This window comes from Astatotilapia calliptera, chromosome 8 (genome assembly GCF_900246225.1).
Source record: "Astatotilapia calliptera chromosome 8, fAstCal1.2, whole genome shotgun sequence".
In the NCBI taxonomy this organism is placed as follows: domain Eukaryota; kingdom Metazoa; phylum Chordata; class Actinopteri; order Cichliformes; family Cichlidae; genus Astatotilapia; species Astatotilapia calliptera.
In genome coordinates this window covers 9,563,273-9,673,984 of record NC_039309.1, presented here as the reverse complement: position 1 = coordinate 9,673,984, position 110,712 = coordinate 9,563,273, and the positions used below count along the sequence as shown (strand labels likewise).

Below are 110,712 nucleotides of genomic sequence, written 5' to 3'. Positions count from 1 at the left end.
CCAAACTGTTAATTCACGGTGTTTAATAATACCTGGACTTAGTAAAGTCTTTTAATTTCGTCCAATCTGTAAATGGTGCCACTTAAGAATGTGGACACATGCTAGACTTGGTTTTATCTTATGATCTTTAACAATGTATGTGTTAAAGATGCGTTTTTTTCCGACCATATGCCTATTTTATTTGATATTGCTTCTCTTAACGCCATTGTAAATTGGGCTGTGCCTGTTCAATATTATTGTGCCTTTCGTTCTGATACTGCCGAACAGTTTTATATTGTTTGACAATCTCATGTCATATTCTTCGGAGTTGCCTACCTCAAATGACTTACTTCCGTATTTTGATTTTGCTTGTAAATCTGCGCTGGATGTTGTTGCCCCATTGACACTAAGACAATGTAAATCCAAGACAAGGTTTTGGCTAACTGATTTCACCCGAGAAATTAGAAAACAATGTGGGAGATGTGAAAGACAGCGGAAGAAAGACAGGCTGCATTTCTGTCTGGAAACCTTAAAAAGTAGTTGGAAAAGTTATCCTAAGGCGGTTAAAGCCGATAAACTTGCCTGTCTTTCTCAACTTATTTCGGCCAACTCACACAACCCCCGTGTTTTATATAATACTAAAAATTCCTTTGATGATCATTTAAATAGGGTGGTAAACTCGTCTTTTTATCACCTCAGATGCCTATCGAAGGTCAAGCCTTTCCTTTCCAAACACAATTTGGAAACTGTTATTCATGCTTTTATCACGTCACGTTTGGACTATTGCAGTTCCCTTATAATTTGGGTTGGGTTGGGCACCCTGTCACGCTTGCAATTAGTGCAAAATGCGGCAGCACGTTTTTTAACTGGTAGAAGGAAATTTGATCGCATCACTCCGATTCTGGCTTCACTACATTGGCTTCCAATTGAATGAAGGGAGAAAGGAATCAAAGCTTTGTGCATGTGCTCCAGTGGCGCAATTGGGTAGCGCGTGGTACTTATATGGCAGTATTGGGATGAGCTATGCTGAGGTTGTGAGTTCAAACCTCACCTGGAGCAGATTCTTGAAGTCAATGTTTACCTAAAGGGGAAAGAAGTATCTCCTTAACCTGTTTTCTTTAAGAGACAACAAATGTCATGTATGCCTATTATAAAGTGAATTTGTGTACTTTCTTCAAAGAAAGTATCTTTTGTGAGCCTCACGCCGAGGACATCAATGGGCTTACTGAGTGTATCACAGACTACATAACTTTCTGCACCAACTCCGTTGTTCCAGCTCAGACTGTTCATTGTTACCCAAATAACAAGCCGTGGGTGACTAAGGACTGTGCCAGCCTCTCTCTTCACATGGCGCTGTTGCCTCCTGTGAGATTCCTGACACCCCTCCCCCACCCATCACCTTCACTCAATACCAGGTTGAGATGCAAATGAGGAGACTTCACTCAGGCAAGTCTGCTGGACCAGACGGAGTGAGTCCCCTCGTCCTCAAGGCCTGTGTCCCCCAGCTGTGTGGAGTCTTTCATAAACTGTTTATGCTGAGTTTGAGTCTGCAAAGGGTACCAGTGATGTGGAAGACATCATGCCTCATCCCTATTCCAAAGACGCCACGTCCCAGTGGCCCCCAGGATTACAGGCACTGACCTCCCACATCATGAAGACCCTGGAAAGGCTCATCCTGGACCAGCTGCGACCCATTGTCAGACCACATCTGGATCCCCTTCAATTTGCTTATCAGCTTCGTCTCGGAACAGAGGACGCCATCATCTACCTGCTCAATCGAGTCTACACCCATCTGGACCAGCACTGTGAGGGTCATGTTTTTTGACTTTTCCAGTGCTTTCAACACCATCAGGCTGACCCTCCTGGGTGATAAGTTAACAGCAATGCAGGTGGATGCTTCTCTGGTGTCCTGGATTGTTGATTACCTGACAGGAAGATCACAATATGTACGTCTCCCACAGTGTGTGTCTGACAAGGTAATCAGCAACATAGGGGCACCACAGGGGACTGTCCTTTCCCCCTTCCTCTTCACCCTCTACACCACAGACTTCAGCCACTGCACAGAGACCTGCCATCTTCAGAAGTTTTCTGATGACTCCGCGGTGGTTGGATGCGTCAGCAGGGATGATGTGACAGAGTACCGGACTGTGGTCGACTCCTTTGTTACGTGGTGTGAGCAGAATCATCTGCAGCTCAATGTGGCAAAGACCCAGGAATTGATAGTGAACTTCAGGAAGACCAGGAAACACTTGACCCCTGTTTCAATCCAGGGGGTCAGTGTTGACATTGTGGAGGACTATAAATACCTTGGAGTACACACTGACAATAAACTGGACTGGGCTACAAACACCACAGCATTTTACAGAAAGGGTCAGAGTCGTCTCTATTTTTTGAGGCGACTGAGGTCCTTCAACATCTGCCAGAAAATGCTGAGGATTTTCTATGAGTCTGTTGTGGCCAGTGCGATCCTCTATGCTGTTGCATGCTGGGGAAGCATCTTAGTTAGTGTATTGTCTGTCTTTGTTAATGTTTGTTTATAATGGAGCACTGTAACGAAAAATAATTTCCCCTAGGGATCAATAAAGTATCCTGATTCTGATTATTTTATAGAAATTTTGCCATCTATTTATTATATAAAAACTTCTTTCTTAAAACCCACCTCTTTGTTTTCAGAGATATAAAACACTGTCTGGCTTCATAAGCATTATGATGACTTAAACCACGACCACATGATGGCACTGTAGAACACCTTAAGAAATTATTGTAAACGTTCCTAATAATGATTTAAAAATAAAGCATTATTGTGTGTGTGTGTGTGTCCTCTTGTATAGTTTATATCAGTGGTTCTGAGACTGCAGGACTTGGTCAAACATCCAACATTGGTCCAAGTTGAACACCAATCATCACAGGAGATGATGGAGAAAAACTGAGGTGAATATTATTTATAAGAGAAAATTAAAAAACAGAATGAATATAATGAACTGTTATACATTTATGCTGTGTTTCAACTGGGATGAACATTCAATTTAGTCTGAGTGTTACTCCCACTAAAATATTTTCCAGTTTTAGTAATGAATAGGAAACCTGAGTGAAAATCCCAGCAGCTGGCTGACTCATGACCCTGATTGCTGATTGACAGCACCTGTGTGAAGTAGTGCTCGAAGTGTGTACAAAAGCAGCAGACTGTGTTTTGTTTCAGTATGAGTATTTTTTTTTCTCCTGTTCCTACGTCAGCTAGTCAGAAAACTCATCAGTTACAGTTGTGCACCAGTTTTGAGAATGGGTAAGAGGTTTTCTTCCTGGTAACTGCTGAAACGTGTTTGGTTTCTAATTGTGAAAGTGTTTGGTTTTTGTTTTGGCTGTTTCCTTTGGCAATTAATGTGAAATATTTGTATGTGACTGGAACTCTATCAAATCTTTATTTTTGGCTTTGCAGCCAAGAAAGTGCTGATTGTGTATGCCCATGAAAGCCCTGCCTCTTTCAATGCTGCTGCCAAAGATGCTGCTGTTGCAGCCTTGACTGCTCAAGGCTGCACTGTAGAGGTGTCTGACCTGTACGCCATGAAGTTCAAAGCTGCTGCTACTACTGAGGACATCACTGGTATACAAATATTCTGCAGGTATAGCAATCCTTTGTGCTTCAGTTGTAAATATTAGCTTTATTTGCAGGTGGAGTGAAGGATGCTGAGAACTTCTGCTACGCAAAGGAGATCAAATTGGCATCAGAGGAGGGCAGACTTGCAGAAGACATCAAAAAAGAGCAGGAGAAGCTCAAGGAGGCAGACCTTGTCATCTTTCAGGTAGTGTCTGACTGGAAATGTCTTTGTGATAGGATGAAGGGTGTCCACATCAGCAGTGAATGTACATTTCAAAACAGACCTGCACATATTTTATTCTATTAACATCAGCCACTGCACTGTGAAAGATTCTGTTCTGGTGCTACCAAAATACTGTAGTTCTGTAATTTGCATATGGATGTACGTATATCTAAATTGGATACACTATACAATGTAGAAATATCTTCACGTAGTATGGTTAAGTAAACTGCTTATTTTATTTCTTCTGTGTGTACTTTACTGCTGCAACAAAGTGAATTTCACATTCTCTTGCAATAAAGGCTCTCATCACATTAAAATGACCATTAAACCTGTGTTCCCAGTTCCCCATGTACTGGTCATCTGTTCCTGCAATCATGAAGGGGTGGATGGATCGTGTGTTGGGCTGTGCCTACGCACAGGAGAAGCGGTACAGTGAGGGGATCTTCAAGGTGAGCGCTCCACCAACATGTCTGTGTTCAGGCTGTGTCCTCTCCCTCTTTGCTCACTCCTTGCTCTCTGTACAGGACAAGAAAGCCATGCTGTCCTTCACCACTGACTGTCCTGAATCTGTGTACAGTGACACTGGCATCAATGGAGACATCAATGTCACACTGTGGCCACTGCAGGTGAGGTCTCACTATAAACGGAGCCAAGCATGAAATGATCTGTCATGTGGTAACAGCTGCTCCTCCCTGTGTGCAGAACGGGATCCTGAACTACTGTGGCTTCCAGGTTTTTGCCCCTCAGATCTTCTGGGATCCTGCTACTGGTTCTCCTGAATCTCACAGCTCCATGCTGGAGGGCTGGCGCACACGGCTGCAAAACCTCTGTGGGGAAGCCACTGTGTACTTTGCTCCCTTGGACTACTTTGACAAGGAGAAGGGTTTCCTGCTGAAGCCTGAGGTCAAAGAGAAATATGCCAGCAAAGAGTCTGGCCTCACAGTGGGGATCCACATGGGCAAGCCACTGCCAGCCAACAGCCAGACCAAGGCCGGGGTCTGATGATGGAGTGGGTCCATGTAATGTCTTGATCTTAAAATAAAGCCTGCTTTATTCAAACTTTGAGCAATGAGTTATAAATGCACCACTTGGGTTTCATACATGTTATCCCTCTAGAACATGATGTATACTACCACAATGTAATGATTGTTCTAAGTCCGTATAGGATCCAGTCAGGTATGGCTTTAAATGTGATGGGGAACTGAGTTTGGGGGGGCTGGCTATGGTTCCACATGCTAATGCAAATCCCTATTCTAATAAGAACACACAGGTGTTTGGGGGGCGGGGACCATACACCAAGGTTGAAAGCAAGCCTGACACCTGACCGCTGCTGTAGATCAGGTGACTGCAAGCCCTATTGCGCCTCACTGCCTATACTACAGGCTTTGGCTGGGTTTAGCATGAACGCAGCTTTAATTCAATTTTATTTATATAGCGCCAAATCACAAAAGTCATCTAAAGGTGCTTCATGGATCACACTTTCAGCAGTATGTGTTCCTTCTGTCCTACATGCAGTTTACACTTTACCATTGCACTCTTGCAATTTCTGTGAGGTAAAAATGTCTATTGCCACTGTGGGATCTTCCACGATTTTGCTCCTCCCACACATGAACTGAAATCAGCTGACTGTGATGCCAGTGCACAGGAAGAGTACAGCATGTTTAATATTTAAAGATTGTGTTTGTCCTTTTTCTAATATTTGTACTGGTGGCTTTTAAGCATTTCTATTCCCCTGCCACCGGTTGGTCAAGCAAATCCATCATGTGAGCGGCTATAGTTTTTTTTTGTACCAAATTCAACCAAGATTTAGCCAGTCATGTGCTCCTCCACTACCAAGAACTGTAGAAGCCAATCAGCTCTCGCTGCAGTGGAAGCACACTAACTGTACTGAAGACTAATCAACATTTATATGTAGTTCACTTAGCTGCTTTTTAAAAAGTAAGAGCCAAGGATGTCAGAATAGCTCATTTAAATGCGTGAAAGTCGATCAAATAGTACAGTTAACTGCTTCTAAAACATTACTGGGAAATAGTATAACAGAGAGCAGGGACGTGCAGAGAGGTTTAAAGGGGCGGGTGCTCAAAGTTAAAAAGGGGCACATTGAACCATGCTGAATAACAACAACACACATTCATCAAGAATCTAATATGGGAAGGGCAGGGCTGTGTTGATCTGAGACTGTAGACATTAAAAAGTCCACAGGAGAGATGGTAGCTGATTAAACAAGTTTCATGAGATAATAACAAAATGCAAAGATTGGTGACAGCGCTTGGAACCATAAGGCAACGAAAAACTGTGACATAAACTCGGCTCTGCCTGTGAATCACTCTTTGCTTCTCTTCTTCCTTCCTTCCCATCATTTCATATATCACTCTCCACTTGCTGTCTATCTGAGAACAAGGCACAACTTGCTATTGTAATAAACTATAATCTAATTATCCACACCTAACAACTCTTGCACTTAATCTATAATAAAATGATGACAGCAAAATGTTATAGCCCTGCCTTTAGTAGCCTCACACAGCTCCTACTGTTTCCTCCTCATGTCCTTACCAGCCATGTCTGCACAATGTTATATCATGAGTAATAATTTAAAATAATCCATCTAAATAAAACACACACATGCACACACAGTGACATTTTAGACCTTCTTCAGAATACTGTATATACTATGGGCATCCTTACATTATTATTTATTACTAGAGCTACAATAATAAAGCAATGAGGAGGGGGAAGTAATAAATATGAAATAATGTATTTATGATGATTCCATTTGTTTCACTATCCACTCTGTGCAGGGCAAAGCTTATTACATTTTTAAACTGTAGAGATACAATCATTTTACTGCTGTAAAATCCAACTTTTGTCTTATTTAAAATATAAATCTAATATAATCTGCTTCTTAATGTATGTTCTTTAAAATACAGCGTGTGTTTTTTAATATATTATATAATTATAATAATTATTATGTGGACATGCATATTAGATCGTTTTTTAGTGAAATATAATCCCTCCAGAAAGGCAGGAAATGCCCAGAAACTTACTTTAAAACTAAATATGTTCCCTAAAACGGTGACAGAGCTACAGACCCATGACAGCCTTACACAGGTAGCCAGCAGCTATGACCAGCACTACTTGTGCAGTTAATAAAAGGACAGGTAATGTTTGTCACGCTGTTGCACACACAGCACGCTCGTTTGTTTCAGTTCGTCAGTTGCAACAAGACAGCTTACCAACGTGTATGTAATAAGCTAATACTCCTGTGTGCTACACACTACAGTGTGCGCTGTACACCTACTTACTGGGTTTGTCGCATCAGTCTGTGTCTCTGAGTTAACTTGTGTTTCTCCTACAGCTCCGGACCGCAACAAATGCGCGTGCTCTTTGTGAGCTCGTTCCCGGCTCGTAACCAGCGCGTTCTGCCGTCGAGGGCGATCATTGGTTAAATGTGATCATGTGACTGATGCAAGCCAGATCCTTTTATTTAGCAAAACTATGATTAATAGTTAAATATTATTGTTGAGGGGCACAGACAGGACTCCGCACGCACACACACATAAAATAAATAAATAAATAAATAAAAAAAATTTAAAAGTTGCCTCAACAAAAGGGCACTTTGGGCACTCATCAGGAAAGGGGCGGGTGCTCAAGCCCCTCTAGCCCCCCCTCTGCACGTCCCTGGTCTCTATCCATCTAGTATTAAATCTTTCTGGGAAACAAGTATGTATATTATGCACACACACAAACACACATGCAGCTATTACCTATTTCTTGTTTTTATACCTAAGATGAATTATTGTTGAATGAAGACATTTTTCAAACAAATGTAAAATGTGGGCAATTGTGTTTATTGGGTAAAGGAAAAGGCAGAAGGGGGGGAAAGGATAGAAAGAATGAAAGAGAGAGATGAGAGAAAACCCCAACAATCCCCTCTGAGCAAGCAGCAGGCGACAGTGGATAGGAAAAACTCCTTTTAAAGTGAAAGACACCTAAAGGAGAAACCTATGGCAGAACCAGGCTCAGGAGGGGGCAGTCAACTGCCGGGACTGGTCGGGGGGTGAGGGTGAAAAAAGAAAAAGGAGGGAGGGGAAGGGGGGAAATGAAGATGGAATAGAGGTGGAGGAAGACGAGGTTACATCAGGTGAGAAGCAGCAGTGCCCCTCCTCCAGAACCAGTGGAAGCGTTTTTTCTTCTTTTTCAGATACTCTTCCACCAGCACTTTTTTCTCAATGATGAGGGTTTTCAGCTCATCGATTGTTTCTGCGTTTTCTTTCTCAAGTTTGTTGCATCTTTTCACCATGTCTTCTAATTGTTCTTGTTTTTCTTTAAGCTTGTCTTTCAGTTCTTTAACTGTTGCCTCCTCTATTCGCTTTGCCTTGTGCACATCTGTGTGCATGTCTTCCAGCTGCTGGTTTCTCTTCTGGATTTCTTGAAGTCTACACTGCAGGTCTTTATGTGTTTTCTGTTGTTCTTGCTTTTGCGCCTGGATTTCAGTGTTTTTGTACTTCAAGGTCTTAGAAAGTTCCTCAAGTTCGGTATTTTTTCTCAGCATCTCATTGATGCTACTCTGCATCGCTGAGCATTGTTTTTCCAGCTTTTTCTTTTCTTCTTCCAGTACAGTTGATTTGTACTTTGTTTCGTTATACAATTCTTGGAGTGCTTGATTTTTCCTTTGGAGATGAAGTTTTTCTTCTTCCTGTTGTATTTTCTGTTGGTCTTTTTCTTGAAGAAGCTCTTTATTTCCGTGCACTTTTTTATCAAGCCTGATTTGGAGCGATCTGTGTTTTTCCTCCATCTCGTCAAGCTTGGAGTCCATTTCTTTCTGTTTCATTTCCAGTTTCTTCTTGTCTTGAAGCAACTGTTGACTTTTGTGCAGAGTTTTGTCATGTTTCACCTGCAGCGCTTTGTATTTTTCCTCCATGGCTTGGAGTTTGCTCTGCAGGTCTCTCTGCTCTACGGGCTCTTGTTTCTTTTCTTGGAGGTTCTCCTTATTTCTCTCCAGAGCTTCATCAAGCATTACTCGCAAGCCTTCATTTTGTTTCTCAATGTTCCTCAGCTTGCAATCCATTTCTTCCTTTTTTATTTTCTGTTGGTCTATCTTGTGAAGAAACTCTTTATTTCTCTCCAGAGCTTCATCAAGCATCACTTGCAAGCCTTCATTCTGTTTCTTGATGTGCCTCAGCTTGCAATCCATTTCTTCCTTTTTTATTTTCTGTTGGTCTTTCTCGTGCAGAAACTCTTTATTTCTCTCCAGAGCTTCATCAAGCATCACTTGCAAGCCTTCATTTTGTTTCTCGATGTTCCTCAGCTTGCAATCCATTTCTTCCTGATGTATTTTCTGTTGGTCTTTTTCTTGAAGCAGCTCTTTATTTTTGAGCAGTGTTTCCTCAAGAGTTAGTTGCAGCATTTTCAGTTTTTCCTCCAAGACTTCAAGCTGGGAGTCTGTTTCTTTCTCCAGCATTTCTTGTTGCTCTCTCTCTTGAATGAACTCTTTATTTCTGTGCACTGTTTTCTCAAGCTTGATTTGGAGCGATCTGTGTTTTTCCTCCATCTCGTCAAGCTTGGAGTCAATTTCCTTCTGTTTCATTTCCATTTGCTTCTTGTCTTGAAGCAACTGTTGACTTTTGTGCAGAGTTTTGTCATGTTTCACCTGCAGCGCTTTGTATTTTTCCTCCATGGCTTGGAGTTTGCTCTGCAGGTCTCTCTGCTGTGTGGACTGTTGCTTCTCTTCTTGGTGGATTTCCTTCAGTTTTTCCAGAGCTTCGTCAAGCTTCTCTTGGAGCTCCTGATTCTTCTTGACCATGTTTTCCTGTTTTATGCTCTCTTTTTTCTCCTTTTGGAGCAGATCTTTATTTTTTTCCAGAGCTCCATCAAGCTTTTCTTGGAGCTCGTGATTCTTCTTGAGCATTTTATCCCCTTTAATGCTCTCTTTTTTCTCATTTTGGAGCAGATCTTTAATTTTTTCTAGAGCTTCATCAAGCTTTTCTTGGAGCTCGTGATTCTTCTTATCTTGGAGAGCCCATTGTTTCTCCTCAATAATACCTTCCCTTTCCTGAAGCTGGTAGGATAATTTTTCTAATTCAGCGCTCTTTCTCTCATTTTCTTCTGTCAGGATCTTAATCTTTTCTCTGTTCATGAGATTTTCCTTCTCCATTTCTTCCAATCGCTTTTCCTCTAATTCCACCTGTTCATCCCAAGGAAGAGAGCTGATGTAAGGGTCTAGGGACTCATACCATGGAATAGAGCTGGGGTCAGCTTCTTGTCTTTCTTGCTCTTTCTGAGACATGTTGGAGTCTGTATACCGTGAGTACGAAAAGTATCCAGATGTTTGAAAATGCTTTACTGGTGAACGTTTGAATGCTGCTAACATAAGTGCTGCAAATAACGGACTGAAAGTTGTACCTCCTCACCCCTATTTATGGATTCAGAAGCCTGTGACATCACAATTCCATAAGCCAATGAGGTTGTCACATGACATTCTAGAATGAGGTCATGTTTTTGTATGAATTTTTTAAATAACATCAACATTCCGTAAGCCAATGAGGTTCTTACATGACTTTTGAATGAGGATAATTATTTTGTGTTAATCGACATAGCCTGCTGTAGCTCAGAGCTCATGAGCTCAAACGATCCTCCAACCTCAGCCTCCCGGTAGCTTGGATTACAGGCACGTGCCACCGCACCCGGCGAGAAGCAGCTACGTTAACAGGGCTTTTAACTATGTCTGAGGTGACATCATGACACTAACCTGCTGCCCATCATTAGCAAAGTTGTAATGATGGGCAGCAAAGATGAGGAATGAATGGTGCACAATTGTTATATGCAAGTTTTTAGAAAGCTCGTGGTTAACCCAAGAGTATTTTGTCACAATATCAAGAAGAGTAAAGCTTCAATGTCAAGAATAGATAGGAATATAGGGAATTATATATTTTTATTTAAAGACAGGACTCACATGTTTTCATTTCTAGTCTTAAAGTAACGGGATTACTTTTTGGGGGAAGTAATCAGTAATTAGTTACTGATTACTTTTTTCAAGTAACTTGACCAACACTGATCATGAGTAATATTTTTTTAAATCCAGCTAAATAAAACACACACATGCACACACAGTGACATTTTAGACCTTCTTCAGAATACTGTATATACTATGGGCATCCTTACATTATTATTTATTACTAGAGCTACAATAATAAAGCAATGAGGAGGGGGAAGTAATAAATATGAAATAATGTATTTATGATGATTCCATTTGTTTCACTATCCACTCTGTGCAGGGCAAAGCTTATTACATTTTTAAACTGTAGAGATACAATCATTTTACTGCTGTAAAATCCAACTTTTGTCTTATTTAAAATATAAATCTAATATAATCTGCTTCTTAATGTATGTTCTTTAAAATACAGCGTGTGTTTTTTAATATATTATAATTATAATAATTATTATGTGGACATGCATATTAGATCGTTTTTTAGTGAAATATAATCCCTCCAGAAAGGCAGGAAATGCCCAGAAACTTACTTTAAAACTAAATATGTTCCCTAAAACGGTGACAGAGCTACAGACCCATGACAGCCTTACACAGGTAGCCAGCAGCTGTGACCAGCACTACTTGTGCAGTTAATAAAAGGACAGGTAATGTTTGTCACGCTGTTGCACACACAGCACGCTCGTTTGTTTCAGTTCGTCAGTTGCAACAAGACAGCTTACCAACGTGTATGTAATAAGCTAATACTCCTGTGTGCTACACACTACAGTGTGCGCTGTACACCTACTTACTGGGTTTGTCGCATCAGTCTGTGTCTCTGAGTTAACTTGTGTTTCTCCTACAGCTCCGGACCGCAACAAATGCGCGTGCTCTTTGTGAGCTCGTTCCCGGCTCGTAACCAGCGCGTTCTGCCGTCGAGGGCGATCATTGGTTAAATGTGATCATGTGACTGATGCAAGCCAGATCCTTTTATTTAGCAAAACTATGATTAATAGTTAAATATTATTGTTGAGGGGCACAGACAGGACTCCGCACGCACACACACATAAAATAAATAAATAAATAAATAAAAAAAATTTAAAAGTTGCCTCAACAAAAGGGCACTTTGGGCACTCATCAGGAAAGGGGCGGGTGCTCAAGCCCCTCTAGCCCCCCCCTCTGCACGTCCCTGACAGAGAGGCAAATTTTATTTGAGGCAAAGCTCATATGAAAAGTAGACACAGACTTCAACTTCCTTTCATTTAATTTAGTTTTGCTAAATGGAAGTTCATGGTATAGTGGTAGAATACAGGGATACAAAGACTTTGTTGCCACCAGAGATGGGCAGTAACGCGTTACTTGTAATACGTTACTGTAATACGTTACTGTAATCCGATTACTTGATTCAAGTAACGAGCAAAGTAAGGGATTACTATTGCAAAAATGGTAATTAGATTACTGTTACTTTCCCGTAGGAACGCTGCGTTACTAAAACCGTGATTTTCTTGCGAGAGTGTCTCATGACAGTGACGTAAGCGAGTGCAACGTTCGTGACAACAGCTGTGTGCAGATCAACAGTGCATCATATATCGAGTACGGGAGAGAGTATGAGCGAGCAGCGTTTAAAGCGTGGACGTACTGACCTTACTTTGAGTTTGATTCCATAAAAAGTGACAAAAACATTAGTGTCCATCGTGCGTGGGAAGAAAACTTCTTTTTACAGCGAAAAAAACCCCCTAAACTTCCAAGCAAGCACCGAGTGCGCTACGATGTAATGGGAAATTCATAGAGAAACTCTCGGATTCTTCCACTGACCGCTGCGGCACACCTGCACCAGGGTAAACCTCCGCCTACCCTACTCCTGCTTTACAGGTAAAAATAGAGCAAAAGGACTGCTAGTCTTTGACTTTATTTATTTTCTGCTGTGTTTTACTTGCATCTATTTGAAAGACTGAGTGTAAACACACAAAAAAATATATATTTTATGAGCTGGAATATGCAGAAAATAGGTTTAAATATTAAACAAAATTCTTCCAGTCAGAGAATGTTGCATATAATTAAAATTTTCCTTGATGCATAAAGTTAAAAGATTAAAACTAATAAAACAAGTTTTAAAAAGGGACTTTTCCATTTGATTACATTTTGTATGATGGATTATGCAGAAAAAGTAGAATTGGGCTGAAAGATCTATTTCTTTATCACCTATTCAGGTTGTAAATCGTTTTTTTAAAAAGTAACTAAGTAACTAAGTAATTAATTACTTTTGAAAATAAGTAATCAGTAAAGTAACGGGATTACTTTTTTGGGGAAGTAATCAGTAATTAGTTACTGATTACTTTTTTCAAGTAACTTGACCAACACTGGTTGCCACATGCTTGAATTCTTTATCAATTAGTTCAATATCTCTTAGTAAACTACACTAAAACCTACGAAAATTAAAGAATAAAAGTGAAATATGAAAAAAAGGGTACAGAAATGATCTGAAACAAATGTGCACAGACTGGAAAAAAAAAGCATTTGTAACATAGATGTATAGGAAAAAAAATTGATTCCCCACATATATTAATGCATGCTGTGACAACCCTTATTGTATTATAGCACCACTGGGGGGGGGGGGGGGGTGTTGCCCTACTATTATTGTAGTTGGGGGAGTCCCCTAGTGGGTGTGGGAGTATAGTGGTGGCCGTTACATGCTGATCGTGTCGCTGTTCAAAGAAACCTTACCGTTGTAACTTGGCTGGCGCCGGCGACTACCGATACCCGCACATGTATGTATGGACAGGGTAGAGCCGTGGGACCTGGCTTGTATGGTCTTATGTTGCTAACGTCAAATAAAGGTCTGTTTAACTCACTGGCTCTGAGTTATCCGGCTAACCTCCACACCACAGGTGCCTGCTGAACCTGCTAACCGCTCCTCCCTTGCCAGACTGCTGTTACAATGCATCTATCGATTAATCTTATATATAGTACATAGACTACGAGCGTGAGATTTGTGGCAATATAGTGTAGTGTAAAGCGTTTGTCCTTTGAGTGACTGACTAAGCTGCTTCTGTCCCTGTTTTTTCCAATCGACCAGTTGAATGAAGGGAGAAAGGAATAAAACCTTTAAGCATGTGCTCCAGTGGCGCAATCGGTTAGCGCGCGGTGCTTATATGACAGTATTGGGCTGAGCTATGCCGAGGTTGTGAGTTCAAGCTTCACCTGGAGCATGAACTTTAAGCTAATGCTTAGTTAATGAAAAAGATAAATGCTGAGCTCACTGAAAATGTCAACAGACTTTATAACATTGTTAAAATGAACAACATTCAAAATAAAGATTAAGAAATCCAGACTTATACCTCTCTGTGTTTGTTCTGCTATTGTTTGTTTCTGTTTACTTTAACAGCTAAAATTCAGTGGCAACTCTATGGGCTCAAATTGTGGTCATAACTATTTTGTACTTGTAAATCAGGATTTGTATGTGTAAAAAGAATTTGTGTGTGTGTGTGTGTGTGTGTAAAAAATGTTTGTGTGTGAACTTACGTGTGAAACTCTGCAAGTTACAAGTATGAATTTTGACCCTACTTTTCTTCCTTTCATCTGATTGGCCAACGTCATGTCAATCACAAATTTAACTATCCAATCAGAGAACAGATGGGTTTGGCTATTGGAGGGGTGCTTTATGGAGCTTCAGGTCCTTGAAGGGAATAAATGCCCTTTTACATGCCCTTTTTCCTTCATCACCATGAAGGAAAACAGTCTGTGGTGGTCTGAGTTTGGTGATTTTTGTGTCACAGGTTTACGTGCTTAATACAGGGACTTCCACAACCTTTTCAACAGCACTGCGGACCATGGGGGGGAATGACAGTTCTGGAAATGACAGTCTTCACTGGTGGGGATAGTTACAAAGCTTTCTTCGTTACGAATTAGCATGCATGTTTTTATTGAACATTTGAAGAGCTAGCAAAAAAAAAAATCAGAAACTCTTGCAGAGCACATAAAGTCTGAGATAGAAACGACAAGGAGCAGGTGCCTCTAGTACAGGTAGAGCTGCTGCAAAAACCCACAGAGCTCAGCAGCCAGTCCAACAAATTCTGGATCCTTGGCTTTTAGTTAGCATTAACAGCACATCCTGCGTCCGATGTGAAAGGACCTTTATGCTGAGCACTGTGACTCACAGCAATGGTCCCGGGTCAGCCCTTACTTTGTGTTAAACTAATCCTAAAGTAATAATGGTATTTCTAACCACTGATATACCACAGATTTATCCTTTCAACCACTGCTGAACGTTACGGGACCTAGCTTCTATCGGACATTTATATAGAGATCCTTCAGCTTCAAACTGTATTACCCTTTAAGGACCTGCAGTTGAAAAAAGCGCCCCTCTGACAGCCAAACCCATGTGTTCTCTGATTGGATAGTTAAATTTGTGATTGACATGACATTGACCAATCAGATGAAAGGAAGAAAAATAGGGTCAAAATTCGTACTTGTAAGTTGAAACTTGAGTGCGAGAGTTTCACAGGCATTTTTTGGCTAAGTCCAAACACAAATCTTTTTTACGCACACACAAATTCTTTTTACACATACAAATCCCAGTTTACAAATACAAAACTGATTTACAAGTACAAAATATTTATGACCACAATTTGAGCCCATACAAATCGTCCTATCTTTGTTAATCTGAGTTAGAAGCATACTTTAATAGCTAAAATTCAGTGGCGAACCATTCTACCTTTGTTAATAAGAGCTAGAAACATACTCTGACGGGTAAAATAAAGTGCCAAACCATGCTACCTTTGTGAATGTTACCTACAAGCATACTTTATCTGGTAAAATGAAGTGACAAACCATCCTGGCTTTATCAATATGAGCTAAAAGCATACTGTGATGGGCAAACATAAGTGGCAAACTGTCATACCTACTTAATTTTGTGCTGGAATTACTCTGTAACAGCAGAAATGTGCATAAACTACTTACGGTAGGATGTTTTGCCAAAGTAGGATGGTTTGTGAGAACACCGGCTAACCTCCACACCACATGCCCGCTGGACCTGCTAGCTGCTCCTTCCGCTCCAGACTGCTATTACAATGAATCTATCGATTAATCCTATATATAGTACATAGACTACAAGCGTGAGATTTGTGGCAATATAGTATAGTGTAAAGTATTCTTTCTATGAATGACTGAGCAAGTGGTTACTGTCCCCTCGTTTTTTCCATTAGACCAGTTGAATGAAGGGAGAAAGGAATAAAATCTTTATGTATGTGTTCCAGTGGCGCAATCGGTTAGCGCGCGGTACTTATATGAAAGTATTGGGCTGAGCTATGCCGAGGTTGTGAGTTCAAGCCTCTCCTGGAGCATAAACTTTGAGCTAATACTTATCTGATGAGAACAGATAAATGCTGAGCTCACTGAAAATGCCAACAGACTTCATTGCATCTTTAAAAACAAGCAACATTCAAAATAGAGATTAAGAAACTCAGAATTGTACCACTCTTTGTTTGTTCTGCTTCTTTTTTGTTGACCAATGTGAGCTATTAACCATCAAGATATAGTTTTTCCTTCAAAGTCAGATTTTTGGCTGTATGTGTGTGTGTGTGTACCTTTTTTGTCCTCAGACCGCAGGGCGTAAGGCATATCATTGGTTCGCCAAGTTGGGCACCAATCACCATGAGAAAATGTGTGTGAAACTAAGATGATTATGATTATATGAAGTATATATTCATGTTGTGTTTAAACTGGGCTGAAGGTTTAGGTTAATCTCAGAGTTACTTCCACCAGTTTCCATACAAAATGGGAAACCTGAGAGAAATTCTTCTTCTACTTCTTTATACAGTTTATTGGCAGTTGGCAAACAGCAAAATAGAGCATTACCGCCACCAACTGGTCTGAGAGAAAATGCTGCAGTACCAGCTGGCTGACTCTTGAGGTTTATTGCTGATTGACAGCACCTGTGTGAAGTAGTGCTCGAAGTGTGTATAAAAGCAGCAGGTGTATTTTGCTCCAGTATGGGCACCTTTTCTGTTGTTATACCAGTTAGACAGAAAACTCATCATTTACGGTTGTGCACCAGTTTCGAGAATGGGTAAGACTTTTTCTTCCTGGTAATTGCTGCAACTTGTTTGGTCAAAGGAGTGTAAGGTTTCTGTGCTGAATGGAGCTTTATGTTTTGTTTTGTTTTGTTTTATTCTTTGGCTTTGCAGCCAAGAAAGTGCTGATTGTGTATGCCCATGAGAGCCCTGCCTCCTTCAATGCTGCTGCCAAAGATGCTGCTGTGGCAACCTTGACTGCTCAAGGCTGCACTGTAGAGGTGTCTGACCTGTACGCCATGAAGTTCAAAGCTGCTGCTACTACTGAGGACATCACTGGTATACAAATATTCTGCAGGTATAGGAATGCTTTGATTGCTCTTCAGATGCAAACACTGGATTTTTGTCACAGGTGGAGTGAAGGATGCTGAGAACTTCTCCTACGCAAAGGAGATCAAATTGGCATCAGAGGAGGGCAGACTTGCAGATGACATCAAAAAAGAGCAGGAGAAGCTCAAGGAGGCAGACCTTGTCATCTTTCAGGTAGTGCCTGACTGGAAATGTGTATGGTCGGCTGACAGGTATCCACATCAAAATGACCATTAAACCTGTGTTCCCAGTTCCCCATGTACTGGTCATCTGTTCCTGCAATCATGAAGGGGTGGATGGATCGTGTGTTGGGCTTTACCTACGCACAGGAGAAGCGGTACAGTGAGGGGATCTTCAAGGTGAGAGCTCCACCAACATGTCTGTGTTCAGGCTGTGTCCTCTCCCTCTTTGCTCACTCCTTGCTCTCTGTACAGGACAAGAAAGCCATGCTGTCCTTCACCACTGACTGTCCTGAATCTGTGTACAGTGACACTGGCATCAATGGTGACATCAATGTCACACTGTGGCCACTGCAGGTGAGGTCTCACTATAAACGGAGCCAAGCATGACATGATCTGTCATGTGGTAACAGCTGCTCCTCCCTGTGTGCAGAACGGGATCCTGAACTACTGTGGCTTCCAGGTTTTTGCCCCTCAGATCTTCTGGGATCCTGCTACTGGTTCTCCTGAATCTCGCAGCTCCATGCTGGAGGGCTGGCGCACACGACTGCAAAACCTCTGTGGGGAAGCCAGTGTGTACTTTGCTCCCTTGGACTACTTTGACAAGGAGAAGGGTTTCCTGCTGAAGCCTGAGGTCAAAGAGAAATATGCCAGCAAAGAGTCTGGCCTCACAGTGGGGATCCACATGGGCAAGCCACTGCCAGCCAACAGTCAGACCAAGGCCGGGGTCTGACAATGGAGTGGGTCCATGTAATGTCTTAAAATGTGTGCTGCAATAAAAAAGCTGCTTTATTGGAACTTCAGTTTGAGCAATGAGTTTCAAATGCACCACTTGGGTTTCATACAGTTCAGCCATCTAGAAAATGGTACATATACATAACAGGATACACAAAGCTGTCTCTGTAGGCTTTCAAGACTGGTGTCATTATCCAACACTGACCAAATTGCTGCTTGGGGCTTTGTTGCCCGCTAGAAATGTGAGCTGGCAATGGTAACTTGGAACTGCACACAAACTGATGCAATGCATGGTGCATTTGGTTAGCTTCTCTACATTATCCTGCTGAGTAACAGCTTGATCCATCCAGCTCACTACACCATCTATAACGTGATGGTGTTCTCCGCTTAATGGTTTACTTGGGAACACTTGACTGCTGCTTTCCTGTACTGTCTCTCTATTCCAGCAGCACCACTGCTGGAATTGTGGTGGGAAATGAATTAAATCAGTATCTTTGGCTAATTCTTGGTAAATGGGTAATCATACGCTTTTCCACTACCAAGAACTACAGAAGCCAACCACCTACCAGGATTTGATCATTCATTGTTATGGCTACCAAGGTTCTGCTTGACTTGCATCAATACTGCAATTAAATCTGTCAAAGGTTAGTGTTGAAAACAAGTATTGATATGATGGTCTTTTCTTGCCGTGGTAGCGAGCTAATCAACATTTGTGTCGTTCACTTAGCTACTGTTTAAAAAGTTAGAGCCAAGGAAGTGAGAATAGCAATGACATGCGTACAGTTAGGTCCATTAGTATAGTTAATTGCTGCTAACATGTTATTAGAAAACAGTATAACAGAGAAGCACATTTCATTTACATGAAAAGAAGTACACACAGACTTCAGTTTTCTTTAATCTATTTTAGTTTTGTAAAATAAGAGTTCAGGATACAGTGGTAAAATACAGGGATACAAAGCCTTTATTGTCACATGGTTAAATTCTTTATCCATTAGTTCCATATCTATTAGGTAAAATACACTAAAAACTACAAAAATTAAAGAATAAAAGGGAAATATGAAAAAAGGAAACAGAAATGATCTGAAACAAACGTGTACAGACTGAAAAAACATTTGTAAGATGTATAGAAAAAAAGACTGATTTCCCACATATATTAATGCATGGATCTATCCATGAATCCTATATATAGTACATAGACTACAAGCGTGAGATTTGTGGCAATATAGTATAGTGTAAAGTATTCTTTCTATGAATGACTGAGTGAGTGGTTACTGTCCCCCCTTTTTTCCATTAGACCAGTTGAATAAAGGGAGAAAGGAATAAAATCGTTGTCCATGTGCTCCAGTGGCGCAATCGGTTAGCGCGCGGTACTTATATGACAGTATTGGGCTGAGCTATGCCAAGGTTGTGAGTTCAAGCCTCACCTGGAGCATCAACTTTGAGCTAATACTTATCTGATGAGAACAGATAAATGCTGAGCACACTGAAAATGCCAACGGACTTTATATCATCTTTAAAAATGAACAACATTCAAAATAAAGATTAAGAAACTCTCTGTATGTTTGTTCTGGTATTTTTGTTTCTGTTTATTTTCAATGCGAGCTATTAACCATCGAGATATAGACGTTCTTCCAAAGTTAAAGAATTTTGGCTGTGTGTGTGTGTGTGTGTGTGTGTGTGTACCTTTTATGTTCTTATATATAGTTTATACCAAAGGCTCTCAAACCGCAGGGCGTAAGGCAAATCATTGTTTTGCCAAGTTGGGCAACAATCACCATGAGAAAATGATGTGTGTGAAACTAGGATGATTATGATTATATGAAGTAAATATTCATGTTGTGTTTAAACTGGGCTGAAGGTTTAAGTTAATCTCAGAGTTACTCCCACCAGTTTCCAGACAAAATGGGAAACCTGAGAAAAAATCCAGCAGTAGCAGCTGGCTGACTCATGAGGCTGATTGCTGATTGACAGCACCTGTGTGAAGTAGTGCTCAAAGTGTGTATAAAAGCAGCAGGTGTGTGTTGCTTGAATATGAGTGGTTTTTCTGTTACTACAGCAGCTAGTCAGAAAACTCATCGCTTACGGTTGTGTGCCAGTTTTGAGAATGGGTAAGACTTGTTCTTCCTGGTAATTGCTGAAATCTGTTTGGCCAAAGCTGATAATCTTTGACAAGAAGAGTGAAAGGTTTGTGATATTACTGGAATTTTATCACAACTTAATTTTTTTTTCTTTTTTTGGGGGGTGTAGCAAAGACAGTGTTGATTGTGTATGCCCATGAAAGCCCTGCCTCTTTCAATGCTGCTGCCAAAGATGCTGCTGTGGCATCTTTGACTGCTCAAGGCTGCACTGTAGAGGTGTCTGACCTGTACGCCATGAAGTTCAAAGCTGCTGCTACTACTGAGGACATCACTGGTATACAAATATTCTGCAGGTATAGCAATGCTTTGTGCTTCAGATGTAAACATTAGCTTTATTTGCAGGTGGAGTGAAGGATGCTGAGAACTTCTGCTACGCAAAGGAGATCAAATTGGCATCAGAGGAGGGTAGACTTGCAGATGACATCAAAAAAGAGCAGGAGAAACTCAAGGAGGCAGACCTTGTCATCTTTCAGGTAGTATCTGACTGGAAGTGTCTTTGTGGTCAGCTAACGGGTGTCCACATCAAAATGACCATTAAACCTGTGTTCCCAGTTCCCCATGTACTGGTCATCTGTTCCTGCCATCATGAAGGGGTGGATGGATCGTGTGTTGGGCTTTGCCTACGCACCGGAGAAGCGGTACAGTGAGGGGATCTTCAAGGTGAGAGCTCCACCAACGTGTCTGTGTTCAGGCTGTGTCCTCTCCCTCTCTGCTCACTCCTTGCTCTCTGTACAGGACAAGAAAGCCATGCTGTCCTTCACCACTGACTGTCCTGAATCTGTGTGCAGTGACACTGGCATCAATGGAGACATCAATGTCACACTGTGGCCACTGCAGGTGAGGTCTCACTATAAACTGAGCCAAGCATGAAATGATCTGTCATGTGGTAACAGCTGCTCCTCCCTGTGTGCAGAACGGGATCCTGAACTACTGTGGCTTCCAGGTTTTTGCCCCTCAGATCTTCTGGGATCCTGCTACTGGTTCTCCTGAATCTCGCAGCTCCATGCTGGAGGGCTGGCGCACACGGCTGCAAAACCTCTGTGGGGAAGCCACTGTGTACTTTGCTCCCTTGGACTACTTTGACAAGGAGAAGGGTTTCCTGCTGAAGCCTGAGGTCAAAGAGAAATATGCCAGCAAAGAATGTGGCCTCACAGTGGGGATCCACATGGGCAAGCCACTGCCAGCCAACAGTCAGACCAAGGCTGGGGTCTGATGATGGAGTGGGTCCATGTAATGTCTTGATCTTAAAATAAAGCCTGCTTTATTCAAACTTTGAGCAATGAGTTATAAATGCACCACTTGGGTTTCATACATGTTATCCCTCTAGAACATGATGTATACTACCACAATGTAATGATTGTTCTAAGTCCGTATAGGATCCAGTCAGGTATGGCTTTAAATGTGATGGGGAACTGAGTTTGGGGGGGCTGGTTATCGTTCCACATGCTAATGAAAATCCCTGTTCTAATAGGAACACAGGTGTTTAGGGTTTTTCTTTTTTTTGGGGGGGTGACCGTACACCAAGGTTGAAAGCAAGCCTGACACCTGACCGCTGCTGTAGATCAGGTGACTGCAAGCCCTATTGCGCCTAACTGCTTATACTACAGGCTTTTGCTGGGTTTCGCATGAACGCAGCTTTAATATCCCACTTTCAGCAGTATGTGTTCTTGCTGTCCTAGATGCACTTTACACTTTACCATTGCACTCTTGACATTTTTGTGAGGTAAAAATGTCTATTGCCACTGTGGGATCTTCCACCATTTCCCTCCTCCCACACATGAACTGAAATCAGCTGACTGTGATGCCAGTGCACAGGAAGAGTAAAGCATGTTTAATATTTAAAGATTGTGTTTGTCCTTTTTCTAATATTTGTACTGAAGGCTTTTAAGCATTTCTATTCCCCTGCCACCGGTTGGTCAAGCAAATCCATCATGTGAGAGAACAGATCGGTTTGGCTATTGGAGAGGGTGCTTTATGGAGCTTCAGGTCCTTGAAGGGAATAAATGCCCTTTTACATGCCCCTTTTCCTTCATCACCACGAAGGAAAACAGTCTGTGGTGGTCTGAGTTTGGTGATTTTTGTGTCACAGGTTTACATGCTTAATACAGGGACTTCCACAACCTTTTCAACAGCGCTGCGGACCATGGGGGGGTTCTGGAAATGAGTCTTCACTGGTAGGGATAGTTACAAAGCTTTCTTCGTTATGAATTAGCATACATATTTTTATTGAACATTTGAAGAGCTAGCAAAAAAACCCCCAGAAACTCTTGTAGAGTAAAGTCAGAGATAGAAACGACAAGGAGCAGGTGCCATCGCCCACGTCCTACACACCACTCTCATCCACGTGGACAAGAAACAGGGTAACTATGTGCGAATGCTGTTTGTTGATTACAGTTCAGTGTTTAACACAATAGTGCCCTGCAGACTGTTCACAAAGCTCAGGGATCTGGGACTTAACAGCCGTCTGTGTGCATGGGTGTTGGACTTCCTCATTGGCAGAACTCAGGTGGTGAGGGTGGGTAGATGCGTCTCTAACAGCATCACCATCAACACAGGAGCACCTCAGGGATGTGTCCTCTCGCCACTGCTCTACTCCCTCTACACTTCAGACTGTGTGGCCACCCACGGCTCCAACATCATTGTGAAGTTTGCTGATGACACAGTGGTGTTGGGTGCCATCTCCAACAACGATGAGGCGGCCTACATGGATGAAGTGAAGAATCTGGCATCACGGTGCCAGGACAACCACCTCCACCTGAACATCGGCAAGACCAAGGAGCTGGTGGTGGACTTCAGAAGGGGTCAGCACAGAGACTACAAGCCCATTATCATCAATGGAGCTCCAGTGGAGAGGGTGCAGTCCTGTGGACATCTTGGTGTCCACATCTCCTCAGACCTGACATGGTCTGCCCACATTCAGGTCCAGACCAAAAAGGCTAGGTGTTAGGTTTTGTATTGTTGATTGTCATTTATGCTTAGAAATATTTACTCATATATGCTTAGAAGTATATAATCATTTGTAGATTGAAAGATTGTCTCATCCTAGGAGGTCTGTAACAACTCTGTGTAGCATGAAGAGGGGAGTGCGTTCACTCCTCTACAGAGTGTTCTGGCATAGATCACACACCTCCTAGGAGAGGTCGTATCTTCTCTTGCTGATATATGGCATAGCAAACACACGTATATATCTCTTTAAGTATAAGAGCCTTTTGTTCAGATGGACCCGCTGGACTCCTGGCACCAGCTTTGGGGAGGGTCTTCACGGGGTCACATCTTGACCTCACACACACACACACACACACACACACACACACACACACACACACAAAGGCAAGGTACTCTTTGTGTGTATGTAGACGTCATATGTTAATGAACCTATGCATATTCATGTAACCTCAATAAAAGAGCAGTGTTACGGGGGAACGGACGAGAGCAACTCGGGTCAAGCGAAGGAACGGCGTTTGTCCGGTTCTCTCCCGTGCACGAGAAACATGAAGAACTTTGCCTACTTCGTGTCTTGCTTGTAATTATAATTGAAATTATATGTAATTATATTGTCTTCAACGTTCCAGCGAATAGGTTCAAGCTACAAACCTATCATTAATTGGTCCTTCGATGCTGGAGCCCTGGAGTCGGCATTCACCGAGGGGAGAAGAGACACGCTGAAAGACTAACGTCAGCCAGGAAGTTCCTGTGGATTAACTGTCTGTCTTTTCTCCTCGATGAATGACGATCGGCGGGATTCGAGGCTGATATTACACGCTAAGCAACGCCGAGTAAGTTGAGAGAACTGAAGAAGCTTCTCGGATGAGAGGTGAAACGTCTGGAATTACTCTGTGACAGCAGAAATGTGCATAAACTACTTACGGTAGGACGTTTTGCCAAAGTAGGATGGTTTGTCAGAACACCGGCTAACCTCCACACCACATGCCCGCTGGACCTGCTAGCTGCTCCTTCCTCGCCAGACTGCTGTTACAATGAATCTATCGATTAATCCTATATATAGTACATAGACTACAAGCGTGAGATTTGTGGCAATATAGTATAGTGTAAAGTATTCTTTCTATGAATGACTGAGCGAGTGGTTACTGTCCCCTCGTTTTTCCATTAGACCAGTTGAATGAAGGGAGAAAGGAATAAAATCATTACTCATGTACTCCAGTGGCGCAATTGGTTAGTGCGCGGTACTTATATGACAGTATTGGGCTGAGCTATGCCGAGGTTGTGAGTTCAAGCCTCACCTGGAGCATAAACTTTGAGCTAATACTTATCTGATGAGAACAGATAAATGCTGAGCACACTGAAAATGCCAACAGACTTTACAGCATCTTTAAAAACAAGCAACATTCAAAATAGAGATTAAGAAACCCAGAATTGTACCTTTGTTTGTTCTGCTTCTTTTTTGTCGACCAATGTGAGCTATTAACCATCAAGATATAGTTTTTCCTTCAAAGTCAGATTTTTGGCTGTATGTGTGTGTGTGTTAATGCATGCTGTGACAACCCTTATTGTATTATAGCACCACTGCCCTACTCAGAGGTGTGGACTCGAGTCACATGACTTGGACTCGAGTCAGACTCGAGTCATTAATTTTATGACTTTAGACTTGACTTGAAAAAATGTTCTAAGACTTGTGACTTGACTTAGACTTTTACACCAATGACCTGGGACTTGAATTGGACTTGGACCGGTTTACTTGAAAAGACTTGATATTTCACCCCAAATATAAAATTTAACATGCATATTATATAGAGATTGAAAATGTGACGTCATTCAGGGGTAGAACCACAAAGGATTCTGGGAACTCGTGGCAAGCGGTACTAGCGCACGCAGGCTTTTAATTGAAATCAGTCACACAGCGATAAAAAGAAACACAAAAAATGGCAAGAAGCTGTTGTATAATTAACTGCAATAGCCGGTCGCATGACAGCCATGGGAAGCCGACGGGTAAAGAGATCGGTTGTTATCGGATTACGTCGTTGAAGAGAAATTGTTCGAGCCATGTTTCCGAAGTAACAAAGAGGCGACGGGTGGCCTGGATTGCAGCCATTCAAAGATCAAATATAACGTCCCAGAACACTCCAGCTCACAGGTTAGTCTGCTCCAAGCATTTACACGAAGGTCAGTCTGCTGTTGTAGTTAATGCGTCATTTTCATAACATAATTGGTGATATAGGTTACAAGCAAGTCTGGCGCTGAACAGAAATGGTCGCGCTATGGTCCTTTGTTTATTGTGCATAAATAGTAAATTGTCCTGACACAATATTGCGTTTCGCTTCTGTTATTATGGTACATTGACAAAAACATATACTTTTATTCACAGGATAAAACAGTTTTTTTTGTATCACTAATTGCCCAGTACGATTACAGCATACAATATGTCTGTGAAGGTTCTCAGTCATCCAGGTCATTGTAGTCAAAGGAGCTTGCAAAGAAAAGCGTCTGGACTTCTTTAAGTTGCTTGAAGACGTTTCACCTCTCATCCGAGAAGCTTCTTCAGTTCTAAGGTCAAATGGTGGAGAGTCCCAGATATAAACCTAGTGGGAGTTTCCCCCCACAGAGGGACAAAAGGACCCCCTGATGATCCTCTAATCGCCTGAGCCAAGGTGTGAAACTGGGCGTGGGTCCCAATCAGCCAGAGTTTCGGGTGTGTTCATTGTGAAACCTGGCCCCACCTTATCATGCGAATTCCTGAGGTCAGATGGCCCAGGATGTGAGTGGGCGTTAAGGCGTCTGGGAAGGGATCTCAAAACTGGATTATAGATGGCAGAGAGTTGGTGTCGTAAACCCCCGCCTCTGTTCAAAGATGGTCGCTCACAGTGGACATAGATGGCTTCTTTCACTCCTCTTTCAAACCATCTGTCCTCTCTGTCCAAAATGTGAACATTGGCATCCTCGAAAGAGTGTCCTTTATCCTTAAGATGCAGATGGACTGCTGAGTCTTGTCCTGTGGAGGTGGCTCTTCTGTGTTGTGCCATGCGCTTGTGAAGTGGCTGTTTGGTCTCTCCAATGTAGAGGTCTGAGCATTCCTCGCTGCACTGTACAGCATACACCACATTGTTAAGTTTGTGTTTTGGCGCTTTGTCTTTTGGGTGAACCAGTTTCTGTCTGAGCGTGTTGCTGGGTCTGAAATGCACCGGGATGTCATGCTTGGAGAAAACTCTCCTGAGTTTCTCTGATACACCGGCTACATAGGGGATGACAATGTTGTTGCGTCTGTCCTTCTTATCCTCCCTCGCTGGTGTCTGGTCTTCTTTTCTGTGCCTCTTTGCTGACTTTAAGAACGCCCATTTAGGATAGCCGCACATTTTGAGTGCTTCCTTTACATGTGTGTGTTCCTTCTTTTTTCCTTCAGGCTTAGAGGCAACATGTTCTGCCCGGTGGTGTAGGGTCCTAATTACTCCAAGTTTGTGTTCCAAAGGGTGATGGGAGTCAAAGAGGAGGTACTGGTCCGTGTGTGTGGGCTTCCGGTAAACTTCGATGTTGAGTTTGCCGTTCTCTTCAATGTGCACGGCGCAGTCCAGGAAAGGCAAACAGTGTCCCAGGGAAGACACAAAGGACAACTGACTGGCTCTGAGTTATCCGGCTAACCTCCACACCACATGCCCACTGGACCTGCTAACCGCTCCTCCCTTGCCAGACTGCTGTTACAATACATCTATTGATTAATCCTATATATAGTACATAGACTACGAGCGTGAGATTTGTGGCAATATAGTATAGTGTAAAGCGTTTGTCCTATGAGTTACTGACTAAGCTGTTTCTGTCTCCCTGTTTTTTCCCTTAGACCAGTTGAATGAAGGGAGAAAGGAATAAACTCTTTGAGCATGTGCTCCAGTGGCGCAATCGGTTAGCGCGCGGTACTTATATGGCAGTATTAGGCTGAGCTATGCTGAGGTTGTGAGTTCAAGCCTCACCTGGATCATAAACTTTGAGCTAATGAAAGGGATAAATGCTGAGCACACTGAAAATGCCAACAGACTTCATCGCATGTTTAAAAATGAGCAACATTCAAAATAGAGATTAACAAACCCAGAATTATACCTCTCTGTGTTTGTTCTGCTATTTTTTGTCGACCAATGCAAGCTATTAACCATCGAGATATAGGTTTTCCTTCAAAGTCAGATTTCTGGAAGTATGTGTGTGTGTGTGTGTGTGTGTGTGTGTGTGTGTACCTTTTTTGTCCTCAGACCGCAGGGCGTAAGGCAAATCATTGGTTCACCAAGTTGGGCAACAATCACCATGAGAAAATGATGTGTGTGAAACTAAGATGATTATGATTATATGAAGTATATATTCATCTTGTGTTTAAACTGGGCTGAAGGTTTAAGTTAATCTCAGGGTTACTTCCACCAGTTTCCATACAAAATGGGAAAGCTGAGAGAAATTCTTCTTCTACTTCTTTATACGGTTTATTGGCAGTTGGCAAACAGCAAAATAGAGCATTACCGCCACCAACTGGTCTGAGAGAAAATGCCGCAGTACCAGCTGGCTGACTCTTGAGGTTTATTGCTGATTGACAGCACCTGTGTGAAGTAGTGCTTGAAGTGTGTATAAAAGCAGGGGGCACCTTTTCTGTTGTTATACCAGTTAGACAGAAAACTCATCATTTACTGTTGTGCACCAGTTTTGAGAATGGGTAAGACTTTTTCTTCCTGGTAAAGCTTCTGGAAAGCTTTGTGTGTTGAATGGAACTTTATGTATTGTTTTTTTATTCTTTGGTTTTGCAGCCAAGAAAGTGCTGATTGTGTATACCCATGAGAGCCCTGCCTCCTTCAATGCTGCTGCCAAAGATGCTGCTGTGGCAGCTCTGACTGCTCAAGGCTGCACTGTAGAGGTGTCTGACCTGTACGCCATGAAGTTCAAAGCTGCTGCTACTACTGAGGACATCACTGGTATACAAATATTCTGCAAGTATAGCAATGCTTTGATTGTACTTCAGGTGTAAACATTAGCTTTATTTGCAGGTGGAGTGAAGGATGCTGAGAACTTCTGCTACGCAAAAGAGATCAAATTGGCATCAGAGGAGGGTAGACTTGCAGAAGACATCAAAAAAGAGCAGGAGAAGCTCAAGGAGGCAGACCTTGTCATCTTTCAGGTAGTATCTGACTGGAATCGTCTTTGTGGTCAGCTAACAGGTGTCAACATCAAAATGACCATTAAACCTGTGTTCCCAGTTCCCCATGTACTGGTCATCTGTTCCTGCCATCATGAAGGGGTGGATGGATCGTGTGTTGGGCTTTGCCTACGCACAGGAGAAGCGGTACAGTGAGGGGATCTTCAAGGTGAGAGCTCCACCAACATGTCTGTGTTCAGGCTGTGTCCTCTCCCTCTCTGCTCACTCCTTACTCTCTGTACAGGACAAGAAAGCCATGCTGTCCTTCACCACTGACTGTCCTGAATCTGTGTACAGTGACACTGGCATCAATGGAGACATCAATGTCACACTGTGGCCACTGCAGGTGAGGTCTCACTATAAACAGAGCCAAGCATGAAATGATCTGTCATGTGGTAACAGCTGCTCCTCCCTGTGTGCAGAACGGGATCCTGAACTACTGTGGCTTCCAGGTTTTTGCCCCTCAGATCTTCTGGGATCCTGCTACTGGTTCTCCTGAATCTCGCAGCTCCATGCTGGAGGGCTGGCGCACACGGCTGCAAAACCTCTGTGGGGAAGCCACTGTGTACTTTGCTCCCTTGGACTACTTTGACAAGGAGAAGGGTTTCCTGCTGAAGCCTGAGGTCAAAGAGAAATATGCCAGCAACGAGTCTGGCCTCACAGTGGGGATCCACATGGGCAAGCCACTGCCAGCCAACAGCCAGACCAAGGCCAGGGTCTGATGATGGAGTGGGTCCATGTAATGTCTTGATCTTAAAATAAAGCCTGCTTTATTCAAACTTTGAGCAATGAGTTATAAATGCACCACTTGGGTTTCATACATGTTATCCCTCTAGAACATGATGTATACTACCACAATGTAATGATGGTTCTTAGTCCATATAGGATCCAGTCATGTATGGCTTTAAATGTGATGGGGAACTGAGTTTGGGGGGGCTGGCTATGGTTCCACATGCTCATGCAAATCCCTGTTCTAATAGGAACACACAGGTGTTTGGGGAGGGGGGGTGACCGTACACCAAGGTTGAAAGCAAGACTGACACCTGACCACTGCTGTAGATCAGGTGACTGCAAGCCCTATTGCGCCTCACTGCCTATACTACAGGCTTTGGCTGGGTTTGGCGTGAAAGCAGCTTTCAATTTCGTTTTTTGTCCCACAAGGGGAAATTAGTTTAGCAGCAGGAGGATAAAAATAAACAGAACAATACTATGAAATAATAATAGAAAGTTGAAGAACAATTATTTGCCATTAAGGAGACAAGACGCAGTAGGGATAAAAGAGACCTGGAGTCTTTTGGTCCTCCTCGGAGTTACTCTAAAAGGGTGGCCAGAAGGCAACAACTTAAATTCACTGTGAAGTGGATGGTTCACACAATTAATAATAGAATGAGCCTTTCTAAGCACATTTCTATTGTAAATGGCCAAAAGTCCATCTTGCCAGCGCCCTGAAATTTTGCTAGCAGTTTTTACCACAAGTCCCAACCGATTCTTATTCTTCACCGTCAGGTTACCAAACCAGGCAGCAATATAAAAAAGACATCACAGATTCGATAAAACTTCTATAAAACAAAGACAACATCTCAGATGAGACATTAAAAGATCCCATTTTCTTTAAAAAGAACAGTCTTTGAACTTTTTTAGTAGTGGCATCAGCATGAGATTCAAAACACAGTTTATGGTCAAGTACCACACCTAGATATTTATAACTCTCAACGATCCCAATATCGGTAGTTTTAATGATAGTGGGTGATGAGCTATAAGAGGACTTCCTAAAATCAATAATCATGTCTTTAGTTTTTGACACATTAAGTGAAAAGAAGGACTCATCACACCAATTCACAAAATCATTTACAACCTGTCCATGGCCTGAGTCATCCTCCACTAGAAGACTGACGATTACTGTGTCGTCAGCAAACTTCAGGATGTGTCTGTTGGGTGGGGTGATCCAGTGGAGGAATAAAGCACATCAGAAAATACATGATTCACCCTAACACATTGTGACCTATTGATCAGAAAGTCTGTCACCCAGCCGACCAGACTAGTGTCAAGCTTGAAATGATTGTAAAGCCTGTCAGCAAGTAAGAAGGGTTGAATTGTATTAAATGCAGATGAAAAGTCAGCAAATAATAATCTTGCATGGGTGTGGGGGGACTCAAGATGCTTATACAAGAGATGCAGGAGTGTGACAACAGCGTCCTCCACACCTCTCCCTGCGCTATAGGTGAACTGGAAGGGGTCAAGATGGTGTTCAACCTGCATTAAAATCTCCTTCTTAATCACACTTTCAGCAGTATGTGTTCTTTCTGTCCTAGATGCAGTTGAGTTTACCATTGCACTCTTGACATTTTTGTGAGGTAAAAATGTCTATTGCCACTGTGGGATCTTCCACCATTTCCCTCCTCCCACACATGAACTGAAATCAGCTGACTGTGATGCCAGTGCACAGGAAGAGTAAAGCATGTTTAATATTTAAAGATTGTGTTTGTCCTTTTTCTAATATTTGTACTGAAGGCTTTTAAGCATTTCTATTCCCCTGCCACCGGTTGGTCAAGCAAATCCATCATGTGAGCGGCTATAGTTTTTTTGTACCAAATTCAACCAAGATTTAGCCAGTCATGTGCTCCTCCACTACCAAGAACTGTAGAAGCCAATCACCTCTTGCTGCAGTGGAAGCACACTAACTGTACTGAAGGCTAAATAACATTTATATGTAGTTCACTTAGCTGCTTTTTAAAAAGTAAGAGCCAAGGATGTCAGAATAGCTCATTTAAATGCGTGAAAGTCAATCAAATAGTACAGTTAACTGCTTCTAAAACATTACTGGGAAATAGTATAACAGAGAAGCAAATTTTACTTGAGGCAAAGCTCATTTATATGAAAAGAAGTCGACACAGACTTACACTTTCGTTCATTTAATTTAGTTTTGCTAAATGGAAGTTCATGGTATAGTGGTAGAATACAGGGATACAAAGACTTTGTTGCCGCATGCTTGAATTCTTTATCAATTAGTTCAATATCTCTTAGTAAACTACACTAAAACCTACGAAAATTAAAGAATAAAAGTGAAATATGAAAAAAGGGTACAGAAATGATCTGAAACAAATGCGCACAGACTGTAACAAAAGCATTTGTAACATAGATGTATAGAAAAAAAATTGATTCCCCACATATATTAATGCATGCTGTGACAACCCTTATTGTATTATAGCACCACTGGGGGGTGGGGGTGTTGCCCTACTATTATTGTAGTTGAGGGAGTCCCCTAGTGGGTAGGGATGGGTATCGTTTAGGTTTTATCTGATACCACTACCAAACCGATACTTTTGAAATGGTGCTGGTGCTTGAACTGGTCCTTAAAGAATGGAGAACACAAACTTTGTCCAAAAACCTCTCATGTTCTGCTGTTTTTTTGTAAAACGATAACAACGTTAGACTTTTCTGCAGCTATAGGGCGTATATGGTATCACTCTTGGCTGGAAGCAGTGCTTAAACAATGGAGAAAAACACAAACTTTGTCCAAAAACCTTTCATATTTAGCTGTTTTCCACTTTTTCTTTGGTCATTTAGCCTTTTTAGCCAGGGTGAAGGGAGTGTCTGCCATCAAACAAGAAGACAGCCGCATGTAACTACGACGGTGTTTGCTAGCTCACCTTACATGCATTAATGTAATAATGTGGTTAGTCCACTCAACGTAAATTACACACAAACAACATTAAGCTACTCACGCAGAGAAGAACGGCTGCTGCTGCCATCATCATCCGTCATCATTTCTGCTACACTGGCAGGGCTACGGGCCAGGACTCCCCTCTTTGGATTTTTGGGGGATGTTGCTCCGGGTCCGATAGCAGGCACCACACCCGCAGTAGATGTGCACGGTGTGAGGTCTCGCAGCAAGCTATCAAATATGGTGCATTTCTCGGCTTTTAACAAAATGTTATACGTCGCCAGGTGTTTCATCAGATTCGAGGTGTTACCTTCTTTGCACAGTATCAGCTTAAAGCGCTTGTTGCAGGCTGCTGAGTTTGCATCTTTTGCTGTGAAGTACAGTCAGACTTTTGACCGCTTCGCCTTGGGCATTTTTAATCTGTAGCTCTGCTCTAACAGAACGTACGTACCTGGCCCCGCCTACTACGCTTGCAAAGGTAAAATGATTGGCTAGAATCCAAAGTGTATGACATCTCAGGAAAAAAAAGCACCGAAAAAAAGCACCGAAATGTGCACTGCTTTTCGGTCTGGTTACTACTGTTTATGTCAGAACCAGTGCCATCATGGCACCGGATACCGGTACCCATCCCTGCTAGTGGGTGTGGGAGTATAGTGGTGGCCGTTACATGCTGATCGCGTTGCTGTTCAGAGAAACCTTACCGTTGTAACTTGGCTGGCGCCGGCGACTACCGATCCCTGCACATGTATGTATGGACAGGGTAGAGCCGTGGGACCTGGCTTGTATGGTCTTATGTTGCTAACGTCAAATAAAGGTCTGTTTAACTGACTGGCTCTGAGTTATCCGGCTAACCTCCACACCACATGCCCGCTGGACCTGCTAGCCGCTCCTCCCTCGCCAGACTGCTGTTACGATGCATCTATCGATGAATCCTATATATAGTACATAGACTACAAGCGTGAGATTTGTGGCAATATAGTGTAGTGTAAAGCGTTTGTCCTATGAGTGACTGACTAAGCTGCTTCTGTCCTCCTGCTTTTTCCCTTAGACCAGTTGAATGAAGGGAGAAAGGAATAAAACCTTTGAGCATGTGCTCCAGTGGCGCAATTGGTTAGCGCGCGGTACTTATATGACAGTATTGGGCTGAGCTATGCCGAGGTTGTGAGTTCAAGCCTCACCTGGAGCATAAACTTTGAGCTAATGCTTAGCTAATGAAAAAGATAAATGCTGAGCACACTGAAAATGTCAACAGACTTTATGACATCTTTAAAATGAACAACATTCAAAATAAAGATTAAGAAATCCAGACTTATACCTCTCTGTGTTTGTTCTGCTATTTTTTGTTTCTGTTTATTTTCAATGTGAGCTATTAACCACCTTGATATAGACGTTCTTCCAAAGTCAGAGAATTTTGGCTGTTTGTGTGTGTGTGTACCTTTTCAAGGTTCAAGGTTCAAGGTTCTTTATTTGTCACATGCATAGTTATACAAGTATAACACACAGTGAAATGTAGCCTGACACGCTCCTTGACATGTGCAAAAAAATTGGGGGGGGGGGGGTGTAGAGGAAGAACATTATATATATATATATATATATATATATATATGTATATATATATATATATATATATATATATATATATATATATATATATATATATAGTATATACATTGGGTGAATGTGCAGTAGTAGCAGCAAGCAGGTGAATTCTGATATGAATAGACATCTGACTATTTTACAGGATAGACAATATAAACATATTTAAAATTAAAGGAATTGAAATGTACATTGTGCCTTGGTTTAGTGTCTGGAAGAGTCCTGTCTCAGTCAATTATAGATGATGTGAGAGGGCGGGTGTGTGTGTTTAGGGCACGGATGGCTTGGGGATAGAAGCTCCACTTGAGTCTCTCTGTCCTTGCCCGGAAGATGCGGAACCTTCTACCAGATTGCAGAAGTTGGAACAGTTTGTTGCCAGGATGGGACGGGTCCTTCAGTATCTGCGCTGCTCTAGTCCGGCATCTCCTGGTGTAGGTGTCCTGAAGCGGGGGGAGAGCAATCCTGCAGCAGCGTTCTGCTGTACGGATCACTCTCTGCAGAGCTTTTTGGTCCTTCACACTCCCCTCTTCATGCTACACAGAGTTGTTACAGACCTCCTAGGATGAGACAATCTTTCAATCTACAAATGATTATATACTTCTAAGCATATATGAGTAAATATTTCTAAGCATAAATGACAATCAACAATACAAAACCTAACACCTAGCCTTTTTGGTCTGGACCTGAATGTGGGCAGCCCATGTCAGGTCTGAGGAGATGTGGACACCAAGATACTTGAAGGACTGCACCCTCTCCACTGGAGCTCCATTGATGATAATGGGCTTGTAGTCTCTGTGCTGACTCCTTCTGAAGTCCACCACCAGCTCCTTGGTCTTGCCGATGTTCAGGTGGAGGTGGTTGTCCTGGCACCATGATGCCAGATTGTTCACTTCATCCATGTAGGCCGCCTTTTATATCCTTATGTATAGTTTATACCAAAGGTTCTCAGACCGCAGGGCGTAAGGCAAATCATTGGTTCGTCATGTTGGGCAACAATCACCATGGGAAAATGATGTGTGTGAAACTGAGATGATTATGATTATATGAAGTATATATTCATGTTGTGTTTAAACTGGGCTGAAGGTTTAGGTTAATCTCAAGAGTTACTTCCACCAGTTTCCATACAAAATGGGAAACCTGAGAGAAATTCTTCTTCTACTTCTTATAGGGTTTATTGGCAGTTGGCTATGTTGTTCTCATTGTACATGCTTCCCTTGGGCTCTATATCTCACAAATGTAACATTTCTTTTCATTTTTATGCTGATGATATTCAAATCTATTTTTGTCTGACTGACGATACCCCATCTTCACTACGCTGCTTTCTTGATTGTATGAAGGAGATCAAAGGGTGGTTAACGAGTAACTCCCTTTTTCTAAATGAAAAGAAAACGTAAATTATTGTCTTTGATAGCCACATCCCTCGGCGACAATTAGCCAATATATTTGGGCCCTTTGCTACCTCCCTCTCTGATACAGTACGTAACTTAGGCGTTCTTTTGGACAGCTCCTTTACACTTGATAAACAAGTGTCTTCTGTAGTACAGTCTAGCTTTTACCAAATATGACAAATCTCTAAGGCTAAGCATTACATACCACGGATGGATCTTGAAAAACTTACACATGCATTTGTTACTTCAAGATTAGACTACTGCAACCCCCTTTACCTGGGCCTCCAATCTGCCCGTCTTCATAAACTACAACTTGTCCAAAATGCAGCGGCACGCCTTTTAACTGGTACTAGAAGGTTTGATTCTATTACCCCGATCCTTGCTGACCTACATTGGCTGCCCATTAAATATTGGATTGTTTTTAAGATTTTATTGCTTACATTCAAAATGATAAATAATATTGCGCCTTGCTATTTAACTGAACTTCTCCGCCTGTATACACCTAGGAGAGCACTTCAATCATCGAGTCAAATGCTCTTGGTGCAACCTAGGTCCCGGCTGAAAACCAGAGGTGATTGTGCCTTTGCCATTGCTGCACCTAACCTCTGGAACAATCTTCCAGCTAAACTTCACACGTCTGAATTGTTTTAATCTTTTAAAACACGATTGAAAACTTATTTATTTGATCTTGCATTTTAGATTAGTTAGTCAGTTATCAGATGTACACTTTGTACTTTTATTGCATTTGTATGTAATTTTAACCTATTGTGTTACTGGGTTTTTCCAGCTGATATTTCTGTGTTGATTTTACCTAACTTTAACACTAGGGCCCTATTTCAGGAAGCCGGTTTAGTGCAAACTCTGAGTAAGTATACCCTAAGTTAACGAAAACTCTGGGTTTTCGGTTTCACAAAGCGAGTTTAGATTAATTCTGAGTGAGTTACTATGACGACACACTCCGTGAAGCTAACCTGCCCCCTAGCAGGTTTACTTCAACTAACCCTGACCTTCTCCGCCTCTTTGTCAGAAACCTGACTGTAGGAAACGTCAGACATGGCATGCCCCTTCCTTGAAGAGCCAGTAGATGTTGAAGACCAAATTCTCCGCAGAGCTCTCCGCCGGGGGAGAGTGATTAGAGCGCGTTCGGACATTTTATCATTTCCTGATGATTTCCTGTGTGAACGTTACCGTTTTTCAGCACAATCTATAATTTATTTGAATAACATCCTCAGGCCTAATATTGCTCATGTGACACATCGCGGACATTCTCTCAGTTCTGTACATATTATTTGTATTGCACTTCGGTTTTTTGCAAACGGGAGCTTTCTGTATAATATTGGTGACGCTGAGCACGTTTCCAAGGCTACCGTCTGTCGGGCAGTCAGGAATGTTACAGTTACACTGAAACGTCTCCTGTACTCGTTTGTGTTCCCCGGTCATAGACCCACAAGATTTATCAAAGAGGGATGCCACAAAATTGCAGGTATCAGGATGAACGAAACTTAATTCATGATGTGGTGATACTTGAACTACTACTTAAATTTTACATTTATTTTCACGGTTCCCAGGCGTGATTGGCTGTATAGATGGCACTCACATTCCAATCATTGCTCCTTCAGTAAATGAAGGAGACTATGTGAACAGGAAGTCTTTCCACAGCATTAATGTGCAGGTACATAGTTCCCTGTAGCATTTCAAACTAACAAATTATTTCATTATAGTAATGGATGCTAATTTGTGTTCTCTGCACTGTGAAGATCATATGTGATGCTGCCAACATTATCACAAATATGGAAGCCAACTGCTCAGCCTCTGTGAGTGGTGGTGGTGGTGGTGGACGACCTCCACCTGTTTTTCGGGCCTCCGCTTTTTTTTCTGTTGGCTATAACGGGTCACATTTGAGCATACAGAGTAAGCAAATATGTACTTGTAATGTGCTCAGATAATTTCAATAAGTGCTTACAGAGGGGAAATTAATGTAGCCTCTAACTGCAATTGATTTACATCGGACAAACAGACCAAGCACTATGGCCCATGATACAATTACACCTTACCTGTTTGGACTATATTTTTATATTTCATTTTTACTTGCTGCCAGGAACGTTTGGGGCCTGTTGGGTTGCACCTGCGCTTAAATCACATCACAAAATCAAATGTATAAAATAAAAAATAAAATAAAATATAATAAAATAACGTGTTAAATGGGTGGAAATCCCTAGATCAATGTTTAAATTAACACTCACGCATTGACTCTGTCGGCTTTGTTTTGCCATGCATGCACCCTTTCTTTTGCAGCTGAGGCTGTGTTACTTTTTTTCCGCGGAATTTGCATGTTATCGGCATATGCTGCCATCAGAATTTCGGACTCAAGCGCTGTGAAATACATTGACCGCGCCTTCTTTCCCTCCGTCTCCATGGTGACTCGCTTAATCTGTGCTCCACTAATCAGGGCTTTATGTATCCTCGTGCGCACGCTTAACTTGGGGTTAAAGCAACTCCGCGTTGACTGAACTAATTGTTATCAGCCTTTCTGAAACCGAATATTCCGAGTTGGACAGTTTGGGGTTACTCAACCCTGAGTATCGTTTTTTACTCTGAGTTTTCTAAACCCGCTTCCTGAAATAGGGCCTAGGTGTGCAATATTTCTTTCAACATAGTACTCACAGGTTGATTAGTGCTTTGTTTTGTATGGAAATATATTTCTACTCTATTATCGTACCCATATGTATTTAATTTTATTTCATATTTTACTATTGAGAAGCACTTTGGTGTACCTCTGGTTTTAAATGTGCTATATAAATAAAGTATTGATTGATATTGATTGATTGGTAAACAGCAAAATGGTGCATTACTGCCACCAACCAGTCTGAGAGATATTACCCCAGTAGCAGCTGACTGACTCTTGAGGTTTATTGCTGATTGACAGCACCTGTGTGAAGTAGTGCTTGAAGTGTGTATAAAAGCAGCAGGTGTGTTTTGCTTCAGTATGGGCACCTTTTCTGTTGTTATACCAGCTTGGCAGAAAACTCAGCATTTACTGTTGCGCAGCACTTTTGAGAATGGGTAAGACTTCTTCTTCCTAGTAATTGCTGCAACTTGTTTGGCCAAAGGAGTGAAAGGTTTCTGTGCTGACTTAAACTTTACCAAAACTTGTATTGTTTTAAAATTTATTCTTTGGCTTTGCAGCCAAGAAAGTGCTGATTGTGTATGCCCATGAGAGCCCTGCCTCTTTCAATGCTGCTGCCAAAGATGCTGCTGTGGCAGCTCTGACTGCTCAAGGCTGCACTGTAGAGGTGTCTGACCTGTACGCCATGAAGTTCAAAGCTGCTGCTACTACTGAGGACATCACTGGTATACAAATATTCTGCAGGTATAGCAATGCTTTAGCTCTGATTGCTTTTCAGATACAAATACTGGATTTTTGTCACAGGTGGAGTGAAGGATGCTGAGAACTTCTGCTACGCAAAGGAGATCAAATTGGCATCAGAGGAGGGCAGACTTGCAGATGACATCAAAAAAGAGCAGGAGAAACTCAAGGAGGCAGACCTTGTCATCTTTCAGGTAGTGTCTGACTGGAATAGTCTTTGTGGTCAGCTAACAGGTGTCAACATCAAAATGACCATTAAACCTGTGTTCCCAGTTCCCCATGTACTGGTCATCTGTTCCTGCAATCATGAAGGGGTGGATGGATCGGGTGTTGGGCTTTGCCTACGCACAGGAGAAGCGGTACAGTGAGGGGATCTTCAAGGTGAGAGCTCCACCAACGTGTCTGTGTTCAGGCTGTGTCCTCTCCCTCTTTGCTCACTCCTTGCTCTCTGTACAGGACAAGAAAGCCATGCTGTCCTTCACCACTGACTGTCCTGAATCTGTGTACAGTGACACTGGCATCAATGGTGACATCAATGTCACACTGTGGCCACTGCAGGTGAGGTCTCACTATAAACAGAGCCAAGCATGAAATGATCTGTCATGTGGCAACAGCTGCTCCTCCCTGTGTGCAGAACGGGATCCTGAACTACTGTGGCTTCCAGGTTTTTGCCCCTCAGATCTTCTGGGATCCTGCTACTGGTTCTCCTGAATCTCGCAGCTCCATGCTGGAGGGCTGGCGCACACGACTGCAAAACCTCTGTGGGGAAGCCAGTGTGTACTTTGCTCCCTTGGACTACTTTGACAAGGAGAAGGGTTTCCTGCTGAAGCCTGAGGTCAAAGAGAAATATGCCAGCAAAGAATCTGGCCTCACAGTGGGGATCCACATGGGCAAGCCACTGCCAGCCAACAGCCAGACCAAGGCTGGGGTCTGACAATGGAGTGGGTCCATGTAATGTCTTAAAATGTGTGCTGCAATAAAAAAGCTGCTTTATTGGAACTTAAGTTTGAGCAATGAGTTTCAAATGCACCACTTGGGTTTCATACAGTTCAGCCATCTAGAAAATGGTACATATACATAACAGGATACACAAAGCTGTCTCTGTAGGCTTTCAAGACTGGTGTCATTATCCAACACTGACCAAATTGCTGCTTGGGGCTTTGTTGCCCGCTAGAAATGTGAGCTGGCAATGGTAACTTGGAACTGCACACAAACTGATGCAATGCATGGTGCATTTGGTTAGCTTCTCTACATTATCCTGCTGAGTAACAGCTTGATCCATCCAGATCACTACACCATCTATAACGTGATGGTAGCACATTATCCTTTAATTCACATATCAATAATGTCACACGTGCAGCATATTTCCAACTCCGTAATATCAATCGCCTCCGCCCTTTCCTCACTCCTCATGCCACTGCCATTCTCGTCCATAATCTTATCTCTCGAATTGACTACTGTAACTCACTATGTGGCCTTACACAAAAATCTATTAACAAGCTCCAACGTGTCCAGAACTCTGCCCGTATTATTACTAGGACTTCCTCTACCCACCACATCTCCCCAATCTTGAAGCAGCTTCACTGGCTCCCGGTTAAATTTTGCATCCATTTTAAAATAATCCTCTATACATTTAAGGCTATTCATTCTCTCTCTCCACCACACCTCTCCGATTTAGTACAGATGAACTTCCCATCCCGGTGCCTCAGATCTTCATCTTCTCCTTCTCTCTCTGTTCTTTCCGCTTGTCTGATTACAATGGGGGGCAGGGCTTTTAGTTGCTCTGCCCCTCGACTTTGGAATTCCTTACCCCCTGACCTCAGAAATATTAGTTCATTCCCTCTTTTTAAGTCCACCCTCAAAACTCATCTGTTTAAAATTGCTTATGTTTAAACCTCGGTATGCTCTAACTTTTATCTGTTATTCTTATTATTGTGTATATTTCCAGTTTCTGTGTTTTTATCTGTTGTACAGTGTCCTTGGGTGCTTTGAAAGGCGCTATTTTTAAATAAAATGTATTATTATTATTATTATTATGGTTTACTTGGGAACACTTGACTGCTGCTTTCCTGTACTGTCTCTCTATTCCGGCAGCACCACTGCTGGAATTGTGGAGGGAAATGAATTAAATCAGTATCTTTGGCTAATTCTTGGTAAATAGGTAATCATATGCTTTTCCACTACCAAGAAATAGAGAAGCATTGACCATTCATTGTTATGACTACCAAGGTTCTGCTTGACTTGCATCAATACTGTAATTAAATCTGTCAAAGGTTAGTGTTAAAAACACAAGTATTGATATGATGGTCTTTTCTTGCCGTGGTAGCGAGCTAATCAACATTTGTGTCGTTCACTTAGCTACTGTTTAAAAAGTTAGAGCCAAGGAAGTGAGAATAGCACAGTACAGTTAGGTCCATTAGTATAGTTAATTGCTGCTAACACGTTATTAGGAAAACAGTATAACAGAGAAGCACATTTCATTTACATGAAAAGAAGTACACACAGACTTCAGTTTTCTTTAATCTATTTTAGTTTTGTAAAATAAGAGTTCAGGATACAGTGGTAAAATACAGGGATACAAAGCCTTTATTGCCACATGGTTAAATTCTTTATCCATTAGTTCCATATCTATTAGGTAAAATACACTAAAAACTACAAAAATTAAAGAATAATAGGGAAATATGAAAAAAGGAAACAGAAATGATCTGAAACAAACGTGTACAGACTGAAAAAACATTTGTAAGATAGATGTATAGAAAAAAAGACTGATTTCCCACATATATTAATGCATGGATCTATCCATGAATCCTCTATATAGTACATAGACTACAAGCGTGAGATTTGTGGCAATATAGTATAGTGTAAAGTATTCTTTCTATGAATGACTGAGTGAGCGGTTACTGTCCCCACTTTTTTCCATTAGACCAGTTGAATGAAGGGAGAAAGGAATAAAGTCATTGTGCATGTCCTCCAGTGGCGCAATCGGTTAGCGCGCGGTACTTATATGACAGTATTGGGCTGAGCTATGCTAAGGTTGTGAGTTCAAGCCTCACCTGGAGCATCAACTTTGAGCTAATACTTATCTGATGAGAACAGATAAATGCTGAGCACACTAAAAATGCCAACGGACTTTATATCATCTTTTAAAATGAACAACATTGAAAATAAAGATTAAGAAACTCTCTGTATGTTTGTTCTGTTATTTTTGTTTCCGTTTATTTTCAATGCGAGCTATTAAACATCGAGATATAGACGTTCTTCCAAAGTTAAAGAATTTTGGCTGTGTGTGTGTGTGTGTGTGTGTGTGCCTTTTATGTTCTTATGTATAGTTTATACCAAAGGCTCTCAAACCGCAGGGCGTAAGGCAAATCATTGGTTCGCCAAGTTGGGCAACAATCACCATGAGAAAATGATGTGTGTGAAACTAAGATGATTACGATTATGTGATGTAAATATTCATGTTGTGTTTAAACTGGGCTGAAGGTTTAAGTTAATCTCAGAGTTACTCCCACCAGTTTCCAGACAAAATGGGAAACCTGAGAAAAAATCCAGCAGTAGCAGCTGGCTGACTCATGAGGCTGATTGCTGATTGACAGCACCTGTGTGAAGTAGTGCTCAAAGTGTGTATAAAAGCAGCAGGTGTGTGTTGCTTCAATATGAGTGGTTTTTCTGTTACGACAGCAGCTAGTCAGAAAACTCATTGCTTACGGTTGTGTGCCAGTTTTGAGAATGGGTAAGCCTTGTTCTTCCTGGTAATTGCTGAAATCTGTTTGGCCAAAGCTGATAATCTTTGACAAGAACAGTGAAAGGTTTGTGATCTGACTGGAATTTTATCACAACTTCTTTTTTTGGGGGGTGTAGCAAAGAAAGTGCTGATTGTGTATGCCCATGAAAGCCCTACCTCTTTCAATGCTGCTGCCAAAGATGCTGCTGTGGCATCTTTGACTGCTCAAGGCTGCACTGTAGAGGTGTCTGACCTGTACGCCATGAAGTTCAAAGCTGCTGCTACTACTGAGGACATCACTGGTATACAAATATTCTGCAGGTATAGCAATGCTTTGTGCTTCAGTTGTAAATATTAGCTTTATTTGCAGGTGGAGTGAAGGATGCTGAGAACTTCTGCTACGCAAAGGAGATCAAATTGGCATCAGAGGAGGGCAGACTTGCAGATGACATCAAAAAAGAGCAGGAGAAGCTCAAGGAGGCAGACCTTGTCATCTTTCAGGTAGTGTCTGACTGGGAGTGTCTTTGTGGTCAGCTAACAGGTGTTGACATCAAAATGACCATTAAACCTGTGTTTCCCAGTTCCCCATGTACTGGTCATCTGTTCCTGCAATCATGAAGGGGTGGATGGATCGTGTGTTGGGCTTTGCCTACGCACAGGAGAAGCGGTACAGTGAGGGCATCTTCAAGGTGAGAACTCCACCAACGTGTCTGTGTTCAGGCTGTGTCCTCTCCCTCTCTGCTCACTCCTTCCTCTGTACAGGACAAGAAAGCCATGCTGTCCTTCACCACTGACTGTCCTGAATCTGTGTACAGTGACACTGGCATCAATGGTGACATCAATGTCACACTGTGGCCACTGCAGGTGAGGTCTCACTATAAACAGAGCCAAGCATGAAATGATCTGTCATGTGGTAACAGCTGCTCCTCCCTGTGTGCAGAATGGGATCCTGAACTACTGTGGCTTCCAGGTTTTTGCCCCTCAGATCTTCTGGGATCCTGCTACTGGTTCTCCTGAATCTCGCAGCTCCATGCTGGAGGGCTGGCGCACACGACTGCAAAACCTCTGTGGGGAAGCCACTGTGTACTTTGCTCCCTTGGACTACTTTGACAAGGAGAAGGGTTTCCTGCTGAAGCCTGAGGTCAAAGAGAAATATGCCAGCAAAGAATGTGGCCTCACAGTGGGGATCCACATGGGCAAGCCACTGCCAGCCAACAGCCAGACCAAGGCCAGGGTCTGATGATGGAGTGGGTCCATGTAATGTCTTGATCTTAAAATAAAGCCTGCTTTATTCAAACTTTGAGCAATGAGTTATAAATGCACCACTTGGGTTTCATACATGTTATCCCTCTAGAACAGGGGTGCTCAATCCCAGTCCTCGAGAGCTACTGTCCTGCAGCTTTTAGATGCATCCTTGTTCTGACACAGCTGAATCAAATGAATGGCTTGTTATCAGGCCTTTTCCAAACTTGATGGCATGCTGAAGAGGTAATCAAACATTTGATTCAGCTGTGTTGGAGTAGGGATGCATCTAAAAGCTGCAGGACAGTAGCTCTCGAGGACTGGGATTGAGCACCCCTGCTCTAGAACATGATGTATACTACCACAATGTAATGATGGTTCTTAGTCCGTATAGGATCCAGTCATGTATGGCTTTAAATGTGATGGGGAACTGAGTTTGGGGGGGCTGGCTATGGTTCCACATGCTCATGCAAATCCCTGTTCTAATAAGAACACACAGGTGGGGGGGGGGTGACCGTACACCAAGGTTGAAAGCAAGAATGACACCTGATCGCTGCTTTAGATCAGGTGACTGCAAGCCCTATTGCGCCTCAATATCTATACTACAGGCTTTGGCTGGACTTGGCATGAAAGCAGCTTTAATATCCCACTTTCAGCAGTATTTGTTCTTGCTGTCCTAGATGCACTTTACACTTTACCATTGCACTCTTGACATTTTTGTGAGGTAAAAATGTCTATTGCCACTGTGGGCTTTTCCACAATTTTGCTCCTCCCACACATGAACTGAAATCCGCTGACTGTGATGCCAGTGCACAGGAAGAGCAAAGCATGTTTAATATTTAAAGATTGTGTTAAATCCTTTTCCTAATATTTGTACTGAAGGCTTTTAAGCATTTCTATTCACCTGCCACCGGTTGGTCAAGCAAATCCATGTGAGCGGCTATAGTTTTTTTTTGTACCAAATTCAACCAAGATTTAGCCAGTCATGTGCTCCTCCACTACCAAGAACTGTAGAAGCCAATCACCTCTTGCTGCAGTGGCAGCAAGCAAACTGTACTGAAGACTAATCAACATTTATATGTAGTTCACTTAGCTGCTTTTTAAAAAGTAAGAGCCAAGGATGTCAGAATAGCTTATTTAAATGCGTGAAAGTCAATCAAATAGTACAGTTAACTGCTTCTAAAACATTACTGGGAAATAGTATAACAGAGAGGCAAATTTTATTTGAGGCAAAGCTCATTTATATGAAAAGAAGTCGACACAGACTTACACTTTCGTTCATTTTAGTTTTGCTAAATGGAAGTTCATGGTATAGTGGTAGAATACAGGGATACAAAGACTTGGTTGCCACATGCTTGAATTCTTTATCAATTAGTTCAATATCTCTTAGTAAACTACACTAAAACCTACGAAAATTAAAGAATAAAAGTGAAATATGAAAAAAGTGAAACAGAAATGATCTGAAACAAATGTGCACAGACTGAAAAAAAAAACATTTGTAACATAGATGTATAGAAAAAACAAACCTGATTCCCCACATATATTAATGCATGCTGTGACAACCCTTATTGTATTATAGCACCACTGCCCTACTATTATTGTAGTTGGGGGAGTCCCCTAGTGGGTGTGGGAGTATAGTGGTGGCCGTTACATGCTGATCGCGTTGCTGTTCAGAGAAACCTTATCGCTGTAACTTGGCTGGCGCCGGCGACTACCGATCCCCGCACATGTATGTACGGACAGGGTAGAGCCGTGGGACCTGGCTTGTATGGTCTTATGTTGCTAACATCAAATAAAGGTCTGTTTAACTAACTGGCTCTGAGTTATCCGGCTAACCTCCACACCACATGCCCGCTGGACCTGCTAGCCGCTCCTCCCTCGCCAGACTGCTGTTACAATGCATCTATCGATTAATCTTATATATAGTACATAGACTACGAGCGTGAAATTTGTGGCAATATAGTATAGTGTAAAGCGTTTGTCCTATGAGTTACTGACTAAGCTGTTTCTGTCCCCCTGCTTTTTCCCTTAGACCAGTTGAATGAAGGGAGAAAGGAATAAAACCTTTGAGCATGTGCTCCAGTGGTGCAATCAGTTAGCGCGCGGTACTTATATGGCAGTATTAGGCTCAGCTATGCCGAGGTTGTGAGTTCAAGCCTCACCTGGAGCATAAACTTTGAGCTAATGTCAGGGATAAATGCTGAGCACACTGAAAATGCCAACAGACTTCATTGCATCTTTAAAAATGAGCAGCATTCAAAATAGAGATTAACAAACCCAGACTTATACCTCTCTGTGTTTGTTCTGCTTCTTTTTTGTCGACCAATGCAAGCTATTAACCATCGAGATATAGCTTTTCCTTCAAAGTCAGATTTCTGGCTGTGTGTGTGTGTGTGTGTGTGTGTGTGTGTGTGTACCTTTTTTGTCCTCAGACCGCAGGGCGTAAGGCAAATCATTGGTTCGCCAAGTTGGGCAACAATCACCATGAGAAAATGATGTGTGTGAAACTAAGATGATTATGATTATGTGAGGTATATATTCATGTTGTGTTTAAACTGGGCTGAAGGTTTAAGTTAATCTCAGGGTTACTTCCACCAGTTTCCATACAAAATGGGAAACCTGAGAGAAATTCTTCTTCTACTTCTTTATACGGTTTATTGGCAGTTGGCAAACAGCAAAATAGAGCATTACCGCCACCAACTGGTCTGAGAGAAAATGCCGCAGTACCAGCTGGCTGACTCTTGAGGTTTATTGCTGATTGACAGCACCTGTGTGAAGTAGTGCTTGAAGTGTGTATAAAAGCAGCAGGTGTGTTTTGAGAATGGGTAAGACTTTTTCTTCCTGGTAAAGCTTCTGGAAAGCTTTGTGTGTTGAATGGAACTTTATGTATTGTTTTTTTATTCTTTGGTTTTGCAGCCAAGAAAGTGCTGATTGTGTATGCCCATGAGAGCCCTGCCTCTTTCAATGCTGCTGCCAAAGATGCTGCTGTGGCAGCTCTGACTGCTCAAGGCTGCACTGTAGAGGTGTCTGACCTGTACGCCATGAAGTTCAAAGCTGCTGCTACTACTGAGGACATCACTGGTATACAAATATTCTGCAGGTATAGCAATGCTTTAGCTGTGATTGCTTTTCAGATACAAACACTGGATTTTTGTCACAGGTGGAGTGAAGGATGCTGAGAACTTCTCCTACGCAAAGGAGATCAAATTGGCATCAGAGGAGGGCAGACTTGCAGATGACATCAAAAAAAGAGCAGGAGAAGCTCAAGGAGGCAGACCTTGTCATCTTTCAGGTAGTGTCTGACTGGGAGTGTCTTTGTGGTCAGCTAACAGGTGTCCACATCAAAATGACCATTAAACCTGTGTTCCCAGTTCCCCATGTACTGGTCATCTGTTCCTGCAATCATGAAGGGGTGGATGGATCGGGTGTTGGGCTGTGCCTACGCACAGGAGAAGCGGTACAGTGAGGGGATCTTCAAGGTGAGAGCTCCACCAACATGTCTGTGTTCAGGCTGTGTCCTCTCCCTCTTTGCTCACTCCTTGCTCTCTGTACAGGACAAGAAAGCCATGCTGTCCTTCACCACTGACTGTCCTGAATCTGTGTACAGTGACACTGGCATCAATGGTGACATCAATGTCACACTGTGGCCACTGCAGGTGAGGTCTCACTATAAACGGAGCCAAGCATGAAATGATCTGTCATGTGGTAACAGCTGCTCCTCCCTGTGTGCAGAATGGGATCCTGAACTACTGTGGCTTCCAGGTTTTTGCCCCTCAGATCTTCTGGGATCCTGCTACTGGTTCTCCTGAATCTCGCAGCTCCATGCTGGAGGGCTGGCGCACACGACTGCAAAACCTCTGTGGGGAAGCCAGTGTGTACTTTGCTCCCATGGACTACTTTGACAAGGAGAAGGGTTTCCTGCTGAAGCCTGAGGTCAAAGAGAAATATGGCAGCAACGAGTCTGGCCTCACAGTGGGGATCCACATGGGCAAGCCACTGCCAGCCAACAGTCAGACCAAGGCCGGGGTCTGACAATGGAGTGGGTCCATGTAATGTCTTGATCTTAAAATGTATTCTTTGCTTGAGGCAATATGCTCAAATGTTACTAGCCATTACACGTGCAGGCTGCGGATTTATAGAATGAGACAAACAAATGCAACAAATTGACCTTAATATATTACTCTGACTATTGTTGAGTCTGCAACAAAATAAAAGACTTTTACTCATTTGTAGTGTTTCAATTTTATTTATTGCCTGAAATTTGGATTTTGATAACTAGACTTTAAACTCTATCGTACAGACAGAAGACTGCTCTCACATTAAAAGATTCAATTTCCTTGTGGATGATCTACTGCCCTTTTTGCATTTATCTTCACACTGGTTCTTTTTATAGTTTAATCTGTTTTAGTGCAGCAAGCAAAAACTTCTCTGGGCATTGACTACTTGAGCAAAGATCGCTTTCACAGTGGCGCAAGTTTTTCTTCACTCTAGTATTATCCGAACTGGAATGATTTAATTTTGTGTGTGCCTTCTTAAGCTACAATGTCAACAGTAGGAAATTCTGTACACAGTGAGCTCATTAATCTTTTTTTTTTTTTTTTTTTTTTTTTTTAAATGCATCAAGTAATCGGCATACTCCTACACAGTGCCCTGAAGAGTTTTTCCTCATTATTCATATTTCTCAAATTGCTCTTGGTTTTTCTTTTAGCCTCACATTTTGCTTTGCATTTTTATAGTGCTGCAGCTTGTTTGGTATAATTATAAGAGGGGAATGATTTCCTTTATGCTGCTCCAGACTACAATGAAATTGCAGATTTCCCTTTTCACTCATTAAAATGGAGCATGCTAATTAAATGTATTTATGGTTTGCTTTTTAAGCATATAAGTGCAGCTGTGCTTTCAAAACCTTGCCAACACATTGATTAAAACAATTATCTGTGTTTTTACTTTCAAAGAATAAAGTGTAAAGCTTTTAGGTGTTAATAGATACTTACTAATACTTCTGGTTTTCTAAAACACTAACATGAAGCAAGAAAGGTAGTGCTTTCCTTGGCAAGTCTAAAAATAGATGAACCATAACAAAGTAAAGCTTCTTTCATCTCATAAAGAGTCATCCTTTGTATTACTGTCATCTTGTGGCCACAGTTAGCTATTGTCACTGAAAGCTCTGCTTGTTTCTTACTCATAGGAAACGACAGCTGTCTTCATTCTACAGATGTGTCTGTCTCCCATTAACAATAACGTGAGCTATGCTGAGAGGGCGAGCAGATTTTTGTTTTGTGGTGTGAATACGTGGCCAGCATGCGAAGCACTGTCATATTTATATATTCGTATCAAACCAGTGTATACATATACTTTAACATTAGCTAATGAGTCCTGACTGAAACATTTCCTTCATCACTATACTTAGTATTCTTTGACTCTTTGAAAAGATTGTGACAGCATGCTGTGGTCTTGATCTGTCTGAGGGATCTCGATCCTCCTCTCCATTTCCTTTGCAGTTTTTTCCAGGAAGAAGTTTTTTCTTTTCTTGGTCTTTCATGTATTTATTTAAGCTGTTGGTGTTATTTAAGGAGAGCTTTTCCTTCCAACATGTTTTCCTTTATTGCTTTGTTTTGTTTTCATAGATATGTGGCCCTCACAGCACATCCACTACAAATGTGATTTAAAGAATATGATGCTGGATATTAAACAGAACATAAAGCATTTAATATGAGCTCAGCATTAAACATATGGAGCAGTATTATTAATCTATTTAAAACTGATATGGAACATTTTTCTACACAAAATGTAATTTTACTTTTTGTGCTGTACAACAGTTGTTGTACTGTAATGCATAATTTTCCATTAATGCGTTTTTATGTGTAGTGAGGTGTTTTCATAGTTCACACAGTAGATAGTAAAACATAAATTACAGTTTCTCAGAAAGGATAGGGGTTCTCTTTTTTCTTTTACTACATCTTATTAATATTTTGCTCTTACTATTTTTCTATTTATTTTTTATTTTTTATTATTTTTTCTACTGTACCATTCTGCTGAGTGACTGTCTTCTGCTCTTCAAATACATTTCATTGCGACGTTGACCCTGTGCTAACTTACATATGACAAATAAAACTGAAAACTGCAAACATCCATGCTTGTGTACGGTACAGTATGGGCATTTGCTTGTTAAACTGTTAAATAGTGGAGGAAAGTGTGTGTGTGTGTGTGTGTGTGTGTCTGCATACCTTTCTTCAAAAGTCACCGCATGCCTGCGTGCCACTGCTCACGTTTTGTTGCTTGTCTTGTTTTTAGGTTTACCACAGGTTTTTCGAGCTTTGTGTCAGGTCCCTGAACGCAGCACGTGAGTCGGCTATTTGGAATATTTTCGCTTCTAGACTCGGACAACCGGGGTCCCATGAACTTTTGATACAGTCTGCATACATTGTGCGCTTGCACTATTTGATAAACAAAACGTAATTAACCAAAAGTCCTGTTTCTTCACCGCTTCCGGGCAGTTGCGCCTTCTTAAACCGATTTCCTGGCGGCCTTCCGCCGAAGCTCCAGTGGCGCAATCGGTTAGCGCGCGGTACTTATATGACAGTATACAGCAGAGCAATGCCGAGGTTGTGAGTTCGAGCCTCACCTGGAGCAGAGTTTTTAGTCTCAGCCTCATCTGTAGACGGGAGTTGCAGCCTGATATTTGGAGATTATCTGTCGACACGACGACCCTCCAGCTGTTCTTTACACGTTTATCTTCACTTTCTTTGCTTTAAAAGTGCAGCTTTATTACTTCCTGCCTTGCGATTAAATGCAACTGCTGCGATCTTAGCTAATGAAGACCACCAGTGTCATCTGAAAGGAGAATGCTAAAAAAGCTTCTTTGTATCATGGACAACCCGTCCCACCCCATGCACGCCTCCCCGAAATGCAGAACTGACCGCCACAGAAAATCCTTTGTGCCGGTGGCAGTAAGACTCTTCCTCCCTCTGTGGGTGATTTTCCTGAGGATTAATAACAAAGTTATTCTGTTTCCATTCAGGCCGTGCAATGTCACCCAACAGTTTTTCATGGAATGTTTGTTTCATCTCCCCAACATATGCTGCTACTCTCTTTTATTCATTTGCACAATACTATGACACTTTTAGAATGACCTGCACTGATAGCTAAACTATTTATTTTTCAGGATATAGTTATATTGTTACTTGTTAAAGTTATTTGATATTATATTTTGCACTACTGTATATTACTGTATACTAGTATTCTATTGTATATCTTATTCCTCTGTTCCTCTGTCTCTCTTGCTGCATTGAGCATGTGTATGACAAAAGAATTTCCCTCGGGATGAATGTGATTAAGAAGTGTATTTTTAACTGGAACCCAGTATGAGCATAACATTTAGCATTTCAATTTCCTGCTAGAAATAGCTAGAATTGAGCATATCCTTGCTATTTCTATATCATATACTTGCCGTATAGATTGGACAGCACTCAATACAAAACTGAACTGGAAGCTTACATAAATAAATAATTAAAACATGAGCAGACATCCATCTTTTCTATTTAGAGTCTCTAATAATAATAGAAGTGTTGCACAAACGGAAAGCAAAGCAGATTATATAACTAGGCAATTCAAAGTGATTTACATAACACATAAAGACATGAAAAAAATGAAAAGGCACAGTTATTATGCTTGCTTTAGATGCTTTTCTAGTTTCTGTTATTTTTGTTTTGTTTGATTTCTTTATGAACGCTGCAAATATGTTGCAAATGATACAACACAACCACACCAAAATAAGCACTGGCTATCACTGGTAAAAAGTTAAAAATGTGTATGCTGTTACTGCATAAGTTAACCTCCTATTTTAACCCAATAATAATCAACATGTAATATCTGCATGCCACAGAAAACAACCACAACAAAGTAAAACATGTTTTTGACCAGGGAGCTAAAAGCAACTTCAGCCTACCGTTCTCCCAGCAATATTGTTCAACACTGCCTCCTGTCGATTATCACGTGGAGGTGCTGTTTGCTGTGAAACCATTGCCCACCGGTAGAGGGCGATATTGCTGCACTAAACGGCCCTGCTCTAATGCGGCTCTAAACATTTTTTAAAGTGAAATAAATAAATAAATGAAAGTACTGAAAGCAGCAGCGTAATCTTGTGTTAATTCTTCTCATAATTTGTATTTACAAACATATTGACTGACACATATTTATGTGTTTATGTGTGCTGATCAATCTTTTCACCGCATCCTGAAATCTGCGTGTTACCAAACACAACCCCAATCACCTTAATCCCTTTTAAGACGTTGTTTTATTTCACTGTTCACAACTGTCACACACTGTGCACACGTCTCCATCCTTGTGTGTTTACGTGCATGTGTTTCTCAGCAGGTCTGCCGCTCTAAGCCCCCGTAAAGCTGGGAATGAACAAGCAGAAGATTGCAGTAATGATGTGACCCAGATGTCCTGGGTGCAGATCCCCTGGCTGAAAATGAGAGTGGAGATCGGGACCTTGAACCTCCCCTCCCTCGCTCCCTCCCTCCCTCTTGCCTGGGACACAATCACAGAACATTTGCATGTGTGTGTATTATTTGGGGAGGGGCATGTGTATGTTGCGTGTGTTTAAGCTCATGCAGATCCATGTAAACATGAGGGATCAGACTTAGGAGTGTGTGCCACTTGTTCTCAGCACTTCGGATTAGATGTAACAGTTTTTTTTGTTTTTTTTTAATTTACTCTCTTTAGCCGCCTCCATAAGATACTAAAGCCTGGCTTCAAAACCTTCCTTCCCTCTCTGCCTCCCTCACTCCCTTCCTCCCCTTGACTCACTCATTCCCTGAGGTCAGCAGGTGGCTGAAAAATCACATAACCCGCACCATCCTGAAAGTAGGCTCAGTGGGCCACTTTACTCAATGAGAGGCTTGGCAGTTGGAGTAGTGCATGCATGTGTGTGCGTGTGTGTGTGCGCGTGTGTCTGTGTGTGTGTGGCAGGGATTGAGAGGAAAGGGGACAAAAGACAGAGTTTAATATTTGGGATAAGCTGTGATTGAATATCCTGAGATCAGAGCAGAATGATCAAATTCTGCTAGTGATAATCCTTCATCTTGGAAAATTAAATACCACTCTGCAGTCTCTCCTCTTGACTCACACTCTCTCTCACACACACACACTTGCAGTATTTAAACGAGGTCTGACATGTGTCTCATAACCGTGCTCGGTTCCTCGGGGAGCTGTTCTGATATCTGATGAGTTTTTCATTAATAAGACACAAGTCTGATCCTGAGGGAGAGACACAAAATGACAACAGATAAGCCCTGCTTTCCCCAGCTCTCCACCGCACACACACATAACACAGATTCACTGATACACCATAACTAAATATCTTTATACATGCACTTATATTAAAGTCTTTGGCTTAATCACCTCAGCCCTGTTTTATTCACTCAAGCCTACATTTCATTTCCTTGCACATCCTTGTTCAAATAAATTAAATCTCATCTTTATTTACCAGTATAAGCCCCGATACAACAGAACAAAAACATTATCAGACTGCATCAGAGACCCTGTTCCTCCTCACCTTTTTGTAATCGGCATCTAGGATCTCTCCAAAATCTCAATCCAGCATACACCCACACGTCAGGTTGTGACTGCCCAGCTGTGTGGAGTAGAGCGTTTTTGTCACTTTGTGACTGCATTCAAAAAAGCATGCACAGCTATATTCCTCAATATTTGGGCAGAAAGAACAGGTAATCCAATGCAGGCAAGTAAACTAGTGCCAATAAAGTCATAGGCAATCAGTTTAATTACGTACATATAGACCATGGACAGCATTAAAGATGGGTATACCACCTAGTGGGTTTGGGGGCTGCATTTTAAAGCTTTAGAATTAGCACAGAAGTAAGCTTCTGGGATGGTCTGTTGCACACAGCAAGCCATAATATTGGTCAGGTAACCTATTAAATGTGCTCCCAACAGTCACAAAGCGCTCACACAGAAAGGTTCAGTAGCAGACTGATGAGGACACTTTTGAAGGGGAAGCTATTTTTTTAACTAGGCTGCATAAATGCTTTGTCACAGCTGTAAGGCTAGCCATAGTGTAGTGGTTTTGGCTGCTTAACAAGCAAAATATTCCTAGTTTGATGCTGAGAGGAGTCACAAATGCCTTCAAGGGTGTGTCAGTAAGGGCAATCAGCATAAAAAAAAATAAGGGTGAGATAATTTGGACATGTACAGATGAGGGATAATGGATACTGAATTTGGAGCTGTCAGGCAGGAGGAAACGAGGAAGCTCACAGAGGAGATTCCCAGTGAACGAGTACTTGCAGTCCTGGAGATACTTAAATGAATGTGGTATTTTACAGTAAGCCATATTTTGAACCAGGTGAAGTCTACCGAGAAGTTTGTGTGGTAAGCCAAAGAAGACACAATCTGAACAATCAATACTAGATGTAACTACAACACATACAAGCTCTAGTTACATACATGCTACTCCCATCTCTAATAGCTGAGATGGGAGTAGCTGACTAATATTTCATGAGTGGAAATATGTCAGTTTAATTTCAGGTAAGCAGTCAATGAGAGAAGAAGAAACTGAATTAGACTTAATGCAGATATAGAGCTAGGTGTCATAAGCATAAGAATGAAGGTCTATGCCAGATTTCCTAAACATGTGACCTAAACGTGAAAGATAAATAACAAATAGAAGGGGGCCTAAGAAAGAGCCCTGGGGAACACCTAAGACAACTGGGCAAGCTTGTGATCTGAAAATCTTTTTAGCTGTACATACTGATTATGATTTTAGAGATAAGATTTAAACCAGGCATGTTACATGCCAACAGTACAAACAGATTCTAATATCGTTAAAATAATATTATGAGAGAGTGTATTAAAGGCCAATTATAATTTTGACAGCACTCTATGCTGTGAAGTGGCCAAAGATCTGACTGAAATTGTTCAAACAGATGATTGTTATTAAGGTGAGAGCAGTGGTGGTTTTTGATATGGGCAGCATGGGCCGTTGCCCAGGGCAGCATCGGCCTGGGCAACGGCCAGGCATCGGCAAAAAAAAGTTGCTTGTACCCATGCTGCCCCAACATCATGCCGTCACATTTTGGGCATTGCATAGGGGTTTTCTATTGCTCATTTGCGAGGAGTAAGGGCGCCCTTCATTTACCCTGGGTGAGAGCAAACCTGCACGTCAGCAGCGTTTTTGAGATTTTTTGAAAGAAAGGGGAAATTAGCAGTGGTACAGTAATTATTTAGGTTGAAAGAGTCTGCTCTGGGTTTTTTAAGAAATGGTGTTATCGTGGCGTTTTTAGAGGAACAAACCCAAAGATTATGGAAGAATGTATAATACTCTCAAATTCTCATGACCATTGATCAACATTGAGAATATGCATATTTATGGTGAAGGAACTGACCTCCCAGCCCATTGTTCCTTCAGTGGGCTGGTTTCAGTCATTATGCAAATGTACTGTTTATAAGATTGGAGAAACCTGCAGTCAGCTGAGACTGAAGAAGTCACTTGGATGAGTGACGAAACGTTTCTCCCACTGAAAACGCTACGTCCAGATGAACAGAATCAACTTTTGGAGATTTACTTACCTGGATGATTGAGAATGTATCAAGACGAAATGCATAATACTCATTATTAAAGGATAGCGAGAAGAAATGTAAGGTTTAACCAAAAGTAGGAAGTGGGTCAAAGTAACAGTTGGAAGGTTTAGAGGTCTTAATAAATCTGGTTATTTCATCTACAGTCAGGAATCGGAAAACTAGAAAGAAAAGAACAGGGGGCTCATACACTGTCCTAAAAGTAGAGTTACTAAGAGCCAGCTGCTGATGAATATTACTGATTTTAGTTTTACAAAGGACATAAAAGTATTACTCTGTTCAGTGCCATACAACTGAGGTCGAAAGTTTTAAGGTGGTCGAAGGAGCTTGTTCACACTGGAGATGGGTGCCCTTGTATTTCCTTGACCTGACCAGACCTGATTAGTGTTGCATTATATTCAGATGTAGCTGCAGACAGGGAAATCAACTATACGGTGTACACCTATATACGGTACCCTCTATATTGGATTCAATTTTCTCCTGATTGAAGATGCGTGGTATAATTTATATCGTGCGTGTGTTTGTGTGTGTATGAATATACTAGAGACTCTTGGAAGCTCTTCAATCATCCATATTGCGCTTCATTTAAGTTGCGCTTCTTAATGACTCCGGGGCACTCGGGCTTATGTGTGGCAACTTTCAACCATGAAAGGCAAGCAAATGGCATAATTTCAATTGTGCTCTGTTTTGTTTTATATATAATATATTTATATATTTATAGTATTAGTGGGCAGCTTTGGACGCGGAGTTGAAAGTTTCTATTTTAAGACTGACACCGCCTATTTAAAGTACTGTCGGCATAAGCCGGTAACAGTTAGTAGTGCATCTCAAAGGTCTGACATATCGCAGAACTTCGCAACGCACCAATGAGAATGTAGTATCGCATAGGGGCAGAGCTAATTGACGGAAGAAGTAGCCAATTAACCGACGCTTTGCCTAGCCGTTGTAACCAATCATCGAGCAGATGCCAAAAATAACACCTCCTCTTGTTCAGCACCCAAAGTCGAAGGATAGCTCTGGCCTTTCAATGGAAGAAAGTGCTAGATTTGTCAGTGTTGTATAATATTACCAATTCTCAGTGTCCATGTTTGTTTGGGAACGATCGGAATTGTCTACATTTACTGTGAGGGACACAATTGGCGTCAAACATGCGTAAAAACCAACGCTATCCAAGCAGGGAACCACCGAGAAAGGAATTATCGCCGCTCATCTGAGGCCAATCTCCATTATTTTTGTCAAATAAGGAAACATAACACAGCTAGCAAGCTAACGTTAGCTCCGCATATATCTAGACGAGTCTTCACACAGAAAGCTGAGATTTTAGCAGATAATCAGGATTGGATCTACAATCGCACAGCAGCAGGAAAACGTAAGTAGCACTCTTGTATCTGCGCTAACGTCATTAGCATTAGTTTGACAGTTCCAGCGACAGCTAACTGTGAAGCTAATAGCGAACGTTAGCTCACATCAACACAGTAGTAAACGGGCCTTACGTGGAGGGAACAGTGTTAAGTGGAAGGGATTTCTGCATGTGGTATTTCCAGAGCCAGCCGGTTGGTTCATGCTACACAGGTAGATCAAAATAAAACCTGAAACAATGAGCTGAAGTTTTAAAGTAACTTGGTTACCTTAAGCGTTAGCTCGGCTACCTCATGGTAGTTGTAGTAATGTAATATATTTAAAGAAAGTGCCAAAGAGCGTCCTTATTTTAGTAATGTAATGTTTGGTGGGTAACTCTACCAATCTTCGATATGCTCCAAGCAGACGTGCATTGGAGTGTCTCTGGGTACTCCATGTTCTCATGTGTATGCAGGGCGGTTATAAGGGCAGGGTTCCCCCTATTAGTGTGCAATGTCTTTAGTCAAAGCCAAAAAGGCATTCAGATGGCATTTAATTTAATGTACACAGGCAAGATTTATTGATATTTAGCAGTAATGTTTCGCTGCGACAACTGTACGGCTCCTCCCCACACTTCACTGATTTCCCACTGCTCATTATTTACAACAGGACCACTGATACTGGATTTTGGGCCGTTTTTAGTGAGTACCTACAATAGAATCTTTGCAACTCTAAACATTTTTAATTTGACGAACTAGTGAGCTACTTGCTAGACCTGCGATAAGTGAGTAAAGCATGTGATAACATCGTTCATAATTGCAATGATGACATGATTTGGAATAAATAAACAGGCACCGAACTGTGAATGTGGCTTGTACAGTTCAGCTCAGGGTTGTACCTAAGTTTCTGCAGGGCTCTATGTGCTCAAGTTGAAGTTGGGAGGTGGTGGAGGTCCATCTCTCCATACAGAGGTGTGGCTAATCGCCTGTGGTGCTGTGATATCAGTCTGTTTATTACTGACTATGGCGCAAAATAATAATACTTTGGGATATGATGTGTTGATAAGATAAATACATTCTTAACTTTTACTATTTTTTCTTTACATTTTATGTAAAAACAATTTTAATTCTTTAAACAACAAAAATTAGGACAGAAGTATAGTCTGATATAACTAAGTTAATTTGCTGGTGAATCAGCAGTGAATATTTGAATAAATGTAAAATGTTACTAAAGTGCATAATATTTGTAATATGAAATCTAGAGTAAAGTATGGCAAACATTAACAGTACACACATCAGTGATCTTTATCCTTCTTGTACTGTTACTAACGTGGATTCACTGCTTGTCAAGGCTCGAGAGAGAGCGCTATTAAAAATACTTGGCAAACTAACCTGGGAGTTGTGATACATGGGCTGGGTTGTAATGATTCATATTTAAACACACTCACCATGGCTGTGTAAAACAAATGGTAGTTTGTTAAGATTGCTTTTCTGCACGTTTAAGCTTCAGGTGGTTTAGTGTTTTGGTTTTACTTACAGAGACTTTGATTGGATGGTGTATACAGTAATACTGATATAGACATGATAATATTGGTTAATAGTGTTGGATTTTTGTACTTACTATTTTAAGGGACATGGTTAAGTATATATGAGGCTCTTTGAATATAATGTGTACTGTAGTGATGAGGCCTGTCAAAAATATATATGTGAAATCAACTGTGATAACACATTACAATTCCTCCTTAAAGCGTACTAGTCAAGCTATTTATCTTGCACATTAAAAAAAAGCAAGAGTTGGCTCAGAGTGGATTCTAGTCGAGGTAAAATTTACAAAAACACAAGCTGAAGTTTGTGCAAGTTTGTGAGTAAGACTGCAAGTATGGAGGTGATAGATACAAAGCGCTTTTAAAATAAGTAATATTTAAAAATCAGTCATGTGTTTCAAAAGTTGGCAGTGCAACTGAGCTGTCTTCATTTGTACCAGCTTGAAGTCTAGCAGCCGACTAACTAGTAAGTAATATAAACTTTAGTTGTCATTCTGCTTAAGTCGTCTAGTACTTGGAAAGTTTCTGTAGTTTTGTGTTTGTCCTTCATGCTTCAGTTGATTTGTGGTACAGCAAAGTCAGATAGCTACATTCTTAGAAATATTTTACAGGTGTTGCACATGTTCCAGGCTTTGTAAGTACATTGTGGGTCCGTTGTCATAAGACAGTTGTCTTGAATGTACTGTGGGTTGCTCTGATATAGACAAAGGTTAGTTGTTAAACATTGCGGTAGATATACAGGAGGAACTTGTGACCATCCCTTAATCATGCTGTTTTTCGTTGATGTGGTAATAAAATGGCACAATGACTTTGTGTTTGTGGGAGTTACAGTTAACCAATGCATGGTGTTACTTTTTTGCTACCATCAGTTACACTCTTACCTCTTTAGCTTTGCTTGCTGTTTTTCTAACAATGCAAAATGTATTGTTCAGAAAACAGAGTCAAATAAATATTGCTAGATATTATTTGTTTTTTGTGGTGTTTTTTTTTTTTTCTTTTTCTTTTTTTTGGGGGGGGGGGGGGGGGGGGGGGTTGTTTTGTTGTTTGGTTTTTATACTTCTACATGTTCCAGTTAAGGGCATCCCGTCAGCAGCGGTCATCCATGCAGCCCTTCTTCCTTAAAAGAAATGTAAAAAATATATATATGTATGTGTTATATATATTAGGGCTGTTCGATATAACCATATATATCGGATGACAATATAAAAATGTCTATTGTTTCATTTTACGCTATCGTTTGTTTCTTGGTGTCGCAAAATAAACTGTTTACAGCAATATTGTTTCATCGTTTTGATGGTCACTGTAGTGGCTATATTAATTTCTTAAAGTTCTCTCTTTCTCTTATATTTAATATAACCACACTACGGACGGACAAGCGCCTGTTTTTTGCGTTGCCATTAGCAACAACGACGGTAAAACCATCGCGTGTCTGCCTGTTTATTTTCCACATAAACCTTTCACTATAAAGCTCAAGATCCTGTTGAGACTTTTCAAAATAAACTGAATCCCGTGAAAGAGTATGCAGAGTTTTTACGGATGAGAAGCAAAAAAGAGCCGCCAGGTGCTAAAAAAGAAACCTTAGACTCAAACATTAGAACAGGCTTTTCCCCGCAGCACACCGTGTAATAAATACTCACAAAGAAAACGGCGGCCGTTACAACTTGTCTAAAAATGCATCCTTTAATGCATCGGTTAAAACACTCAACTCCAGCTACATGACGCCCAGCTGGAAACACTTCCCACAAGACGAGCTGCCCGAGATTCACATAATTTACAGAAAATGTTAAATCTTTGTGATTTGTATCGTTATTGGGACGATAGAATTCTTATATCGGGATATGAGATTTTGGTCATATCACACAGTCCTAATATATATATATATTCATCTTAACAAACGTTAGGCCATTACTGAACTTTAAAAATGTATTTAAAGTTCAGTATTTGTACTCTAGCTTGACAATTAACAAATGAAAAGCAAATAAGTGAATGAAAAAAAGAGGTTGAGATGGTGGAGCACACAGGGTTGTATGGTAGGGAGTTGAGGCCATTTTGTACCCGCCGCTGTTGCCTTCATGAACAGTGTATATCTAAAGTGATGTCTCAACTATTGGCGCGAGCCGTGCTTTGGTGTTGTTACGCCTTGTCATGCATGTCTGCGTTTTTGTAACCTTGTGTGGCTGCATTGAAGACATGAATATACAGTCGGGTTGGTTTCTATCACTATTTCAGTGATATGGGTATAAGAGCTCAGAGATTTGCAGATCATGGAGAGGAAAATGCTGCAACCGCTTGAAAAGATTAGACTTTCTGAGAAAAAGTTTTTGGAGGAAAAATAAACCTCAACTATTCCAGCATTGGCACTAATGGGGACCTTTTCTCTGAAGGGTGGCACCTATTGTTCAGGAGAATACTGCAGTGAATCCGGCGCTTCAAGTATATATATTTAATGTGGCTTTTGTGACATTGAAACAATAAATAGGCCATTAGGGTTTCTTTTTTAAACTGTAAAGACTAGGCTGATGTCCATATGTCAAGAGGGACTACACCATGGAATAAAAACTGACCTTCAAATGTCTCCTAGATTGGGTAAGGCACATGTGTAATATGAACTTTACTGGTGGATCAACACATTTTTAGCTTGCGGCATTTATCATATATTCAGAGATGAAGGGAGCTCGAAGCAGCTGATAATCCCTTCACAGTTTCAATAATGAAACCTTGACAGTTTTACTTCCTCCAGATAGGTCTCGTTGAACAAAGTCTCTCCTTTAGTCATCTTGGAGGCGAGTGATTTTCAGAAACCTTTGCGGTGAAAACGAAAGCAAAAGAGTACGTTTTTCATGCTGATATTTTTATTTTATAATTGGCGAAAGACAAAATCAATTGATTAATCTGATTAATTGAACTAAGGACTAACCTGATGAGTTCTTCTCTGACTTTGCCCTTTGCCTTTTCTTTCCACGACAAAGGAAAAGACGGCTACAGTTTGCATTCACAGTGAAGCTCTGGACACAAGTTTATCAGCAGCTTCTTGTGCATTTTATACACTCTGCTTTACTGCAGAGGTGTGTCAAAGTTAAAACTGATGATAAATTCAAAAATAATTATCAGATATGTACCGTGTGGTGTTGAAATTTAGCCACCCTGCCCACCTTCTCTATTATATCAGATGGTGATAAGGTATCCAGGTGACCAGTAAATGACATCACTTAGTTGGGCTTGTGCTCCGCTCGTCAGATATGAGATGAGTTCAGTTTATTTCACCTGAGTCAGCACTCACTGTGCAAAGTCAAAAGCAGCAGATGAAACCCAGTGTCAGTGAAAGACTGAAGATAGTTAACAAGATTATTTTAGAGTTTAACAGATCTTATCAGCTTTAGCTGTGCACTGGTAGAAACTGTAGGCATCGAGTTGACCGCATTGATCCTCCATTGTAGAGAGCAGTTTGCACTGCTTTAGTGAATAATCTGAAAGCCACTAACTGCTAAATGTGTGGTGGCTTACAGCACAGCAGAGCTGCATATGTGCAGATTTGCACATAGAAGGAGAAGAGGAAGGCAGACAGAGTGACGGTTAAAGAGAAAGCAATGTGCATCTGTACCAGCAGGAGAGGGCTGAGTCATGCATAACCTCAGTCACATGAATGAATGATTTACCTCCAATAGTGGACATTTGAACATTTTCATGATTTTTTTTTTTTTTTTTAATTTCATTGTTAACAGTTAAGAGGAAAACAGTTCCTATTAATGATGTTTGTCTGAGAAAATAGATAAATTATTAAACATCCCCAGTGCATAAGCCTTGTTAGGTAGGTTAGGAAAGTGAAAGCAGGTGTTTTGCTGTTAATATTGCCGCATTGATGTTTGTGCTTTTATAATACTCGTCTAATATTAATCAAAATTACAGAAAGTAAATTCTAATTCGAGTTTTAATCAGAATTCTTGAAATCAATATGGTTTCGTTGTAAAGGCTGGAATTTTTTTAAAGCTTTATTTACACTGTGTTTGATCATATTGGACACAATGTTGAGACCAGCAGAGTTTGAAAAAGTTGGATGTTGGATGTTCTTGGCTTGTAAAGTAATGCTTAAGCTTGGATTCGGTTATCTTTGATTCATAGTTTTGCTTTAAATCTGCAGCGTAGCCTAAGGTGGACCTTCCCAGATCTCAACAACTGTGATAAGCATGATATGTCCATGAAACAAAATGTTATAGGTTGTATTTGTTTCTAGCTTGCTCATTATGATTCTCTGCCTGAGTAATAATACGGTGTTTTCCTCGTTATCATAGCTTGTGTGTACATGCGTGCACGTGTGTGGTTTTCTTTTTTACATTTCTCTTCTTCCTTCCAGTTTATGTTCCATTTCCTGCACTTTGAGATGGTTACCAGGACCTTCGGCCATGTTGCTATAATGACTCCACACACATTAGGTGGTAGTGAGTTCCAATGGAAAACGACGGAAACGTTCGAGTCGAGTCGGATCGGTACTAGTGAAAAAGAGCTATAAGTACTGGATTGGTGCTTTTCTTTTAGTTGTATTCTTTCTGTGGTTCCTGCCTCAGATTTTATGAGTCTTGTTAAGTATTAGGCTTTGATTTTGTGGTGTGCGGCGGTAGACGGCCCATGGCCCATTTCCATGCTCTTGTCTTGAAGGATTGCAGAAACCTGCCAGTTTGACTTTAGTTTTTTGTAACACCTGTTTTCTTTAAAAGCACTTTGACAGTGTAAAATGTTACCTGTGAGCTTTGTACACCAAAGTTATTTTTGCTGTCATTCAGGAGGCGTAATGCCCCTCTCTGAAGCAATCTGCTGCAGATTAGTGCACAAAGGGCAGATGAACAAAAGTTGGATATGTGAACCTTTTGTTCTGTGTGTAATAAAAGAAATGTAAAGCTTAAAAATGCCTTCAGTACAGGCCTTTGTTAAGAATATCAGATAAGATAAACAAGACTATATAAACATGTAACCTTATGTTCAGGGGTATGAGTAGATATAACATAAAGGTGTGGCCAGTACTGTTGCTCCGGACCACTTACACAACAGGAGCTGTTTCCCTATTCGGGGTATGCTTGCTTCAAAGTCCGTAACTCAAGACTGAATGCTTCCCCGCAGTTTGACGAGGCTGTCCCGTACCAGAGGCTCCTCCAAATGCAGCTGTGAAATTTGACACGCTGTATCCTCTTCAGTCCTCACTTACTATCCCACAGTCCTCCCTGAGCTGTTAGTTTAATGGTGCTTTCACATGGCTCCCTTTCACTATGTAAATATGAAGGAATATCACAAGATCGAGTTATATTTATCAGTAATTTTCCTTTTGGTGGTCATCAATTCAACATGTGGATTGAAAGATCCAGGAAAGTGTAAATGATGTAAGATAGCCATATTATTCTTGCTAGCTCCTTTTATGCTAATAAGCAGAGAGGTGAAAAAACTCAGTATTCTAGTATTGCGTTTGTTGATCCTTCATTAATTTATTATTTTTTTAATAAGTTAAATATATTTAACGTATTTAAATGAGTGCACAGTCTGCGTAAGACTCTCTGGCGGCCATATATGCTCACAAGACAAGCCAGGCAAAGCCCAAATGGACCAGTGACATGCTTTACAACTTCAGTGAAAGAATAAAGTAAGATGACCCCTAGGAGGACAGAACGGTGAAGCAGAATTAGAGGTTGGGTTGGTTCGCTTGTTACCACCCATCTTATGTTGCAGAATTAACCTGCTTTGAAGCAATTTACACCAGAGATGAGAGGTCAGCATGCAGGAAATCACCGCCTGCTGACTTTTGTTGTGTCACTATTCCTGGAAGATCCCGTGGACCTCAGTTGGCAGATATTTTCTTTTTCTTTTTCTAACTGAGCATCCATATGAAATAGATTCATTATGACTTTTTATTTTTTTGCCTTCTACATGCTAGCAGTTTGAAAACAATTTTCTTGTTCTGAGCCTTAACATCAATAGCTAAAACCTGGATATAAATAAAAAAATTTTATTTGTTCTTTGTTTAATCTCACACTGTTTAACGCCACCAGGATTGCAGCTGAACAACTATAGTTAAAACTGTATTGCATATGATAACAAAACATTGGTGTTGGAGATGTTAAATGATAAATGTAACAACATATTTAATCAATGAGATCTCTTAATATTAAAAAAGAGCGCAAATTCAACAGTGTTGTACTGTAAACAGTACTGTAGTACATGAAGGAAATCTGTCTGCATGACTTTTGGGCTTAAGTTGTAAGAAGTAAAATACAGAAATCTGTTACTTAATTTCTTTGGAGTATAAATGGCCATGGAGAAGGTCTTGCTGTACAAGTTGTCCAACAAACTAAAAATGCAGTTAAAAGTCCAAAATTAATGTCGTCCTTCACATTATCCTAAACCATCCAATGGGCCAGATTGGAGTCTCTGTTGGGGTAATTCTGGCCCCTGTCCCTTAGGTTTGACACCCCTGATCAAAGTCTGTGTTGGTTCTCAGTCATCAAGGCCGTGGTAGTCTAAGGAGTTTGGAAAAGAAAGCAACTGGACTTATTCTGAACTTTTAGTAAGTTTGTATGAACTTAAAAATTTATAGATGGATATAAAAACTAAAAGAAAATTAGTAATAATAGTTACATCTTCACATTAGAACCATGACAGTGATAATTCTGTAAACTTTTACTGTTGGTACTTTTCACTGCTTTGATTCCAGGGTTTGGATAGACTTTATTAGAACCTATAGTGTTTTGTTTTTTTTATCACACAGACGACATTACCTATCTTACTGTTCTTCATTTGCTGCCAGAACCTGTATACTCCCAGCACTGGCTCTTTCATGTGAAACTGTGCGTTAAATTATGAAGTGAGTAACTTTTGTGTGACAGCTTGGTGGGGCTGTAAGTAAACTCGGATAAGGAAAAGGTATTCAGAATATGCTGAACTTGTATAATAGTACAGGCACCAAGGAAAAAGAACGGGGAGTTATTTGTGGGAATACCAATCATTTAAATGTATGTTTGTTTTTTCGAAGTTGATGTTAGTAAATAATAGTAATGTTAAGATAATGCGCTAGCTTGTATTTAGTCTCTCTTAGTGGTACTATTGCATTTGTGCTGAAGCTTGTGCATGTGCATACATGCAAACTGATGCTTACACATGCTAATTTAAATAAACGAGGAAGAAATGCAAATATGACAATCAGCTTGTTAAGTATCCAGCAAAGAGACTTCAACTCCACCATCTTGGACCTCACAGCAGGTAATGATTGTTCCTGTTCTACTCATCAACTTCAGCATAGCAGCATCACGTCATCACCTACACTAGGTTCTGGCTAGAGTGAGTGCTCACAGCAATTAAGATGGTGGAGTTTAAGTCAGAGATTCAAGACAGCTAAATGATACAGAAGACTGCCACAACAGCAAACTGACCTACCTGGCAGTAAGGAAATGCTATACTTTAAGAACTGTCAGTGGAAAGATTGAACTTTCAAAACTATATCAGTTTTAAGGCCATTGTGTAAATAAAATAAAATAAAAATATACTTGGGTGGCCATTAGTATACCTGAGTGGCAAGTGTATATTTGGAAAATACTGCTCGCTGCCTCCTTCAGTCTGTGTCCTGTTTATTTGCTAGGCAGCAACTTTGTTCTGTGGCTTTGCTCTTCACAGCAGTTAAATATAATGGTTTGTTATATTTTGTAAATGTCAAGAAAGTTTATAAACAGTACCTTGGAAAAACTTGTCAATGAAGCAGGCTTATGTTTTCCAGCAGCAGTATAAAGCCCCAAGGGCTGGGCTATTGGTAATCACCAGGCAACTGACTAACTGGCTGTGTCCTCTTTAACCATCTTAAAAGTAATCCCTTATTGTGCTCTCTATAAAGACACTGTTATTTATCAAGGCAGGAGCACATGTCAATTTGTATTACTCAACAAAAATTGGATATTGGAAATACTGAGTTTTTCCTTATAAAATAAAAAGAATAAAATAGGACTGTGATTTTAAACAGCCATTTTTGAAGTGGGGTTTAAGTTATTCAAGTCTAAAATGCATAGACTTCTGTTAGGTCAGGTAACACAGGTTTCTTAGCCTTGACAGTCACTCCCAAAAGACTGGTTTTGAGCCAAAGTAAACCTTTTATAGACGGGAAGCAGTGTAAAGGTCTTGAAGTTCCTGGAGCGAATGAAATGTCTTAAATCTTCTTCTTATTAACATGTAAAGTTGTAACCAACCTTCACACACATTTATATAAATCAGTCGGATTAGGTGAAAACCAGTGAGTTATAGTGTATATATGGATAATGCTGAAACCTGTGAGCTACTATTATTGAACAGGATGGCTGTTTCGTATGAATGTGGCTGCTCTGAGCAGAGCATTTGGACTCTCTGCAGCATTATGTAATCCCCGACCTTCCACTTCCCTTTTCAAAGCCAGTGGTTTTTGGCAGGCGTGTGTTTCAGCATCGGGGGTGACTGTTTCGACCTGTGGTTACTGTATGCGTGATAGCAGTTTTAAGGGGGGGTTAAGTAGTTGAGAGTTGCTAGTTTCAGTTTGATGTCATAGTCCAGATATTTCCCAGCTTTTCTCTTCTCTGTGTACGTGTTTTTTGCCAGCAGTTTATTAACAGCCATTATCAGCCAGAGATACCTCATCATATCTGCATGTGTTCTTGCAGTCTGCATGTCTCCTTTCAGGGCTGGCTGCTGCAACTGCTTTAATGGATGGATGATGCAACTCCTCTCTCTTCTCCCTACCAAGCAGCTGAGAGTGTGTGTGTATTTCTTTTAGACAGAGAAAGACATAGAGAAGGGGATGTCGCTGAATGAAGCCTAGGCTGGATGTTTGCACTGCAGGGTGGGTGGTTGCTAGGCAATAGCAGTGTGTTTGTTTTATTTTTAGAGAGAATCACTGTGGGTGAACATAACACGTTTGTCCCTTTCTCATAGCACGTCTAAGTGCTTTTTCTTAACATACAGTACATTAAAATACAGGCTACACAAGAGTGGAAAATATGAGCTTAATTTAGAAAATCTAGTTGTCATAATCACGTAGCAAGAAAGCAGTTTAAAAAATGTCAATGGCATGGTTCAACTCCTCACCCTAGTCATGAAATCTAAACCATCCTGGCGTATTTATAGAGTATCTTTTTCTCGCACATAGACTATGACACTGCACGCATGCGCAGAGCAGACACAAACGCACACACACACATACGTGAAACCAGCTGTAGTCACTCCTTGCACGTACCAACCTTTTTTGGGCACATGGCCGTCACGCTGTGTGTCTTTGTGTGTGTGCGCGAGTGTGCGAACTCATGTGGGAAGTAACACCCAGTGAAAAGTCAATATGCAGTCAAGGCTCTTTTGATTTTTATAGCTTTTCATTGATTTCGAGATCTCGTGAGTGTAACACCAACCATGCGTTTTGTGAATCGCCCCATACTGTAGCAGTTGCTCACATTTAGGTCTGAATTGATTCATGCGAAGAGAAAATACCAGAGAAAAGTAAAAGGAAGGTTTTGGAGACTGTAGTGGGTATCATGATCTAGCCACCAATTTTCATATTGGTATCCCAGCTACCATAGGGCGAGAGGCAGGGTACACCCTGGACAGTTCACCAATCTGATGATCTTTTTAGTATGTTCTTATTTTTAGACTAGTCAGCTATTGTTTCCTTGTCTACTTTAAATAATTTGTAAATTAGTTGCTAGAAACGTTCCTAATTTCAACATTAGAGGTATTAAAACATATCCAGCTTTTTTTAGTCTCAATAGCAGTGCGTTTACCTTGGATTTGGCCTGAGTGCTGTGCCAGTAGTTAATTGGCTTTATTCCTAGTTATGATGAAGACATGGGGATCATTATTAAATGTTGAAGGCTTTAACTAAATATCGTTTAGAAAATGGACAGAAGAACAAAAATTGTGTTGATTTAACAACTTTATTTGCACTTTCAGCTTAATGTGAGAGTCTCTCTTGGGTATTGCTGTCATTTGCAGTTATGCAAGTTTTTTTCCCTTCTGTTTGCCCTTTAGGTAAGGGTGTAAGTGTGTGTACTTATTTGACCTTTTCACACACAAACAGTGAACAGTTATGTCAGTTATGTTGACATTTCACTACATTACTGGAGATTTATTTATGGGGTGTATTAACTCTTCACAACTGTCTTTTGGGTCATGCTTATTTTTTCAACAGTCAGCAAGAGTTACCAGAGTTAGGTCTGATGACTTCTTCATGAACATGGACATTTAACTAGGGACAAACAGCTGTTTGTCTGGTGATTTGGATCTTAGTTTCAGAAGGGTTACAGCCCTACTCTAAGTGCAGTAAAATCTTTGAAGGACATGTCTTCAGCACAACATTATAATGCAGCTTTCCCATTATTTCCAACTCACTTAATCATTCTTTGCCATTAAATCGCGATTAAGATTGAAGTACTGTAATGTAGCAAACCTCAAATAACTGCTGACCCTTTGTAGTGACGTAGCATGGTTTCTCTCATGCTCTGTCATTTACCTTTTATAGGTAGTAAACTAGTAAAAGATAGATTAGCAAAGTATAGACTTCAAATGAATCTGCTGTTTTCACAGCTGGTGTGCTAACAGTATAGGGTTTTCCATCAGATAAGTTGAGCCCGACTCAGCTGTTGCAAAAGCAACACACAATGTCCTTGGCAAGGTACAGAGATGACAAAAGCTTGTACATTTCTAGTAAATTGCTTCCTAATGAGCAGTCCTACAGTTTCTCTGCATTTGTTGCATCATAACATAGCATACTTGCTAACTTTCCACTGCAGTAAAATCTCTCCTGAAATCGTGGATACACAGGGCCTTGAAATGTTAAGAACTAATGACGTCTGCCCGCCTGACGCCACTGGCTTTAATAATTAAAAGGCTGATTGTGATTAACTCATGGACAAAGAGGTTCTGCGGTTCTTTTTAAGTGAACAAGGTTTATGTTGAGGAAAAGACCAAACACGACTCAAAGTGAGATTTAATTCAGCTCTTGGCAGCAGAGAATCTATGCCCTGCTGATTCAGTAATGCCTCTCCACTTCCCGACAACAAGTTAACTAATGGTATTAGTTACTGTGTGTTCAGAGTGAAAGAGGTTCTGTGTGCTGGGTGAAGCTTCCACAGTGTAATCCTCGACTCTGTGGTTCCTCCTCAGCTATCTTTGTCTTGTCAGGATCTCTGGCTCTCACCCTCCATTGAGTAATTAAAAGCTTTCAGTACTCACGGTATGAAGCAACCTACTGAACTACTGACATCAAAAACCGGTGATTTAGAGAGATTTATAGTACAAAGCACATTATTATATGCACTTTAGAATGTTGTGTTCTGTTATAGAGATGGACCGATCCGATATTACGTATCGGTATCGGTCCGATACTGACCTAAATTACTGGATCAGATATCGGAGAAAAATAAAAAATGTAATCCGATCCATTAAATATCACGAAAGCACCTCACAAAACTTGCAACACCCCGTAACTCACCTCAGAACGTTAGCACGTTGGAGCAGTATGCATCACGTGATAGAGCGGCTGTGGCATGCGGGACCTGTTGGTGGTCTGGATAGCATGTGGAGCTTCGCTAGCAACCCGGCATTTCATCTCCGATAAAGTTATCCCGAGAGAAGTAAAGCAAGTGTGTAAGTCCATCTCTGAATGTTTGTAAAGCATTCCTGCGTTAAGCTTAACAAACGACTGCCTCTTCTTGCTGCTACTTCAATCATGAAACTGCTTAACGATCAGCTGATCGGCTTTTCTGTCGCGAGTCCGTGACTCTAGTTTGCTTTTGGCCCACTTTGCACCAGAAAGAGGAAACCAGCGGCTGAACAACAGCAGCACGTTTAAGCTTGATCAGCTGTTGTTAGAATGTATTTAATATTACTTTCTACTCGAGGATCTTTTTCTACGTAGCTGACGCTGGTAACTGTGCAGGGGCGGATCTAGCAAAGTTTAGCCAGGGGGGCCGATAGGGCATGAACAGGGAAAAGGGGGCACAAAGACATACTTTTCTTTCTTATTCTCATTTAAAATGTCTAGCTTTAAATAAATAATTATCTGACACCCAAAGTTTTAATTTGATGTAAAATGAATAGAAGTCAATTACTGTATATAGTAACTATTAAGTCTAATATATATACCCTAGTAAGCTATAGTACTTTTTCCTTTGGGAAGGTACCATCTGTGCAGTCTGCAATTTTGTTGAAGAAAGATGTTGAATCTATTTAATATTTCTTGAAAAATAATTGATTTCTGTGCATTTTTTTTTTCACACTGCATCAAATTAAGGTTGATTACGTCGATTAAGCATCATGAGGTGGAGCGTGAGGGGTGGTTCCTTATTTTTTATTTATTTATTTTTATTGTTGCTGGGAGTTGGAACCCTATTAGTTAGGTTGCTTAATATATATGCTAAGTACTCTTTAAAATACCAGAATAGGGAGGATGGTGTAGGTTTAAGTTTATTAGATTGATCAGAATTGCTGAACTATGAAATATTTTTTTTTGCATACAGGTATAACAGAATAGCTTTAGTGTAGTTGTTGTTTTAAACTTGAGTATGAACTTATACAAAATGCAGCAAGATATTTAAAAAACAGTTTTGTTGATTAAAAAACACTATATCGGATTCATATCGGTATCGGCAGATATCCAAATTTATGATATCGGTATCGGACATAAAAAAGTGGTATCGTGCCATCTCTATTCTGTTATAGAACTGCCAAAGTTGTGATCTGTGAACTGAAAATGGCTTTTTATCAAACGTGTACAATAAGATTTATAAATGCAGTCATTAATTGTTTATTTCAGTATTGCTGTTTTCTAAGCATAGTCTGAACAATTCTGGATTATTACATTTTACAACATGGGAGTTAAAGTTTAGAATTTGGAACTGACGTGAAGACCTTCAATGTATAGTTTTTTGGTCAGTATGTGCAGTTATTCATATATGATAACATGCATCAACTTAATGAGTTTATCAGTGCAGAGGGTTTCCCACACAACTGGAATACAGTTAGTTCTATATATCTTTGAACACTAACATGTTCCAGTTATGTACATGGACATAATGTGTAGACTCTGTAGTGCACAGAACCAAAATTAGTAAAAAGTTGTCTCTGTCCAAATAATTATTTTCACAGGGTGCACACGTGTGTGCCAACGCGTTCTTAAATTATCTATAACAAAAATCCATCGTCTTATTCTTCTTTTGGCTTCTTGCTAGTGTTTACCACAGTTGATCATCTGCCTCCATCTTGGGCAGTTATTTTGGTTCACATGTTGATTTGTTCAAATCAAATTCAAATTTTATTTGTCACGTACACAGTCATACACAGTACGATATGTAGTGAAATGCTTGGACAACTGCTCGTGACCTAAAGAAAAAAAAAGGAATAAGATAGGAAATAAATATGAAAAATTAAAAAGGGTAAATTTAACTAGGAGGGAATAAAATATAAATTAAGGTTAAAAATGAAATAACTGTACAACACAAATTAGAATGAAGGGTAAATTTAACTGGGAAAGAATAAGATAAAATATATAAATTAAAGTTGAAAATAAAATAACTGTACAACAAAATACACAATATAGAACTATATAAGAATGTATGAAGAAATATAAATAAATATATACACAATAACAGCAGCTGTACAAGTATTAACTGGAAATGAAGAATATAATGTCCAGTGTTGTGCAATTTGGAGAAGGTCTTATAGCGCCCTTGCTGATGTAGCCATCTCATTTTATACCAAGCTACCTCGTGAGATTGAGGTAGATGATCCGCTAAACAGCCAAATGAAAATGAAACAGTCTATCCAATCAATAGACATTATGGAGAAGACATTCAGTGATATTGAGAACTACCACAATAGTTGCCTAGTCAGTTTGTCATTAGGGAAACAGAAAACTGAAAGGATGAGTGGAATGTTTACTATACAGAAACATGATAGAATTACTTGGACTAACATACCTTGGTCGTTACCTATAGGAAAGTCTATGTGTGGGAGCACTGGCTATAGGTCTAACTCAAAAACTTACAAAGTTGGTGTTTATGGTGTGGTCAAAGTTACTGACTTTGTGCAAGAGATACTATTTTCTTTGTCTTTGCTGTTTATAGTGCAATGTTTACTGAGTTGCCTTCTTCTCTTCCACTCTCTAGCTATAGGCAGCAATGGGTGCATTCCTGGACAAGCCGAAGACGGAGAAACATAGTGCCCACGGTGAGGGCAATGGGCTGCGTTACGGCCTGAGCTCCATGCAAGGCTGGAGGGTGGAAATGGAGGACGCCCACACAGCTGTGGTGGGTCTTCCCCATGGACTCACCGACTGGTCTTTCTTTGCTGTCTACGATGGTCACGCTGGCTCCCGGGTGGCCAACTACTGTTCTGGTCACCTGCTGGAGCACATCTTGTCAGGAGGGGCTGAATTTGCTTCAGGACCCAGCTCCGTGGAAGGCGTGAAAGACGGCATCCGCTCTGGCTTCCTGAACATTGACGAGTATATGCGCAGCTTCTCAGACCTGCGGCAGGGCCTGGACCGCAGCGGATCAACGGCAGTATGCGTGTTGCTCAGCCCGACCCACCTCTACTTCATTAACTGCGGTGACTCACGGGCTGTGCTTAGTCGAGACAGCAAGGTGGGCTTCTCCACCCAAGACCACAAGCCCTGCAACCCACGTGAAAAGGAGCGCATCCAGAATGCTGGCGGCTCAGTCATGATCCAGAGGGTAAACGGTTCCCTGGCTGTGTCCCGGGCCCTGGGGGACTACGACTACAAATGTGTGGATGGTAAGGGCCCCACGGAGCAGCTGGTGAGCCCCGAGCCTGAGGTATGTGTGTTGGAGCGGGTAGCCGAAGGAGACGAGTTTATAGTCCTGGCGTGCGATGGGATCTGGGATGTCATGTCCAACGAGGAGCTGTGTGAGTTTGTCCATTCACGACTTCTGGTGTGTGACGACCTTGAGAAGGTCTGTAACTCAGTGGTGGACACCTGCTTGCATAAGGTAAGTTGTTTCTCATATATGGTGTACATTTAAGGTGAAAGTGGGCAGAAACAGAGTTGTTTTGACTAGTTTTACTGATAGGATTATGATTTTAAATGCAAAATTTTACTTTAATGTATTTCCATGGGGCCGAGCTGTATCACAGTTACAAATGTCTGAAAGATTACTTGTTGCATGCAAACCAACAATAGCTTGGTGAATGTGTAGGTAATAATCTGTTTAGAAGGCTGATTTGCTCTGGTGGGAAAGTATTTGAAGACTATTTACTCTAGTATACCAAATGTCAGAGCAGATCTGGTTATTAGAGTAAATCCAAAAGCTATTTCTGAGGGTGTCAGAGAGACACGCATCTTAAACAATACTGTTTGAAAAATGAAGACTGACTCCAATTGCAGCTGGTTGTCCTTGTTTAACTCTGAAGACTCAGTGAGCTCAGTGTAGCAGCATATGAAGGAGTTTCCACTAGCTGTAGGCTCCAGTTAAAGTGGCCGTCCGGTTTATGCTGGAATCTCCAGAGCAGAAAAAAAGACTACTGTTGGAATCTCATCCTGCAATCTTAGACTCAGACTATCTGATAAGGGATTATAAAAACTTCTGATTGATTGGGAAACAGAAGACCAGGTCGGGGTTAGCACTGACTAAACTACCAAATATGAGAGAACAATTGTCCAGAAGTATATGGATGGTGTCATGCCCCTGATGGATTTTTTTAAAGTGCTAAATGAGTTGTCAGAAACACTTGGACAGCAGTTCACATGCCTGGGCACCTCGCCTAAGTGAAGTGTATTTGTGGGAAACAGCTGCCACTTTTCGTAATAGAAATCTAATGCCATATAAAAAGACCAAATATAGCATATTAAAGTAAAAGATGGACAACTGCAGCTGAGTGTAACAAAAATAATACACATCTAAATATTTAAAATGCTTTATGTCTCACAGTGAAAGACAATGTGATGAATAATGCACTGGTGCTTTAAATTCTCTCATTATCCAATGGCTTTAGCAGAATCTATTAGACTATTACACTCTGCATCACTTATTTTGTGTCTTGGGTACTCCAAGAATCAGTGAGTGCACAGCACCTTGGTTATTTTTACCTTGCTGTACGCCACACGCTGCTATAAATTTCCTCCACTGCAGCGGCTTTTGTGATGTATGAGACACTGTACACTTACAGAACATTACTGTGACCAATTGGAGTTTTACAAGGTAATGACAAGGTGGCTACCCATTTGGTTAAAGGCCAAGGAACTGTGTGTGTCCTATAAATGCCAATTAATGTAGTGTTTTACACTGGCCCTCCAGCTTAAGAAACGCATTCTTCATTCTCTCTCTCCAATCTTTGCTCTCCAGGGGAGCAGGGACAATATGAGTGTGGTGCTGGTGTGTTTCTCTGCGGCTCCCAAGATCTCAGAGGAGGCTGTGAAGAAGGAAGAGGAATTGGATAAATACTTGGAAACCCGTGTTGAGGGTCAGCATTCTGAACACACACAAACAAACCTGCAAACTATGACTGTATGATTTTGGGTTTGCAATAATTCTTATTTTGCCTTTAAGGACATCCCTTTTCTTTACTTTTATCTTTCAATAAAAGCCAACATTCACTCACCACCAGGCTGTGAAGAGTTTAGTATGCTTATTCAGTCCCCCCCCACCCCACACACACACACACACACACACACACACACACACACACACACACACACACACACACACAATTTCTAATTAAAGTTCAAGGTTATGCACTTAAAAAACAATTTGCTAAGTTTGCAAGCTCAGAAAAACAACTTTCTCTAGCACAAACATAATAACAAAATTTAGAATATGTACTGTATTTATTATTGTGTTCAACAGCACAGTCTTTATACTGTTGTTTAAAAAGAGAAACATTGCTATTTATCTGTCAGCATCTTTCTTGTTAGTATTTAAACTGTCACGTCTGATATGTTGCGGTTGAAACTTGTGGTTGGTTTTTGTGAAGTGTTTAGTTATAGTTGAGCCTGTTTCTAAAGGTTAAGTGAAACACACAAGGCCACATACAGTGCTTAGGTGCTGTCTATATCTATATAACTTCGACATACCGTATTTCCCGGACTACAAAGCGCACCTAAATATTAGCCGCACAAGCTAAAATCAGGGGAAAATCCTGTTTTGTACATACATTAGCCGCACCTGACCAAAAGCCGCAGGTGTTTCAATGTTGACTTATCATATGTAAGAGAATATGCACAAAGGGAATTGTCAGGAAAGAGATGGCTGTTTGGAGACATCACTTTTATTAATATTTTGAAAAACAAGTTATGGGTACATATTTGCACATGTAGTACATAACAATAACCTACAGCACACCAGAACAATAGATTCGGCCTACCTTTTAGGCTCAGGTGCAGTGACACAGCTTTAACAAGAAGAAAAGTCAGTCATTCACCACCATCTTTCTCTTCTTCCTACGCACTAAAACCACCAAAGTCCTCTTCTCCAGTGTCGGATACAAACAGGCTCAGGATGGCTTCGTCATCCACTCTTCTTCTCTCCTTCGTTGTCACTTTCAAAACCAAAGAAATCCTCATTGTCAGTGTCAGAGTCGAACACCCTCAGAAGGGCCGTGGCGGTGTCCTCCTCTCCATCATGCAGCAGTCCAGCCCTTCAAAATCCGTTGGTGATCGTGGATGTTTTCACACTTTTCCACGCTGTCAGAATCCACCGGTGGAGTTGGGCATAACTTGCTTTTTGGGCATAACTTGCAAGTTTATCGCCGCTCATCATCCACGACTCCCGCTGAACGCGTAGCGCTACTTTGAAGTTTGTTTTTCGCGCTACTTCGTACGGCACTACGTTGCCTGGCGGACGGACATGTGACTAACATACCACTCTTGAACCCCGATCCTTCCGCCAGGCAACGTAGTGCCGTCCAACAGCGGAACACACAAAACAAATCGTCTTACGATATGACAAAAATCACGGACAATCCATAGAAAAGCCGCACCTGACTAAAAGCCGCAGGGTTCAAAGCTTGTGCAAAAAGTAGCGGCTTATAGCCCGACATTTACGGTAATAAGTCTTTTTTAGGTATTACAAATATTTGAAGTCTTCTACTGAGTGCCGCAGCAGAAGGCAAGCAGGGGTTTATCTGATTTACTATGGGTGAATTCTCAGCCTTTGTAGAGAAAGGTGGTGGTTAAATTCCAAAAATGGTGTATAACTTTCTGTATTATAGCTCTTGACATCTTTCCATTTGTCTGTAGAGCTTATGGGAAACTGTGGAGAGGCTGGAGTCCCTGACCTGGTATCTGTCCTAAGGAGCATTGCCTCAGAGAACATCCCGAACCTTCCTCCTGGTGGAGGCCTGGCCAGCAAGTAAATATACAACAAAAATCTACTCTTTCTACACTTAAAACTTGTATATAGTTATTATTATGAGGCTTGAAAATTTGAATAGATTCATTCCATAGAAATTTATCGGCAGAATGTTAACACTGTGCGATGAACTAGAAGTTGAATCCTTCGCTCACAAGTCACAAAAAACAGCTTTGTTTTCATAGCACATTTCTTATCGCCGTTATGAAGGGCAAGTAAAGGGTTATGCTTTGGAGTGCCATGGTTAGATCTGATCTCACCATATTTCTGGTATTTTGTGATTACTGGTATTGTTGATGTAAAATCAAAATCTAACCACATTTAACTGAATTTAACAGAGATCTGTTCACAGAACTTGTGAGGAGTCTTGTGACTGCTTTTTTACCTTCTCTCTAGTATATAGCTAATACATGCAGCCTAAAATGTCTGTCAAAATACAGCTATTAAATATAGCTATTAAAGTGCTCTTAAATTTAAGTTAAAATGATACATTCGATTACCTGCACCATCACACATCATGCAGGTAAAAAACACGTTTTTATATACATGGCACAGTAACAGAAACTTTATTAACACAGGGGTCAGGCAGCTCTGCCAGAAAGTAAGGTTTTGTATTCTTATATTGCACATCCTACTGGTTAATGTTAAACACATTTCAGGTTTAGAAGGTGGAATCGTTTTTACCCTTCAGCCAAAATGGCTCATGACAATGGTTTTGTCGTCGCCTCGACAGGCCGAATGAACACCTAAGCTTGTGAATGCAATAACTTGGGAATGGGGAGCGTAAGATTTTCAAATTATTACCATTAAAAATCTCTCTTTGAGTTCGAATCTCAGTGACGTCAACGTCAAGCCAGAGGTCAGGTTGTCTGAAAATGTTGTATGGGATGATTTTTAATTCATCCCATAGGTGCAGCTACAAAAAATCTCAGACAAGTTAAATTCCCAGTAACCTAGACCTCAAGGTTAGAGGTCAGTCCCCTAGGATTTTCAAGTATATACCATAGGTGCCAGTATTTTTTTATAATGCAGCGCTTCACAGAATCAGTCCCATACGCCACCTTATATATTCAAAGATGCCATTTATCCACCTAAAATTCCCAACAATTTGTAACTGAAGACTCCGCCTTTACGTCAAAAAAGCAACAATTCTTATTTAACTGCTCATTGGTCTAAAGTGACGCTCGAGTTGTGTCGTTAAACACAGAGATAAAACCTGTTCTTACATTGTATTACTTTAGTAGGTTGAATACGCACTCCCTTATCGCGCCTGCTCATTTCTGACCCGCTAATTTGTGCTGTCGATGGATGGTGTTAGTCATTATTGAAATAAATTGGCTGCATCTTTGCTTATGAACTAGCACCTTGTTAGTAGAACACTTGCAGAACTTTCCTCTCCCATCTCATGCTAATTTGCCCCATCTTGTAAATCTGGCTCTTTGGGTTTATAAGCAGTCAATCTGTTTGATGTGTTTTTAGCAACATGTCTTACTAGGAGAGCATTAGATGTATATAATGACCCACAAGTTAAAATAGTCTGGGTTGATTAAAGATGTGAAAAGTTTTGATTTTTTTCATCAAATTCAAAAGTGTATATATTGTTTATGTTTGGGATTTATCCAGTTATACAAGAAAAGCCTTTCAAGATTTGATGACGATAAAACACTGAGAAACGCAAGTGTCTGCATCCTTTAGTTGCATCCACAACAACTTTGGATAAACATTAAAAAGCCAACACATGCAGAAAACACAACATTAACTGACTGCACACATGAATGAAGAGATTACAGAGTGTCATATGCATGAATGGTGAATTCTCTAAAATTGACAAAGTCGCTTTTAGCTCCATTAAGTCCTCAATCAATATACATTTACTGAGAGCGAACAGAAGCTGCATTATGTCGGTGCTGTTTGTCTCCTCTAAGCAGGAAACTATGTGTTGTTTGTGTGTTTGCAGGCGGAGTGTGATCGAGGCTGTGTACAACAGGCTGAACCCTCACAGAGAAGAAGAAGGGGTGAGTTAACCTGTCTCTGAACTCTTCCCCGCCCTTCACCTCTTCAGCCTTTCACCCTGCCTCAACATAACCTCATAAACAAACACCAGCCCAGACAAGGACACTCTTTCTGTGTGCCGCTGTATGTATGTGTGAGAGCGAGAGAAAATGAATGTGATATAAGTGTGAAAGAGGGCGGAGGATAGAATAAACGGAATAACCTTGACAGGTTCAGGGAGCCTCAGTTGACTGCATTCCACGTTGAAAAGCACTGAAGCTCCAAGCGTCTGTTTCTATTTCACATTTATCATCGAAATGGGATGTATAATAAGACCTCGATAAACCTATTGAACCTCTCAGCAGCGAGCGCATATCCTTTAAACCATTGATTTCATATAGTTAATGCTTGAAAAATGCACGTTTGGGGGGTTTTTTGTGTTTGGAAACCTAGCAGCAGAAAGTCATTCAAAAGAACCTGCTAGCTTTATTTGTTACATTAAATATTTACTTCGTGTTACTGATATACTCGGTAGTCACAGCTTATTTAAGGTGGATTCTCGTTACTCTGTTTCATATACTCAGTGTGTGCACTTAAACAAATGCTTGGAGGACATTTAAAAAAAGTTTTATTCACCTCATCGGGAAGCCATACTTCTGCAAAGCACTGAGTGATTAGATCTAGAAAGATATTTGAACCCAGATTTGGTTTTGATACTTTCCTAAAATTCAAGATAAGGTCTTCAATCAGATATTTATTTGTGAACATACTGCCTGAAATGTCCAGTTTTTGATCTTTCTCACAATGTTAAAAAATCCCTGCAAAAAATTCATAGATCGAAATCCAAAATTCTAATTTTAAGCTAGGCCTAGCCTCACATCTTGTAAAAATATAATTCAAATCTGTGTCTAAATTTTGCAGAAATCCTCCCAACAGCCGTATCGATCCCAGAGAGGCCTTAGGCTTTCTTACTGTTTTCTGTCTCATGTCTTTTTGACTATGTGGAAATCGGTGTAAATAAAAAATAAGATTAGAGATATTATTCTTCTGTTACATAGAACGGGTATGCACACGGCTTACGAAAACAATGTCAGGATCATCTGTGCTTTAATTACCCAATAATTAAAGTACCCATGCTGCATTGTGCTCGCTGTGTTTGTCTAAGAAATCTCAAGCCAAAGATTATGTAAATTAAGTTTAATTAAATGTTAACACTCCCTCGGCATCATGATTCTGCTCAAAAATATTGATTTGTCTATTCAAGCACATTTATATGGGATGTGATCCTAATGTTCTTTAAAAAATTAAAACCCACCTCAGATTTAAGTTGTCATTTTTAAATTTTGGCTCATTTTGCACCTTTAACCACAATGATTTGGTCAGATAGGGACTTCCACAAAGCCATCTAATCTGGATAGCACAAAAGTTTTTTGTTTTGTTTGTTTGTTTGTTTGTTTTTAAGGGCAGAGTCACAGATTTTTTTTCTTAGCACCTTCTATAAATAAATGTTTTAATGTTATTGCAGACAATCAAATTAAATCATACAACTGGGCTGATTTTTTTTTTTTTCGGGTAATTTACGATATGTAACACCGCACCGTCACTATTAAGAGATAAATAAAAAGAAATGGTATGAAGTATTTACAGCTGCAAATAATATAACAGCAACTGGAAACGTTTTAAACTTCAGCACTCTGTTTATACTGCAGGAAATGGATATGATGTTAGAGCAGAGAATCCCACATCCAGCATCTTTTAAGGAAGGCTGCAGGCGTTTTTACAAACATCTTCATTCTGAAGACGAGATCAGTGTCAGGTCTTGAACGGCCCACCAGGGTGAATGTGAAGAAGTGTGTGCATAAATGCATGGGTGTATTTGTTGTATTAATGTCAGTGGAGTCTAGCCTTGCAGGCTCTTTTCTTTGGGCTTGTGGGTACTGATGAATTCCCCCTCCCCTCGTTACACTACACAGCAAATCTCACAAAGGACTGTTGGTCAGAGGGTCAGAGGTAGCGTTTGCATGGGCCTGTCCGTCTGGTGCAAGTATGTCTCTTGATGCTGTGATGCTGTTGTGTGGTAGATGTCTGTGTGTGTGATGTGCCGCTGATTGTAAGGTGATATGTGTGTGTGTGCGCGTGTGTATATAAATATATATATGTGTGTGCTGGTGTGTGTTTGACAATGGAGCGTGCCTGCAGAGTCTGACCCTGGCGTGTCACCTCAGGCCTGTGCGGGGGGAGAGGAGGAGGAGGAGGAGAGTGAGGAGGGAGGTGGCAGCACGGCAGCTCATCTGCTGGAGGCTCTTCGGCAGTTCCGCATGCACCACCGGGGGCAGTACCGCTCGGTGTTGGAGGAGTCCCTCGCTACCTACCATCTGCGGGGGGAGAGTGCTGTTGAGAGAGCAGGGGAGAGAAGGAGGACGACCGACGACTGTGACAACCAGGACGAACCCGCCTCCCCTCCCTCTCCCCCTTCGCCCCCGCCCTCACCCGCCATTGCAGAGCTGGAGGCCAGCCAAGACGAGCCCATCCCAAAGTCTGATCCCTCCTCTGACTGACCACCTGCCTGTATACCCAACCACCCTCTCATCCATCCTATCCCAGAGCTCTAGTGAGATGTGCTATGACCTCTCCTCCTCTGTCCTTCATCGCAGAACTTGAATGGCCACGTCCAGCTTTGTATTTGAATAATTCATTAGGAACAACAAAAAGGGCTTTTCTGTCCATTCAAGTTCTGTATCTGAGACATACATATATATATCTATATACCTTAGATGTGGACTCTTTGATTTTTCTTCCTTTTTGTTTCTTCTGACCACTTTGGCTTGGATTCCCAAACTTAAACTTGATCACAGAAGCAGATTTATTAACTAATTTTCATGGTAAACAAAATAAAAATATAACAAGCAAAAGTGGCTAGTGAAGCCAAAGTGAACATTGCACTCTATGGCTTACATTTATCAGTATTTGCTTCTGGCTGACCCCACCCTCACTCCCACCCTTAAGCCTCACCCCCACACCTTCATACAGTGGAGGAACTGACAAAGAAAACACGAGGAGACATTCTGAACTGCAGCTGTGCAACCTTTTGCACTGTCTCCAGGCCTACTCCATCTACAGACTCAGAACACACTCTTCTTGTGTTTTTGTATGTGTGTTTATGTGTGTGTCTGCATGAGTTTGAGTGACCGAGCAAGAGCCCAGTAATCACTACTGAAACGTGTGTTTCTGATTGCTTGCGATACTTGACAGTTACACAGTCCATCAGCTGCTCAGCGATGGTAGGTTGTTCAAACCAGTCTGGATGCAAATTAAGTCTTTGCAGCTTCCACATGATTACATAAAAAATAATAAATCGCTTGATACTGTTGTTGGTGGGGTAGAGTGCGGTGGGGGTGTAAATGTTCAGACTCAGGCTCTTTGAACAGTAGAAAGCAAAGTTATTAAGTGGATAAAATTTTGGTGCCAGAGCAGCAATTATAGTTCTCCCTAAAAATGTTTAGTCATGCACTGAGGTGTTTTTGTTTGTTTTGTTATGTTTTTACAGCAACACGCGCATAGCCACATTATCTTAAAATGCTAAGCACTACATTGTATGATGCGACCTACATTTGTACTAACAGCTGTTTGATTGGATGGCGTGTTCACAGCTTAGCACTAGTATTTTAAACTGGAAACGTGGGCCTTACTAACAGAACGTTAGCGTTAATTAGTATAACCTGTGGAACCATAGACTGTATATAAAAGATGAACGTAGTTCCGGGTCTGAAAAGTAAAGTATGTAGAAGTGCCATAAACCTGGATTCCTTCTAATTCCCAGCAGGGGAGAGCGACTCCTGTTCTATACATTTAAAAATGCACTCCTACTTATTGTTATATGACTCCGTGGAGGCTTTATGGTCTCAATTTGTAGTTTCAAGTCATATGTAATACAAAATTATGCTCATTTTGTAAATTTTGGTCCCAATTCAGGTCAAAAATGTGGATAAACCAGTGTATGCTTTAGGGTGGGTCTACCTTCTCGCTTCTGTAATCCAGTTTGAATACAAAAACAGTAAAAACTCACTAACCAACGGGTGAGATAATGGTGGCTATCTTTTGTTTACAGTCTATGTTGCAAACCTATTGTTGGCAGTTTTTCCAAAGCTGCTTTTCACTGCATCGATCAGTGAAAGGCAAACTGTAAAAACTGGTAACTGCTGATAAGATTAGGACATGGGTGACATTGGGACTCCTCTGCTTTGATTACATCAGTTCTGTCAGTCTAAAGGTAGCACACCATGTGGGATGGCGACCACAAGTATTCCTGCCTTCTCGATCTTACCTTACAAAAGTGATACGTATACATATCGGTGGGACGGCTGATGTCATACTGTTCACCTGTGGTGAATTACACTCGGACTACAGTTGATATGTTTCATGTGCGATGGCTCTCTGTCTGTATTCAGTTCAAGGTATTATTAATAATCAAGGTTTTCCAAGAGTCCTTTTTAGCTTTTGTTTAAAAACCCACATTGCAGCATATTATATTCCTCACAGGTTGTGCCATTGCCTGTACAGATCGAGTCAATCTTAAACACTTACCTCGATGTAAAAGATATATTGAAACTGACTGCTTGACCTGCAGGGTTTATTCTTATTCAGGTAGATGGAGGTTATTGTGAGTCTGTACAAGCCCTGTATTCTGGTAATGCATGCGCTGCACTTACCTTTTCAATATCTAAAGCACTTAACTATCAGAGGGGAGGTAATGCTAAACGGCGTACGTGCGTGTGTGTGCGTGCTCGCGCCTGTATGTATGAGCTGTATTTCTATGATTTCTATGTGGTTGTGTGGAACAGGTTAGTTCTGCAAATAAGAAATAAAAAGGATTTGAGGTATAATGCAATGATTTGTGTCAAGTGTCTCACTGTAAACTAACTGTATGTATTTATGTCTTGGGGTTTATTTTTTTCTATTTTTCGTTTAGGCCCTGTACCAAATCAGTCATCTTGCAGATCAGGGGTTCAAAGTTGACATTTTTCCATTGAGAAGTGATTGTTTTTCATGATTAAGCATTCCAATCCCAATGCAACATGATGACATTTGATACAGGACTGTTCCCTGACACTTTTAGTAGACCTTTACTCCGTTTATTGTGTTGTGTATGTGTCTGTGTAGGCTGTGAAGTATTCGGAAACTGCTGAAGCTTCCTTGCTCTCCTCTGTCAGCTGTTAGCTCGAGCCTTGACCTCGTCTCGGCTGCTTGAAGACATTTTAAAGAGTTGTCTCCTTTAAAACAAAAGCAGCTCTCAGGTTTGAAAACTCAAACTGAGCGAGGAGCGAGAGGAAGCCATGTAGACTATAGGGACTCCATTCTCTCCATTCCTCCCCTGTTTTTCAGTCTGACAGCTGGCCTCGTGATTCTCCGCAAGGTGAGTCATCAGAGGTTCTGGTTGTGCAGGGGAATATAACGGCTTTCCACCATTAGCCATTCAATTTGAATATATTAAAAAAGGGGGGAGGGGAGGGGGACAGTGAGGTTTAAAGGTTTGCCATTATTTAAGGCTTCTGGAGCAGTTTAATTACTACATACAATGATAGACTTGACAATAACAACTCTGGCACACCTCTCTTCCTTTTCTTTCCTCACCCAGAGTGCCGGTGACCTGGATGACCCTTGGTAGCTGCGGCAAGAAACCCCGTCTCCTCCTGGTGATCCGTGCGTCCACTCGGGGAGGAGGAGTGTCTCTCCATTGCGCCATGTCTTTCTCCACTAAAAGAGGACACGTGGTGTGTGCTGGAGCGCGTGAGTGTGCGTATGTTGGTTGTGTGTGTGTGCGTGCGCCTGTGTGTGTGTGTGTTTGCAGCAGTGGGACAAAGACGATGACGAAGACAACTACTACACACACGCATACTGCTTTAAACCTGGAGGAAAAACCTGAATCACTTCTCTGAAAAAATATTTTATGAACTGAAGCATTGTGATGGTAGAGATGATTTTTACCATTGAGGTGTTTTTGTTTTTCTTTTCTTTTCTTGAATGTTGATGCCTGACTTCACAATGACATGAGGACCTATCGTGTGTGTGTGGTGCGTGTTCGTTTGTGTGTATGCGAGAGTGTTTGTGTGTGAGAGTGTTTCGAGGAGGGCCAAGAGGAGACAAATGGTGGATAAAGACTTTGTATGTAATTCTTCGTCTCCTGGACTTTTTTTTGTGCTCCTAGGTCTGATAAACACCTAACACATTTGCTTCTTCCCTCTTAAAAGACACAAACACACACACACACACACTCCCTCTATCTCACACTGACACTCTAAACCATAAACCCCCCACACCCCCCTCCCCTCTTCCACCTGTGCACGTATGTGATGTGCCACCTTCGCAGGGCACTGCATGAGGACTTTGGTTCTACATGTACAGCTACGTGGTTTTTCTAATCGACCTGGATGGACAGCCATTGGTTGAGATGGACTAAACCTGAGGGACCTCTGGACACTGATAGGCTCCTGAGGTTTGAAAAGCAGAGATGATTTGGATTTTATTTTTCTTGTTTTTGTTAGGTTGATGACAATGATAATCATGATGGGGAAATGGGAGGTTATCACTGAAGAGCCGCGGGCAAGTTGGACTCATGGCGTCGCGGTTGATGGTTTGGATTGGGGAGAAGGGGTGGAGGCAGTTCAGTAGTCTCCTCAGTCTTCCTCCCCACCATGACGGTTGGAGGTGCACATGACAGCAGACTGTCCTTGTTTTTTTCTCTCCTTTGTTTTGGATGTTGTCCATGAGGTTACTAGCTGCTCGCTGTGTAGAGTGAGTGAACTCCCTGTTTTAACCCTGTTCTTGGTTCTCAGACTGCATTGGTAATGTTTGTATTGCTGTTGTTTGATTGCACTCACATTTGATTACAGAAAGCGTCTATATATGAAATAAAATACCTGCCAAGGATCCTGTGGTGGCTGCGTGAATCACTAACTGAAGTCACATCACTTTGAGTCTTGAGTTGTGTGTAGAAATAACATTTGTGTACCGCCAGAGTAAAACTAGTATGTAGGAAGTGGTTTGACAGAAAATGCTGAATTTGTCAGAGTTGGACATTTGTGCTTAAAACTGTAAAATTAGAGAAATGGGGAAACTAAAGAAAGCATTGCACAAAATGCTGTTGTCCTTTTAAATAACAATAAAAAGACGGCATATAAAAAGTGTTTAAAATGGATTTAATCATTGAATTAGGCATATTAAGCCTAAAGCTATTTACAGAATGTTTTAAGTGTTCATATACACTCAGTATAGGAATGAATGTCTTGGTACTTTTGGACTTTTAAGGCTTTCTTTGAACTTTTCGGGGGGGGGGGGAACGCTTACATAGCATAAATCTGTAGCTACTTTAAAAAAAAACAAGATTTGGGTACACAAGTACATATCTAAACTAACATTTGGTTAAATGTCTCTTAGCAAGCTGCACTTCAACCAGACATATTTTGGTTGAAGGTAGTCCTCCATCATTCCATCCTCTTTGCCATGTAACAGTACCACAATCAGGAAAGCAGCCCCAGAGCATGATATTACCACGACCATGCTTGACAGTTGGTGCAATTTTCTTAGGTCTGAACGCCTCACTTTATCCTCCAAACATGCTTTCTATCACTGTGGACAAATAGCTCAATCTTTATTACTCAAATTGTGAAACTTTTCTCCAGAAGGCATTTGCTTTGTCCATGAGGACAGCTCCAAATTTCAGTCGAGGTTGAGGGTGCTGATTTTGAAGCAGATTGGTACTCAGTCCATGATGATGTAACACTCACTTCACTGTGGATAGTGACACTGGTGTTTCTGCAGTTTCCATTTTTTTTGCAGATTTGAGCCTCACTGGTTCCTGTACAACCCAACCATGACAGTTTGGGTTTTCATCCACACCTTGTTAAAGTGACCTTCCCAATATGTCACAGTTCTCTTTAGATCTTCACTGAGCTCCTTTGGACTTTTGAATTGTTCTGAGAGTTGGTCATTTTAATGACCACTGTCCAACTGATCTTTTTTATGCTGGCAAAAAGAAACTACCAGTTGTAGTCATACTAAAAAGGTGAGCGCATGTATATATTTGAGCCCGTGGGGATATTTTAGACCATGTGTGGATTAGAGAAAATCTCGACTTGTGCACTCAGTTCTTGTTTTTAAAGTCATTAAAGATGTGCAATCCTCGGGAAAAGAGCAGTTCAAAGAAATTGTTAAAATTGCTATGACATGCATGCCCATGATGAGTGTATGTAAACCTCTGACCACGACTTGCATACTGTAGATTATACAACCTTTTTATAACGCCACAGAAAAGTTAGAACAGAGCAAACTGCGTCATTACCGATGGAATTTGTATGTCTTCAGTATAAATGTTTGTATACTCAGTCCTAATCTTGTCTTGTCTCTTTTCCACTTCTGGATTTGCAGCTGCTAGAACAAACATTAGACAACTGATCTGTTGCATTTGTAACCTACTTATCACCAACAATAACTATCTACTATGCTTTGATCTGGTGACAAACTGAAGCGATTTCCACCTCTCCTTTATTAGGCTATGGGTAATCTTTAATGTTTAAATGCATGCAGTTTAAAGTTTCAGAGCTCTAAGGTGCTATTGTCACATTAGACACAATCAGCTTACTTTGCAGCACTGGATAGGTCCCAGACTTTCAAGGCTAATGCAGAGAGACAGAAAACCATTCACAACTACAACCAATTAAGAAGCACCAATTAACCAAATATCTATGTCCTTGGACTGTGGGAGCATCATCATACCACCTATGATAATTCTAAGGAACTTGGAAAGAAAGCAACTGAACGTCTTTAAGTTTCTTGAGATGTTTCACCTCTCATCCAAAAAGCTTCTTCAGTACCAAACGGTGGAGAATCCCAGGTATTTAAGCCAAGTGGGAATTGTCCCTTTAGAGGGTTGTTGACCCACTATTGATCATGTGTCTCACCACATGAGCCAAGGTGTGATAAAAGGCATGGGTCCTTATCAGCAGAGGTTTCGGGTGAAGCCATTGCATCACCCTATTATGTGACCCATTGAGATCACCTGACACAAGATCTGAATGGGGGTTGAGGCGCCTAGGACGGGATCTTAAAACTGCATTGTTAGGTAGCAAACAGTATCATAAGCCACCCCTGCTGTTCAAAGATGATAGTTTCTTTCACTCCTCTTTGAAACCATCTGTCTTCTCTGTCCAAAACGTGAACATTGGCATCCTCGTAAGAGTGACCTTTGTCCTTTTAGATGCTGATGTACAGACGAGCCTCGTCCTGTCGAGGTGGCTCTTCTATGTTGTGCCATACATTTGTGGAGTAGCTGTTTGGCTTTTGGTTTCTCCAGTGTAGAGCACTGAGCACTTTAGCTTGTGTTTGGGAGTTTGGTCCTTGGGATGAACCAGGTTTTGTCCGAGTGTGTGGCTGGATCTGAAGTGAAAATTCTCCTGAGTTATTTTTCTCCCTAGTCGGTGCCTCGCCTTCTTTCCTGTGCATCTTCCCTGATCTCCTGAGCTGGCTCATATGAAGTCAGTCTTAGTCCTAGCTTGGGACCTGTCTTTAATGTGCTTTAAAACCAAGCAGCAAATTCTGAAACTCAGTTGTATAAGGCATACAAAGCCAATGGAGAGAATCCAGGATTTGAAGGATGTAATGCTGTTTGATGGATTTTTAACCAGCTGGAAGTGAGAATGATTTTTTTTTTAATGCTGTGTACTTGTGTGGCCTTGTGCAGACTGTCGGTATATGTGTAATCTGTTGATGTTTGGAGCACACTTTCACTTTATAAACAGACGCGACTCAGGCATTAAGAAACCGGTTGCCTGTTTTCAAACATCAAAGCTTGTTTGGCGTCACATTTCCTTCAGATTCAGTTTCTTTCAGTAGGGTTGGTACTACAAAGCAAGTGAGGCATAGCCAGGTTTTCTTTGCAATTGCTGGCTCAACAAACCCTGATAATAGGTATCAGGATGGTTGGTTATTAACTTTACCTTTTGTACCAAGAGTTCTGCTTCCGTGCTTAACGTCCATAACTCAACATGAAGCTTAAGTCTTTAGGCAAGATGCTAAATTACTGGTAGCTCAATGATGCTGTTGTGAAATTTGACCTCTGACGTCTATCAAGTACAGACGCGACTACTTTAGTTATACGGGTAAAAGTAGGCACTATTGTCTCACAGCAAGAAGGTTCTGGGTTTGGCCAGGCTTTTTCTGTGTGGAGTTTGTATGTTCACCCCATGTCGGCATGGGTTCTCTCCATTTTCCTTCAACAGTTCAAAGTCTGTGGCTCAGAGACTGCAAAGCATTGTCAGACTGAGCACTCAGAGCAGGCTAAAGCATGAGCTTTTGGCTCACAGGGATTACTTTCACATAGGCCGACCTCAGTATTTAAAATCCTGGCCATGTTTATTATGAGCATCTACAATCTAACAGTATCTATGTGATAGAACATAAGACGCGTAATAGCACACGCTTTATCAAAAATGTCCGCCTTGACAGCACCACACCTCCCCGACACACGCACGCTACCCTGTCTAATCTGTCACTCTGTCATAATTTGATCATAATCCCTAATCATAATCACATTGTATCTTAAAGGTGTTCCCAATCTGGAGTGGGATTATGGGATTGCAGAACATGTGTGCGTTTGTGAATTAGTGATCCAAATACATTATGAAGTCGGTGCGTATATGTGTTTTGGGAGGGGTAAAAGGGGTAAATTTAATTTGGTGATGTGGGGTACAGCACGCGCTCTCTCACTGATTCACCCGGTGAATCCACTTTAAGCCTGATAGGACAAAACAATAGACAGACACTGACCTGTTAACATTGTGTTTGTGGAGCCCTGTTCGGTTCAATGTTAATCTCTTTCACTTTAATTTGTTTTCTCAGAAATACAAATTCTTCTCTCTCTCTTTTTTTCTCTCTGCTCTCTGTTTTGTTTTGTTTTGTTTTTGTTTGTTTGTTTTTTTTTTGGGGGGGGGGGGGGTCTATGCCAGTAGGGTGACACTACAGATGACAAATTTATTCCACTTCATTGGTTCACACATAGTAATCTTTACCAATGAGAACTTTACTGAGAACAGTTTTCTTTATGTTTAGGCAGCGGTCCTAATAATCTAAAAATAGCCATAGCATTCAAAATGATACTTAAATTATCAAAAGTAGAAGGTCATTCAGAGCAGAACAAGTCGATGGTACCAATAAAAAGATTTATTTTTGTCTGTAAAAATACTGTTTTTCCACTGGACAAGATAACTACAGTATATAAGATAATCATTTGTGGTTCTATTTGAGGTGTTTTTTGTGCTTTCTACATAACACCCACTACATAACGTGGCCAATGCCTAAAAAAAGTACAGTTAAATTGTGAAATGGAGAAATTAGTCTTAGAATACTGATAATATCATTTGTCTCTTTTTCTGTAAAATATGTTAAATCATGCACGCGCGCACCAGCAGCACCAGTTGGCAGACATTTCTGAGTTTACAGAAGGTTGACTGATGGTTGACTGTCTGTCCCGTGCACTTATGTTGGCACAGACTCTAACGCTATGGCCGCTGACCAGCGTGCCGCCCCGGACATCCTTGCCCTTCGGTCTGTGCAAACGGGCCTTGTACTGGAGGACAGACCAGAGTGGAACGGCGGGCCTAGCCTGCTTTGTGATGTTTCCACCGGCCGTCCACGTCCTGTAGTTCCCCTTTTGTGGCGTCGTCGCATTTTTGACTGAGTACACGCCCTCTCTCATCCAGGCGTCCGGGCCTCGGTCAAGCTGGTCAGCTCTAGGTTCGTTTGGCCGGGCCTTCGTAAATCAGTGAAAGACTGGGCAGTGGCGTGCATCCCATGCCAACGCGCTAAGATCCATAGGCACACGCAGGCGCCCCTCGAATCCTTCCACGTTCCAGGGAGGCGTTTTGATCATATCCATGTGGTTCTGGTTGGTCCTCTGCCGCAGTCACAAGGTTTCACGTACGTTTTGACTGTAGTGGACCGCACAACCCGCTGGTCCGAAGCAGTGCCTCTTGTGTCCACTACAGCAGCAGCGGTGGCCAGGGCATTTTTGTCAATGTGGGTTTCATGTTTTGGTCCCCCCTCGGACATCACCTCAGACAGGAGCCCCCAGTTTGTTTCGGGGCTTTGGTCTGCCGTGGCTGATGGCCTGGTGGTCAAGGTCCATCGAACCACTGCGTACCACCCGCAGGCCAACGGGATGTGCGAGCGTTTCCACTGGTCGGTTAAGGCCACGCTCCGTAATTCTCTTATGGATGGTAACTGGGTTGACCGCCTTCCGTGGGTTTTACTGGGGTTGTGCTGCACCGTTAACGAAGACCTTGGGGTTTCCCTGGTTGAACTTGCCCAGGAGCCCGCCCCCGTGCTTCGGTCCCTCTGTGCTTTCTCTCCGTCCCCCAAGAGTCGTTTTCTGTTCCTGGCCCAGTGCACCATTGTCTGCCCGACACCTTTGTTCCGAGGTCGTTGGACTCTTCGCAGTTTGTTTTCATCAGGCATGACGCTCATAGGCCTCCCCTGCGTCCACTGTATGACGGCCCATTTAGGGTTATTCAACCGGGCCGAAAGCATTTCCTTTTGGACTTTGGGGGTTGGCAGGAGGTTGTTTCCATTGACAGACTTAAACCAGCAAATGTTCCTCTGGATGATCAGGTGGTGCTGGCCCAGGCCCCCCGCCGTGGCCATCCGCCTTCCACTGGCCTGGATGACTCTGCTTCTTCCTCTGGGACCACCCCCTACCTGGCGGGGCCCGAGCTATCTTCAGCTTTTCTATTTTACTCTAATGGAATCTATAATTTACAAAATGAATGTGATGTTTGTAGACTTTCATATAGCCTTCATATTTCTGCACCCAAAGGAGTCACAGCCTGCTTGGCTTCACTTTTCAGATGCTAAAGATACACCCATCTTTCATATGAAGTCTAAACGTATTAGCTTCCTGATTTTGGTCATAGGCTCTATTCTTTCATTCTGCCATGTTCTTATTTTCTATTTTCTATCTGTTCTATTAATAAGCTGATACTTCTGTGAAAACATCAGAGCTTCTGGATGCGCGACCTTTGACCTGTAGCTGTTATAAAGTCGAAGCTGCTTTAGAAACTCAATATACAGGGTGTATATGTAAGCAACTGCCTTGTGTCACAGTATTTATATCATATATTTCTGCAGCTATCCAAGCACCGTGTTTATGTCTTCCTCTGCAGTGATGCTAGTGGTTGTTGTGCGCTTTTCAGTTCAAGATCACCTGACCTGGTTGACCCTGACACTCAGAACAACTTGTGCCAGATGAAAAACCAACAGATGAATTGTTTTCTTAGCAGAGAGGGAGATGCTAGTGGTATTTCTTCGAACTCTGCACTCTTAGGTCTCCATTTCTTTTACTTATTTTTTTCCCTTTTCACCCACTCCTGGTACTTTCACTTGAGTTCTCCTTCCACCCACTCTTGTCTATTCATTGTAAAGGGTTTTCTGCTTGATGCGGTAACCTTGAGCGAGAGTAATGGTGGCCTGCTGATTTAGTACCCAATGAGAGCCCAAATAAGACCAATTTGCACACACTGTGAAACATCATTTACACACAGCTCCCTGAACCTTTGTGTGTGTGTTTGTGTGTCTCAGCATATGATTTTGAGTGAAGTAATTTAGCAGATGAACGCGTGGCCATTGTTAGAGGGATAATCTGGCTCTTGCTGCTCAGATAGGTTAACATCCAGCAGATTAGACCAGATTACCCCCAACCACACCAGACTGTTGCCTCCCTCCCTTTACCTCCATATTTCTGAGTAACCCCTCCCCTCCACCTTTCACTCATTCTGTTTCATCAGGCTTTAGCTTCCTCTAACTCCTACAACATTTATTCCTACCACCCGGCTAATAGTCCGACTGCATTTTCCTCTTTATTGCCAGATTCGGAGACACATACCTCAGGTCAGCCGCAATCAAAAGGCGAAAAGCCGTGCATTACTGTCAAAGATTCAGGCCTGTTTTATGCTAGTTGTTTATGGAGCTTTATCATCTTGTGAAATATGTATGTCAACCTTCTGTGGATTTAAAACTTCTGCATCTAATTCTTGTTTGCTAAAGTTATTAAAGATACATGTTGTACAATCATTTCACCCTGAAAAAAAGCAGTTCAAAGAAGTCCTTAAGAGAAATTATATTCATGCTCATGCTTAGTTTATGTAAACTATTGAGCACAACTGCAGGTACAATGATAGGCTATTAAAGCATTACTATGCATAAAATACAGTATAATTGGATCATAAATGATCCCACTCAGACATTTCAGTTGCTCAAACAGTTTAATTGCTTGTGGGTTAGCATTGTTGTTTTATTCAAGACACAATAATTACATTCATTCATTCGAAGACTGATCAATAAATAATCTTAGGCCTGCGTGATCACAGGTTGGCATCTAAGCCTGTCAATAAGTCATCTTTAAATGTATAAAGCATTGAGTGATATACTCCTTCCCTTTCTGTGCCAGATTTACTAAAAGTGCTGCAGGCAGATTAACTTTCTCTGAGTTACACAAAAACTTTCTGCAGGAAAAAAAAAATCTCCAGATGAAGGAAAATTCTTAATGTAACTCATTCTCCTCATTTCGTTTCCTTTGACATATGGTTTCATTTCCCTCTCCTGCCGACTTTGCATGAATATGTCTAGCTGGAGGGTGTTAATGCATTAGCTCTGTGTGGCTATCCGTGTGTGTCACTACATCTGCACGTGTACCGTGTGTCTCTGCCTTGAGAAGCCTAGGAGCCAGCTGTTTGTTCAGGTTCCAGCCAGCTGTTTGTATTTTTGGCCGCTAGTGTTTGTTTGTCAGGTCGCTGCTGTGTTTATCTCGTTCAAGCTATTAATTGAAAGCACTGCCAGTGGTGAGATGACACTAACATAACACAGGATAATGATGTAATTATTGGCTTTACATCTGGACCAGCTGTCCTAAAGCATCCTAGCAAGCATTGTTAGTTAAATTATCTGATTATTTTGTTTATTCATCTATAAGTGAGGTGTTTGTGTTTTAAAGTCTGTCACACGATCTGTCACATTTCAGTGCGTATTTGCGAGCATCTGTGTGTGTTTGTGTGACACACAAACGTCCTCACTTGTTTCGGCATTTAGATATATTTTTGGACACTGACACAAGTTTTGTTTTGCTTGCCTGTATATATATAAAAAATCTACATGGACATAATGTGTAGAATATCAGCTTTCATTTGAGGGTATCTGCATTCAAATTGGATGAAGGGTTTAAGAGTTTCAGCTCCTTAAAAATTAATTACATTACAAAAGTAATTGGACAATTTCATGGGCAGGTGTGGGCAATTCCTTTGTCATGTCATTATCAACTAAGCAGATAAAAGGCCTGGAGTTGATTTGAGGTGTGTTGCTTGCATTTAGAAGATTTTGCTGTGAACGGACAACATGCAGTCAAAGGAGCTCTCCATGCAGGTGATACAAGCCAACTTTAACCTGCAAAAAGAAAAACGCATCTGAGAAACTGCGACAATATTAGGACTGGGGAAACCTACAGTTTGGTACATCCTGAGAAAGAAAGAAAGAAAGAAAGTACAGATGAAGTCAGCAACACAAAAAGACTGGTGATGATCGCAGAATAATTTCCATGGTGAGGAAAAATGCCTTCACAACAGCCAACCAAGTGAACAATACTCTCCAGGAGTGAGGCGCATCAATATCGAATCTACAATGAAGAAAAGACTTCATGAAAGTAAATACAGAGGGTCCACTGCAAGGTGCAAGCCACTCATAGAAAAGCTAGTTTGGACTTTGCTCAAAAAGAAAAAAAAAACATCTAAAAAAGCCAGCACAGTTCTGGAAAAACATTCTTTTGGGCAGATGAAACCAAGATCAACCTCTGTCAGAATGATGGCAAGAAAAAAGTACAGAGAAGGTGGGGAACGGCTCCAAAGTGTAGCACATCACATCATCATCTGTAAAACACAGCAGGGGCAGTGTGATGGCTTGGGTGTGCATGGCTGCCAGTGGCACTGGGACACTAGTGTTTATTGATGATGGACAGACAGGACAGAAGCAGGACAGAATTCCGAGGTCTTCAGAGACATGCTGTCTGCTCAAATCCAGCTACATGCAGTCAAACTGATTGGTATTTATACAGGGAGTGCAGAATTATTAGGCAAATGAGTATTTTGTCCACATCATCCTCTTCATGCATGTTGTCTTACTCCATGCTGTATAGGCTCGAAAGCCTACTACCAATTAAGAGGGATGCAGCAGTCTCAAAATTGCAAAGCTTCTGAAGCGTGATCATCGAACAATCAAGCGTTTCATTCAAAATAGTCAACAGGGTCGCAAGAAGCGTGTGGAAAAACCAAGGCGCCAAATAACTGCCCATGAACTGAGAAAAGTCAAGCGTGCAGCTGCCAAGATGCCACTTGCCACCAGTTTGGCCATATTTCAGAGCTGCAACATCACTGGAGTGCCCAAAAGCACAAGGTGTGCAATACTCAGAGACATGGCCAAGGTAAGAAAGGCTGAAAGACGACCACCACTGAACAAGACACACAAGCTGAAACGTCAAGACTGGGCCAAGAAATATCTCAAGACTGATTTTTCTAAGGTTTTATGGACTGATGACATGAGAGTGAGTCTTGATGGGCCAGATGGATGGGCCCGTGGCTGGATTGGTAAAGGGCAGAGAGCTCCAGTCCCACTCAGACGCCAGCAAGGTGGAGGTGGAGTACTGGTTTGGGCTGGTATCATCAAAGATGAGCTTGTGGGGCCTTTTCGGATTGAGGATGGAGTCAAGCTCAACTCCCAGTCCTACTGCCAGTTTCTGGAAGACGCCTTCTTCAAGCAGTGGTACAGGAAGAAGTCTGCATCCTTCAAGAAAAACATGATTTTCATGCAGGACAATGCTCCATCACACGCGTCCAAGTACTCCACAGCGTGGCTGGCAAGAAAGGGTATAAAAGAAGAAAAACGAATGACATGGCCTCCTTGTTCACCTGATCTGAACCCCATTGAGAACCTGTGGTCCATCATCAAATGTGAGATTTACAAGGAGGGAAAAGGGTACACCTCTCTGAACAGTGTCTGGGAGGCTGTGGTTGCTGCTGCACGCAATGTTGATGGTGAACAGATCAAAACACTGACAGAATCCATGGAAGGCAGGCTTTTGAGTGTCCTTGCAAAGAAAGGTGGCTATATTGGTCGCTGATTTGTTTTTGGGTTTTTTTTTTCGAATGTCAGAAATGTATATTTGTGAATGTGGAGATGTTATATTGGTTTCACTGGTAAAAATAAATAATTGTAATGGGTATATATTTGTTTTTTGTTAAGTTGCCCAATAATTATGCACAGTAATAGTCACCTGCACACACAGATATCCCCCTAAAATAACTAAAACTAAAAACAAACTAAAAACTACTTCCACAAACATTCAGCTTTGATATTAATGAGTTTTTTGGGTTCATTGAGAACATGGTTGTTGTTCAATAATAAAATGATTCCTCAAAAATACAACTTGCCTAATAATTCTGCACTCCCTGTAATACAGATGGACAAAGGCCCAAAACATACAGCCAAGGAAACCCAGGAGTCCATTAAAGTAAAGAAGTGGAAAATTCTTGAATGGCCAAGTCAGTCACCTGATCTTAACGCAGTTGAGCATGCATTTCACTTGTTGAAGACTAAACTTCAGACAGAAAGGCCCACAAACAAGCAGCAACTGAAAGCTGCTGTAGTAAAGACCTGGCAGAAACCCAGCATGTGATTATGTCCATGAGTTCAAGACTTCAGGCTGTCATTGTCAGCAAAAAGTTTTCAACCAATTATTAGACATTTTATTTTGATTTATTTAATTTGTCTAATTACTTTTGAGCCCCTGAAATAAAGGGATTGTGTTTAAAAATGTTTTAGTTCCTCACATTTATATGCAATCTTTTTCTTCAGCCCATTGAATTAAAGTTGAAAATCTGCACTTCATTTTGGTAATGTACAGAACCAAAATTGGAATAAATTTGTCTCTGTCTAAATATTTATGGACTTTAGTGTAGTTGGACTAATGCCTCACCAATTACAACACTGGGATTGGGTTACCATCCAATCAGGTGATGGGATTAGTAGCTCAGGTACAGTTACTTAAGTACCTTTCCTCCTCAGCTTTGTGTGACAGAAGTTAATTTGCGGTCAAATGGCGACCACACACAACAATGTGTAACACAATATGCCCAAATGTGCAGGAAGCTTTCCTTCCCCTACACTCATATTTGTGTGATGATGATGGGGAATCCCACCAACCTGTTAGGTTTTTTTTATTATTATTATTATTATTTTTTTTTTTAACATTTAGCTGATTAGAAGAAAGATAAAAAGAAAAGTGTATGGAAATGATTAATTACTAGGGTCTTTAATATAATGCTCTGGTATTACTACAAAAGAACAGACAAGCTCTTTAATACATATAGACAAGAAATGCTAACAAACAAAAATGATTATTGTTACACAAATAAAAAAAACAATATGTGAAGGTTTTATGCTGTTTGAAGCTCTTGGTGCTATGTGTGATGTTGGAATTGTAAAATACAGGGTGGGCCATTTATATGGATACACCGTAATAAAATGGGAGTGGTTGGTGATATTAAAGTCCTGTTTGTGGCACATTAGTATATGTGAGGGGGCAAACTCCTCAAAATGGGTGGTGACCATGGTGGCCATTTAGAAGTCAGCCATCTTGGATACAACTTTTGTTTTTTCAATAGGAAGAGGGCCATGTGACACATCAAACTTATTGGTAATGTCACAAGAAAAACAATGGTGTGCTTGGTTTCAACGTAACTTTATTGTTTCATGAGTTATACAAGTTTCTGACAACCTATAAAATGTGTTCAATGTGCTGCCCATTGTGTTGGATTGTCAATGCAACCCTCTTCTCCCACTCTTCACACACTGATAGCAACACCGCAGGAGAAATGCCAGCACAGGCATCCAGTATCCGTAGTTTCAGGTGCTGCACATCTCGTATCTTCACACCATAGACAATTGCCTTCAGATGACCCCAAAGATAAAAGTCTAAGGGGGTCAGATCGGGAGACCTTGGGGGCCATTCAACCGGCCCACGACGACCAATCCACTTTCCAGGAAACTGTTCATCTAGGAATGCTCGGACCTGGCACCCATAATGTGGTGGTGCACCATCTTGCTGGAAAAACTCAGGGAACGTGCCAGCTTCAGTGCATAAAGAGGGGAAACACATCATCATGTAGCAATTTCAAATATCCAGTGGCCTTGAGGTTTCCATTGATGAAGAATGGACCCACTATTGTACCCCATATACCACACCAAACCATCACTTTTGTTGTTCCAACAGTCTTGGAGGGATCCATCCAATGTGGGTCAGTGTCAGACCAATAGCGGTGGTTTTGTTTGTTAACTTCACCATTCACATAAAAGTTTGTCTCATCACTGAACAAAATCTTCTGCGTGAACTGAGGGTCCTGTTCCAATTTTTGTTTTGCCCATTCTGCAAATTCTGTGCACCGATCTGGGTCATCCTCGTTGAGATGCTGCAGTAGCTGGAGTTTGTAAGGGTGCCATTTGTGAGTAGCTAATATCCGCCGAAGGGATGTTCGACTAATGCCACTCTCCAGTGACATGCGGCGAGTGCTACGCTGTGGGCTCTTGCTGAATGAAGCTAGGACAGCCACTGATGTTTCTTCATTAGTGACAGTTTTCTTGCGTCCACATTTTGGCAAATCCAACACTGAACCAGTTTCACGAAACTTAGCAAGCAGTTTGCTAACTGTAGCATGGGAGATGGGTGGTCAAGATGATAAAGAGTAATGGTGAAAAATCATATTGCATATTAAGTTTTTGCTAATGTTTCATTTGTTACAGGCTCTGTTAATTTCTCTTCATGTAACGTGACCTAAAAAAGTGTAATGAGTTATTAGCAGTAAAACTGATAGCAAGTCTGGTAAAGCAGCTTTTTTTTATTATGCACTACAGACTCTATACATTGTTTTAATGCACATAGCAATTATAACATCAGACATCCAACTTAGGAAGGTGAACCATCTAAGCAGCGTTTTAATGCACAGTACAGACAGAGAACTGTTAACTTAGCTTTCTCCTTCTAGCGCAGCTTGTTGAATTTATTTTTCCTTTTGGGGAAATATAACAAACACAATACTGTTTGTTCAGCCAGGAACTGAACTAGAACTCAAATGTTATCGATTTACTCTCACTGAAAAAGCCACAGTTTGAAAATGCACTTACCCAAAATGTTAAAGTATTCTTTTAAATTAAAGAATCATCACTATAATTATTGCTATTTCTTTTTCTGATCACTTAATCAACAGTTTATAAGTTTATAACAGTTTGTAAATTGTTGCACAGTCTTGCTGTGCAACAATTTACCCTCGTTTTCTGTGTACAATTGTGCTCCAGATTCTCCTGGAAACCTGTAATGGCACAAAAGCACGACAAAGACTCGGGAAGTGATTAGTGGCTTAATGAGGAGGAGGTTTTGGTGGGAGTTTGGGGCCTGTATGGCCACGGGTGAGGGGGTTAGAGTTTTGGGGCTTAAGAGGTCAGTGGAGAGGTTAATTAGGAGCACGGCTTTTGTTTATGAGGGGATAAGGAGATGCAAAGGAGATTCACTTTGTCTCCTCATAGTGTTTCTCCAGCCACCCTGGAAGTGTCATCCACCCGGTTTTAGCCACCTCTGCTTTCCCTCCTCCTCCCCCCACCTCTGATAATTACCCTGCAGCTTGGTGGAGGTGCAGCTGAATTAATATGATTGTCTCCGTTATAACACACTTCCTTCCTCATCATGCATGCACACATACACTTTGAGTATCTTTCCTCAAGTATGTTTGGCATGTCCTTCCTGCTTCCACAGAAGAACGTTTTTTCAACTTGGAGGAGCTCTGGTCGTGACTGTCGCTCAAAGCCGGTTGTGTGAGTCCATTGTTCTGCTGTTACAACACAGATAAAACGGTCTGCAAACAGAAGCATCCACAGACTCGAGCTCGAGTCGAGCAGAATGAGTGAGTCCACATGATGAGTGCGTGTCTGTGAAGACGAGTAAACAGAACTGACAGCTTTCTTGGCCAAAACTTTTACACCACTTTCATTGTGTCTTAAACTGTGCATTAAGTGCATTTAGAAATTAGGCAATAATTGACAAGCTGATGTTATCACCACAAAAATAGTCACAGATGATTGCAAGACATCCTCTGCAATATATGTGTGTAACTGAAGAATAGAAAGAGGGCCAGGAATTAAACGGGAATTATGTATTTATTCAGTGCTTTGAAATGACTGCGAGTGTGTGTGTATATATAATTATTATTTTAATTTAATAATGCCTAAGTTTATTTTATTAAATCGCTAATTAGCAATCCCTTCCTGTCTGCCATTTCTGCTTCTTCTGCCAGTTCGATAACTTATGTTTACTTTACTCGTTAATTTTGGGAATCTTCACCTCAAGGTGTCGTGAAATACAGGTGGGGAAATCTGACTGGAGCACCTGCATGTTTGAATAAAAGTAATGATGCTTTAGAGGAGAATCTTGTTCCATTTAAATTGCATGGAGTTACATTCCCTAACACTGTTTGGATTAAATGCAATTTTTTGTTTTAGCCCTTCTGTGTCTAACCTAAGTGGATGTTGGCCGAAAAATCATGTGGAGTTTTATGTAACTGGAGCTCGTATTCACCTATATTTGAATGATCGTGGTCTGTGTAAAGTTGTTTAACTGCACATTGAATCTCTGGAATATCAGTATAAGCAAAAAGAAGTGCAATTTCAGCAGTACGTCTCAGTTTTCTTCACATGATAAAGAAATGTTGCTGTAGTTAATGAAATAAATCTGTCAGCACGATTCTTTGGGCTTTAATTGTAAAATACTATTGTTCAAAATTACGCAAAAACTTTTAGCAGCCCATTGCCCAATCAGTCCTGTAATTATAAGATGACATTTTTGTTAATTCACAGAAAATGTTGTTTTATTTATTTTACTGTGGGCATTTTGTGGGAAAAAAAATCAATTGTAGTGAAAAAACAACAACTTTTCCGTCATTTAATTCTTTATCTGTTATTGCATTACTTTGGTGCAGATTGGCTGTGGGAGAGGTCTTGTCAGTAGGACAAGCTGTAAAATACATGAAAATGCATTTAAAAGTCCAAAACATTTCCCCTCCTTTACAGTTTCCAGAAGATGTCCAGTAGGCTGGATTGAAGTCTTTGCTAGACCAATTCTGGTCCTCGAACCTTATGTTTGATGCCCCACTGGTAAAACCTTTTACTACATTTTGCAGGAATGTGCTGGAGAATGGTTAGAGACAATCTGTCTGTGATGTTACACATTTCCATTCTATACCTGCAGCTGCATAAAGCCCAGAAATATGCACCTTTACCTGCCTTGAAGGCTGATAAGACGTTGGATGCCACCAAAGACGATATAAAAGACTAAGATAGCGTGCTGTCACTCGGCTTGTGAAGTCCTGTAGCAAAGCCTCAAGATATACCAATGTGACAAGGAGGGGTGGTTCTGATAGTAAAACCACTTGCTCATTGGCTAATGACTTGAAAAGTACTTCGCCAATGAGTGAGCAGGACATAGCATGGCTATTCCTCATTTATGAAACTTTTTTTTTTCCAAAATGACCCAACATGAGCGACTTAGTCCTTGAACTCAGCAGGAAAGGTCAAGAAAGAAAGCCTATTCCCAAAGACTTCTATAGGACCAGATATCTTTTTGCAACCACACCTATCATCATCTGGTGGCCTTCAGATAGAAGTAGGTTTAATGCACTACCACATTGGCTTTGTGTTTTTTTACAACCAGGATTTTATGTCCACCACTGTGGACCATTACTTTTGTTGACGCTGCTTACCCTCAGCTGTCCAGAGCAGGTATCTACAGGGCAAAAGAAAAATGGAGGCCCAAGCAGTCTAAGATCTTAAAAGCTTACTGAACTTTCTCCTTGTCTAGTTCTCTCTTCTGTTTTTTTTCTCCTCTTCTTCTGATTCCCGTGGGTTCTTTGTTTGCATAATCTTTGCAGTGCTACATGGTTTCACTGAATACATGCTTACAAAAAAGTGATCACAAAACATATTGATCGTTCATTGTGCAACTAGCTGAAAGTGAATGAAACATTTTTTCATTTTGTCCCCGTCCTTTCACTGTAGGAAATGAGGCTTTCCTGAATGTTACAAAATTAAGGGAGAAATGTGTTCCATAGGGGAAAAAAATAAAAAGAAAGATAAAAAAAAAATGCTACCTGGCACAACATCACATAAATTGTCGGGAAATGTTCATATTTTTAATTAAATTGGTTAGAAATGATAAACTGCAGCACTTCCTGGACACTGTCTCCAGCAGACTGCCACAAGGACATTTAGAAAAAAAAAAAAAAAAAAAAAAAAAGACTGCCACAAGGACAGATGCAGGAAATCTGTGATACATTGTGCAATAGCGCGGGACAATGCAGCACATCTGTCTAACAGATTATTATCTGTTCTCTTGTGTTAACATGCTATTTCAACCTTGCACTGTCACTACACTTTACACTATTTGCACTCTGAGCCACTTGGATGCTATCTATTTCATGCTTTTACTTAATTTAGAAGCCATTTTTACTGATAAAGTTTGCTTTATTTAATTTTACTCTATACTTTATATGGTCATTTTATTGTGTTGTCTTGTATTTTAATTGGATTTTAACTTTATTTTTTATGCTTCTTTTTAATCAAGGCCCTTTCTTTTGTGTACTTCTTACCCTGTTGAGCTATTGTAATTCGTTTATGTTGTACTTATTGTATTTTATTCTTATGTTCTATTCATTTAACATTTCTACAAAATATTGCTATTAATCTCTACTTTGTGAACAGTCAATTGGTTTCTCAACATAAAACTCACTGCAGCACAAAAATGATTCTTTTAAACTGATTTTTAGTTTTTCTGTTATTATTTTCCTCAGTGTAATCAGTTCTGTCCCTGGTTAGCTAGCATAAACTAATGTAAGTCTATTATCTACAACCAACCACATGACGTCACGTTCCGTGCTGACAGAAGATGGCTCCGTACATGTTCTCAAAATGTAAACTTTAAGCACTTCTTTCTTAAATTGGTGATTACCTGTTTAGTGTTTCATGTCCTCTTTAACGTCTGCTGTTAGAGAACTTCGAGGCTTGAATGACCACCCTGGTGATCTCAGTAAAATCAGTATCAAAACCCATTATGTCGAAATGTCTTGCATACAGTTTATTTGTTGGATTAATTTAAATTTGAACATATGTATATTTTTCACAGCCCTTCCTCTATTGTTTCCTTGTTGTTTTGCATTAGATTCTTTAATATGTATAAAATATTTGGGATTATTTATTATTTTAGGCTTACTTGATTTGATTTAGGGATTAACCAGAACCATATGTGTCACTCAGGGTGGAAAAACTGGCACACAACCCCTCACATCACAGTGCAGGGACATCTGTCTGTTTGGGTAATTGGCATTAACCCTTTTAAGCCGAGTGACACCATTTTTTTTTACAGCCCACACATCTGCATGGGGGTATTTAGAGGGTGTTTCTATGTGACAGAACAGTGCAAGACGGTGTCCAGCAAAGATATAAAAGATAGTTTTTGTTGTTTCGATCAAGTACTTTAGCTTGCACATACAAGAGGACGTTCCACTTATTTACACTCGTTTACTGGACTCTGACCATCGTGATCAACCCCAAACTTAACTCTAGCCTTGCATTGCATGCTAAAATATAATGTTCTCCACTGCAGCAATTTTGTTTATTGTCCTAAAAAAGGAGGAAAATCAACACAGTATGACAGTTTAAACAGTTTTATGTGCTCATACCTTAAAGAATACAAGCACAAACATACACAGAGGGGCAAAAGTTGCCACACTTCAAAGCATATGGCCCAGGGCAGCTAAAATGTGTTAATGTTGATTGAATAAACTGCTCCATTACACTAATGTTAGCAGGCTGCATAGACCCGATGCTAATCCAAGGTAAGAGAATGGAGATGGAGCAGCTTATCTCTAAACTCATGGATATTGGAAAATGATTAGAAAAGTGATTAGAGTGGAGGGAGACCACTTAGAGAAACATACGCTTTCAGGTTCTGATGTTGTTCCCAATCACAACAGGACGCTACGCATTACTGCTATTAATGATGCAAGCAGCTTACTGCAAGGAAGAGAGAGGTTATGAGACTGAGGTGATAGGTGTTGATTGCAGTTTTCAACATAATCACCATGGAAATTTAGAATTACAGTGCACTATATACTCACCACCAGGACTTTGCTTTTAGTTCTTCTGCCTTCTGCCGTCAGAGCTATGCGTTTCCCTCTTTCTTTATAAACTGTTATATTTACTATGTTGGCACACAGCTTGCACACACAAAGCCTTCACATTGCAACAGTACAAAGAAATTCAAAAGCACTGAAAACTGTAGAATGCTATTTATATTTATTTGTTTATTTATTTTACGCTTGCACAGTTGGTGTGGAGTACCCATAATTTTGTTGTACATGTACAGTGACAGGACTATTCTTCTTCTTCTGTTGACACTGACAGATTAAAAAATTGATGCTGTTTTTGTTTTTGCACTGCAGCCTCCATCTACAGGGGGAAAACAGAATCAACTGTCCACATTAGAAATGCAACCGAAGTGAATTCATCTGTACAGCTAGTGCCAGAGATCACCCAGCTGTGTTTGATTGACAGTGGCGCCATGACAACCCCGCATCAGCTCCCGGGTGTCCAATGAGAAGTCAGAGTCAGTGTCCCTCCCTGACTCCCAGGTGAGTTTAAAAATCAGATTTAAGCAGATTTCTGTCAGATGGTTCACGGAACGCTTTCCGCCTCCTTTTTGGCTTCAGTCTGCGAGCCAGATGGTTTTCAGGTCTCCCCTCGACTTTTTCTCAGCCTCCCGCCTCCTCCTGCCGCACTTTGCGGACGGGTCCCCTGTCCTGGCTCGCTCTCAGTCCCCGGATGACTCTTCCGTGGCTTGCGCTCCCGTTGCCCTCCCGGGACTGTGTTTCTCTGCTGCACAGATCGCCAGCGTGTGCGAGACCCTGGAGGAGACAGGAGACATCGAGCGGCTGGCCCGCTTCCTCTGGTCGCTCCCGGTGACCTCGGACGGCCGCGACTCTATTTCTGAACACGAATCTGTGCAGCGGGCTCGCGCTGTAGTAGCCTTCCACACGGGAAGTTTCCGAGAGCTTTATCACATCCTGGAGACTCACCGCTTCACGCGCGCCTCGCACGGTAAATTGCAGGCGATATGGCTCGAAGCGCACTACCGGGAAGCAGAAAAGCTACGCGGGCGGCCACTCGGACCCGTGGACAAGTACCGCGTGAGGAAGAAGTTCCCGTTACCCAGGACCATCTGGGACGGAGAGCAGAAGACACATTGCTTTAAAGAGCGCACCAGGGGCCTGCTGAGAGAGTGGTACCTGCAGGATCCGTACCCTAATCCGGGCAAGAAGCGGGAGCTGGCACACGCCACCGGACTGACACCGACCCAAGTAGGGAACTGGTTCAAAAACCGCAGACAGAGAGACAGGGCGGCAGCAGCCAAAAACAGGTCAGTAGATTTGACTAGGCTGTGCCCTTGGAAGGTGCACTGAGGTTTGTTTGTCTGTCTTTTGTTTTTGTTTTTAAATAAATGCACGAGTGCATTTGGAGATTTTTTTCGTATCAAGTTACCGTATCTATATCACATTTCAGTTCAGTTTCATTCAGTTTTATTTATGTATCAAATCAAAACAACAGTGTGATGAGACTACTGTTCATACTTACTATTCAGTTGGGAAGTACTCTAGCTAAGGGTGCGCAAAAAGGCCATTCATGCGTAAAAGCGCACGCCCTGCAGCTTGTAGGTTTTCGTTTTCCAGTTGCACAGTCGGTCTTTCTTCACCTTTCTGTCACTACAATTTACTTCAGGGTCAGTGTGCGGGTCAAGCACCGTGCTGATGAAGGCAAAGCAAGGCATGCATGAATGGGCACAAATTGCTCATCATGCAAGGATAGACTCCAGTTTGACAGGGACGGAGATGGCATTAATTTAGTTCATAGGCTGAATTTAATTTCAGTTTTAGTTATAAGTGTTGTGTTCTACTTTACCTAAGTTGATAAAATTTACTTTTTTCCCCTCTTCAGTAATAGGTTGCAGCACCACCACATGTGTTCCGACAGAGCGCGTGCACTAAGCAGAGGAGGCTGTAGTCCAGACGGGAGCACAGAGCGCGCGGATGGAGAAACTCTGCTCTCAGTAACGGACAGTGACTCCGACTTGGACGTCTGACACTTTTAAAAGTGAAATAAACATTTAGGCTCTGCCGTTGGTCAGCTGTGAGGAGAATGTGTTTGGACAAACGCTGGTCAGGATTTGCTCTGCAATAAATTCGGCGTATAAAACGCAATATTATTCCACAGGCGAAGCTTACGTTAACTTTTTCTGGGTGTTTTTCTTTCTTTTTGGTTTTTGGTGGTCTTCAGGTACAAATTTTGAATTGTAACCACCGATTTTATTTAAACTGCGTTATTGGAGGGTGAGTGCACATCTGCTGACCCAGTTTGTCATGAGCATAATTAAACACGCATCAAGCAATGCACTCCTGTTGGACTTTAAACCCAGGGACCCCCCAAAGAGAAGACTGAAAACTGCCAGTGAGCGAATCACTTTCATTCTCACTCATTTTCTCAAATTATGTGTCATAAAAAATCAGTCTAGTTGTTCCTTTAGAGGCTCAAGGTGGACTCCTAAATGTTTACTGTAGACAATCAGTCAGCACCACTGAATTTTGCCTGCTCCCTGTCTGTTTGTATTTTAATAACCGTTTTTTGTCAACTTGCCATCTTTTCGTTATTTAAAATTTACTGTGTAGCCATGTTCTGTCTACTTGATGTTCATTTTAATGCTGAATAAATGTTTTTTTGGTATTTTATAGAAATAAAGTTATTTATTATATCACTGTTATGAATACTTTTGTAATGATCCGTAACCAAAAACCTGTCATGTAAACAGTTAACACACACACAAAAAACACAATTTATGATTACAGTAAATACTAGTATTTACTAGTATTGATTGCAAATGACTCGCATGTGGCTTCAGCCTAAAATGTGTTCTTAAGGGGTAACCTAAAGGGATTTATCAAAGCATATAAAGCTTATCAAAGCTTTGTTATTTTCTGATTGATCCAAAACCCCAAATAAGGGAAAACATATAGAATTGCAAATAAAAACTTTGCTTAAATAAACTCAAACTATCCCTTTTTTCAACCAGTTGAGTATTAAAACCGTGCAGAATACGTTTAATAATCGTGTTGGATTTTCCGTAAGTATTCGTTTATTTTTGCCTACTTTTGCGATCAGTATGTTTAACCTGACTTTCCCGCAAAATGGCCTCGATTCCGGTCCACACAGTGACCTTTTTTGTATGCCAAATATTTTTATACACCTGTATACATGCAAACTACGCCTACATATATGGATAGATATTATTTAAATACTCTCACTTTCTGGAAACGCTATTTAACAAAGTAAATGCACACCGGCTCCACCTAGTGGTAACATTAAATTCAATTTCTGTAGAAAACCAACGACTGTTTTCTACAGTCATTGGTTTATACCCGTTTATGTAAGTCCAATCTGTTAAAGCTGAAACTATGCAGTAGTTGATACAATACTTCAATAGTGATTCACCCACTCTACAGTAATATAACCGGACTTTACTGCACCACTACTGCCTTTATTGGGGTTTTTAATGTATTGTACATTTTAAGTTAAAAAAGAAGAAGAAGAAGAAAGAAACAGAGAGAGAGAGACTTTTAATTCTAATGTGCCACATGTCTATATATTTTTAAACCATCATCTCCAACATTAGTCTGGCTCCACCACTTGGGTAGTATTTCTGAGACAACTGACTCATATTTCTTGGCATTTATCTTGGTTCGGCGTGAGTCACACTATCCTGTGAAGCGCGAGAAGATCAGAATAGCATTTTGTTTTAACATGCAATGGTTTTCCAGCACAGACGACTGGACGACCTTTTTCCTCCTGACCATTGCAAAATGGCAACGATCTCCGAGCTGCACTTGAACACAGCGTTTAGTGACATCACGACTGATAGCGTCATCCTTCCGGTGATACTTTTCTTGCACCAGCAGGTGGCGCAGTTGGACAGGCCTGATCATAAACTGCATAGGCGTTAATAAACAGTCTCTGATGATATGATGACATTTTACTCATCATTCTATTTAATTTACTAGATCATAATTTGATATCTAAATAAATAAATAATACATTATTTCAGACAGGAGACCCAGCTGGATGTAGCGGAGTGGAAGATGCTACTGTTTTCACTGGACAGAATTAGAAATGAGTATGTCAGGGTGACACCTTTAGAGACAAAGTATAGAGGTAAGCTTGAGAGAGTTTGGACATGTGAAGAGGAGGGATGGTGGATATATTGGGTAAAGGGTATAGAAAATGGAGCTGCCAGACAGGCCACAGTAATGGAAGTAGGAGGACACACAGAGGGTTGGTGTGACAAACAAGGATACTAGGCATAGGACACGATAGAGGCCACTGTGGCCTAAGTGAGTATCCAAAAGAAGACTTTTGCTTGTGATAAGACCTGGGTACCTCTTCTACCACTGGCTCCATGGTTAAGATGCTCAGATTCCTCCATAGGGAAAAAATATGAAAAAAGACATGGCCAAGAGGCTCTTTGTGAAGATGTGTTTGTTATGTTTTCAGCAGCTGTAATTGTAAGAGTTATATTTCAATTCCAAACCAACAAAGGAATAAACAAGCAGCACGTTCGGAGGAGAAGAAATGATGACGTTTGATTATGGTTTCGCTCTGTTTAAGGACTAGTGGAGGCAGACAGCAGGGAAAAGCTGGAGTTTTAGCAGATACTTTGCAGTTATAAGTTCCAGGATGTGTATGTTGCTTGAGCGAGTGCACAGGAGGTCAGGGCTTCACTAACATAGAGTCCAGAAGATTTATGACAAAAACAGCGCTATGCTTGTGGTGTAGTTTTAAATAAAGTTTAGAACAGCATAAGTAATGAATATATATCTAAATTTGATTGTTTTGAGTACTGGCATGTCTTGGGACATTTCTGAAATTGCATCACTCACTGCTGATTTAAAAACCAGTCAAACATCTATTATACTCTTATAGGAGTAGCCAGTATTACTGTAGTACTTTATAAGATACTAAAATACTATTCCAGCAATTTGAAAAAGTGTAGATGGTTTCTTACTTTCAGGGCTCTTTCATGTGAGAAGAAATGTGAAAACAGAGGTTCTGGAGCATTTTCATGTAATATTTTGGAACTATTCTAAGTTTCTATTTGGGGAAAGAAACTATAGACATTTTGGGTGAATATGATAATTTTTATAGAAAATGGGCAATTTATTAAAAAAAATATAATTAAATGTAATGTTTTTTTATTATCACATGAAATGTAATGAAAGAATATGAATTTTTAAGGAGGCTCTACCTCCTCCCTGTATATGTGGATAAAACCCACCAACCCTTTTTATAGTCTGTTAAAATTTGAATTAATCTCTAAATCTAGTTAAATGAAGTTATTTGGTGATGATTTGATGATGACATTTCAGAACATTTATTATGTAAATATGCTGAATTTAGGCTAGTTAAATTCCGTAAGTACAGTGGAAAAAAAGAGTAGCAATTTGCAGTTTTTAAGGGACAAGAGAAAAAACCCAGAATATAACTATTTTTTCGAAGAACTGGTAACTGTTTGCTTTAAGGTAAGAAGGGGATAGGGTACTCTAAAATTGAACCTAAACCCCTATAAAAGTAATGGTTGATTATAAAATAATAAGAAGGGCTCATTGGATTACTCTACAATATAGCCTGGAGCCCTATTATTGTGGTGTAATTACAATGTAAGAAGAGAAGGTTAGCCTAGTCTAAAAGGCAGCCTGGACCCCTAATAGTAACATGTAATTACAAAAATAAGACAGGGTCTTTAGGATAATCTATTATACAGCCTTCAACCCTAGTAGTAATGTCTGATTACAAAAGAAGAAGGGATTTAGGAGCTTCAGGATATAGGGAAGTAATGCAGCCTGAAGCTCTATTAGTATGTATTGTATCTTGAAGCATATTAGACTACTCTAAAATACAGCCTAGACACCTATTAATGTGTAATTACAAAATAAGAAGTGCTCTTTGGGATACTCCATAATATAATGAAGCCTGGAACACTTTATAATACAGACTGTAGCTCTGTTAGTATCTACAATGTAAGAAGGGATGCTTAGATTACTGTAAAAGGCATCCTGGAACCCTAATTAAATACAAAGCAGGGTTGAAACCCTTTATAATAAAGCCTAACCCCAGGAATACAACAGACATGGTTCCGGCTTTTCATCACCACTGGAGCCGACTGCACCTGCTCAAGACAATGCTTGTAATTCTACCAGACGTACCACAAGTGTCCAAGCGGCTCTCTGCTCCACGTTGCTTAAAATAGGCCTAGTCTGTTTTTTCTCTGTCTGTCTGTCTGTCTCTCTTTTTAGGAAGACATGTCAATCTGCACAGAGCAGATGACAAGGGCAGAAAGTCTGACAGAAAATCGACGCGGACAGTGTCATAACTTTTCAATTTTCCCTGTGAAACCATCAAAGCTTGCAAACAATGAAATAAAAATTGTGTAAAAGGCAGTTGGGATACTCTTTAATAAAGCTTTATTACTTAAAAATGTTTAGTGTTAAAATGATTTAATCTTAAAAACAACAAACAACTGTTGACTATGACTCATTTTTTAAGTATCATTGGGAATCTGTAGTATTTTAGGAACCTGAAAATCACATCCTATATTCAGGGTGTGGTAAAACGCGGGCTGTATTATAAAGTGCTGCCACCAGATTTACTCAACAATATCAGCCCTGTCTCTTCAGACTCTCTAACTGTGCGTGAGGCTGTCTGTGGTCATGCATGAGGACTGATGGGCTCTGTGGGCTGTCTGGCCATGACACGCGCGTTCACACATACACATTACTCCACGCCTGCGGGTGAATTCCATCGCCCCTCTTTTAAAAACACCTCTTCCAGCTGAGCACACACACACACGCACACACGTATGTATGCACGCACGCACGCGCACACAGATTCTCTCTGTCTTTCTTTTCTCTCATCCGGCGCAGAAGCCCGGCAACGCGGGTGACGCGTTTTGCGCATTTCCTGCAGCTCGCGCTCACTCACAGATTCAGGAGCGAGGGGACGGGAAGCGAGGGGAGCGCGCAGAGAGCGAAAGGAGAAAAAAAAAGCGAAACGGGAGCGGAGCACTGGGATGTGTTTGGGGTGCTCGTGAACCCCCCAAAAAACCGTCATTTGGGGGGGGGGGGGGGCAATAAAAGGCACTGCTTTCCGAGGGTTACGCGCAAATATCGCGGTGCCGTGAGGTCTTAGGAAGGAGATTATCCAGGAGAGGAGCGAGTGAGCCGAGACGGGCTGGAAGAGGAGAACCAATCCCGGATGGCTAGGCGCGGCTGGTCGCGCTCTCTTCCACCCTGACCCGGGAGAGACACACGAGGACCG

The 110,712-nt window shown here is 41.1% G+C and overlaps 8 protein-coding genes, 6 non-coding genes and 2 pseudogenes across 15 annotated transcripts; 15 read left to right on the top strand and 1 right to left on the bottom strand.

Moving 5' to 3' along the window:
* The first annotated feature begins 944 nt into the window (after window positions 1-944).
* On the top strand, window positions 945-1,038 carry trnai-uau (transfer RNA isoleucine (anticodon UAU)). The gene is made up of 2 exons: window positions 945-982; window positions 1,003-1,038. It is a non-coding gene; the product is annotated as a tRNA-Ile (tRNA).
* Window positions 1,039-3,178: 2,140 nt separating this feature from the next.
* Window positions 3,179-4,862, top strand: LOC113028253 (NAD(P)H dehydrogenase [quinone] 1-like). The gene is made up of 6 exons (XM_026178367.1): window positions 3,179-3,262; window positions 3,416-3,580; window positions 3,649-3,779; window positions 4,139-4,246; window positions 4,322-4,423; window positions 4,500-4,862. The coding sequence occupies exons 1-6, from the start codon at window positions 3,259-3,261 to the stop codon at window positions 4,797-4,799; spliced, it is 810 nt and encodes a 269-aa protein (XP_026034152.1). The 5' UTR covers window positions 3,179-3,258; the 3' UTR covers window positions 4,800-4,862.
* Window positions 4,863-7,723: 2,861 nt separating this feature from the next.
* LOC113027820 (trichohyalin-like) lies at window positions 7,724-10,475 on the bottom strand (annotated as a pseudogene).
* A 5,534-nt stretch (window positions 10,476-16,009) lies between these two features.
* Window positions 16,010-16,103, top strand: trnai-uau (transfer RNA isoleucine (anticodon UAU)). The gene is made up of 2 exons: window positions 16,010-16,047; window positions 16,068-16,103. It is a non-coding gene; the product is annotated as a tRNA-Ile (tRNA).
* Window positions 16,104-16,745: 642 nt separating this feature from the next.
* Window positions 16,746-18,121, top strand: LOC113027800 (NAD(P)H dehydrogenase [quinone] 1-like). The gene is made up of 6 exons (XM_026177614.1): window positions 16,746-16,828; window positions 16,947-17,111; window positions 17,185-17,315; window positions 17,393-17,500; window positions 17,576-17,677; window positions 17,754-18,121. Exons 1-6 carry the CDS (start codon window positions 16,825-16,827, stop codon window positions 18,051-18,053), a joined length of 810 nt encoding a protein of 269 aa, XP_026033399.1. The 5' UTR covers window positions 16,746-16,824; the 3' UTR covers window positions 18,054-18,121.
* Window positions 18,122-19,393: 1,272 nt separating this feature from the next.
* trnai-uau (transfer RNA isoleucine (anticodon UAU)) lies at window positions 19,394-19,487 on the top strand. The gene is made up of 2 exons: window positions 19,394-19,431; window positions 19,452-19,487. It is a non-coding gene; the product is annotated as a tRNA-Ile (tRNA).
* Window positions 19,488-20,081: 594 nt separating this feature from the next.
* Window positions 20,082-21,469, top strand: LOC113028250 (NAD(P)H dehydrogenase [quinone] 1-like). Its single transcript, XM_026178363.1, has 6 exons — window positions 20,082-20,163; window positions 20,303-20,467; window positions 20,536-20,666; window positions 20,746-20,853; window positions 20,929-21,030; window positions 21,107-21,469. Exons 1-6 carry the CDS (start codon window positions 20,160-20,162, stop codon window positions 21,404-21,406), a joined length of 810 nt encoding a protein of 269 aa, XP_026034148.1. The 5' UTR covers window positions 20,082-20,159; the 3' UTR covers window positions 21,407-21,469.
* A 5,555-nt stretch (window positions 21,470-27,024) lies between these two features.
* On the top strand, window positions 27,025-27,118 carry trnai-uau (transfer RNA isoleucine (anticodon UAU)). Its single transcript has 2 exons — window positions 27,025-27,062; window positions 27,083-27,118. It is a non-coding gene; the product is annotated as a tRNA-Ile (tRNA).
* A 634-nt stretch (window positions 27,119-27,752) lies between these two features.
* LOC113028249 (NAD(P)H dehydrogenase [quinone] 1-like) lies at window positions 27,753-29,094 on the top strand. The gene is made up of 6 exons (XM_026178362.1): window positions 27,753-27,832; window positions 27,924-28,088; window positions 28,161-28,291; window positions 28,371-28,478; window positions 28,554-28,655; window positions 28,732-29,094. Exons 1-6 carry the CDS (start codon window positions 27,829-27,831, stop codon window positions 29,029-29,031), a joined length of 810 nt encoding a protein of 269 aa, XP_026034147.1. The 5' UTR covers window positions 27,753-27,828; the 3' UTR covers window positions 29,032-29,094.
* A 3,971-nt stretch (window positions 29,095-33,065) lies between these two features.
* trnai-uau (transfer RNA isoleucine (anticodon UAU)) lies at window positions 33,066-33,159 on the top strand. Its single transcript has 2 exons — window positions 33,066-33,103; window positions 33,124-33,159. It is a non-coding gene; the product is annotated as a tRNA-Ile (tRNA).
* A 4,776-nt stretch (window positions 33,160-37,935) lies between these two features.
* Window positions 37,936-39,326, top strand: LOC113028246 (NAD(P)H dehydrogenase [quinone] 1-like). The gene is made up of 6 exons (XM_026178360.1): window positions 37,936-38,020; window positions 38,144-38,308; window positions 38,388-38,518; window positions 38,598-38,705; window positions 38,781-38,882; window positions 38,959-39,326. The coding sequence occupies exons 1-6, from the start codon at window positions 38,017-38,019 to the stop codon at window positions 39,256-39,258; spliced, it is 810 nt and encodes a 269-aa protein (XP_026034145.1). The 5' UTR covers window positions 37,936-38,016; the 3' UTR covers window positions 39,259-39,326.
* A 2,648-nt stretch (window positions 39,327-41,974) lies between these two features.
* On the top strand, window positions 41,975-43,351 carry LOC113028247 (NAD(P)H dehydrogenase [quinone] 1-like). Its single transcript, XM_026178361.1, has 6 exons — window positions 41,975-42,057; window positions 42,186-42,350; window positions 42,419-42,549; window positions 42,630-42,737; window positions 42,811-42,912; window positions 42,989-43,351. Exons 1-6 carry the CDS (start codon window positions 42,054-42,056, stop codon window positions 43,286-43,288), a joined length of 810 nt encoding a protein of 269 aa, XP_026034146.1. The 5' UTR covers window positions 41,975-42,053; the 3' UTR covers window positions 43,289-43,351.
* Window positions 43,352-46,067: 2,716 nt separating this feature from the next.
* Window positions 46,068-47,518, top strand: LOC113028248 (NAD(P)H dehydrogenase [quinone] 1-like; annotated as a pseudogene).
* Window positions 47,519-49,829: 2,311 nt separating this feature from the next.
* Window positions 49,830-49,923, top strand: trnai-uau (transfer RNA isoleucine (anticodon UAU)). The gene is made up of 2 exons: window positions 49,830-49,867; window positions 49,888-49,923. It is a non-coding gene; the product is annotated as a tRNA-Ile (tRNA).
* A 5,882-nt stretch (window positions 49,924-55,805) lies between these two features.
* On the top strand, window positions 55,806-85,038 carry ppm1bb (protein phosphatase, Mg2+/Mn2+ dependent, 1Bb). 2 transcript variants are annotated; one of them, XM_026178358.1, is made up of 7 exons: window positions 55,806-56,257; window positions 71,920-72,762; window positions 74,116-74,233; window positions 76,008-76,119; window positions 78,077-78,134; window positions 80,337-83,524; window positions 83,747-85,038. In XM_026178358.1, exons 2-6 carry the CDS (start codon window positions 71,932-71,934, stop codon window positions 80,667-80,669), a joined length of 1,452 nt encoding a protein of 483 aa, XP_026034143.1. In that variant the 5' UTR covers window positions 55,806-56,257; window positions 71,920-71,931; the 3' UTR covers window positions 80,670-83,524; window positions 83,747-85,038. The 2 variants fall into 2 exon arrangements, with proteins under 2 accessions (XP_026034143.1, XP_026034144.1); XM_026178359.1 differs by lacking the exon at window positions 80,337-83,524 and having other exon boundaries at window positions 55,811-56,257.
* Window positions 85,039-103,709: 18,671 nt separating this feature from the next.
* On the top strand, window positions 103,710-106,046 carry LOC113027806 (homeobox protein SIX3-like). Its single transcript, XM_026177622.1, has 2 exons — window positions 103,710-104,713; window positions 105,289-106,046. Exons 1-2 carry the CDS (start codon window positions 104,019-104,021, stop codon window positions 105,431-105,433), a joined length of 840 nt encoding a protein of 279 aa, XP_026033407.1. The 5' UTR covers window positions 103,710-104,018; the 3' UTR covers window positions 105,434-106,046.
* The last annotated feature ends 4,666 nt before the right edge of the window (window positions 106,047-110,712 follow it).

Excerpts from the sequence above, each read along its gene's own strand:
- LOC113028253 (XM_026178367.1), top strand. Across the intron at positions 3,581-3,648 it reads TACTACTGAGGACATCACTG|GTGGAGTGAAGGATGCTGAG; the intron begins GTATACAAATAT and ends CTTTATTTGCAG. Across the intron at positions 4,247-4,321 it reads ACAGTGAGGGGATCTTCAAG|GACAAGAAAGCCATGCTGTC; the intron begins GTGAGCGCTCCA and ends CTCTCTGTACAG.
- LOC113027800 (XM_026177614.1), top strand. Across the intron at positions 17,316-17,392 it reads CAGACCTTGTCATCTTTCAG|TTCCCCATGTACTGGTCATC; the intron begins GTAGTGCCTGAC and ends CTGTGTTCCCAG. Across the intron at positions 17,678-17,753 it reads TCACACTGTGGCCACTGCAG|AACGGGATCCTGAACTACTG; the intron begins GTGAGGTCTCAC and ends CCCTGTGTGCAG.
- LOC113028250 (XM_026178363.1), top strand. Across the intron at positions 20,667-20,745 it reads CAGACCTTGTCATCTTTCAG|TTCCCCATGTACTGGTCATC; the intron begins GTAGTATCTGAC and ends CTGTGTTCCCAG. Across the intron at positions 21,031-21,106 it reads TCACACTGTGGCCACTGCAG|AACGGGATCCTGAACTACTG; the intron begins GTGAGGTCTCAC and ends CCCTGTGTGCAG.
- LOC113028249 (XM_026178362.1), top strand. Across the intron at positions 28,292-28,370 it reads CAGACCTTGTCATCTTTCAG|TTCCCCATGTACTGGTCATC; the intron begins GTAGTATCTGAC and ends CTGTGTTCCCAG. Across the intron at positions 28,479-28,553 it reads ACAGTGAGGGGATCTTCAAG|GACAAGAAAGCCATGCTGTC; the intron begins GTGAGAGCTCCA and ends CTCTCTGTACAG.
- LOC113028246 (XM_026178360.1), top strand. Across the intron at positions 38,309-38,387 it reads TACTACTGAGGACATCACTG|GTGGAGTGAAGGATGCTGAG; the intron begins GTATACAAATAT and ends TTTTTGTCACAG. Across the intron at positions 38,519-38,597 it reads CAGACCTTGTCATCTTTCAG|TTCCCCATGTACTGGTCATC; the intron begins GTAGTGTCTGAC and ends CTGTGTTCCCAG.
- LOC113028247 (XM_026178361.1), top strand. Across the intron at positions 42,351-42,418 it reads TACTACTGAGGACATCACTG|GTGGAGTGAAGGATGCTGAG; the intron begins GTATACAAATAT and ends CTTTATTTGCAG. Across the intron at positions 42,913-42,988 it reads TCACACTGTGGCCACTGCAG|AATGGGATCCTGAACTACTG; the intron begins GTGAGGTCTCAC and ends CCCTGTGTGCAG.
- ppm1bb (XM_026178358.1), top strand. The coding sequence starts at position 71,932 with ATGGGTGCATTCCTGGACAAGCCGAAGACGGAGAAACATAGTGCCCAC. Across the intron at positions 72,763-74,115 it reads TGGACACCTGCTTGCATAAG|GGGAGCAGGGACAATATGAG; the intron begins GTAAGTTGTTTC and ends TTTGCTCTCCAG. Across the intron at positions 76,120-78,076 it reads GGTGGAGGCCTGGCCAGCAA|GCGGAGTGTGATCGAGGCTG; the intron begins GTAAATATACAA and ends GTGTGTTTGCAG.
- LOC113027806 (XM_026177622.1), top strand. The coding sequence starts at position 104,019 with ATGGTTTTCAGGTCTCCCCTCGACTTTTTCTCAGCCTCCCGCCTCCTC. Across the intron at positions 104,714-105,288 it reads GCGGCAGCAGCCAAAAACAG|TAATAGGTTGCAGCACCACC; the intron begins GTCAGTAGATTT and ends TCCCCTCTTCAG.